Genomic DNA, 142,033 nt, shown 5'->3' on the forward strand with positions numbered 1-142,033 from the left:
TCAGCCTGAACAGCGGTAAAATATCCACAGCGATTAAACTGCTTCCCATTTAAAAAGGATTCAGAAGATTCAGAGTAGGCTTGATATAGATACTTGGGACTTAAGGTCAAGACATTTCCACCACTGCTGCTTCGTGTTTGACCGTTTTCTCAAGATTTTGTGGAAATGTATGACTAACCTGACTACACTTTGACAACAACAGAAAACAACTTTTATTTCACGAAACCTTTAAGTCCAAAATCAAAATGATCTGCATTTAATCCATTCAGCTAGAAACATTCTTTACTCTCAGTGTTTGTTTTCCAAACTTATACTTTTCTAACTTGATAGTAGAAAAAAGAGGAAGTAATGAGGTCTATTACACTCAGTAACATGTCACTCTCATTAGAGTTGCAGGCTTAAGTTACAGCTTTGCAGGCTTTCTTGTTATCTAAGGGATACCCTCCGAACATCATAAACAGTTTTCCATAAATAACCACTTAGCAGCCAGGCACAAGCATCACCCACATTCACATTCCCAGGGGGGGCAGCTATTCTGAGAAACCCTCCTTTCCTTCTGCTCTTCTGTCTCACAATCTTCAGCCTCAACAGAAGTGGATTGAGTATCAGATTTATTTGTCATTTCGGCAAAGCTCCAAAGAAACGGTCAAGGCGAGGAGCCGACTGGATGCTTAGCTACGTGAGATCTTGAGCAACATTTGGCAAATGCCTTAGGATAAAAATATACACAAGCCTTTTGACCCCCTCAGTGTTTTATTCACCTCTGCTCTCCGTCTCACCCATACAGACTTGATTGAGTAGATCTCAGACTGGCCCTGACAGGTTAAGTAGGACACGAGACATGACTCTCTGCAGGTCCTGGCCTGCTGCTCACTCACATTACCAGATACATCTGTTTGAGGTCTTTTCCTTAAAGGCCGATAAGTCATGTTGTCAGGGGTCTCGTTCTGTACACAGAAGATCACGGAGGAGAGCGGACTCGGCTGGAAGGCGTCTGAAAACGGGTTTTGCGCTAAACAGCTTGTTTTCCCTCGGACAAATTGATTTTGGCGTGTTTGCCTGTTGAATGCCATGTTTTCTGATTCATGATAACTCAACATGTTATGAAATCCCACGCAGGGCTGTGGTGTTTCCTCTGGGCAGATCATCTCATCATTTGATGCAGGAGGATGTGCTATAATTTGGAGGCATCAAAGCACATACAGTAATTCTGCATAAATAGTTTATGTAAGAAAGATTTTTGTTTTCTTACATAAACAAACACGGCCCAACTCACCAGGCCCCGACAGATCCCAACGAAAGTTGATGGGTCCCAACCGGTCAGGAGACACCCTGACAGTCTGAAGTCGGGATGTGTCCTGACCGGCCACCATCTTAGAATTAGACATTTTAATTAAATAATACAGTTAAGGTTCTACTACTTTGACAGGGGGTCAGCTGGTGCCTCAGTCATTTTTATAAAGTAACACCAAGAACAAAATTCAAGTAAAGCACCTCAGCACTGAACTGACGTCCATTACTTGAGTTTTTTTTACCATAAGCATAATATTAATCCTGTAGTGAAGGGTGTGTATATTATGGACTGATTCTCCTGCATACCGCATTCTGATTTGCCTGCTGCTGTCCTAATGTAATTATCATGCCTAACACAAAATGTACAAAAGGCATTCATCAGTGCAGATTCCAGAATGAAAAAAAATCTACACGCGTGGGAGCTCAGAACCAGATCACATTTCTGTTAATATATTTGTGAATGAAAACATAATATGCACAATTGATTAAAACAAAATAATGAGTCTGAAGGTCATTAATGAAGTGCCGACCGCAGCCAAGGTGGTAATTATAACCAGCTCAGGGTCCCGGCCAACCGGCACACAGTCACAGACGAGTGGAGGAATTAGTTTAGCATTAATGCAGGGACACTACACCCAGATCCCTCCCTGGTCTGAGGGGAGATGAAGAGCTTCCTCCCATCAGCTTGCATAATCGGGGCAAAGTGGGTTTACTGGACCTGGCTGTCTGGAGCATAAAAAAAGAGGAAGGTGTGTGGGTACATGTGTGGTTGTTCCTGATGGACGGGAATAAATGCCAAATTCAGCCATAAGGTGCCTAATTAAGCTGTTCGTTGGCTGTGAAGCATTCTATCTTTGCCTTTCACTTCGTGTCCTCCCTGGCGAGAGAACAGGCCCGTAATCATTAATGAAATGGTATGGATGAGTCCTTGAGGAAATCCTCCACCATGCTTGCATGAGCATCAATCATGTATTGACTGAGTGTGTCCGGAGAGGGAGGGGGGGCTCCAGAGTGTGAGCAGAATATCTGGAAAGTTTAGGGCCAGACTGGCTGCCCCCCCGTCTCAACTTTATAACAAGCTGTCAGGAGTGACTGTGTTATTAAAGTCGGACGTGGTACCTGTCACTTTCCTTTTCTCTATCAAACTGAAACAACGACTTTCCTAAAAGGGGGAGTCTGAGCTGTTCGTATTTGTAAAAGCAGACGTGTCTTTAATGCGGTGCCCTCAACCTGAAGCCCGTGTTCTAGCTGTTTGTGGGATGTCAAGAGATCTGTCTCCCTCTGGCTTTACGGGGCGTGGATGTGCAGCTCATTCCTATGTGCGTAGGTTGAGCAGGTTGAGTCACTTGTTTGTCACTTATTCCTCCTTTGTGAATCTTGAGCTCAATGAAACACAAGAGGATAAATTAATGTCTCACTCAGTAGATCGTCGGGAGAGGAGAAAAGGTTGCGTGGTTGTGTTTTCACCTCCGTTTCCTGCTTTACATTGCTCGTCAGTAAAAGAAACTTTATATGGAAATTACAGTTATTATTTTATCGAGTTAATATCTTCTCCAGGGTGTCAGGCAAAACCATTTTAGCACCATATTTGTGGAGTTTCTAGTGGCCACATGAATCATCACATCAACCAAAAGACAATGAGCTCTTAGAAATAATAGGAGCTGAATAATGAAACCGTGTTCTTGTCTTTCCCAAATCAACAGTTGTCTCAAACCGTCTAGTTTGATCTCATTACCTTAAAGTGTTAATTTGTGTTAGAGAATTGAAACCACGATCCAGATGTCTACAATACCATCATCTGTACGTGAGTAAATGTCAGGGTATTACACAGCAGTAGTTCATTTAGTTGGTTTAAATCCGTTTACAAGTTAATAATAACCTTGAGGATAAGGAAAGTTTACCATCATGATTAAAAGTAAACACTGTTGTCGGTGGGAAACTCCTGCTTCATCCCTTCATACACTTTGAGGATCTGTAATAACATCACATCGCCCCCCCTTTGCTCTCAAAGGACAGGAATCATAATTACTATGGCAGCTCTGGCTTTGACCCTTCGACGTAAGCATATGACGTTTTTTGGAGGAATGAAGAAATTAGTTTCTTCTCTCAGAGGGAAAGTCTCCTGTTTGTCCATGATGACGCAGTTCAACTTTTTTCATCGCACATCATCCTTTTTTCTGAAGCTCGCAGAAAAAAAAGAAGGAGGGTTGGTATATTTCTTTATCCTTTGCCCTCCTTTGTCCCTCTCAGACTTAGTCTTGCTCTTGCACTCGGTTCCTCCACATATGCCCCTACTCGCTAAAATAGAGCTGCAGAGCCCTGGAGAGCAAGAGCTGAAGTGACGGCATGTCATCGCTGTCCCATATTTGTGACTCACTGAGGCCTGTGTGCCCCGGCCTGTCACCAGCCTGTCGCTCTCTCTTGCTTGGGCCGGTCGGTAGCACGATGTCTCATCACCTTGGTGCTGTTAACACCAGCCTCAGAAATCCCCCTCCTCGCCCAATGTAAAGTTTCACAAGAGTTTTCCCGAGAGGAAGAAGCCTCTAAACTACCCGTCTCTCTCCCGGCAAACCTTAAACTATAGGATAAACCAAGGGAGCGTTCTGGGAGACCTGAATGATTTCCACTGCTGGTCAATTTGGTTCACAGCCACAGTGTTCCGTTGTGCCAGAGGGAAGAATAATTACCATTGACTATTGGAAACGCTGTGTTACGTCATTAGAGGAAACACATATAGCACCAGATTTGCGAGCTGTCAGGAAGAAGGAGAATAACGAGGGAAGTGATATAGTGTGGACTCGGAAATGTGACTTAAATTACAAATAAAGGCTTAATGTGGTTTGGCAGGGGCTGTGTAGCATCCGGTCCCTAATATCTGAGCAAAATATTCAAAACTGTAATTTGTGGGTTGATAAAAGCCATAACTGAGGGCGTGGGTGGCTGCATGTCTGTGACGCTGATGTGCAGTAATAGAAATCTTCAAACCACAGATAGAAAACATATTATAGAGCCGGGCATGTTTGAAGAAAAAAGGAAATTGAATTCATCTTTCGAGTGATTTTTCTCCAGTATAGCTAAACTGCGAGATCTTGATCTGCTTGGGTAAGTGTCATTTAAACTGTGAAATTCTTATTTAATTTAGTTTTCCAGGTAGAAGAGTGTCTTACATAAAGTTTAAAGTATATTAAGTACTTTTGATTGACCATTGCCAAAAACGGGGCTTAAATGACAAAGATATTAAAAAAATCTTGTTGTGATCAAGAAGAAATTAACATTAATTAGAAAAACACATGTGACACCTTGGTGTGCCTTTGCAGGGCGCTGTTATTTGACGTCATTATACTAAGGTCAGTTTCCATCACAACCACTCAGCATTAAAGGTGAAACTCATTAATCTTTAGTGAACCTCTGCACCTTGTTGAAGAAGGTCCTCGGACAGGACGGATCACACGATGTGATAAATATAGAACCTGTCGAGAAAAAGGATAAAACGTGCCTTCGATGACATTCAATGGAATAAAACCGAAAATCTTATCGAATACACTGAATGAGTTTATACAATCAAATAATTCACTGAAACAACAATTGTTGGGTTTGTTTCCTCTCACTGTCAGAGAAATGAAAACTAAAACACGAGCATGAGCCGCTTATACAGACAAACTGACAAAGACAAAGTTAAACACACAAACTATCCATACTATATCCAGTAAATATCCATAATCTAAAAAGTCCATATAAAAGAAAATCAAAACAGTATTTCAATAGTTCACTAAAGTTCAGAAGGCAGAATCATGACACTATTTATTTCCAAAGGTATAAGCAAAGTCTTTCATCTTTGTGAAAAACGTATCTTTAAGCCATTTATCCTGTCCCTGTTTCCCTGTTTCTTTAAAGGTCAAGTTAGGAAAAATAGAGGTTGTTGTCGCTGCAGTGCAGAGGTGGGGGTTCAGACAGGTGTGGACAAACCACTGAGAGTGTGATCGATGGAAAAACCCTCTGAAGGACTCGGTAGAGCTGGCGGCTCTTACCGGCAACAATCTTCCATAAACACCAGCCCACATCCCACACTCCAGGATCTACTCTCCTCCTCTGGCACCACGGCGACGGCTACGCTCATTTCTCTGATTTCCTGTTAATACTTCATGGCTGTGACTAATTCTTCGCTCATCTGCAGTTAATCTAACATCCGCTCTATTTTTAACCCACTGGGAGAAAGACACCAGGTGTGGTCTCATCTGGCGTTTCCTCCGCCGGTATGTAAGGGCATCGTCGGCTGCAGGATGTCAACACAGTGGGCGGGGCTGATAGCGCCCAATGTCACGGTACACCTGGAATGAACCTGCATCATTCAGTAAACAGTCTGTACAGAAGTGTGACTGAAAAGACGGGCTGGACTGATATGACGTCTATTTTTTATTAATAAAGTTTTGGCCACACTGCCCACCCCTATATCTGCTCTATTTCAGTAACCACTTTATTTGGTACATTCAGAGAATCCAATACAACTAAGCCATACATTCTACCCTTACAACGATAATATGTCCAGTTTTTAAGTATTTCTTTAATATTATTCAGGTGGTCAATAGTTTGCATTATATTAGGAAGTGTATTTCATTGTTATTGTGTTTTTAAATGCCTTATGCAAACCAAGGGAAATGTCACGGTGTATAAAACTGACCAAACAAATAAGCGTTGACTTGCCTCATGAAAAATGGAACGTTTTTTTAATGGCTGCCCACGACAGCACAAAATGGAAATATTCTAAATGTCCTCTGCATCATGATATACACACATTTAACCAAAAGCCTGCCTGACATAGCTGGTATTTTTAGAAACTTCTGCCAGAGAAAGTGTCTTCCCTAAACATGCTCTAAAATATCATGATCAACATTTTCTCTAGAGCAAGAAAAAACAACCTCAGACTCATCACATCTAAACCTATCATATATATCTTAAGGCCTCTTGTCTGAAGTCCTCACCTGGAGAAGTTCAATGTCACTGTTTAAAGTTATATGAACGATGGATCAATCAAAGATAATCTTAACAACGACCCAAATGCCACATCACTAAGGGATTCATGTCTGTAATCTCTATTAAACAGTAGCCGTTGGCACATATTTCATTTGCATTGATATATTCCCCCCAGCCAGAATGGAAAACTTCCACGACTTTGATTACTTCTCTCACAGTGGAATACAGCCTGCAGCGATGCATATCCACTGTGATATAGCCTGACCCGTCACTGACACAGAAACAATATTCAGGAAGAGCTTCCCCAGCGATATAATGAAGTGTCATGTGATGCTGAGCCGACATGAGGAAGTCGTTCTTGAGTCTTTACTGATGTTTGGCAGGGTTTTACCTTTAAAAACGAATCGTCCTACTCTAAAGACTGAAATTACTACTTACTATTGCCAATATTCTTCTGCACCATGTCGTGAGTGTAGAAATGCATTAATCAGACCGAGAGCAGCCAGCGGAGGCAGGACACACATGGAAACAGAGCTGTCATGACTCTGTTTCTATTCAACAAAGCCAAAAGATTTGTAAATCCAGCCCAGAGTGATTTCCTGCCTGCTGCCATCCACCTGTCAGCCCTGTTGACACCCAAGCTGCTAATATCCCTCAATTTATCTCCGTCGGTGACTATTTTGGACTCGGCTGCTCATGTCTGGATGTTCAAACACTCCTTCTTTTTTTTTTCTAACCCTCTCTGACACCTTTTCATTGACTCACACTGACACGTGCCGCTTGCTGACAGACAGATCCTTACATGAGAGACATGAGGTATCCTGTGAATGAATATGGATGGAGCTGTCCATCCGCCACATTAGGCAGATGGACAGACTGAATGCTGATGGCGGCCCCAGCGAGAGGCCGAGACGGCAGAAGAACGCCTGGTTTGAACGAGGCTCCTAATATTTTTCCAGCGAGCCCGAGGTGGGGGGGATATTTTCGGTTGCTTTTTATACCCCCTCGTAAAACAGAGTGAGGAGGCGTGACGTTTGATCTATTAGCTTTGAGCGAGCAGGGAACATGAGGAGAGCGACTGTCAGAATTAGCCGATGAGGAGAGAGAGGTTTGGGTTTGCCTGACAGGGACGGGACATGGATCTAAGCATGTTTGCATTAGTGTATTTCTATGCACGATGGCACCCTGGACTCAAACCAGTTAGAAGATCAAACGTGCTAAAGCTCACATTCAGACCAGTGGCCAATTAGGACTCTCCATTCCACCTGACGAGCACGTCTCCGGATTCGAGACGTGGTTCGGCCGCATGAAGCGAAACCCACACATTGACAGGGAGGACTAATTAATGTGAATCAAAGTAGAACTGATGACACGAGATGTAAATAAATAATTACAATGAGGCATCTGGGATCAGTGGGAATATAATGACAGCAACTAAAAGCACCTAGCGTCTGGTTGTTCCTATGCCCCCTTGACGTGGTGGTGTGTGCTTGTTAGCTGTTGGTGGTCAGCGGTGTGCGGCGGGACTTCCTGTTTGTCGGCAGCTCTGTCACCATGACTGGAATCCAAAGCAATGAGATCAGACCAAAACCGTGAAGGGTTAGTATTCAAAAGCAAAACAATGAGCTAAAAGATAAGATAAGATATTTTCAAATATACCTCACATGCACATTGAGCACATCCTACTTCTACAAGATAAATCACAATGACCTGTCATCTGTAGATTGGTGTTAAGCGCATCATAAAACTTGTATTAAATTACCGGTTAAGTGTAATTAAACTTTGATCTAAGTGTTATTCCATTCACTTCAACAGGAAAGCGTGTGCGTGTTCCTCTTGTGTATCTGTTACACATAAGTCCGGATAATGTGGCTGTTCAGCACCAAAGGATGAAAGTGTGAGATGTGGAAGCTGCAGCGTCTCAATTTAGCTCCTTAAAAACCCTCGTCTCTCTTCTTCTTCTCTCCGTTTGTATATTTAATGGCAGCCAGATATATCTTGTCCCTTGGGTGACTTTGAAACATTTCATAAAATACATGGCACTACGTTAAATCAGATTATATTACCAGAGTCTACATCCTCATAAATACATTAAAGATAAGATATTCAGCGAAGCGTTTGCTTTGATTCCTCTCATCTCAAATTTAGAGGTAAATGAATCCTTTGAGAAGAAGGAATTATAATGTGAATGTGTATCAGACAGGAAATCAAAGCTCACCATATTGCCAGTATAAAGACCTGAGTTTTAAAAAAACGTTTACATTAAATATTAAGGTTTCTGCTGATTAATAAAGGAATCTGAGTCAGAGAGCATGAAGTCAGTGACTGACAAACCAAAAAAACTAAATTGTGAAGAAATCAGTATTTTTATCTTTTTAATGGCCACTTTATTTTCCTATAAAAGAAAAAAATAAGAATCCCCTTAGTTATAAATATCTAGGGGTGTTTTTCTTTCTTTCAGAATCGAAGCAACGTACTGAAGTTGTTACCATAAGCATAAGAGTTTGTGGTAATACATTTATACCTTGGGAGTCGTTCCTACGTCTGCTCGCTCAACTTCAGATTTCACATTCTCTCTGATGATGCTGACTGACGAAACTGCTAATGTGTTGCTGCTCGTTCATTGTGGTTCCCACTTTTTTTAGAAGTTGAGAGTGTGTGCCGAGCGCAGGCAGCGCCGGAGACGGGGCCTTGGGATTGAGACAGATGAGGAGACTCGGCTCCTCGTAGGAAAGAGTCATCTTCCCTCTCTCCCCCGCGTCCTGTGGGAGATCAGGCTGTGATGAGAGCCAGTTTGCTGCACGGCTGTCTCCAAACCAAAGGCTTTGTTTTGCCCCTCTGCGAACCCAGTTGTTGACAAAGCTTCTGACTATTTACAACAACATTTTCTCAGAATCTCTCTCCTACCCAGAATTACACGGGAAATATGTCTGCCGGTTTACCACGGGCAATATTGGAAATTCTCTTGTGATAGTTTACACAGTGGAGGAGCTGCACAAAACCCCTCCTTGCCGCACTTAAGCGTGACTAGCAAAGCGTTTGATCTGATCAAAGGGTGTCAGAGCAACTTCTGAAGAAGTGACTCACTGAAATCTTAGTGCACTCCTGCAAAATGAGGGGTGGGCATGGTTTTTAAAGAGCCACTTAACCAGTTGTTTCTTGTCAAAGTTGATTTATTAGTCAGGTGTCTGATGCTACATTTCCAGGATGTACATTTTTTCATTTGAAAAGCATCAACTCTGCTATGGATCTGCCGGGCGTCCACACATAAAACAGCAAAACAGAGAAGTTTGGAAAGATTGAAAACTCGGGGACTGCTTTTTACTCCAGATGGGCAGAGGCTAATCCATCAGGCTCCTATCACATGACCAATTTCACTTTGCAATCGGTTTCCTCTTACTTCTTACCACTTAGAATTAAGGTAGAAACACCAACATTTTATAAAAAACAATCAAAGAAGTCACTCACCCCTGCGGATGAAGCTTGGTGGTTTTGACCAGTCGATTTGAAGGATGATGAATTAGCGTTGAAAGAGCAGAATACTGGAGGACATCACTGAAAAGCCACTGGCAGTTTATAGATGAGTGAACATTTTGTTGAGTCAACTTTTCATATCTGTGGGAACACAACACTGATGTGAAGTCCTTAGCCCAACTTATTGTATAGTTGAGTATATCTCCACCTCCACCTTGCTTATGATGCATTATAATTTTATTATCAGTTAAACTGCGTCATAATTACATCAGGAGTAACCATTAAACACGTGTATTATGCATCTACAAGATGCTTTAGAACTTTAATACGAATAGTTTTCTTCATTGTGATTGCAACGTCCATGACAACACAGCATGAGCTGCTAATGAGTTTTACATCCTTTTAGTGATACTAATTTATATTTCACTAAAAGGACAAAGGAAAAAAAGTCTGTATTTCCTTGTTACTGTCATCTACTGTAATTAATTGAATCAATGGCAACATTTAACTTCTTGTTTGTCCTTTACCGCTGTGGGACCTGACGTCATGAAGTCAAAAGTCCCGATCATTCATTGGTATGAACTTTTTGATGTTGCACAGGTGGTGGGAGGTGAGAAAAGAGAAATCAAACGAATATTCTGATCAATCTTCACTGAAACACTCCTCAACAAAGTACTTTTCTGGTTTTCATCATTACCTCACGTCAGGCTCGATAAGGAGAAATGGAAGCTGCTGCATTGTGTGTGTTTTAGACAGAGAGAGAGAGGGAGAGAGAGAGCATGACAGGGTAATGTGTAAAAGATCCTGCTGGACTCACACTCTGTCTTCATTAGCTGTGATGTATACTGTGCTGCAGTGGCCGTAACTCATCCTCATCTGCCTTTAAGACAGCGCTATTCATCCCCACACGCTGCCACACCTCCGCTCCATCCTCTGGAAACCACAGACTCATTAGGGAGGCCCTGCCTTGTCGGAGAAGGCAGGCTGTGGCCTTTGCTGACAGAGAAGATGGCATCTTTCAGAGGAAACAAGGAAAAGCCACGGACAAATCATCTATTGAACTAAGTGTCCTTGAGAGAGTTGTTCAAGAAAAAAAAGAAAAAAAACATCTTTAAGCGATTCAGTATAATACTGGGAAACATTTTGAGAATGAGTTCAAACACCATGAAATGTAAGAAAATAAAAAACACTTTGATCATCCTTAAGACACATATTGTGCCAAAGATTCCTCAAAAGGCAAATATTAAAAGAAAAAAAAACTTATGTTTATCTGATTGCGATTTGGGAAGTAAGGTTCAAAACACAGCGAAAACAGAAATGCACTTTCATCTCTCCAAAGGCAGCCCTGTGGTTAACTACATCAAAAATGTACCCCAACCCAAAAAGAAATCAAAGGTCCCGAATGGATGAGCAGAAGTGCAGATCAAAAGGAAACTGGTATAGAAGCATTTTGGTGTTGAAACTTTATTAAAAACAGAGAAATACTGATGTGACAAGTGTTTAAGATCAGTCATGAGTCCACAGTGGTGGGCCAGGGATGAAGAGGAGAGGAGGAGGAGGAGAGGGTTCACCAGGGGAGTCGGTCTCTACAGTGTGACTGTGGGTTTGTCCTCTTCTTTAGAAATGTCTGCCGGATCGTCTGCGGGTGTCATAGTGAAATAGCTCGTGTGCTGAAACTTGAGCACCTCGTTGCCCCAGCTGGTCCATCCGGGCTGCAGGCAACGAGCAAACAGCTCCAGGCACGAGGCGTCCGCTCCGACGTACCGCTTCAACACCTCTGTGGACCGGAAGAAACCAGGAAGATTCATGATCACCAGTAGATTAAGTCACTGCAGCGTCTTGAAATGTAAAGTTCAATAAATGACAAGCATCAACCAACGGGTGCACAAAACACATAAAACATGTTCAAATGGATTTTTTTCTGTATCACATGATGCACTGCTCTTTATCTTCTGTGTCACATTCAGTATGTACGTGCATTGAGTCCTGTGAATAGGCCGGTAACATTGAAAGCTATTTCAAGCGATTCTCAAGTACAAACATTACATGGACGATGCAGGAATAATCAAATCCATGAAATACTTTCTTTTAACCACTTAAGGAGCAGCGTTCTTATGAGTTGGTCCCTGCTCTGACAATTTTCATACAAATGCAAGAGGCAACTTGTCTCGTAGAAATTACATTTATATACAACTAAACTACGTCTGGTTGTTGAGCACTGCCACCTCACAACTTCTTTTAATTGGAAACTCAGATTTTCCATCATGGGTGGATGGATGAGCTGTATGAGCGTGTATCGCTTGTTTTCTATAAGGGACCTTGATTGGATCAAGGTTCATTTGTGTATTTGACAAATTTTAATTACGTTGATACAGAATTTATCAGTAAATTGTTCATAAACAACACAAAAGAAGCAGATCTGGAAGTACAGGATCCAAGAAAGCAATATTACACGTTTTGTTAAAGCACCCATGCTTGTTGTCATGGTTACAACAATAAAAATGGGGTTATGGTTGCAGTTATGGATAAAAGAAACAGCCAAGACTATCGTCCGACTTCATCCCCCATTCCTGTCATAATTATTACAGCTGCTATAAGTTCCCTCACAATAAAGCACAACTATGTGTCGTAACAAGCGGCTGCACAAGGGACCTACGAGGTCGTTTTATTTACAAGAGGACAGAAAAGTGGCTTTGCACTTTATTTTCATGAGGAAGGACATGCATTTAGCAAGGATGCAAACAATGCAGTGACCATGATGCGTTCAGGTGCCACGGTAAGAGGGGAGTCGCCCTTTTTGTCCACTTGGTAGTCGAGCCTTGAACAGGACAAAAGAGGTAAAACATCCGATTGAAAATTTGAATAAATTGAAAGTTGGGCTGTAAAATCCCTGCAGTGCATCCATTTCCTATCGGAGTCCTTTTCTTGTTACTCTGTAATAGAACAGCACTAGCGACAGTCCAGCTCCATCACACCATTGAATAGGTTTTTTCTCTCTGGACTGGAAGTGACCTTGAGTCTTTAAGTGATGATATTCCAGCAGCACACCTGACAGAGACGTTTCCCTTCCTCTGCCCCGGTGCTACTCTGCCTACTCCTGTGCACGCTCAAGCCCGCCCTGACACTCGACTCAGCCAACACTCAGGGAGTTAATGAGCTCAAAAGCCTCGTCCCCTAAACCCATCCAACCTGCACAATGTGGTGTCCTGCCTCCAGCTTTCTCATCCGATGTATGTCAGGGAGACAGAGTCACCGAACGGAAAGGCCAAACATGCAGCTCTCCGACTAATTCGTCCCGAAGCGGTGACTCAGCTCTCAAAGTTGAACGGAGAATAAAAAGGTCTAATTATCCTCTTAACTCTGAAATGGGACATCGAGTGAAACTTCTGCCAAGAGAAGGCTTGTGGCAGAGGAGGGTGTTACTCTACTGTTCTCTGGACGAGTAACATAACAAGTCCGAAGTTGTCTTTTAATTGTGAAATCCAGAACTGTTGTATAACAGTTTATACAATACAGTAGAATTACAGTATTAACTTCAGGTTATATAATCATACTTTTCCTTTAGATACATCCATTTAATTTGTACTTTTCTATATCAAATTCGAATACAATATCTGCAATACAACCACGGCATTGATCATTATTATTAATGATGGGTATAAAATACCATGAACTGCAGTTTCATCTTCCATATCATTCACAAATGAATTTGATTCTCAGTGCAAATGTGGAGTCCCTCAGGATTTAATTCTTGGTCCCATGTTAGTCTTCACACACTTCTTAATGAACATAAAATGTTTTTAAGTTTGGGTCTTGTTTCTAAATATATTTTTCTCTATATCATTGGAATGCTTATTCAAATGCAGACAAAGCTAGAATCATGAATTGCTGTCCTATGTCTGGGGAGATTCAAGTCAAAGTTCAGTATGGTGCAATTACTCTTAAAAGCTGCTCTAATCAATATTCATATTTTAACAATGAATTAAATGACGGTTTATAATCTGAAGACAGTTAGTTGTGGTGTCAAACCTATTGAGAGTCGCCACTTAACTCTGGAATTGTTTTCAATGGACAAGCACTGAAAACCGACTATACACAACCTGTTCAGACGTGGTGGAGCATTTTGCACATACAAAAAGTCAGATATTTCAGAGGATTGGTCAAGAGCAGAAAAGGAGAGAGAATGTTAGTCTTAAATTCACAATACCAACTGTATGAGGTGATGATACATCAAAGCTTGTTCTGATGCCCCCATGTGGCCAAGGGAGTCTGGATTATTTCTGGGGGGAACAAAAGAAGCATATGATCTAACCTAATTTTGGCTTAAAAGATTACACGGATCAGATCTACAACAAAAAGGGGACTGAATCAATTACTTCTTCCTCAGAGGATCCCAAAAATGCGGATCAATATTGGGAAGTCAAACGCTCTACAAGCAGCCCCTAGTGGCCAAGCTGCTCCCTACACCCAAAAGAGCCAGAGGGATTTTGAACCATCTGACATGTTACAGTGTCACAGTCGGAAACAAAAGACAATCGGACCATTGGAATCAGGTTTTCAAGACAAGGGGTGAAGTGAAAAACGGGACAGTTGACCGAGAAAAGCTTAATGCTGCAGCTGCCAATGAAACATACTGGAGCATAGATTACAGTGAATACAGGCGCAGTCCATTTCCAAATCAACCCACAAACCCTGGAAGTGTGATGGACATTAAGAAGAGTCATTGAAACACTAATTAAAGTATAATTTTTCATAATTTCTAAAGTTGCGGAAGGGGGGGCATCAAAGTGCAATACCCCCCGTGCTCTCTTTTTGCAGCTTGACCATCTGGCAAGGATGTGTTGTGTCTGTAGTGGAGTACTGGTGTCCCCTATCTCTCCATGGCAACCGAGGATGTCAGTGACAGTAGCGGGACAGAAGTGGGTCAGGGTTTCTCGAGGCGGCGGCGGGCACGAGTTTCAGTGGCGTCACACCGACCGGGCTGCCCGCTGGCTCCAAGCAGACCCAACGAGCTGGACTCCAACACAAAGTGCGGCCCGGTTTTAAAGGACGATAGCTGGAGATGAGGATAAGAAAGTTCAGGGAGCTAAATGTTTAAGAGGTCGAGAGACTTTTGAATTAGATTTTCTGGAATTTCGAGCAGTTTTCTAATCGATTGCAGAGGCGAACAGAAGAGACAAATCACCCCTCAAGCGACTAGGTGGTCATTTTCATCTCAGATATTTGATTTTATTGGCAGATCTGAGTCAAGCTCTTCCAATATTTGCCTCAGTGCAATTATCATCTACTACCCTCGCAAATTTGAGCCGCACCCAAACAACAGAAGAGGCATAGTAGAGCTGGAGATGAAACACAATTATAGATGCGACTCATTCAAGCCGTTTGGTAGTGCACACAGAAATAAACCTTTAATCACTAGTGGAGCCAAGTGCACCTAAATAAAAATGTTGCTGGGAGGAAACCTGCTGAGAGCTTTTGCACTGAGTAAAGAATCACATATGGAGACCGCACACACATCTGTTTACTGATCCACTTACTCTCTACGGTATCACAGCTCCACAACAGAATCTTTATGTTGCAAATCAATGCATTTTAACAATAACCGGCCACGAGTGTTAGGCAAAGGCTTTCTGTGCTTCTGAAAGGGCATTGGCCGACACTGGCTGTGTTTTTCGCTCTCCATACTGCACAATAAATTGCATTCCCCTGAGAGGGAGGGAGATGACGTCAAGCCTCGCTTCTTCACAGTCTCTGCATATTCATCGTCAAGGTCTTACGTTGATTCCAAGTAGCAGAGTCCGCTTTGGACGCGAGTCTTGCCACAACACCGAGATAATGGCAAACAGGAGGAATTGGACACATCTGAGCAGCAGGAGTTCAAGCTTTGACAAATCCAACCTGTCACACAGTTATTATGGATACAGTAGAGACCCCTCTCTCCAACAACATCTGCAACCACTAGTGGGGTTCTCAAAAGAAAATTCAAACTTTCTGCAGAAAGCACATCAGATATTTCCACTTATATAATAAGATAAATCAATACTTTTTACTTGAGTATGTTCGTTCCTCATACAAAAGCATATCACCTTCATCATTTTTACGATTTTGAATTAAAACTGGAAGAAAATCAAGATGGTGCAATTTAAAAACTGACTCAGTCTTAAAACCATTGATTTGCAGGTGTGGTATCAGGCTGTCCTAGGATTTAGAGCCCGTCACTGAAGCTGCACAGCAGATAACAATCAGTGATGTTGCAGCATTGCCCTCTGGTGGCACAGTCAGACAAGACTGTACCGGTAGATGCGGTGGAAGATAAGCACCTGAGAGTGAGGGCTTCTGGGAGTGGAGAGCTGACGGGACGCTGACAATCAAACGCGAGTCTTCTACAGGAACCTCTGACGTCTCTGAGGAGCTGAAAGTGGTCAAACAAATATGATTAAGAGACATTAAAGGTTATCCTACTATAAATGTTTATAAAACTGACACAGGGAACTCACCTCGTGGAGTGACCTGCAGAGGGGCGGTATCGGCCAAGAACCAGCACTTCATACGGCTTCTTGTGCGGTGAATCCAGCGGGAACACAAACTGTCCAGATGTGGTCACCTGGAGGAAAAGAGCGACCCCTTTAAAACATCTGGAATCACAGCAACAGGTTGAGAGCTGCATCTGTCCAGCCATCTGTACCTTGACCCAGAGCCATTGGGCTACGACCTCTAACCCCCAGTGTGGATACAGCTCCTCCCGGACGAAGCGCAGGTGGCTGGGTCGGTTTGTGACCCAGGTGACCACCAAACAGTTCGGAGACGCCAGTAGAGGAATAGGGAGACGTTTCAGCTGGGTTGAAGGGAGAGAGCTGTATCTGCAGCGGGAAAAACAATGATTACATAAGATAAGATAGCAAACGGAATCATCATATCCTTCACCACTTCAACATGACTCTTAACAAGTCTCTTTTTAATGAATTACTGATGTATTGGACCATAGTGAGCATTGGTTCGGTCTCGGTGCCTCCGTGATTCCAAAGATAAATCTCAACAGACAGATCTCAAGGGGATGAAGGAAAGAAAACTTTTTGGATTGTTAAATTTTACAGTTTTCTATGTTTTTAGCCATGAACGCTACTTTAACTGCTTCACCTCTAGAGCCACCAGCAGATTAAAATGTGTGGGGAAATGGCTCAATATCTTGGGCGGATTAGAACAAAATCTCCTAAATAATCTTAGTTGGGACTTTAGTGATCCCCTAACATTGGCTCTTTTTTCAAATGTATGGAATTTTAAAAGGGGTAAGGGTTAGGGTTGAAGTTTGCTGCACTTTCATCAGCTCAAATATTTAACACAGCACAGCTTCAATGTTCTGTAATATAACGTAGTATTCTGTTGAATTGAATTGAACTTTTGTAACGGTTCCTTTGTCTGTTTCCTCCTTCGTCATTTTCAGGCCTGATTCTTTCGCTGTTTTAATGTGTGAATTTGATTCCTACAGATAAATCAGGTGTTTTTATCTGATCTTCCTTTCTGCTTCACACATTCAGCCAAATTACCTGCGACTCCTTTTCACAGACTTGTTTTCCCATGGTGGATCCATGACGATTAAGTCAAACTTTCTTCCATCTGTGTGAGAAACAAGCAGCTTTTTTAAAAAGAATAAAGAGAACATCAGAATATGGTTTCACTTGTGATGATGGGAATCACAGACTGAACCTTGTATTGAACTGAGTGAGTGGCGGACGTGTTTGTGCAACACTGGCTTCTCCCTCTCATTTAAATGATGTTACCACAAGCATGCAGTAACTACAGCTGGAAGGCATTTTGTTATTTTTCTCAGAACTGTCTCTGACGTGGTACTCACAGTGGACCAGCGGTTGTATTCGTGTGAAATCAGACAGCAGGAAGGATGCGTGCGGCGGTATCACGTACTCCTCTCCCATCAGTGTAACCACCGCGGCCCCGTCCGTCCTGTTCTCCGTCACCCGAGAGAACAAGTCCACATGTGACGTGCAGCCACCCTCAGTGACGAGAGACTGGACGTGTTCCTGCTCCTCGTCGTCCACCAGGGGGAGCTCTTTAGCCATTTCACAAAGAGCGGCCAGCCTGCACTCCTGGACAGGAAGTGGCTCCTTCACGGTGTCCGTTGCTCCGTTCAGATAACCCAGGGATCGGGAAGAATCCAGCAAGAACTTGGTTCCCTCGGCGACAACAGACCTGATCTGCATCAGAACACAATGCAGAGATGATTCAGTTTGGGTGGTGAGATAGACTGATACACTGAAAATACAGTATATATTATACATATAAAGATTTTAAGATTTTGCAAGGGGGTGTTTGAAAAGCATGCAATTAAACTCAGAGCATTGTACTTATATGCAGGCCTTGGGTATTTGATTAAATTGGTTTACTTTGTACTTCTACTATCTAGGGGCAGATATTGCAGCGTTCAGGAAACAGATGCTGCATTCAATAAACTGAAACCCATTGAGGACCTTATAAACTATTGCACAATGGACCTGGCCGCCTACATTACCCAGAGTGCAACTGCTCACAGCTCAGTTGGAGATTTACATAGAAACGTAACTGGAACTGAGAAGTTGGATTTTCTCGAGGAAAGTTGTTCTACATGTGGCTGCTTCATTTCAGGAGAGGAGACGTGCAGCTCGGACTTCAATTTACAGAACGAGGATCCACCTACCTTCTCGTGGAAGATTTGTGAATCAATTTCTCCCTGGTTGAGTTCGCTGTGTTTTCTTTTTCTTTTCTGTAAATAAAAATGTGTTTTACACCGATGAATGGGAAGAACAAGAAAAGAGCAATAAATCCATTTTTTCTTTACTGAAATATAATCTAATTTAACAATACTGTAATATGTACAGCCTGTGCCCAACAACTTATTGTTCTTTCTACTTGTATATATTGCTGTTTTATGTTCGATGCACCAACCACACCAAGTCAACTTCCTGTATGTGAAAATATACTTGGCCATTAAAAATAATTCTGATTCTGATTCTTAACCTTCAACTATTTCTTATCCACACTCAAAACAGAAACACCACTGTTAGTGTTTTTTTAATTTTAGGGTCTTCTTGGAAGTTTTTCCTGCCCAGGTCCGGATCTAGAATTGTTCTAGATATTCTCCCCTAATTGGTCAACTTTATTCTGGGCCAATTGAATCTGCCAATCGAAATTACATTACATTACAGTACATGTCATTTAGCTGACGCTTTTGTCCAAAGCGACTTACAGTTTTAGTACACTCAGCATTTATGAGGGGCCATTTAGGGGTTCAGTATCTAGCCAAGGACACTTCGGCATGCAGATGGGGAAGAGTGGTATTTGAACCGGCAACCTTCGTGTTGGAGAACCCCCGCTCTACCACCTATAGGCCAGGCAAAGTAGCGTTTTACGACCGCCTACTTGTAAAATAATTTTTTCCAGCATAAATCATTTCTATGAAGTGTCCAGAACAACATACTAAAAGTCCTAAGAAATCCTAGTTGAGGAAATATGTTTAATTCTCATCAATCCAAGATGTGTGCCAATAAGGCCAGGCAACAATACACCCCAATGGGGCTATTTTTTTCCTTTACTCCTATCAAAATGAAACATTACACAATGAAAGTAACCATGAAACGTAACATTTTTTGTATTACAAGTTTCTTTGAAAATGATTTTGAATATGCAAATGAGCTATAATCGAATATGCCCAAAATACACCCAAATAGGCTTAATTTTTTCCTTTACTCCTACCACAATAAAACTTTACACAGTAAACGTATACATGAAAAGTAACTTTTTTTGTATTACAAGTTTCTTTTGAAATGAATTTGAATATGCACCTGAGCTCCACACTTATTGAATATGTCCTAATTTGCATTAGGACATATTTTCTAACCTGAAAACTCCCTGGTTTGGTAGTACCTGCCAGGGGTATAACCCCCGCTGGTATAGTCTTCAGGGTCACGGTGGCACACGAGCCCCCCCACCACGAAAGAATAAAGAATGAGACTAGCTTTCTCGAACAAGCTAAGGTGTTCAGCAAGTCACAGGAAAATGTGGGAAAAGGCATCATTATTGCATCAGGTGAAAAAGCTCTAGTATCACTGTATGGGGGCGAAAAAGATGAATCAATGGATATGCTGATACAGGCGATTCTGTGATACAGTAACTCAGAACTCATCTCCAGTGGAACCTCAAACTCTCCCTCCAACGTCAACAGCTGCAAAGCTCCATACTCTTCGGGTCTTTTACCAAATGATGGAGTGGAAAAGGGGAAGTGAACGTATGGACCCAAAAGACTGGGGGTGGCATGTTTTGGATGGGAGATTTATGCCGATAATGACCGATCAGCCTGCGGCACCACCAGAAATACTAGATGTAGTCCGCTGTAGTAGTTGCAAGAAAAACTGCAGCACAAAGAGATAAAGATTGGGCCGATGTTTTTGTCATACATATGAATGGTGTTTCTGCCTATGCAAATTAGGACATATTCAATACGTGTGGAGCTCATGTACATATTCAAATTAATTTCAAAAGAAACTTGTAATACAAAAAAGTTACTTTGCATGTATGCTTTTACCATGTAAAGTTTTATTGTGGTAGGAGTAAAGGGAAAAAATTAGCCTATTTGGGTGTATTTTGGGCATAGTCGATTAGTGTATAGCTCACTTGCATATTAAAATTAATTTTTAAAGAAACTTGTAATACAAAAAATTTTACGTTTCATGGTTACTTTCATTGTGTAAAGTTTCATTTTGATAGGAGTAAAGGAAAAAATAGCCCTTTTGGGGTGTATTGTTGTCCTGCCTTATTGGCACACATTGATGAGAATTAAACATATTTCCTCAACTAGGATTTCTTAGGACTTTTAGTATGTTGTTCTGGACACCTCATAGAAATAATCTATGCTGAAAAAAATTATTTTACAATTACTTCTATTTTTGGCTCCAAAATGGGTTACTTTGCCTGGACTACTAGGCCACACCACAGATGGGCCACACCGTATAATTGTTGTTATTATACCATGACGTGGTTGAATTTCCTATTGGGACACATTCTTTAAAACTTGGGGAAACTCTCAACTACTGAGTCCACTGGGTGAAAAGGTGGCCATCCCAAATTTCAAATTGCCCCCCAATCTGAGCAGCCTACATCCGGCCCTGCTACGCTCAGGTTGCCATGGTAACCTGAACTGGGGTTACCCGATCAAAGCACATTCCTAAAACTCTCGATAACATCCCAGGATTGATGCGAGGTCACGTTGTGGGTTCACGGCCATCAGTCTTTTTTTACCTTCGCTGGTTTGTTTGCTTCCTGCAGCCCCCCCACGTGTCCCGTGGGGGCCACAGCAGCGGCCTCGTGGCTCCTGCACATCTGGAACCACTGGCCCTTAAGGCGACACTGTACATGACTCCGTTGTCCATCTTTCCAGCGGATGCAGATCGTGCAGACCTGGTCTCTTGAGTCCAGTACCCAGCCGGGTTCGCTTTGCACCAGCACGGACATGGAGAAGCTGCTAATAACATATATATATAACCCACTAACACCGCCCAGATTTGTCACGCAGCTGGAATCCGCCCCGCCCCCACTGTCTCCGGTGTCCAATCAACAGAAATGTCCCCGAACGACTCGACTTTTCGAGGAATCGATACCGAAAGTAAACAACCTCTCGCTCGTATTTGCGGAAGGAGAGATTTCTGATGTTGGTCCCTAGCGGACTTCCGTAGAATGCGTGCTGCATTCACGTAAACCTCGTAAAACTTAATATCAGCTTAAGTAGCAACCCAATTTGGGTGTGTTGACCCTTTTCTCCAACGCTTTCTGTCAGATTTTATTTTTGTATATTTATAATTAACGTTTTATTTTGCAATTCCTAGCTGTACTGTATTTTCAGAGCTCGGGAAATGTACGTGTTTTTTTTACGTGTGTGTGCGGCCTGAACGCAGCATGGAGGTATTCTAGGGAGTGTCAACAAATGCTTCCGTACGCAGCTGGTAAACAGAGACACAACATCGTTGGCGTCGCGCTGAAACTTTCTACCGACACATTGACTCCAACATGTTCTCGATCAAGGCTCCGATGAGCCGCGGCGTCCAGCGGCCGAAGAGACGGATCCGTGTCTGCGACTGTCGCCTCCAAACCTCCGGGGGCTCCTCCGGCCAGGAGCTGGAAACCTCCGGGATGAACTTCCATGACTTCATGCGACTCCTGTTCAAAGTAACAGTTCTTTACTTTACGCTACTCACTGGCTGTTTGGAAGATAATGTCACTTGTATACATATCTGCTATTATAAAACCAAAATATTTATTTTTCACTAGGTAGACAGATAGATAGAGGGATGCATGGATGGATTGATGGATGAATGGATGGATGGATAGATGAATGGATGGATGGATAGATGGATGGATACATTAATGGATGGATGGATGGATGGATAGATGGATGGATAAATGAATGGATGGATGGATAGATAGATAGATAGAGGGATGAATAGGTAGAGAAATGTCTACACAGACCAGTGCCATGCCCCACTTTGGAGCTAGAATATTTTTCTTGCCCCACCCGCTCCCCCATCAAAATTATGACAAAATGGGCCAAGTTTAACATGTGTATTTACATAAAATACACATGAATATTAAATTCACATTACTTTCACGAATTTCTGAAAAAACTTTTTTTGACATTTTCAACTCTTTTCAAAGAATATTGCAATAACTTTGCTTAAATTCAACTTAATTGAAGTAATTTTTGTGACATGTATCACTACATTCCTCTATCAGTCTGTACTATTTAAAAAATAGAGCAAAAATAATTTAAATTGTAATCACTTTGTTACAACATGATGAAGCTCAACCAAAAATAGCACATGCATGTGACTGGGGTGTATTGTTTCTAAGTGTCTTCTTAATTTGTTGGGTATCATACTGTCAGCTGCCAGAGTTTCAGACCTATAATCCACACTGGTCTCTCCTCATGTCCTCCTTCATTCACAGTGAAGTCAGGAGCAAGACAGGCTTCATTGTACTTTCTTTTCAACTTGGTTTTTGAACACTGTCATCTTTGTCACTGATCTCACTGTGTGTGTCTCTGAGCAAATGAGTGGAGGCGGAGCCCCGGGGCCTGTGTGGGCCGCGCCACACAGTTTGAGAATCTATCTATAGACTGATGGATAGAGGGATGAATGGATGGATAAATAGATAGATAGATAGATGGACGTATAGATAGATAGATTAATTGAGGGATAGATAGATAGATAGATAGATAGATAGATAGATAGATAGATAGATAGATAGATAGATAGATAGATAGATAGATAGATAGATAGATAGATAGACAAATCCTCGCGTTGAGACTAAGTGCTGCTGTCTGTTGTGTTTGGGGAATGCGGGAGCCATGGCCAAGGTCAGGGGAACAGGGCTGGTTCCCTCCCTAGACACCACAAACAGAGTAGTCAGGTAAAACTGTCTCCAGAGCTAGAAAACCCATGATAAGTTTGAAGTGTACGTACGCAGGACTTCAGAATATGAGAGGACATCACGCGCAGTTGTTGAATTGAACGACTCTGAAATTCTCCCTGGCCAAGCTTCAATAAATATTTCATTAAATTTGAGTAAAGATGTCTTTGATTCATGTTAAAAAGGTCTCTGAGACATTTGAAGGTTTTTGTCTCCAGCAAGCGTCTGTTTTTTTTTTCAAATGTGTGTAAAACTAACTATTTTCTCTGCTCTTATCATCTTCCTTTATCTAAATGTTATAAATATTATCGAGCAACCTTTTTTTTTTATTATTCAATCTGATGATTATTTTAACAAGTAATTCAAAACGTTGTCTGTTTTTGCGTACAGAAATTTCCAGGCCATTCCGATGAAATGTTTGTGGTGGCCACTACAGATAGAAAGGCTCTGGATTCGAACACATTTGGTGAGTAAATCGGCCTTCATGGGTTTCCACAAATTATAGACGAGAAAATTAAACAAATAGGTTTGAAACTTTAGTAATCTGGTCCTCGACGATTGACGGACTCTGTTCTGAACTTGCTGTGATTTTTTATGTTCCTTGTAGAGGAGCTTGAGGATGGCTGTACCCTCTACTTGCTTCATAAGCTGGACCAAGATCTCCCCGCGGCGATGGAGGAGCACATCACGTTTACACCACATTATGACACCTTGATCCAGAGCGGCCAGTATGAGTACTACGATAGTGAGGGCCAGACATCCTTATGTAAGCACTAACCTGGTCATTGGCTCTTCTAGTAAGAATACTGGAGATTGACAGAGAGTTCGAGCTGCACTGCATCTTTCCTCAGCTGATTCCTCTGTTCATTTTTCTAGCGTTCACGCTTGCTGAGCTGATCGACAACTCTCTGTGGGCCACATCTAAAAACACAGAAAGGAGGACAATAGAGATACGAATGGTTGGTTGTGGAGTTGCATGTAACTTTTTATCTTAAAGGAGACATATGAGGCTCTCTCACTTGTCCTTTTTAGAACCTAGAACCTGTCTAGGTGGAAAGGTGAGTGACGCAGCACTGAGGGCGTGGTGGCAAAGCAGCCTGTTATTATAACAGTGATTTGCGTGAACAATAGGGAACAAAAGTGCAACTCAAACAGTCAATTATGTAAGTTCTATTGGTCTTTTTGTGAACGTCAACACGACATGCCCACTTCTCATTGGTTGAGGGGCGGGATTTAAATGATCACCCAGGTGCTGGGTTTGATGACGTGGCAGCGGCGTGATAAAAACAATGTTCCTTTATACTCTCTAAATTATGAACCTTAATATGAGCATAATATGTCTCCTTTAACTTGTTTTAATTCAATGTCATCCATACTGTTTAATGAAATCTCGGAGGCAGACAATTATATCAGCAAAATTATATCTTCTCTTTATTTTCCAGCTTTTTGATGAAAGTGTGGGGAAAGCCGCCATCATTGCCTTAGATAACGGATGCGGGATGACCTCACAGAAGCTCAGAGATTGGGCTGTATATAGATGCTCTAAATTCAACAGGCCGAGTGAAATGTATGTTCGGCCTGATCCCGCCCCCCGGAGTCTCAACAGTGATATATCCTACTTTGGAGTTGGAGGAAAACAGGCTATTTTCTACATCGGAGATTCGGTCAGGGTAAGTCCTCTGTGATAATAGTTAAGAATGCAGCATTACTACATTTGTAAAGCTACTAACAAAAGAGAAGCACGTGGTCTTTGCAGCAGGATTTATATGTTGCGTTTGTCCGGTCTTTCACCAGATGATCACCAAATCAGTCGACTGCCCAGATGTCCATGAGCTGATCTTGTCCAAAGAAGATTTCAAGAGGAAAGAAGAGAACAAAGAAGATGTTTACACAAGCGTCATCAAAAACAGGAAGGTAAACAACAAACCTTTATTTTTTTAAGCATTTCGTACTTTGATTGAAAATGAAGAGGATTATGACTTGCAGTTCTCTGTGGTAACATCTGTGACGCCTCGTCCTCCTCCTGCAGCCCGGCGACCGGTCACACGTGATTAAAAACGACGAGCGCTTCCTCCGTTCCTTAATCGCTGAGGAACCGGTGAAGGAAAGCTTCACAGCCGTGGTCATCACAGGGGTCAGGCCGGAACATGTAGCCTTTCTGAAACAAGATTTCAAGGTGTTGACCAGACAGCTAGCGTGAGTTATTTCACCAACATCCTCCAAAACGATAATCCAAAGTCTTTACAAGCCCCAACTGCTCTGATTGTCATTGCTTCATATTAAAACGTTTCCTTTGTTTTCAGTCACACGTATCACTATTACATACATGGAGTCCATGGAAATGACCCAAGCAGCAGCTTCACAAACTCCAATCATTCCAAAATTGACATTCAGGTAAGTCTGTTGGTCTTAGACAGTTTAAGCAGCCTGTTTAGGGAAATTCTTACCATTTGCCTGTTGTCTTTGAATCAGGTCTCCTTACGTGAAAAGCCACCTAAATTCCCCCGTGTGGTGAATCTCCGGGAAATCGATGACGACATGCAGACTCTGTACATAAAAGCGGCTGCAGACACGTTTGAGTTTAGGGCCGCCACCGGTGTCGACAACGGCAGAGTGGAGGGAATCATTCGCTATCATCCCTTCCTTTACGACAAGGAGACATACCCACTAGGCCCGGAGGTGGCGGAAGGTATTACAATGTTGTTGAATAGTCAACATACTTTGAAGTATGACAGTTTAGGATTAAATTGTCGGTGTTATCCTTTGTTTCTTCAGCACTTGAAGAAGATTGCGATGGTGAGCCTGGGGTCCGGCATCAGGCAAGAGGCAAGAGGGCGATCTTTGAGTGTTTCTGGAATGGACGCCTCATACCCTACACCACAGTACATGAGTAAATATGTTCATTATTGTCTTTCATTACTTTTTTTTAACCATTTTAACTGTGAAAGAACTGTTGTACAACATGGATTTTCCCGGCAGGAAATGCAGGATTACACAAAAACTACTGGATGCGTTACCAAGCACCTTGGTACAGGGATGTGGAATCTTTATCTCTCCTGGCCTCATAATCTCCAAACTGAATTTTTCCACTATTAATTAAAGAAAACCTCCTCAACCGATGAGCTGTACCTTGTGGTTTTGGGCTGATTAGATCTGTTTCTCTCACTGCTGCCCCTCGCTGCTTTGTGTATATGTTTACTGGTTTCTGTCATGTCTCGTTGTTGCAGGTTTGACTGGTGTGCGTGTAAAGACAAAGGAGCAAAGGTGCCCGAAGATTGCTACAGTCGCTTTTCAGGAGTGCTCTTCACTGACGACAAATTTGAGGTCACGACGAACAAGCTCACCTTTATGAACCTGGAGCAGAGAGTGAAGGGCAGGGAAACTATCTTCACCCGGGTTGTTAACGGACAGGTGATCATACACATATTTTCTTTTTTTTCTATCGAAAAGACAATGAGTTTGTGGTCAAAGATCTATTTGTGCAGCTTCTTTGAGATAAAGTGGTGAAACCTTCCACAGGAACAAAGAACTAACATACAGAAGGAGTTCACGGATTGGCTAAAAAACTGTCACCAGAATTTGGACAAGCAGGTGAAGTTCCTCGGCTTCAGGAAGATCGAAACTCGATCAGATATGGGCTTGAAGAAAATATGGTCCACGTTCTCTGCCATCAAATTGGACGGCAAAATGTACAAAACAGGCCAACTGGTGAGCCTGTTTTTCTTTAGATACTGAAAGTGTTTTCTGATTGTTCTGCACTCTATCTTGTATCAATGCTTACTCACATTTTCACACAGGTGAAGTCTCAGAGAACGCAGCCGATCATCCGTGGCACTGTGCTCCAGTTTTGGCTGTATGGAGAGCATAACAAAGACGTCTTTGCCACAGGAGGACTGGTTGAAGTTCGTCTGGTAAGGAAGGAAAATGTCTGCAACGTATCAGTGCCTCAGGAGGTTTTCTTGCGAGTCATTTATTCCCCGGTCTACACTACTGCAGATATTATTTGAACGTTTTTTTTTAAATAAAATCTCCACACGACCTTGTTTTACAAAACATTTCCATCCAAACGGGAACACGCCTGGAGGTGGAAATTAAGTCTTCATTAAAAGACCCATCAAATACCTGAGAAGAACATTGTGTTCCAAGTAACATTGGGCGAGGCTCCTTAAATCCCCATTGCTGCAGTTATGAGTCCTAGCAGGTACAAATGTGTTTTGTTGTTACACGCAAGGCAACATTGGGAATTTGCTCAGTGAGCTGCGACGTCATTGTTTCCCAAACTTGTTACACACGGATTCACAGAAACTAAAGTCTTTGAAAAATCTCCACCTTGTAAGGTGTTTTGAAAAAGTCTTTGTTTTCATTTTGACATTTGAGTTTTACTATTTAACACAAGACAAACGAACAAATTCTGCTTCCCAGGAACCAATAGCACTTTACAACAGGAACAGGATCATACCCATTTCCAAGATCGACAGGAACGCCACGGACGAAGGCATCAAGCAAGGCATTGAAAATGACCTCTGCAGGTGAGTGAGCAGCACTGACACCGAAATGTTCACGAAAAGCTCACAGCGATAGATTTTATTCAGGCCGATCAATTATTCGGTCTGGCTCTAGTTACCGTTTCTATTTCATTGCCTTCATGTTGTATTTTATGCCGGATTGCACCTAATCCGCTCGAGTAAATGATTGCTTGGTTCCAGGCTTCCACATGAGCTGAAAGTGATCTGGCAGGACTCTAACGAATGGCCACAGAATTGTGTTTGTCCAGCTGGAACTCCGTTAGGTAAAATATTGTGTCGCCTCCTCATTTCGCCTCTTCAAACACACACCCCGGTCACCGGTTATAACACCAAAAAATACACAAACATCATTCTGTTTGTTTTGTTTTTTACTTCAATATTTCAGGGCCACTCAGAGTCGAGATCATGAACAAGAAGGGAGAGGGGATGTCGAGGATGCCAGCAACAAGCCAGGGGATGGTGATCAAACTGAGCGTCCAGCTAACAGTGGTCAAGAACGGTAAGATCGTCCGGGTTGCGAAATAGAGAAATGTTCCATCACAAACCTCCAGCACACGGATCCCAAACCAAAACAAAGCGTCAAACATCAAATTCTTAATCTTATCAATTTAAAAGAGCTGCACGGAATTACACTCACTTTTTTCGTCATGATTTATTCCCTGGAAAATCTGTTAAAATATGAACACTTTTGGGAATTTGTACTGGAAATAAACATGTAAATATAAAATTCTGTAACTTAGAGTCACCTTCATAACTCTTAAATAGCTGCTCTTCTTCTTCTTCTTACGATTCTTCGTCGTTCCGCCTCTTCCTGTGGAGCTTGTAACCATGTTTCTTTCCTCTTTCCCACGTAGGTCCTGAAAAGGCAGAGGTTCTTTGTTTGGTTGCTCAGCACTCTGCGAAGTGGAGTTTCTGGTTCAAAAAAATTGGTACGTTTGTTTGTATGTGTCGTTATAAAACAAAGAGAAAGATGAAATGAAAGTATCATTTGTCATTGTTTCAAACATTTGTTCTTTGGCAGAGAAATTAAATGACCCTGGGAGTTACACGCTGTACCTCAACACCCTGATAAATGACACCAGTGCCACAGACTTCGGAGGCCGAGCCCTTCCAATCTCCAAAATCAGTTTCACCATCACGGGTAAGGAGCGCAGAGCGTTTACTGCCGTGTTTGTTATCCTGAGTGAGAGCCCTTATCTCACACACCTCTGCTGCCTGTCTCCTTCTCAGCGGGGAAAGCCGAGGCGTTTGTTGCGGGGGAGATGAGCTCCACTCTTCATGTCGGCTTGCCATTTGACATTCCCCTGCAGATAACAGATAGTTATGGCAACTCCACAAAGCCTCTTCCCGGTCTCCTGCCTGAACTCGGATGCAGGTGGGTCATTAAATCTCCGAGGGCGGTTTAGTGATCAGTATGTTTGTCAGTCTGTGGTTTTGTCTGTAGTACATTTTGTTTTTTTCTGGAACAGGACTCAAACTGTTCTGCACAGAACAGTTTGAGTTTTGAACACTGTAATTATCCCAGAAGAATTACGCTGTAATCGGATAGTCGTTGCTTTGTGAGAGCGCTGCCATCTGATTGGTCAACCAGCCAATTGTTTTTACGCCTCAGTGGCCAGAGGCCTTGTTTCTCAGCTTCCACCTACGCCTTATCAAATTTGCTACTGACACTCCCTTGGAAAATATAAACTTGTTTGATTACAGTGGTCAAAAACGAAAGGTCATGGTGACCTCCTGTGAATCTGTAAAAAATACGTGTGTCTTCTTGAATTGGACTTGAGTTGAATTGCACTTTTTGGCGGAGGCATACAACTCCAGAGACGTTATAGAGTTTTCTAGTCTCTAGTCATGTTTTTTATTATCATCCGAAATGTTCCGACTGTGATTGCACCATATAATCTGCAATTTCCAGTTTGGTTCAGGGAATACATCATGTACTGTTGTTTTTAAATCCCCAGTTTTATGTGTTTCCTTTCTTTTTAGAAGATGACTCGTAAGAAAGATGAACCTTCTGCATATTTATGTGTATTTAAGATTACGTGCACATAAATATTTTGTTATAAACTTGACCTGGTTTATTATTAATCTCATTATATGGCCCTTGCCGTGACGCTATCATTGTTATCATTCAGGGACCTGGAGGTGACTTATGCGACAGTGGACTGCAGTGGGAGCAAGTTCATCATCAAAGGTGTCAAAGCAAGAGGAAAGGTCCTGAATAACCAACTATCCAAGGTGAGAACAAAACCCAAATGCTCTCTTTTTGAAAAACCACACTCTGTCACAGGGGTTGATAGAAAAGAGAACCTCCATTTTTGCTCATGCAGTAAAATCGCAGCTCCTATTACAACACAAATAAATCATCACTTCTCAAGCCTGGGTCTTCTCCTGCTGACTTTCTCCATCCTGCGTCTTATCTCGCAGAAATACGACCTGAGAGTGACCCTGACCGGCCTGAAAAAACCCACCCAGACCATCAAGATCAGTCTCCTCCCCGGTACGAATGCATTTATCAATTCAGTTCGATTTGAAGTCAGCTCTTCATTATAAGAATCCGTGTGCAGGAATCATTTTGATGCTAGAGATGGTGTGGTGGAAATCTGGAAATACAAGAGGCTGGAAACACCAAAGTTATCATGTGTATTTAATAAGGGGAAACACAGAGAAACCACAAGGATCTCAGAGTGAAGATGCAGGACAGTCAAATACAATGATCTCATATAGGAGGACTAAGGCTATCTCTCTCAGCCAATCCAGACTGCTTCTGTAGGGCGCAGGTAGAGAGCTATCTAAACACAGGAAACACTTATGATTTATATGTATTTCCTGGAGATAAGCACACATACATTCAGTTCTTTGGGGAGTCAGTTGACAGTTTTCAGTTCATACACAGTTCAGACCATTAAAACAGTCCAAGTCATAAATTATTTAGACAGGTTGTGTATGTTTGAAGATATAGGTCATAAAACTTACTTTACAACTACAACATGGGTTTCACACATACTTAGTTAATTGTTCCATTACAATGGTAACTGTTTCTATGATATAACAATGATACAATCCATGTTGATTTGTTAATAAACACGATTTTCTTTTTTAATCTACACATTTAGTTTATCTTGTGAAACTTTTAAAACTGCATCTTGTCAAACAAAACTAATTGTTCATAATAGAACAGAAGAGAAACCTTCATTTAAAAACATGTCTGGTGTACAAAGGGCTTTAGAAGACAGTTTTTATACTGTTTGGACGACGCCAGTCACAGCTTTTTATCTACAAACCTTTACGCTATACTTTATAAAAGCAACTTTCTTGTGATGCATTATAATGCTTTCCAGGTATTCCGCATACTCTCCATGTGAAGACAGACGACAATCCAACCGTGATAGAGAATAGAACCGCTGCCAGGTTTAACGTGGAAGTTCACGACGAGGCTGGAAACGTCACCACTCATCCCAGGCAGATAGTTCACTGCCAGGTGCGTGTGTGCGCTGTTGTTGCTGGGAAAGTGTGTGTGTTTGTGTGTGTGTGTTTGTGTGTGTGTGTGTGGGTGTGTTAAGACTCAGGTTGTGCTCATAGTGAAAAGTCGTTTGAATAATACCATTTGATTACCATTTGAATACCATTTGAATACCATTTGAATAAACATGGATTGTTCAGTGTGCATTAAGATCTATCCTCATCCCTCCCTTTTTGAAGGTCCAGGTTCCGGGGCTCACGCCGACAACGGTCGACTGCAGCAGAACAGGAGCAGGTCAGCTGGTGACAAAGACCATAAACCTGAAAATAGTTGGGGGTGAACCTCAGAAGCTGAAAGTTAAATTTGAAATGCCTGTAAGTTTAAAACAACAACAGCAACACCCACATTTTTCCTCTAAAATAAAAACTTTATTCATAATACGCCCACCTCTTTGTTTTTCTGCCAGAGTCGGAGGAATGTAGAGTCAGTCGTGAGGGAGCTGACTGTGATACCCAGCACCAGAGTCTCCCAGATCATGGTCTGCAGGCTAAATGATGAGGGTCGGGCGCTGTGGATCGATGAGAAGATCAGCTGGCTGGCTGGAGGCTCCCTGGAGAACCTGTTCTATAAGCTGTATGATGAGGCGGGCAGAGCTGTGCCCATCACGAAGGAAATAGCTTCTATGATCAAGGTGTGTATCAAATAACAAATTAAAACCGAACTTAAGGAAAAACTTGAACAAACATCATCGTTATAAGAGCTACTCAAAATGACAGAAACCATCTAGCGAATCTGTCCTTCAGATAACTGCCGCCTTTTGTATTAATGGGTTATTTAACGTTTATTTTGACTTATTTGTTTGGTCCATGTCCCATCCACCAACACAGAGGAGGGGGGGATTTATAAATAATGCTGCAGCCAGCCACCCACCAGGGGGCGATGATCAAGATGATCTGGCTTCACTGTTGGGGAGCGGTCATGTCGTCCATCTTCATACAGAGCCTGTGATCCTGTCAGATTATGGAGATGCTTGTTTTTGTAAATGAGAGGGGAAATCTTTTTTTCGTCAGAAGCTGCAGTAAATCAAGTATTTATCAATAATCGTCATTGTTTTATATTTATTTATTTCAGGTTAACTGGACGAAACAAGTTGATGTCAAAGAGTTGTTTCTGGGGAAGCTGCCAGTCGTTCAGGTTCCCACGCAGGTGCAGCAGGAGGAGCGTTTCTACCAGGTCTCTTACCAAGACCAGAGCGTGTCTGTCTCCTTTACCATCTTGTAAGTGCAAACCCAACTTAAGACAAACTGTTTGCAGAAAGTGAATTCAAACTCTGAAGCTCACTCAAGCCGTTTTCAGATGCCCTCTGTTTCCAGTCTTGATGCTAAGCTAAGATAGTGTTATCGCCTCATCCCTTGCATGTTTCGTTTGTAGACCTCGTCCGGATGAACCAGCCAAATTAAAGACGACTCTGCTCAACGACACAGTTAAGCTGGGGGAAACTCTGTCTGGAATCATCAGTGAGTATGAACCTTATCTCACAAAGATCAGATTTTACTCAGATATGGTTTCACCCAGGACAATATCCTGCTTTTGTTCTACCTGACACAGACTTGGAGCTTGTGGACAAGTACGACAATGCAACCAAGACGCTAACGGCCACATGTGTGAAGGACTTGAATGTGAAAGCCGAAGGTCTTGACAAAGAAGCTGTCGCCTTTCAGTGGCAGGTGAGAGATTTGAGGATTTATTCACCCCAGAGTTTTCCTTTATTAAATATTAATAATAATAATAACATTAAACATAATATAGCACTTTTTAAATCAAGGGTTTACAAAGTGCTTTGACAGCAAAGCGACAAAAGTAAATATGAGAAATAACAATCAGCAAGATGTGACAAGGAGGCCGGACAACCATTTGTTCAAATTACATTTATAAATAGCTGTGACACATAAAAACTTGAGCACATTAAAGAAGTAATATGACAATAAAAATAAATGAACAAGGGAAATAAAAGGTGAAAAGAGTAAATACACAACATCAAAATAACTAAGTATTTTCTTGTATTTTTTCAAATCTGTCGACATTACTTACAAAACTTGATGATGATAATAAACTATTTATTGTTGTTATTATTATATAGCCCTTTTCTTTTATATTTGATGCTTCAGGTGCATATATCACTTTTCCAACTGTCAAGTTTGAAAACAATTTGAATGACGCATGATATGTTGGAACATATTCAAATATAAACCCACATATTCAAATATAAACATATTCAAATATAAACCCTGCGGCTTTTCTTGCTCATAACAACATCACATTAGTGGCTTACTTTACTGATGGGGCAAGAGGCCCAGGACTAATATGTTAAGCTGATAGTGAGCGCCCTCTGCAGGATCTTGAGGCAAACGACTTCAGACTTCTGAAAGGGACAGTGTGTGGGTGCGGTGATGTAAACACTCTCACTCTGTGTGTTGCTATCAGGAGAGCAGCAGGTCTGTGGATGTGACGGGAATCTGTTTCCTCCGTGGGACGCCCGGCATCAAGAGCCTGCTCTTCACGTACCAGACCTACACCACGTATCAGATCGTTAATGTGACGGCTGGAGACCCTGCACTGCTCAAACTAGTCGGTGGACCTTCGCAGGTAAGAACAGGTTCTAATTAGCTCATAGCTTTTTGTAGTTCTGCAGATTGTTGTCATAAATTTTATCCTAAATTTTACAAATCTGCTAATTTTTACTCTGTGTGTTAAAACTATATAACATGATTTGTAAAACTTGTTTATTATGTGTTCACAACTATACGTGTGTGGATTAAAAGGTTTTTTTTTAATAAAATATGTGCAGGCTTGTCACTTATGGAGTCAGAACAGCACTTTACAGCCAGCTACTCTGGGAAAGTTTATCTTTACAGCATGTTTAAAACAACCACAGTTGACTAAAGTGCTGTAAGGGCATTAAAATATGAATGTGAAATATATATAAACAGAAAATAGAAAAGCAATAAAACGTTAAACATTATAAATATGTGAGAAGTTTATTCTGCAGCAAACTTTGCTCTATTCCAGTAAACATTGTTGAGTATTTCTCCGTCTCTCGTACAGTTGCAATCAGAAATATTCAACCCCCTCACCTCAATAGACATTATAGTGATGTGGATGACTGTAGTTACCTAAGTGGCAGTTTTTAGATATTCAGGCTCTGAGACCCAACAAGATCCCGACTAAACATTAAAAAAACATCTCTACTCTACGTACAAGCCTCTGCAGGTGATTAACGATCACAGGATCCCCACACCGTTCCTCATCCAACTCGTCGACGAGTGGGGAAACGTCTCCACTGACAAGAGGGTCGTCGTGGTAATTAAATCTTCGCCACCAGGACTGAAGGTTAGCGTGACAAGGAATACAAACGGCCCATTTACACTTTTATAAAATGTCATTTATGAGTAATCTAATAGGAGAAATGTCATGAGATCCTGTTGTTGTTTTAGGTGTCGTCAGATGTTGTTTCACAACCAGTGGATTCAGAAGGGAAAGCCTCTTTCACTGTTAATAGTGTGAGCGGCCAAAGGTGAGTGTCACCTTTGAATATAATAGAAAACTGTTTTATTATGGTTATTATCATATTATTACAATAAAAGAATGAATTTGTTCATCAGTCACTTGTTGCTACCCTGTTGTTCCACCAGGGGGTGCTATCAGCTGGACTTTGACGGTTCCCTTAACAACAAACACATCCCTGGTCCAACAGTGAATCTCACTGTTTTACCTAATCCCAACAAACCTGTGAGTCTGATAGTGGATTACAACTCCGCCGCCAGGTTTCCTGCTGGAGGAACTTTCCCAGGTTTGTGTTTGAATCTGTGGTTTATGTTCTGACACAATGTTCAACAAGCTTAGTGTGTGTCTGTGTGTATGTGTGTGTCCAGTGTTCTCAGTGACTGTGGTGTCCGATGAAGGAAGCCCGATGACGACTTTTAACCCAGCTGCTGTGACCATGATGCTGTGGGAGGGCGAGGCCTCAGACAGAAGACCTCTACAGCTAGTCAGTGTTTTACTAACATACTCAGGGACTGACACAGATTTTTACTTTCCATCAACTAATGTTTGTTGAAATACACTCTAATGTTTGTTGAAATACAATAATTCTCCTCTGTAGCCCACTGAGCTGAAGTGTAGTAAACCCATGGAGAATGAAAGGAAAGACTGTTTTCACTTTAGGTAATCTATCTTTTATATTTGACATCAAAAATATAAATACACATCTTTTCTGCAGTGTTTGCTCTGTAAAATAAAACAGACTCTACCTTTGACGTCTATCATCCAACAAATCTATTGTTCAGGCGCTAGATTTGAACTGAGAAGATTAAAACAGATGTGATGTCTGAGGGGTAAATATGTATATTTGTGTTTAACTGCAGGGATAAAAACATCCCAGAAACCGCTGGAAATCACACCGTCCAGTTCTCTCTGCTCATCGACCAAACAAACTTCCTGCTCAGCAATCAGGTCGGTTGAACCCGAAATCTGTCAAATCTGTTTCTTTCTGCCACTTCTCAAACACTCCGAGCATGCTGGGAGACTGTGGCCATCGTCCCTGATCCCTGAGAGAGATGACTGACTTCAGCTCTGTCTCGTAGATCACTTTAAACGTGGTGGCCAATCAGCCCGTCAAACTGGCGCCCGAATCCCAGCCTCCAGCTCCAGTCGTTTCCTGCTGCAGGGACGTTAAAAACCGAACACTGCTGCAGGATATGACTCTGAGGATCATGGTAAAAAATCGAAGAGCCTAAGCATTTCAGTTAGGCAACAAATTCCAGCTGATAAACCACTAAAATGTTGACCTAATGGTTTTCAGGACTCCTTCGGAAACCCAGCAGGGAAGGACCTGGTCGGCAGACTGGTGGTTTCTATAACCAACTGTCGCGGGGATGGAGCCAAACCCACTCCTCTGTTTGAAGGCAGAATGAACAGATATGAGATTAGCCTGGCGGAGGGACAGGTCCACATCCCCGTGAGTAAAGCCACGTTCTCACTGCACAACTGGCTCAGTCACCAGTTCACACTACACGATCTTCCACCAGGAGAAATCCCCATCTAGGGTTATCACGTTTAATCTTATCTGAAAAAGCCCGACCCCAACCTCACTCCATGCAATTAATATAAGCTGCACTAGGTTTGTGTTACTCTCTATCACCGTTGTTGCTTGTTTTCCCAGATTAGACGTGTGCAGCGCAAAAAATCTGGGAGCAACTGAAACCATATATACCGGCACCAGCTTTAACCAGTGCTCTGATTAACTGGAGTAGGATAGTCAGCCTGTTAGAAATCTAGTCGGCGACCGCCCATCCAAGCTTTTGTCTTCTTGGTGATTGGAAGACTCTTAAGCGTTAATTCTATGACGAGATTATTTTGCCGTCTTCCAGGTCTCACTGTGCTCTTACTGTCCACAGAGGTTGGCCATCATGGAGAACAGCCCGGGCGAGGACGGCAGTGAATACACCCTCCGCTTCCGGCCGGACGTGCCGCTGGTCCCCACCCCCCTCGCTCCGTTTGAGCTCACCTTCCATTTTTACGACGGTATAACAAACTTCATTCATAAACAAGTCTCTGCAGCCCTACTAAATGAAATCTGACGCTTCACATGTGATTTGATTTAACTCACTTACCCTTCGTTGTGTTTTACATTTGCTGAGGTTCTGGGATTAACGTCTCTTAATTAAACATCAGTCCCTTAATGCAGTGGTTGATGATTGCATGATTCTAATTTGCTTTATTTAACCTTTTTCATTTTGTTTTTTCATTTCAGATGCAGTGAACCAACAGAGAGTGTGTGACCTGCTGAAGAAGAAAGAACGTCTCAGTTCTGCCGTTTCTGTTCATAAACAATTGTTCAATGGTTACTCTGAACTCCTTAATCTGTACACAGGTACGATTTCTACCTCATCAGTTTGTTTTAGTTGTTTGTTTGAATCAAAGACTGTATTTAAAGATGGACGACATTCCCTAAAAGTGAAGCCCAATCATCTTTATCATCCCCTGGTGGTCGGTTTGTGTCTATTATTTTTGTCTCTAATTGAGAGTCTTCTTCTGAAACCAGCTCAACACCAGACTGCGAGTATCAAAGTGGCCGACCAGAGAGAAGTTCTGAAGAGGAAGAACGTGACAGTAACAGAATCTGTAAGATGATGGTTCCGCTCCCACTTTTCCTTCGGATCCCTTCTACATACATTTATCCTGAGATGATATTTCTACATGTTTGTATTTTTTGCAGATTCCTGCTCTTGACCAACTCCTGACAGAGAAGACAACAGCAGCTGATGAGATTCGGACTACCGTCAAAAGAGTCTGCTCCCTTTCTGACGACTTCATGGGGCAGCAGGATGTTTTGGGAAAGGTATTGATTGTTCTGTTGTATCTTTACGAAAACATATTAAGTGTTTAGAGGCTAGAGTTTGTTTCTTCATTCGTACTCTTTGCTTTTTTGAATGCAGGTCGGTCACTTGGCCTACGTGCAGGACGACGCTGCAGCCAGAGTCATCTCCTGGCACATCCGTGGTGATATGGACTGTGTCATCACCGTGACGACAGAAGCAGCTCGGAAGATCTACGAAGACACTCGGGGCCGGCAGCAGGTCCTGCCCCTTGACAGCGTACTCATGCAACAAATGAACAGGTACATTTCTTTCAGCTTATTTTCTAAACAAATAAAGTTGAAGGTCGTTTCTCCGACGCTGAAAAGGTCAGTTTGACGGTTTGGTTGCAGAGATTTAATTCTGCATCTGAGTGTTTTTCCATCAAGTCCCAACACCTTCATAAGTCGTTTGAGTTTTGTTTGTTGGCGTCTGAGTAACTTCCGTCTCTGTGTGTGTGTGTGAGTGTGTGTGTGTGTGTGTGTGTGTGTGTGTGTGTGTGTGTGTGTGTGTGTGTGTGTGTGTGTGTGTGTGTGTGTGTGTGTGTGTGTGTGTGTGTGTGTGTGTGTGTGTGTGTGTGTGTGTGTGTGTGTGTGTGTGTGTGATTATAGTCCAACAAGGCTTCCAAAACAGTAATTTAAACATCTTGTGCAGCTCCTTCTGTAACTAAGCAACACACCAATAGTGAATTCCTGCTTTCATTCATTTACTTCAATATAAATAAATGAAAGGGCAATAAAAAGTTTAGTGTTTTATGCTACAAGACTTCATGAATAAAGTTATTTCTTTCTATTTTACTATACAAATAATGGTGATGATTATTATCAAACAGGAGGAAGTACAGTTTCCTGCTCCTGATGACAGTCGCTGTACTTAAAGGATCATCCCGTCAGTGTTTACTGTTTCAGCCCATTCCAATGAAAGAAATACTTTACAATACAACCAGCCATTTATCAAACCAGGTTTAGATGTTTTAAGCCCAGAGTAACTGCCGTAATCTTCCTCTAAAATCTGAATTTCCTGCAGACCGCTGCCACACATGAGAAACGGCCTCAGCCTCTTTGAGCCCTCTGGGAACCCGGTGTTTGCCAGGAACCTCCTGATTTTCCCGCGGGACAAGGAGAGATGTGCCATCGGTGAGTTTTCTGTGGTAGATTTCTGCTGCTCAGTGAAACGTCAATAACAGTTTTAGTTTTTTCAGTGCAGACTTATTAAAATAGTTCATGGTTTCTATTCGAGGTTCCCACGTCTCTTTGCTGTAGTTGGGGTATTTCCTTCATGCCCCAGTTGCTCCTGTTGAGCTTTGGGTAAATGTTTCCACCTGGGGTCCAGCGTTGTGTGGTTTGAGGGGTCCCTCGTTAGGGGCCCTTCCACTGGAGCAGAAACTGGGCCTCTTGCACCACATTCAAATTATAATTTTTTTATGTAGTGATGATTTTCTTTTGACTAGATAAAAGTGGGTTCCGCCAAATCAATAAGATTTTGTATTATTCTTTGTTTAATGGACCATAATTGTCAAGCTTGTTTAGAGGGAAACATAAAACATCCTATTTTATCCTTTGTTTCAGATTTCAATGACTGTACATTGTTCTTGTCGTATAAAGAGATTATCATAGACTGTGAATAAAGATGGACGACACGTCTCCACTTCCTCCTGCAAACAAGTTGAAATTCTGAGTGTTCAAATAAAGTGTCCTGCTCACTTTTCAGTGTTCGCTAACATCCTGGGTGATACGATTCTGATTGATGACCTGGATTCTGCAACCGACTACAGACGGGCTGTGAGTGACGCCCACTGACAGAGCAGCAGCAGAATAGAACCGGCCGCAGGTTATTTATCCTTTTCAAATGTGCTTCTGCTTTCAGCTGGTGCAGAAAAAGATCCGGTGTCCCACCATTCTGACCAGGCTTGGGGACAGGATCAATGCCGGGGGCAAGTTCGGAGGCGCACAGAACAAAGTCCCACCGGTTACCTCATTCAAAGTGTTCGGAGCCCCCCCCCCAGAGCTATTCTACACTCTTCAAGAACAAATAGGTGACATCTCTCATGTCCTTTTCAGACGTGAACTTTTAGAGAAAGTCAGGAAAATTGGTTCTGGACATTTTCTGTCTGGCTGTGTTGACCCGGCTTGTGCTTCAATTTCTCTTTTCCGTTTTTTTTAAATTTCTTTAACTGATAGACCTGCTCCGTCAGTACCGGACAGCTTTGGAAAAGAAGGAGAAGGCAGAAAAGGAACGTGACGACCACTCAAACGTGATGAAGTCTCCTGTCAATATAAAAAAGCAACAGGACAAGGAGACGAAAGAGAAGCAGCTGGAGGAGATTGAGAGACAACTAAGTATGTTTGTCCGCCTGCAGAGAAAAGGCAGAGAGTAAATTACAGGATTCGATCTGTTAATGATGATTTCTCATTGCTCTTTGTTTCATCTTGTAGGCTCTACAACCATGGGAATCAAGAGGCCTATGAAACGGGGTCTGGAGCCCCTTGACAGCATCGCAAAAAGGGCTAAATGAAGACTCCCACAAGAAATGGATGAATCCAACCTGACTTGATTTTTTTATCGGAATTTTATTGGTACCTTTATTATTGATATATTTTTTTACTTGGGGTCAGTGAGTCGCTGTTTTTAAATGTACTAGTTTGTCTTTGTATGTTTGTTTGTGTGGACAAAACTTGTTTTACAAAAGCATAATGTGTGTCTCAGTGAAAATCTTTTTATATTAAAGAAGTTATGTATTTACTATAAGCTCTCTCTTTCTCTGTGTCCTTATTTCTGCTCAATAATAATAACTGGGGTGAAACGCACGTTGTAAATATACAATCTGGGCACGCATTTTACGCACGGGATAATTGCGAAGGATTTGGGGAACAAAAACCATCATTATCCAAACGTAGGCGTCCGGAAATCGTTTATGCTGGAAGGCAACGAGATCTGTGTGTGTGTGTGTGTTTGTGTGTGTGTGTGTGTGTGTGTGTGATGTGAGAACACGGAAAACCTCCGTCAGTGTTGGAGGGGGGGTCTGCGTAACGTCACATCCAAAGACGCTGGAGGAGCTTGTGCGCACCAGCGAGAGGAGGAAGAACCCGCCTTGCTCCCACTGCTTCCACAGACTTTCACCACTACTGATCTCAACCTGAAGAGCTTTTTCAACATTTCAACCATGACGCACGGACTCTATGGATTCACACTTATTCTCATTTTAATCCCTCTCACCACCGGGACACCTTTCCATCACGGCAGGTTCCAGGGCAACGCGTATTCTGGCACAGACGCACGACAGAGAAACAAGTGAGTAAAGTGGATAATTACACAATTTGCATATGAATAAAACGCATGTGTGTCCATGAGCGCCAGTTCTACTTCGTGTGAGTGTCGAGGAAACAGCAACTGAGTGATTAACCCGGGTTTTCTGCAGAAACTGGTGCGCCTACGTTGTGCACAAGAACGTGAGCTGTGCCGTCGTGGGAGGCACGGGGAGCTTCGTGCATCCGGAGCTGTTCCCTTGTCCTCCGGAGCTGCCCGACTGTGCGCAACAAGTCATGTAAGTTCCCCGGAGTGCTGCACTCTGGGTGGATATTCTTTAGTATTGGAATACTTCATGCTACTATCAACAATTGTGATGTTTTGATCCACCATTAACATTGAAGTTTACGCATGAATATGAAAAGAATGTCTCTTAAATTTTGACTAATGTGGAAGAGATTTACTCTTAGAAGAGTGAAGAGAGTCTTTTATTTGTAAAGCAGAGAAATATTCAGGCATCTGTGTTAAATTTAACGAATGGCAAACAGTGGGTTGTCTTTGTTTTGCTTGACTGTGACTTGAGCAACAAACACTGAGATGCCGTCAATCACTGGATGGCAGGAGCCATGTGAGCCACCAGGGTCCTCATGGTGGAAAGTCTGAAACAGCTTCCTGCCAACTGCACGGTTAATTAACTGCAAATGTGTCAACAAACATTATTTACTACTTTGTTGTTCCAAGGTCACATTTGTAGAAACCAGAGTACGTTGTGTTACTGTGTTTAAATGCTTCCAGATACCGGACACACTTCAGGCCCACGTATAAGATCGCATACAAGACTGTCACCGAGCTGGAGTGGAGGTGCTGCCCGGCGTACCAGGGCCATGACTGCATGGAGGTGAAAGACTTCAGGATACTTCAAGTAGAGAATTTTCCTCATGCACCCTCCACTGGACATATTCCAGTGCCACAAGGTGAAATACATGATTATAAATGAGAAAATGCAGCATGAAATTCACCATTGCACAAATTAAAATGTGAGATATCCACTTTGCTGTCTCCCCACCCTCTGGGATTCCTCCCTGTAGCTCCAGAGCAGCCAGCAAACGGACAGAGAAATCATCCATGGGTAGGGGAGGGGCACTTTGGAGGTCAGACAGTTCAGAGACCACTCAGGGGTCACGGAGGATCTCAAAGTACTCAACACCTGGAGGAGGAGGTGCAGCAACTGTCCCAGATGGTCCTTGACATGCAGGCAAGAATGACAGACATGACCTCCAATCTGAGGCTGGATTTCCAGGAGGACGCCAGCAAAATGCTCATCACGCTGCTGAATAACGTCCGACAGCCTGCAGGTGCACGAGGCGCAGGAACCCAAGCCTACCAGTTGAAGGACACATCCTACCAAGAGATAACGCCTATGGATGAAGTTATGAACAAGATCACCCAGGTCACAGACGATCTAGCGTCTAAGACCAATACCCTGGATGACCTGCTGGGCCGCGTCGACCGCCATGATGGACAGATTCGTCTTCTGACGGAGGCAGGTCAGAATCCATCATCTTCACCTCCTCCTACTCCTCCCCCAGCCAGTGACCCAGACCTGCGCGCCTACATGGACGCTAAGATCCATGCTCTGAGAGAGGAGTTGATGGAAGGCATGGAAATCAAACTTGCAGACTTGAAGAATGTTTGTGATTATAAAATCATGTCGGTCCGGGAGCAATGTGAGGGAACAGAGGCCAATTACCTGAGCCTGGCTGAGCTCATGGACTCAAAGGAAACTGACCTCCGACAGGAGATCCAGGACCTTAAAACCAAACTGGAATATCCAGAAAGAGAAGGCACTCGTGTATCTGACTCTGTTCTCGCTCGTGTAGAAAACCTTGAGATCCATCTGAACTCCTCTCAGAAGGCTGTGACAGAGCAGTGCCTCTCGCTGGAGGAAAAGCAGAGGAAAGAGAGGGCAGAGGCCATTCAAGACTTGAGGGGGACTCTGGAGGACAAGCTGGCCACTATGGAAGATCAACTCACCACACTGTTGGTAGATATAAGCACCAACTCCCAATCAGAGATTCAGCCAGTGAGTCAGGACGCACAGCAGAGGGACATGAACTCTCTAAAGAGCTCTGTTCAGACTCTGGAGGACAGACTCAACATCTTGGACCAGTTACAATCCAATGAGCACACGGCTAATTTAGCTGTTGCAGAAAACCTTCAGCAAGATTTCCAGAGCTGCAAAGCTGCTATTGATGCTATGGAGATGAGTCTAGATGTCAAGTTAAAAGGAGCCATTGAGGGACAACTCGTCAACTGCAGCTCTCACATTGAGAATGCGCACAACGAGCTGAGCTCCATGAGAAGCCGCATGGGCATATTGGAGGACTCCTTATCAGATGTAGTCAATCAGCAGTCCCTGACCTCGCAGAGCCTCAACTCCACCTGGGGTCAAGTTAAAACAGGAGCTGAGCAGGAGCTCAAGGACCTTTCAGAGCTCCACAGAACACAGCACCAGGAGCTCAGAGAGCGGCTGGATGGGCTGAGCACGGAGGTGAAAGCCGAGGCCGAAGAGTGCAGGGGAAAAACTGAGGACGTCAGTAAGGAGATTGCCCACATGGACAGCCGCATCGTTAGCATGGAGGATTTATGCGGCAAGCTGGATCCGATCTCTGCTAGCCTCCAGAGAATCAAAGAGGGACTGAATAAGCATGTCACTGCGTTGTGGACCTGTGTCAACCAGCTGAACGGCACAGTCAGAGCTCAGACAAAAGATATTGGAGGAGTGAGGGGAACGTGCTTGAATCTCCAGAGCCAAATCGCAAACATAGCCAGAGACCTTCAGACGCTAACGGACAACGACTCTGAGAAGACAGGTAAGCTGCAAACTCAAAACAATCCTCACCTAATGGTGAGGTCCATCACTTTGTTCCCATGATTTAGCTTTTATAGCAGCCCCATCTTACATTTAATTAGCGCAGTGCCCCTTCTTATCATGCCCTTTTGCAGCTTTCCTTCTGAAACTGCAAAAGTAGCATGCACTAATTAAGCAAAGGCAAATAAACATTGGCTGCGGGACTCAGTCCACATAACCCCGAAGCCACGAAACCATTGTGGTACAAAGAGATTAAGTACAACGATCCATGAATTATTGAATCCGAATAAGTTGCCATTGCTGTTTCAAAATATTGAATGTCTTGTGTGGCCAAGTGTGAAGCCTGTAGGACGGATGTCTTTAATCTTGCAAATGAAAAGTTAAATACTTTAACACTAAATCACACTCTTTTTAACAGTTTTGCTGCTGTACGCCCTTAGTTGGTATTAACACTATAGCTTTTCTTGGCTAATGCTAGCTAATGCAAAGCAGACATTCCTGATTCTACTCATGCTACTGTTGTAAATGTTACTTGTGGTTACAACCGCTGCCATATCCTGTCTGTTTATTGTAAATACCAGCTAAATCAGATTTATTATCCACTAAACTTTCCATTGTTGAACTTCAAATAGCTGCAACACGTCCTTTCCTTTTAGATCATAGCTCGGACCGGAGCCCGTTTATTCATCCCGGGGCTGACTGTGTTGTTGGAGAGGTTTCAGTATCGGTGTGTGTTAGAGAGTGAGAGGATGTTGGAGTTTCATTAAACAGTGTTCTCGGTGTAAGGAGGTCGGGTTGATTGAAGACACATGCTCGATTTAATAGAGCCCACTTGTGTTGAGCAATACCTTGGCTTAACGACACGGTGTTCGTTTGGCCTTTTTGTGCATCCAAGGTTGGATTCGTGTCTTCGTTCGCCCACAATCTCTTTCCCAATATGTGTGTCGTTTTTAATGGGCGGGGGTGTAAAATATTTGTATTTCTTTGAGCCTGGACATTAGGTTGACCAGCCTCAGCGTCATCAGGTGGATCCGTTGCGATCTGAGTACCGAGGCTGGACATGTGAGCATGTTAGATAGTTCTCCCTATCAGACCGTGTGTTGCATACTTCTCCTATGAGCCTGCTCATTAATGACACCACCTCTGAGACCGAGCTGGACCTCGGAGCCTCATTGTTGTAGATGCGAACTGGAAGCTCACACATGATGTTTACTCTTCCTCTGGGACCTGCTAGTTTTCAGTACTGGTTTATGGGGCAGGTGATGCAACATGCGATCCGGTCCAGGGTCCCGAGGGAGGTGAACTGGAAAGAACTAGTCCCTCTTCTGGTCCCATTACAAGTCAAGCTAAAGGCTTTCAAGATATGTCAAGATATGTTTCAGCTTTTTCCCTGATTCCTCTCTGTAGTTGGCAGATGCCAGTTTACTCATTCTTGCCAAATAATGAATCAGTACTGGTGAAGAAATGTTGCCACTCCACCCAGTGGTTCTTCTCTTATGTTTGCATTTAATTCATCATTCTGTCATTGGGAAGCTCTGCCCAATTATTCACGATTTCCACTCTCTCTCAGCGTTGTTAGGGGCCACTCAGTGCTTGGCTCTCCGTCTCTGCTACCTCATCCTAACGTCTCCCTCCCAGCTTATCTGAAGAGGGTGGAAAACCCTGCTCGGAGGGGTCCTTACAGGGAGATCTGCACACAGCTTATCAACAAACCACTCGTGGGCGTCTTTATTCCGGAGCCAAATGCTTCTGTTGTTCTTTTAGTGGTGCGACAACACAGAAATTTAAACGACTGCTTCTCCTCCCAGTCCACAGTCACGTCTTTTCTCCAGTTTCCACAGTCCCATCTGCAGCTTTCTCACATTTTAAAACTTCCACGGTTGAGTTCCTTTTTCTGTTTAAACAAATAGTGTAAACAGCCAGAGCTGCTCTGGGGTCCCCAGGGCAACATGTCAGTGTGTTCACCATGATGTCATACCCGCCATTAACCTCAGACGAGAGGATCAGGAAAGGGGTGAGGAGAGATGCAATATGTCATCCTGGAACTGATTTTGTTGCTTTATTTAGCGTTTGACGTTTTACTTTGGTCCATCAATAGACTGTGAATAAATATGACGTTTCCCAACTTCCTGGAACTTTCTGGATACGAACGCTGCCATCTGGCGCATTTGGAGCCGGAGTGTCGATCTGGGGGATGGAGCCGATCATGATCTTGACCAATCATGAGTCAATCACGGGACATCAGTGTCCTTAGGGTTAGGGTTGAATTATTCTAAAGAAATCATTTTTTGCTCATGAATGTTTTACGAGGAAACGTTCTCGACACGTGAGGGATTCACACTGTGTGTTTCTGTGAGAATCACTGAATGTAAACACATGCCTGCTCTGGATGCTCATTGTATACTCATGTATATACGAGTGTTTACATACACAGAGACGATCACTTCCTCCCTGTGTCAGCCTCCATATGAATAACATATATTTTTCTCGATCCCTGCACTGGTGTTGAAGGATATCGCTCTCATTGTGTTTGACAGGGCGGCGTCTATGTTCATCCCACAGCTGAGTCGGGCTCCATTATGGGGACGTCTTGAAACTCTTTCCTGCTTTTGACAGAGCTCAGTGGTTTCGGCTCGTAGGTCAACGACCTGCGACAGATAAGGAGACTTGTCGGGTGACACAATCTGCTCAGTGGTCAACCATAATAACCCTCAGGAGCCCGAAACAAGATGGAGCCTGACAGAAGGTTCTCCAGAACCAATTAAAAGCCAGAAGCGTTTGTCTGCCTCCGCTCATTCAACATGACAGTGGACGTGTCACATTATCTGATGTTAGACTCGTTTCCTTTTTCTGCTTTTGGCAATAAATGCTGGATTTATTGTTTCCTGAATCAAAGTCTGAGGCGTTCAATGTGTTTTCGGTCACAGTGACTCATAAAGTCAAACCACACCAAGTCTTGCCCTGCAGTCATCATAATGTGGTATGTAATGCGGAAAATGGCCTTTATTGTGGCACAGGGGGCTGTTGCGTCCCCGGGGGCAGGGTGGGGGGGCGGAGGGTGTGGGAGGCGGAGGGGGTAAGTGACTAACGACAGAGCGAGGGTTTCCCATGCTGCTCTGTGCTGAGGCTGTATGGTCCACAGCAGATCCAGCTGCAGTTGTTTACCGCTCACCTCTTTCATCACAACAAACTCCCTCTCATGCATCCCGCGCTCGCCTCCTCTTACTTCTTCACCAGGTCCTGAAATCCGTTTTGATTTGCTCCCATCAAAGCCCACTCACTGGAGCACGTGCTTTAAATACGAGGAGCGACACGGCTAACAAACGCAGACCAATGAAACACATGCACATGTGTGCTCTTTTCATATGGTTACCCACCCGTCCCGCTCCACATGTTGTGTTTAACAGGCTGACGCTTCTGGCTTCTGCACTAAATTACCCTTTTCCCCGGGGTGAGGGGACAGGCCGCTGGTGATTGAACATGTGGCCGGGCCCTGGTATGCTGCTGGTATGTCTTTTATGTGCTGCTGTTCCCTCTCGGAGCAGCAGATTTGGGGCCTGTTGGCTTAGAGAGCAACAGCGACTAGGTGCCCTCGGGCCAGGAGGTTTGATTTGCTGATAAACTCCAGGGTTGGTCTCTGCCGTGGTTCTCAGGAATGCCGCGGCATTTGTAGTTTAGAGATGATCGTCGAATGATGAGGGAAGGGCTCTGTCACTTTCTCTATTTGTGTCCGTAAAACAGGCTCAGATAATCACTGTGATTGTTAATGAGAACGTGAACAAATTAAGCTTGTTTCTTGGATTTCACAAAGTGAGAGTGACGACATCACATGTAATTACAGGTTTTCCCTGTGAGAGATGATACCTCGGGGCCAAACTTTGATTTATTGTGAGTGTAGACGTCAGATTCAAACAGATGTTGAACTATTTACTACGTTTTGAGTTAAATCACAGACAGTTAAACATCTAGATGTTCAGATAAGTGTCACTACTTTACAAAGTCCGAGGGGTGGAACCGGTGTTTACCACATTTTAGTTGTAGATTTACGGTATTTATTCTGACCTATTCCAGTCTTATCTACCACTCACTGCTTTGCCGTACAAGTTGCATTCACCCATTAATTTTTCTATCGCACATCATCCACATGCTGTCACATCGGTCGGGGCGATTCAGGGTTCAGTGTCTTGCCCAAGGACACTTTGGCATGTGGACAAGAGGAGGCGGGGCTCAAACCAGTGACCTTCTGTTTAGTGGATGCCCTGCCCCCCTTCCTAAACCATAGCTGGCCATTCTGGTCAAACTTCACAATTTTGAAACTTTATCAAGTCCTTGTACCAAATGCATTGCCAAGTTCCCTTTAAATGTTCTTAGTTCATAAGATTTAAAAATCACAACTGCAGTTAACTACAGTTGTTTTAAAAGGTCACGTTCATCAGGCTCTTGGAGGAGAAGCAGAACTTAGAAAGTCATGAGTTCATAAACCTGACAGTGATTTGTCTCCTCTGCATGTAATTGAAAGCTCCTCGTCTGGGTTTATGGGGGAGATATTACAGAGTGAGGAGGTCTGGGCCTCTAAGAAACCAGCTGCTCTGTTAACTCGTCTGACCTCCGCACATCTGTTTGACCTGCAGCCGTGACCCCATCGCTCACGCCGTATCTGTCCCTGTCAGGTGTTCAGGTTGCAGTGGACGACGCAGGACTTTCCCAGGGTTCAAGTGAAGGCCTCGCGGTGCCTGTGGTCCCCGTGGACGCCTCTCTCCCTCGGCCACCTGTGATGGAGACCGGAGAGGCGGGTCCCCCCGGCAAGATGACCTCGTCCAAGTTGCCCCCGGGGACCAGCGGCAGCCTGATGCCTGTTCAGGGCTTTGCTGGAGCTCCAGGTGTGAGACGCCCACATGCACATTAACTCTCTCCTGCATGTTTCTCACACTTAACGTTTTCTCATCGTTTTGTTAAATTCCAGCTACTGCAGTCAAATCCACTGACTCGCTAACGACCAGCTTGCCACACCTCCCAGGTAAATACGTTCATTTTAATACACTACATTACAATAAAGCCTCTAAGGGTGGATTACAATATTTTTGTTTGGATCATCAGATGTTAACCTGCCACTCGGACCCTCACCACAGGAACCTGCCACGAGTTCAGGTCAGAATGGATTGATTATCGATTCTGCTTCTGTCACTGTGACGATTATTAGTTAGTGACGTTTCCTCTCCCGTGCTCAGGTGAGGTGTCGTTCTCAGCCGGTCTGACTCTTCTATCGTTCCAAGGAGAGGTCGGAGTCATTCGATTCAACAAGGTGTTGGTTAATGACGGAGGACACTACAACCCTCACACAGGTAACTTTCATATCTCAGTCAAACATCAACATATTCAATATACTATGAATAATGATCCAGAGAACAGCGGCAAGAAGCTTAATGAATATTTCATTGTTTATGAAAATTAGAGGGTGTCGTCCATTAACCAGAAGGTTGATGGTTCTAATCCCTCCTCCAGTCGACATGATGAAGTAATAATAGTAATAATGTCTCCCCGTGTCCTCAGGCGTCTTCACTGCTCCCACAGACGGACGCTACCTGGTCAGCGCCGTGCTCGCAGCCCAGCGAGGTGAGAAGGTCGAGGCCGTCCTCTCGGTGTCCAATCGCAGCGTCCAGAGGTTGGACTCCACGGGTTTCCTGTCCGGAGCGGCCGTGCCAACGTCCCAACAACAGTGTAACTGCAGCAGCCCGACCTCGCTGAGTCTGGTCCTCTCCCTGAAGAGAGGAGACCGAGCGGGACTTGTCCTGACGGCCGGGAAGCTCGCCACCTCGGCCTCCTCCTCCTCTGAGATCCTGTCGTCTTTCAGCGCCGTGCTTCTTTACGCCAGCCCGTCCAAACGGTAGCCCCGCCCCCCAGAGAAGAGACATCTTAGACCTTATAAAAGCCATAAACACAGTGCGGTGTGTATTATCGAGGGAAAGACAAATTATTTAGCAACAACCGAAGGGAGAGATTATTTCTATCATGAGTACTAATATATAGTACATTTATATTAAAGTGAAATTGTATTTTTTATTGAAAAGGTTTGTTTACAACCTAAACCAACCAAATACAGATATTTAATTAAACACATTACGTGTTAACTTCTTCTTTAAAGTTTTTTTATGAATGTTAAAGTTCCTCTAAGTTATAAACCAGAAGTCAGACATCTTTTCTGAAAGAATCATTCAACAAAATACTTTTTATTGAACACTTTTACAGTGACAACACTTTACCCACACAATTATCTATAAGTTTGACACATTGGATCAACACAAGGTAGAAACATCAGCAGGAAACACATCCAGCAGCAGCAGCAAACGTTCTTCATTGTAAAGTTTCACGAAGTAAAAGTCAATAATGTGTGTTCCTGTCACACAAAGTTTATCACTTTCATAGAAAGAAGGCATTCAAATTAACTAGCAGCTGCTACGGAGCATGGAAAGAAAATTGGCAGAACATTAATATCATACTGCAGCTCTCACAAGTCCGGCAGAAACTTCTCAAAGATGAGTTCCAGAATTTGTTTAAAACTCTTTTTCTTGATGTAAAACTTCAACTAGCAGCAGAAGCATCTACAGTTCAGAAAGTGCTTTTTCCTCCAGATTCTACACATTCTCACCTGTGAAAAATCATTTCACATGTCTCCTTAAGCATCATATTGCAAAATCCTAAAGCTCTGGAGCAGAGATATATGATTCATATACAGTAAATAACCATCTCAGAGCAAATAAGGCCTTTAATGCGACGTCTAGGGCGATAAATACTCCATGTACTGGATGTTTGGTTCCTAAGTCAGGCAGAAAATCTTCCACTTCAGTCAAGTACTTCAATTTCATACTGATCACATTTTAAGTAAAGTTTAACATTCACTGACTAAATAAGTGCTTGAGTCGGTGTGCGGAGGAGAGACTGGAGTCAGGATTCAGTCAGTTTGAATTCAGTGCATACAGATGTGTAAAATAGATCACAGCTCAGTTCAGTTGATTTCAAGTAATGAATCAATAGCATTAGCACCGGTCTGAGTTACAGCAGCTCCTCTAAACGCAGCTCTCCGATCGGCTGCCTCCAGTAGCAGAAGGAGCTGAACTCTGGGCAGCTGAAGGTGGCGCTGTGCTCGGAGCTCCGCAGAGGAAACACGTGCTCCACCAGCTCGCTCAGCCGACTGTAACTACACGGAAACAACAACAGTAAAGATGAATAAATACTGAAACAAAAACACAGACTCCAGTGGTGATTCGGTACTTACGATGTCTTATTTCCTTTGGCTTGCTCGAGGATTAACTCCCCTCTGGGATTCACGGTGAATATCCGGCACACGGGCACACCCACCTGCTTGTAGGCAAAGACGTCCTAAAAACAGAAAGAAGAAAAAAGACAATAAGGATAGTTTTTCATTGTGGTTTGCAAATCCTTCACTTTTAAAACAATACAATCCGTAGAGGGGAAGGAGAAAAATGATTAAACATTTACACTGTCTCTGTTTCCGAAGGCTGCGTAGAAGGGATGCGTGTTTGGGAAGAACAGGTTCTTGATGTCGGTGAGACATTCGATCTTGAACTTCTCCGGCTTCTTCTCTATGACCTCTCTGACAAGAGAATTACAGATAAAGTGTTACAGACTCGGACGGCTTCATTTGAGTGGGTGGGCATCAAAAACATCCTCAAAGTAACCATTATAACCAGATATTACACGTTAAAAAATCTTAGAGAATAATTCTATTGTTGCATTAAAGTCTGAGGATTTTAAGAATTATTCAGGATGATGTAACAAGTAGTTTAGATTTAACTTATTTTTTGACATAAAAGCTTGACATTGCCTCTTTTTTTAGATCATATTTTGTTGACCTTAACCTTTGACCTTTAAGCTCCAACAGTTAATCACCTTGAGATAAACAACCTCAAAATGTTCACACCAGGTTTGGTGAAAATCTGTCTATGCATTGTAGAGTTATTTTGTACACACACATACACACACACACCGCCTGCTTCTGGCTTTAATAACACTACTGTTCTCTCCAGAGACCAGAGGATCCTGTCATGAATCATTTAATCTTTACTGCGTCTCATCCAGACGATGATGCTGCTCAGGGACGAGGTTTCCCACCTGTGGAAGGCGGAGAAGAGGCTGCTGGGGGACAGCATGAGGGGCCCCTGAGGCAGGAGGGTCCCCCGGTCGTTCACCCAGTGCAGATATCCCCGCGTCATGTCAGCCATGCCGATTGCTCGGGCCGAACAGTACAGGAACTTGTACCCGTTCCTGAAGAGGGAAGATAGTCATTGATAGATTAGATTTAATAGATCTGATTTGCCATCTTTATCATTTTTTGTTCACAGTCGTCGGTCTTACTCGTGCACTGAGTGGTAGAGCTTAGCGATGCCTTGGTGCGTCCAGTCTTTGCCAAGCTGAGGGAGAATCTGACCAAACACGTCGGATCTGTGGGAAGGAAAGGATCTGGGTGGTAAACATCATCTCATCCAGGGGGATATCACTGCCTCGGAATAGACTCGAAAAAACAGGTGTTGGATGTTCCCGTACTTGGTGATGGTGCCGTCGATGTCGGAGATGATGACCTTGTCGTCCCAGTTCCACAGGTAGATGGTTCCCACGCAGCGACACGTGCCCTGGTACTGCGTGGTGATGCTGAAGCTGACGTCGTTACGCCCGTCCCTGAGCTTCAGGCTGGACTGTGAGAGAAAACACTCAGAGTTTAGAAAAACAATCACCACAGCTTCTGCCTGTGGCCAGTTTTTAGCCAAAGTAAATGAGTCTCACTATCTGGTCAGAGGAGAGGCGGAGGGATTTCTTGTAGGAGGGACAAGGCGCAGGGTCCTCTGGCTGCTCACGCTCAGCAGGCATCAGAGCCGGTGCCGCGGCGCTGAGCTCTTTAGTCTCGTCATCGCTCGACCACTCGGATGCTTTGTGCCTGCGGGAGAGAGAGAACGCAGTCTGAAGCAGGACAAGTAGAGTACAGGAGTGATTTACAGTCAGCAGAGGGCAGCAGAGCTCAACGCCTATCTGAGGCTTTTTAGGTTTTATGTTTCATCTCATTGCTTTACTCTGAAAAAATTTTTAAATCCTTAAAGATATTGAGCTCAAAGCAAAAAGAAGAATCTGAATAGCTGCTTATGTGTAAATTGTTTTAGATATTGATGTTATTTCAGCCTGTGTGGCACGTTTACCCAACACTGTGTGTGTGTGTGTGTGTGTGTGTGTGTGTGTGTGTGTGTTTGTGTGTGTGTGTGTGTGTGTGTGTGTGTGTGTGTGTGTGTGTATGTGTTGCTGCTGACTCACTGTGTTTCTGGGGCCTGGTGCAGGGCTGGACTCTCCCTGGTCAGCGACTCCTGTCTCTCTAACTTTGTCTCTGTTGACGACTGAGGAGAGGAGGAGATGTTATCGTCCTTTTAATGACGTGACGTAAGAATCTATCGTTAAAATCAATGGGCAGTGAAATGCAAGATTTAAATTGGTCTTCACATAATGATGCAAATAAGGAGGAGGAATTTGTTGTAACGGCTCATTTGTGTCATATTTACAATGCAAATATACTTAAACAGTGTGGGATCTTACACACACACACACACACACACAGACAGAGTTGTGACTCATTACGCCGCCTGCAGATTATTGGCCGAGGCACACGTTTGATACCTGCTTCACGCTGCTCTTCCTCCAGAACCACCAGCGTCCGGACTTTTTTGGCATCTTCTCCTTCACCCAGGCCTCCTCTGTCGCCTGCAGGATAAAATTGATGTGTAAACAGACGTCATGTGCTGACGCAGGATAAAAGACACATCACACCAGAGGATACCTTGGGCAAGTTCTTCTGGAAAGCCTGCATGCTGAGTATCAACGGTGCTGCTAGAGTCCAGTTGTAATACCTGGAGGGAGAGAAAGCTTGTGAGCCGTGGTGTGCACTCAAATATAAACAAGTGAGAGTGAGGATTAGGGAGGAGGAAGCTTCACCTGTTTGCAATCCTCACCACCAGATTAGGATTATCAATGATCCCTGGATTCTCTACGAATTCGTTGTAGGTGATGATGTGCTCCATGAATTTTTCTGGAATAATTGAAACATAAAAGCCTCAATATGAACTAGAAAGTCAGTCAGCAGAGTGCAAACAGTCCAATAAAATTCAATATGCAATTCAGACTCATTAAATTCACACATTTTCAAAGATTTAAAGCTTAATTTGTCGCATTGAAATAAAGAAATAGAAATGTACACATGTAGATAAAAAGTTAAATGAACATATGTCACTAGAACGTAACGTGCAGGGCAGATTAAAGGGATTTAATGGAAATCCTTTTATTTTAAATCCCTGAAATACAAAATAACTTTGAACTTCCTGTATGAGAAATCAATCTAATAATAGCTTATAATACACATGATGAATTACCCTTAGGGATCTCAGAGTTTTCGCCCACGCCTCCGCACAGCGACAGCGTGACGTCGGGGAGGTCGCCGGCCGAGTCCGACAGACACTCGGTGCCGCTGTCCGCCGCGGCGCTGCCCACCGACTGTGGCGACTGAGACCCCGAGCGCCGCCCCATCTCCACCCAGTGCTTAGGAACCTGCTCGGACTCACTGGAAACACACACGCTCCAGTTTAACACGTTAAAGTCACCCAGTCTCAATGCTATGACTTATTTTTCACAGTTCAGCTTTATTCTTCAACCTGCTGGAGCTGATTCTCATCAAGCTTATTTTGAAGCAGCTATTTTAAGGTAGTAGTTTGAGGAAGTGAATACGACTTCATTGGTTTTTACCTCTTGGGGAAGTAGCGGGCGACCACATCCGGCTCGAGGGCGTTCAGGTCATCCAGGTAAATGTCTTCAGGGCCCTGATGCTGACTCCTCTTCCTCACGCCTGAGTGAAACGAAGACGAGTCTGCTGAGAAAACGCTGAATGCATTAGTTTCACTTCCCTTTTCGACTCAGGCCCAAACAGAAACCATATCCTTCCTGTCAACATTCACTCACACAACGCCTCTGTGTTGACAACCATCATGTAGACATTCAAATAACAATGCTTCTTCACTTCTTTGGACTAATTTATCCAAAATGCAACTTTTTTTTTGTAACATTTTCATATTCTCGTTTATAAATAAATAGATATACTGCATTATCTTGAGAAATTAGGACGAGGGTATTGCAACGTTTTCCATATGTTCCCTCTTTGGACACTTGTCCTTATATCTCTTTTCATTAAAGGTCATTTTTTGGTTTGCGTACCTCATTGTTTTTAGAAACCGAAGTGAGCTATGTTACCTCTCCTGCTGGACGAGGAGTCTGTGGGTTTGGACGAAGCTTCTGTCTCGACACAAACAGCGGCAGTGTCTCCGGCCGCTGTGCTGCCTCCGCTGGCAGCCGAGCGGCTCTCCCTGCGGCTGGGCGGCGAGGACGTCCACCGGGTCTTCCGCTCTTTTTTTGTGAGGGGGTCGGAGTTATTCGGACACGGCTCAGAGGTGAAACTGCTGCACACTGAATTTGAGAGGTCGGGTTGATGTTCATTGATGTTTGTGTCGTGCTGCGAAGCTCCAGCCGGCTGTGGTTTGATGGTGCGAGGCTCCGGTTTGACAATACTGCAGACGGGAAACGTGTCCCTCGCTCTTTCCCTCAACCCCTCCTCCATCTCTTCGGAGCTCAAGATAACCCTGAAATGTGTTTCCCCCAAGGGAGTGATGGTCAACACCTTTGGCACGGGTTTGTCCTTCTTGTTGACCTGAATGAAAGACAGTGCAGCACAAAGTAAAGCTTTAATATACAAGTAAAGCTTTAATATACGTTAATATAATATACGGTGGCGGTGGACTAGTGGCAGAAACTTGGACTGTGGGCAGAAAAGGTCTCTGGTTCGTCTCTGGTTTGTCTCTGGTTCGACTCCACAGAGAAACAACAAAAAGACGAACCTGGATTGATCTGTCCAAAAATCCAAGAGGATTCTCCCTACCCTGTCTAGTGCCCCTGAGCAAGGCACCTTACTCCCCTAACATCTGCTCCCCGGGCGCCGTACATGGCTGCCCACTGCTCTGTGTGTCCTGCACCAGATGGGTTAAAAGCAGAGGTTAAATTTTCCCTTGCATGAGTGTGCCTGTGCATGTCTGTGCATGTGTGTGGGATAAATAAATGTATCTTAAATCTTAAATCTTATATGTTTAGAGCCGAGTCCAGATCTGTGCCGTTACCCTGGTTGATTCTGGAAACTCCCCCCACGTCCACTGCATGTGGGACTCGGCCCTGTGCGAGCTCCCTGGCGACTTCACCATCAGCTCGGAGTCGCTCTTGGGCGACGAGGCCTCGGACGTCTCCCTGCTGCAGAAAAAAACACATTTTCACTGAGTCGGCTGTAACGGCCGGGTGGCAGTGAGTTGTTTTACTCTGCCCTGTCTGTTTTGATGGAGTGAATTTGAAATGTTGCTTCTTCTCTCTGCTTGTATGAACAGTGTAAATGTGTAGGTAGACAGCGTGTGGGGGGGTCGTACGTGGAGCAGGGGGACCAGTCGCCGTCGGAGAAGGGGTAGCTGTCCCACTCGAGGGCGCTGAGGGGGGAGTGTTGTTTGTGGTCGTTGCTGTTCATCGTGGAGAGAGAAGAGGGCCTGGAGACGGTAAACGATGAGATCAACAAAAGGTCCACAACAAAGAACAATAAACAATAGACTGTAAATAAAGATGGATGACGAGTCTCCACTTGTCGTGCACAAATCTGTCTGAACCGATTCAAGCCTGAGAGACAACTCGCTGAACCGGACAAGAATTAAATTTTTTGTGTCCGAGCCTGAACTAAGACTGTTGTTTTCCCTGATTTAGACTTTTTCGTTGTGTCCATATCCAATAATCTAACATAGAAGAGGCTGGGCTTATGAGGTTTTCTCCACCAGGGGGCGATCCAGGTGTTTTGGCTTCACCTTTATAAGAGATTCTAAGCAACCAACCTAACGTCTCCACTCACCGTCCGTTGTGTGCATTGAGCTCCTCGTCTGAACTGAGCTCACACAGCTCTGGCTCTGCGCCTGTGGTCGCTTGCTCCTCCTTGCGTGGCTCGGCTTTGTGCTTCCTCCGGCGCCTCTTCTTCTTCTTGCCTCCTGAGCTGGAGCAGGCCTGGATGTTTCCAGAGGCCGGGTCGTCCGGACTCAGACCGATCTCCGCTGCTGATCCACCACCTCTGGGCTCTCTGCTCCGGAACGGAAGCTCCTCCGTGGGGATGGGCGAGGTCACCAGGTGGGCCGGGACGATGTCCTGTGTCGGGGAAGGAGACGTGAATCAACGTGATTGATTTCTACGAGTGATAATCTTCATTATAACCACCTACTGTACAGAACTCACATTGTGCTCCTGAACAAAAAAGGCCTCTCCGTTGTCTCCCAGCTTCATTTGTAGCTCCACAGGTTCTCCATTGATTTCTATGTCAATCTGCAGAGTCAAGCAAATACACTTGGTGATAACAGTTGATGTGCTGCAAACAAGAACACGTGATTTCCGTCTGCTCTGTCCGTTTTCCTGTTGTTGTGAATGTGTTGATCCGACAAGCTCCTGCTACATTCGTCTTATCTGAACCAGACTCTGGAAAATATCCAGACCCATTTTTTCAGCCATTCTCCTGAGTTCACGTCTGAAAATAACTTGACACTTGCCAGGTCACCATGTTCTCCTCAGTTGGCCTCAGGTTTTAAACAAGCATGTATGAGGTGTTAAAGCACCTTAGGAATGTGTACAATACGGTTTGTAGATAAAACTGTGCCACAGATTTACAGGAAGAATTAGAGTTAATCCACAGAGAAAAACAGGGAACAGCTTGTACCACAACTTCTGTCCCTGGATTTAACAAACTGGGGTTTTCTCTGAATTGGTTTAAAAACAAGTCGAAGTATTACTGAAAAAAGAGAATTGGTCACCAGCTTGAAAAAATTTGTGACACACAAATGATTTAAGTTCTTTCAAATCAGAGTTATCAATTGTGTTAATATAACTTGTCAACTTAAATTTGAACAAAGCTAATTGATTTGTGTGTTACTAACTGGAATGATTTCTTCTAAGTTGGGAAACAATTTTCTTTTTTTCAGTATGATTTGTGTGCACAACGATTTATTGGTTAATCGATAAAAAATTTACCAACATGAAGTTTTCACAGACATATCGTAATTAATGTGGTCAGTATGAAAACTTTAATTTATAGAGTAAACGATGCATAAAATATGAGCATTTATGTTTATACTATAGTTTTTGGTTAATTTTTACTATATTCGCATCGGCTCATATAATTCTTATCGCTCTCTAGTGCACAGAAAAGTCTCCTTCAACCTTTTAATTATCAGAAAGTTTGTGAAATTAATCACAATTGACATTTAATTAGAGGTAAAGATAAGGTTTAACTCTTCCTGGTTGTTTCCACTCAGTGACACAGGATGTTTTTGAGCCCACAGGCTTTTCAGAGTCTTATCTGTGACTGTTTGCTGCTCGGCCTGTCTCCGTGCTCGGCTGTGGCAGATAAGACTCTCCTGTGAGACACTCGTCTTCAATGGGATGAATCTTAACAAGGTGGGAGGACAGTAAGAGGGTAAGTTGAGATTTAGCCTGTTTGTCCCACCACCGCAGGGACGACTACACACAGAGGATATAAATAGAGCGAGAGGGCGACCTGCTCCAGTGAGAAGCAGAGCGACGGAAATAGTTCAAGCGTCACAGATTTACTTCCTGTCCTCAGGCACCTGAGTCTGTTTTGCCTGGAGGACTGAAATCTGACAGTGTGCAGCTATTGATAAATAAATAAATGATGGAGCTTTTTTAGATTTAAGTGGTTGCCCAATTAATTAGGTATTACTTATCTCCAGTTAATCCTCCTTAATCTGCAGAAAGCCAGATTTGCACAGAGACAACAGGTTCTGATTATTCATATAAAACTGGTTGTAAGAAAATGCAATAATTAATTATTATGTTGATAACAAATAATAAAGTGTTATTGTTTCCCTTCTACGAAATGTTGGCTCACCGCTTTCTCCCTGGAGCGCAGCACTCCCAGTTTACCGAAGCGGACGTGGAAGGGGGAACACTGGAACGTCCCGTCGGGCTGTCGCACCACGACCACGTCGATGCAGCCGGACAGAGTCGCCTGATTAATCCCCTTGTACAGCTCCTTTACTGTCACCAGCACCTGGCCCGCCAGCTGCCCCACGAAGTTCATGGTGTCCACCTGTCCACAAACACACCTGAATTACCTGAAGGATAAAACATCACTGTTGTCCAGAGTAGTCTGCAAAAAAAAGTCAAGCTGGTCCCTAAACGCAGCGGTTCTCTCCCATTTTCCTCAAAAGAGAGCTGAGCTGATCAGGTCCTTGAATGCAGAGACACATCGCAGAGGAGCTGCAGAGGAGACACTCAGTGTTTCTGTCTCAACAAAGAAGACATAGACAAGCAGCTTAGGTCGATAGGAGACTTTAGAATACCTGTAGGTGTGAATGTTTCTTTCTGTGTGTCGGGCCCTGTGGTGGAGTGGAGATCTGTCCAGGGTGAAGCCCAAATTTTGTGGTTAAATGTTTTTTGGCTTTGAACATATCAGAATAGGCAGATTTTAATCTTTGTGGTTTAACAAATAGGCTAAAAGGATTTGAATGTGCTGTAAATACTTGCTTTTTGCATTTATTTTAGGGCTGGGCAAGTTAACTCGTTTTAATCGAGTTAACTCAAGTGATGAGTTAACTCGATTAATTATTTTATCTCGCATTAACTCAGGTTTGATTATTTATTGTTTTATTGTGAAAGTCAGGCTTTTATTTTGTGAAAGTCTGTTGCTGACTGCTGCAGAACAGGAAAAAAGAAAATAATTGGCGGATAAACAATCGAGTTAACTCATCACTTGAGTTAACTCGATTAAAACGAGTTAACTTGCCCAGCCCTAATTTATTTATGATTCAGGGAATCTAAACATAAAGCCAAAGCAAATCTGTGATGGACAAAGACTTATGGATTTAAACATGAAAGTTTGAGTCCTCGTCGACTGAATGATGATAAAAACAGAATCTGTGCATCCTCCACACAGCTGTGATCAGTGTACGGGGACGGATGTGGTTGAACCTGATCCTCGTCAACCTCGACTTTCAGAATCGTTCTCAGTGTCTTTCCTGGATGTCACGTTATATTTTCATGTTATGTCTCGAGCATTTTAATGTTTATTACGTCATGTTATCATCCAAAGCAATTTATGACATAGAGACATCTTTTCATGTCAGTGGTTTCTAGATGACAGGTATTTTTTACCCCCCTGTGTATGTGTGTGTGTGTGTGTGTGTGTGTGTGTGTGTGTGTGTGTGTGTGTGTGTGTTTCAGTATTGAACACAATGGACTAAATCGGAGCTGCATACCAGCTGATGGACTTTGACACCATTCAGTTTCTATGACTGGCAGCTTCTGCACAAGCTAAACTCGAATGAACTTAGAGGACGGACGCAAAGAGAAAATACAAAATAAACCGTCTGCTGAAAGTAACCGACACTAAATTATATCCACCACAATGTGACCATGTACAGTAAGACTGGTCACTATGGCAACGGATACCATGATGGAGAAGTTTCTACCACAACATGTGGTTCAGCTCATATAAAGGTTTCAGTTTCATTTGACATCACTGTGTCTAGTTGCAAATAAATCAGGGTAACAGCTCTATGGTAACATAATTGGTGTGTGTGGTAAAGTAGTTTGATTTGTAAAACATTTACAGGTATTTCACTCATTGGATAAGACTATAAAAAACATCCCATAATAGCATTTCACATAATTTAATATGATCTGCGGCGGTTCAGTGTTTAGGTGACAGGGTTAGAAAGTGATTGGTTTCATATTTGTTGTTTTGAATGTCAAAGACGTCACATTGGGAAACTGTGAGACTTATTTTTTCTCATTTGTTTCGACTAAACAATATTCATTAATCCAACAATAATCCGCAGATTAATCAATGATTAAAATCCCTGTTAGCAGCCCTATCAGATACTTTTATCACCAGATTGTTAGAGGAAAACTGTGAACGCTTCAAATAGATTCCTACTAAAACATCCAGTTGGACATTTATCATTATAAAGCGCAAATGATAATAATGGCCCAGACTTAAAAAGTCCCAAACTCACCAGAGTCCAGGAGGACTTCCGATGCAGCTGCTGCTTCTCTATGGGAAACCGCTCCGAGAGCTCCATGTGTCCCCAACAAGATCTAACAGGAACCCTGGCTCAGGAACCCTGGATCTGGTCTGCGTGGACCGTCCTCAGCCTCCCTGCTCCTGCTCCAAACGTCCCACAACCTCTCTAACCCCACAGCCACAGCACTACCCCCCCCCCCCCCCCCCCCCCGTCTGAGCCCTTACTTAACCCCTCTCTCTGAGGTGGGGACCACTGCCACTCAAACCCACTGAGGGAGTTAGACTGGAGGAGGCTGGATATATAGGTATATGACTCATACTGTAAATAAAGAAGGACGACATGACTGCTGCCTGTCAAGTGAAGCCAACTCATTGCTGTCGCCCCCTGGTGGCTGTCTGCAGTATGAGTCATTAACCCTGTCTCCTCCATGTTAGTTGATGGGACATGGAACACACGACAAGGTCAAAATACATGTCAAATTAATTTTATTAAATTGGTTTGTGTCATTTGAGGTTGTTCTTATCACACCCATCGATATGTTCAGGTGTTTTGAGTTTGGTTTAAATTGGTTATTTGATGCTATAAAATTCGGGGGAAACAACATAATTGACAGCTGAGACCGACTTTTAATTGGTTGAGCTTGATGTTGCAAGAGTTTAAATCTTCAACACATAAACTGATCTCCATGGATACAGTATAATTATAATATGATGATAAAAAGATGACAGAGATCCTAAACTTGACAGATCCCGGTTCCTTATCGAGCCAGAGTTTTGAGGACGAATCAAGCACAACCAGTTCTCATCCACACGACTCATGACACTCCCTGTTTGGAAAGAGGGGACCTTAGAGAGGTGTTAATCCTGTTCACTGGATTAGGACTAATCTAGCTTTCCCTGTCTCTGCACGTTTCTCCTGCTCCAAGCGTCAAAGTGTCCAACGTGAGCCTGCGTCAGCCAGGGTTTCGTGTCACTGATGTTTTCATTTCAGGCATAAATACCAAACAAATCAAATAAGTACCACAGGGTTTGACTCAACTGTATATTTAGGATCCAGATAAGGAAGCAACTAACGATTCATTTCAGTTTTAATTATTTTCTTTTAAAAAATGTGAAAAAAATGTCCCAGCTCAAATCTAGAAAATGGCAAATTTAAAGAGAGGCTGGTCAATAAAAAAATATCAGCAATTGTCCAAATATAAATATAAAACACAACTTGTCAAATGTTTTTCTGTTTATCAAGTTTTTAATTCTCTGCTAATAAAGAAGAGTATACAATCACAACCTTCACTCAGGGGCAACAATCGGTCTTTACACTTATGTAATGTGACACTTATCTTGATAATTATGACTGATATTCAAATGATGGTATACTTTTTGGCCATATTGCTCAGCCCTGGTTTAAAATAATAAGAAGCAAAGTAGCGTATACAAAAAAAATTGGTTCCTCCAATAACTTTGAATTCACTTCAGTTGACAAAACCATAATAAATTCTCAGAAATTAGAATTTGACCTTTATCGACATATATGAAAATCTTTATCTCGATAAAGTATTTGAAGTCATATCATTCAGCTGCAGCTAAAAGTGAAGCAGCAAATCCTCACCACTTAGAATATATATATTATATATTAAAATAGCTCATACAGTGAATCAGTTATTAAAATGATAGCAACAGAGTTACAACACCATAAATCTCAGTAAATATTTGACTCTCATATCCCAGATCATATGTGAGGCAGTATTGTTAATGTGTTCATCTCTTAAATCCGAGTTCAGGCTACTGTTAAACACATCCGAGCAACAATCATCCCCACAGAATCTGAGGTTCAAGATATATTTAAACTGCTCCACAGCCTAACGTGCACCTGTAGATGATGTTAATGTGACTTTATCTTAAGATTGGTCATTGGAACCTGCAGGTTTCCACAGATATGATGCGTTCAGGGACACAAAACAATCTTTTCATAGAAACAGAAAGAGAAACATTGCACATTCATAATTTGCTTTTGTAAAAACAATGTTTCCTCTCTCGGGCTCACCGCTAATTTCCGCTCTCGCTTCTTCACATGCGATGTTCACGATCACACAGGAAACTTTAACAAGCACCAACTCAGAGTCTAAGTTATTAATATTATTATATGTACGTATATAGAGGATAATGAGAGTTAAAATGATCGTACCTGCAACAGCAGCAGTCGCTCTATCTCTCTGTCTATTCTGTCTCTGTCTCTCTCTCTCTCTCGCCCTCGCTCTCTCTCTCGCCTCTCTCTCTCTCTCTCTCTCTCTCTCTCTCTCTCTCTCTCTCTCTCTCTCTCTCTCTCTCTCTCTCTCTCTCTCTCTCTCTCGCCCTCTCTCTCTCCCTCTCTCTCTCTCTCTCTCTCTCTCTCTCTCTCTCTCTCTCTCTCTCTCTCTCTCTCTCTCTCTCTCTCTCTCTCTCTCTCTCTCTGCTGCTGAAGCCGCCGCACCACGTGACCGCGCACCGCTCAGCCTGCACGTGATCATCCTGCACCTCCCACACTAAAGTTCATTATCAGAGTTGCAATGTACATGTATATAGTTATAATATAGTTTTACAACGTACTGCCACTTGTTATTGTTTGTGTGCTGAAGGTTGAGCTTGTTTTATTGTGGTAACCTTGTCAGCACTTTGGACATGGGCCAAATTAAAAAGGTCAAAGTAGCCAACGTGTTAAATTAAGGGTTTCTGGTTCATTTTAAATATTAATTATCACACAGTGTTTTTTATTTACTTATTTATTTGATACTGTAAAAAGGGGGGGCGGGCATCATGATTGATCGCTGAGACGATGGTCCACAGATCAAATATGAATCATGTATAAAATAACATATATATGTATAAATATATTTTTCAGTCAGTTATTATAATAACTTAATGGAACAAAGTTAATTTGCTACCTTCTCCGTTCTGGGGTCAGAGGTCGGCTCCAGCAGCAGAGCAGCAGCAGCCCTGCAGACGCTGGAGGATTTCCAGGGATTTGCTCCTGCACAGCTCAACAGGGCGGAACATTTCCACAACACAGGTTTTGGTTGAGCCTGAATCGTCAGCTCCAGGACCGAGCGTCACCAGATAAATGAGCACGAAGAGGAAGAAAGAAAGTGACCCATCCACTGGCTCTGGAAGGGGAAGTATCATTTCTTCATGGGCAGCTGAGTCACAGAATATAGATTCAGGAACTCATTGACGTGTGTGACATTAACACATCTTATCCGTTCAGTTTCGATATGTCTGTGCAATGTCAACATCTTCCCTTCTGCATATATTATTTAATATTTCTGTGTTTATATTGCATGTTTACTTTTTATGCCTCAGTGCCGGTGACAACCAGCGGTATAATAAAGTCAGATTATTTTGAACATGATATCTCAAGAACACCTCAAAGGCAATGTCACAAACTGAAGTTTAAGGTCACGATGACCTAAAAAAATCATGTTTGTTAATGTAATTCCAATAATGTATTACTTTTTACTCATGCTTCCTATTTTGATCTTCCCCTTTCTTGCTAAAATACACCGCAAGTGATTTGCTCTGATACAGTAAATTGTTTTACGAAACTAATTTGGAATTAAAATAAGCTTCAGTAAAGCAGAAGTATTTGTATAAACCGTAAAACACCAAATCTCGACATGCATAAACACGTGTGAGGGTTTGAGGGGCAGCAGTTCTTCTTGCAGCTTCATGATCTTAACTGAACCCCTGAAACTTTTTACACTTGTGGATTTGAATCAATTCTGCTCTGTTTCACCTGAAGAATTTCTCCTGTTTGCTTTGTTCTTCCCTCCGACAGGAGAGTGTTGCGCCTCTTTAATCCTCTGAGCCTGTGCATTCTCAAATCTCATTTTAAACACCATAAACCAAAAAGTGTGATGAGTTCAATCCAGACATATTTTTAACAGTTTCTTTATTCAAACAAATAGGAAAAGGATAAAACTGTAAGATAAAAATCCAGATCAAAAAGACTTGAAAAACAGTAGAAACAGTCTGTGACATGATCAAAGTTGTGATCACTGAAAACACAACTATCACAGTGGACATGAAACTGCACATCAAACTTGTAGATAATATATATATGTAAAGGTAAATAAGGTAAATAAGTAAATAATGCTTGACTCATTCACTCCGGCTGGATCCTCTCAGCCTCTGGTTGGTCGGCTAAATCTGAAGCTTTTGTTTCTGCAGCGGCTTCGACTTTCATCTTATTCTTCTGCTCCTCCGGTTCCTCACTTTTTCTCTCCTTTTTCTCTTCCTTCATTTTCACAGGGGGCGTCTTAGCTATAGATTATGCAGGTGAACAATCATTAGTTAATATGTCACACACACACACACACACACACACACACACACACACACACACACACACACACACACACACACACACACACACACAGATATGAAACTGTTTCATTCCCTCTCACCCTTTCGCTTTTGCATCTCTATCTTTTCCTGGGGAGTGTTTGGGCCAAACACCACATTTCCCTCCGGGTCGGTCCAGTATGATGTCACACCCTGGTCTGGTGTCCCCTCTGTTGTCTCCAGCTGAAAGAGGAAAACGTGAGATCAGAAACAAATAAGCAAACTCAATCAGTCAAAGAATTGTGGGCGACTACTTACCCATGAAGTGCAATGAGGGCAGAGCTATCACTGTTCGTCAAAATAAGCCATTTGAGCACAGTAAAAACAAGAATCTTGCATAAAATAAGTCATCTAGCCATGTGACTTCATTTGATTTTTAAGAGTGTATTTTTCAGATATCTCTTTGAAACAGATTTTCTTAATTTTCCAAATGAAGGGTCTTAGAATACACTGTATTATATGGTGTATAAATTTAGGAAGCCCTCTGGGACAATTTTTTTATTTTGACCTAAATGACCAAATTTCGATAAGTCAGTTTGCCCACACACACGTTTAGACCATTTACTGTTTAAAAGACAATATTATAATCATATTGTGATTATTAATTTATATTTTAATGCTAAATCAAGTGTTCCTCAGTTTACATATTATTTAATCTCCCTAATACAATTTCCACCAGAAGCAGATTTAGACACTGAGGCCTCCATCATGATAAAAGTTACATGATAAGACAAATAAGATGAATAAACTCTACATAATGCAATCTGAGATGTATTTGTTACATCTACCCTGTCTGGGAAATTCCCACATGTTCCAAACCAAATGTCCTCAGTTTCACAGACTTCCTGCAGAGATTTGTCGTCTATAGAAGAAGAACTTTGTCGTGAGAACTCGTGCCCCTTTAACTCTGTGTGTTATTAGAGCTGCTGTGAAAACACTGTTGCCTTACATCGTCTATAACTTCCAGTCAGTGAACTTAAACAGAGACGTGGATCTGCTAATGCACATGTTCTCTGACAGGAGGAAACAAAAAAAGATTTTTAACTCGTCTGGATGAAGAGGCAGAGACAAAGACAAAGTTTCAGATAGTAAGTGATAGAACATATGTCGACATATAAACCCTTTTTTCTTTACTTGTCTTGGTATGTTTTATCTTTAAGCTTCTGTTTAATGTAAAGCACCTTGAGCTGCATTTTACTCAATGGAAATGCTATATAATAATGTTTGTTATTATTGTCCATGTATATTTCTACCTCTATTTTTTTAGTGACGTGAATTATTATTTGAGTTTACAACGCACCATCAGTGAAGTGCACCATGAACAATAAACCTATATGGGGTTTGGGGTTGGATTAAAGTGTGTGTGTGTGTGGGGGGGGGGGGGGGGGGGTGACTCCATGCTGGTGGTTGATCCTCAGGCCGAGTGTACAGATATGGTGATGGGGGGGGAAACAGTGAGGAATCTACTGAAACAAGAGAGTGAATAGTGAGGAGGTGAAGTGTGGAGGGTTCAGACCAAAGTGAGACGACTCAGAAAGAAAGGAAGAGGAGGAGCAGGAGGAGGAAGTTGGGGAGAACATGCTCATTTTTTATTAGTCTCATCAAGAAACAGCGAGAACAGGAAATGATGTGATCTTCATCACATCATCATCATCATTATGAGTAAAGGAGACATGGTGCACAGTGAAGGGGAAGTCATCACAGCGGTGAATAATAATAATGATGATGACGAGCAGACGGTGGTTTGACGTGTTTGTTACAGACATGAAACAAGGGAAGTGACGTCATGATCACAACATTCAAAGTGACTGTGAATCAAAATTAACAAACAGGGCTGATGAAATGACACGTTTCATTAAAGAACCACGTTTTAGTCCATTTGCAACAAATTCGTTAGGAGCCAAACTTTTCTCCAGCAGTGACCGTGTCTTTACATTGCTTAATTTTAAAGGTTTCTCTCCAAAAACCCAAAACGCAAGAAGCTTGATTATCCAACAAGCTGGAGCCGATAGAGAAGTAAAGTGTGGATTGTTCTTTGTGATAGTGAATCCCATTAGAGGGGACAGGGATTAAAGAAAAGACATTTGTGATTTTGAGATTTTAAAGTTGTCTGTAAACACTGTCTTCTTCTTTTTGTTTTACCTTCGCCGAGGCGGTTATGTTTTCCCCCCTGTCCCTTTGTCTGATCAACAACAAAAAAGTAGTAGCTCTGCTTATTTAAGTTTTATGTGCTTTAGCAAGTAAGTTGACATAATTTGAGGCAAACGGAATAAAACATGGGTTTAGAATTCATTCAACACCGACTTCAGGATTCGTTTTCTCCACGTTGCGTCCGACCATCACGACATTATCTTCAACTAATGTGTAGTCTCCTATTCTACAGCAAACAAAAGCCAACACGTGCCTCTCTGCACAAACACAACTTTACACAAAAAAAAAACTAAAATTGCACCAGGAACATTTCGAATGGGTCACAAATACCTCTTCATGTTCAATCAGATTCATTGGATCAAATCTTCGTAGTTCTGTCTAAACTGTTGGACATTTTTTGTTTTAGCACCTCTAGAGTTAATTTAGAATCCTACACAAACACCTCACAACATCCTCACACCTTTTTTTCTCCTTAAATATTTTTTTTCCAGTGTTTTTTTTTCTTTTATACATATTTACGACAAGATTTGGACCGCTTCTATTTTTTCTTGCTGGCCGCCTCTTCAGGGATGAAGACACTTACAGTGAAGTCCCCGCTCTCCGTGCCGTACTTGTTCTTCACCAGGATGCTGTATTTGCCGGTGTCCGACGTGTTCACGCCCGTGATGGTGAAGCTGGCGAACTTGCCGGACTCGAACTTCAGGATGCAGTGGTCGTCGGACGTGATCTCCCGGTCGTTCTTCAGCCAGGTGACCTTTGGCACGGGGTCGCCCGAAATGTTGCAGGTGAGATTCAGGGCCTGAGGCACAGATAATAAACAATATCGAACATTAAAGTAATTACAAATATATTTTAGCGTTTGGAAAAAACTGTCAGCTGTTGATTTTATAAGACACATATGAATTAGTTTGTTATTTCAGCACCTTGCCCTCCTGGATGGTGACCACATCAGGCAAACCTCCTGCTACTCGAGCACGACCTGAAAGAACCAACATGTTTTTTTTTTACATGGAATAAACATTTAATTTCTCGGATGGCTTTGATTTGTTAGAATGAATCAGAGTAATATGAAATGTGATTTTAATTATAGTCGGAAAAGATGTGCACACTTAAAAGCTCCTGTTCTGTGACAGTAGTGATATTTAAGACTTCTGATAAATCAACACCCTGGATCCATATGTTGTTTCCTCATGTTTTTCAGTTTAAGTCACAATAAAAACATAGCTTTTAAAAATCATATGAAACATTATATTGTTAATATAAAAGTGGACAACAGACAGGTCTTGATGGTGGTTCATCATCAGGCCTAAAAACAAACCAACGTCTGCTGTGAACACCGTGTTTCTGACCTTTCTCTGCAACAGCAGCGGACCTGAGGAGGTAAAAAAAAAAGGAGGGGATAACAAATTACATAAAAGTTGCTAAGAGGTAAAACCTGAGACTTAACCTGCATCATACAGAGCAAATTTGTTTATTTCATCAAATAAGAAAGTCACACTATACATCTTAATGTGTTTCGGTTATCAAGTGGATAATAACTTACTTGAGTCTCTTGAATTCTGCAAAAGCGTCATCAAATGCTGCAAACCAAAAGTTAGGAATCTTATTATTTATTTATTGGCTAACTGAGATGTAGTATAAGTAGAAAAAGTCAGTTAATGGTCATAAAAACAAGTTTAAATACACTCTCGCTCTCACCTTGACCAGACAACTCCACGGTCCTCCTCAGGCCTCCCTTTCCGTCGTTGAACTCGATGGCGTATTTGCCCGTGTCTTTCTCTGTGGGCTCGGTGATCTGCAGAAACAGCTGCTCCCCCACCACGCCGCTCTTTATACGGTCAGAGAAGGAGATGGCTGAATCTCTGTCAGGGAGACGACACAGACAAGAGGACAGTGACAAACATGTCCACGTGAAATTCTAGTTGCTAGAGTAGCTTACAGCTAATCTATTTAAACACAGGTGTACATATGCTTGGTTTTATGTATAATAGTGCACGGAGGACTAACTTGTAGTGCCATGTCACTTGGAGTAAATCGTTATAGAAGTTGACAAAGGTGTAGAGTCGGATGCCTTCATCTGTGCTTGTGATCTTCAGCGGAGTGGAGGAATTGGCTGCAAGTGCAGAACACACCATACGTTGATATTTTCGGTGACAGAACAAGTTTTAAATCTATCGGCTGCAACTTTATGAAGTGACAAAATGTTTCTTCTTACCAATAAAACTGAAAACTTCGTTCATCAAGTCCTTAAAACCTTTAAAACAAGAGGTTTTGATCATTTGAAGTGATATAAAGGGATAAGTCACATCTCTGTGAGTGTGTTCTCCACTGAAGGTCACCTTGATCCGTCAAATTCAACGTGGACGTGTCCTTTCCTCTGTCGTCCTTCAGAACGACCTCGTAAACACCGGAATCCTTCTTGGAAATCTGACAGAGAGAAAACAATGAAGTTAACCTCAGTCGTAAAAAAAAAACGCTGAGTGTCAACAAGACTTTGTGCAGGAAAATGTTTGTATTCATGAGAAAAGTCAAGCTTTTTCTCTTCTGCTTTGGATGCTGCAGAAAACACATATATAGGACGCAAAAGCAAAAAAGCCAACAGACAAACAAACAAACAAATATATATCAATAGAAATAAAAAATGAAATAAAAAAAGCATTCTCAGGCAAAACCAGAAATGAGCGATGACAACAACAGAAAACTGATCCCAACTTTTATCTTTCTCCAGATTACGTCGCTGGCATCTGTGTCTGCCGGGCAGTCAGACTGAAATGGGACACATGACATCATGTTTATGGGTTAAACTGAGACGCTTAGAGACGACACAGAGGATGAGAGGGAGTTGAGGGAGAGAGAGAGGGAGAGAGAGAGAGAGAGAGAGAGAGAGAGAGAGAGAGAGAGAGAGAGAGAGAGAGAGAGAGAGAGGGCGAGAGAGAGTGAGAGAGAGAGAGAGAGAGAGAGAGAGAGAGAGAGAGAGAGAGAGAGAGAGAGAGAGAGAGAGAGAGAGAGGAGAGGGCGAGAGAGAGAGAGGGCGAGAGAGAGTGGAGAGGACAGGGTTTAAATCAAGTTTGAGAGAAAAGAGCTGAGGGAGGACGACAAAGCAGTTAGAGAGAGAAAGTGAAACGGCATCATGAGATATGAGTATGTTACATTTATTTAAAAGTAAAGTTAATGCTGAAGACTCATGATGACATTAGTAAAATAAATGTTTTTATTAGTCTTAATCTTTTAACTTACGTCCTCTTACTCAAAGACAGTATCTTGAAGAAGAAAACCGTTAAATGTAAAGAAGTATAGATACAAACAGAGGATATCACCCTTTACAGTCATATGTGTAAATATATTCAGTAACAAATATACAGTTCACATATATAGATATATATACCCATCAATTCACACTTCAAGCAGGCGTCTCCTCTCACATCCTCACCTGAGCTATTTCCAGTTTCAGCACTCCCTCTGTGAAGCCCAGATGCTCGTCTGCCTTGATCTCTTGTCCGTCTTTGTACCACAGCGCCGAGGTTTCCTTCTTCACGTTGCCGACCTGAAACGCAGCACAGCAGCAGGATGTGAGGGAATGTCTCATAAGGGTTTTATTCAAGATGTTCTGCTTGGAAACTCTTTAAAAGTTCTGTCTCACCTTGCACTTCAGCACAACACAGCACTCGGGCGTCACCTCGTAACTCAGATACTCGATAAAGTGAGGACCTGGAACAAACAAGGCAGTTATGAGGATGGAGATCATAACCTTTAATGCAAATATAGATTAATAATAATCATCTGTATTCAGGCGAAATTGTAGTATTTTAATTCCAAATGTTTGCTGGTTCCAGTTTTTTCAAAATGAGCATGGAATCCTTTTCTCTAAATAGTGATTTTAAAGGGAATTTGAGGTTATGAACTGTTTCTTTTAAATGTGTTTAATCAGTCAAATAATCAGCAGATTAAATTATAAAGAGAAAACCATAATTTTAGTGAGTTAAAGCTCTAGTTCCCAGTGACTGTAACATACCTTGCTTTCTGATCCACTCTTTCATCTGGAACTCTGATTCCTTCTGCAGCCCCTTGAACACTGTAAATAAAAAAAGTTTAAAACATTGATATTTTATACTTGAATCTGGTGAATCTGTCTCAATCCAGGTTACATTATCCAGATATAGTTTGGGATCCTGGTTTACAATGTGCCTTCTTAAATGTTTTACTGCCCTCTAGTGTCCAGAGTATGGAGCTGCTGGACTCAGATCTGAATCTCTGCCAGCTACACATCAACCATTATTTGGGCTTCAGTCATTTCTATATATTATATATTAATGCCAAAGAAGTGAGTAAATACCCACTGACTTTCCCATAGATTTAAGCCCTTGATGTAGTTTCATTATCATGAAGCACAGAAGTCTTGCTGGGGTCCAGTTGTATATACATTTGGACAAGAAACCTTTCCGAGATGTTTTCATTTGCCGAACATACCGTCTCCTATCAGCACCAAACTGGACTGGTTGGTGGCTTTCCCGTCTTTCAGCTGGAAGGTGAAGGTGCCCTCGTCCGCCGGGGTCAGAGAGTCCATGATCATCTCGATCACGCCGGTGCTCTTGTCAAAGTTCATCTTGTATTTCTGCAAAAAACAAGGAGGACAACTTCAGAAGTGTTGATTTAGCATAGAAAAGAAAAACAATTGTTTAAGATGAGTTTCCTTTGCTGCTCACTGACCTCCCCCTGAGAGATGAGGTTTTCATTGAACACGTAATCGACTTTCCCATCAGCGGAAATCTTCTCGGCCTGCAGCCAAAAGCGAACTCTGCCTTTCTCCAGCAGCTCCACAGCCAACTCTGACTTCAGGGGAATAACTGCATATATAGAAGAGAAGGGGTAAATATAGAAGCTCAGAGAAACCAGTCCAGTCCTAAAGACAGCAGTGAGAGGATGTGAGGCTGAAGTACTCACTGGGGAATTTGTGGTCGTGACTGACCTCCAGCAGCCTCTTCAACTCTGTCAGAGATAAGAGAAGGTTAATAAACAGAGATTTACCAAAAGATAAAAACTGAAATGACTGTTGAAACGTGATCCTACCTTGCTCAGAGAGATCGTAGCTGGATGAAGCTCCATCGGTGTGGGTGACGATACAGGAGTAAATGCCAATGTCCTCCTCTCCGGGTGTGTTGAAGACAGCTTTAGATCTGCAGGAAAACACAGTATTATTAATTTAAACAACTGTGTGTACATCAAAGAGTCTCTCGGCTTTACAGATTTGGACGTCTCACTTGTTTCCCTTGGTCTCCATAGTCAAGCGGGAGGGGTCTGTGATCTCCTCGTAATTCTTGGACCACACAAATTTGGAGTCAGGGGTCATGTCACAGCATTCAAAGTTCAGGGAGATGATGCCGTCATCGTCCACAGCCACGGCGATCTCATGAGTGCCTGAAACCACGGAGAAATGCTGTAGAAAAATACGCTTTATTATCATCATCATTTCATCACGCCGCCTGTATTTCCTCTTACCAGGTTTGGTCACAGCTGAAACCGGCTCTGTCTCTTCAGACGTTTTTCCGACACCGGCTTTATTCTGAGCACGAACCCGTAACACAAACACCTCTCCCTCCTTCAGGTTCTTGATCTGTGAAATTACATGAAAATAACCAGATTACACACCAGGTACAGAGACATGTGACCATGAAGGATGAGAGGGACTCCAGGTGATGGCGACCTTCATGTACGTCTTCTCCGTGGCCTTGTTGTTGACGCTTCTCCACGCCTCCACCGGGGCGTCCTCCTCCTTGATGTCGATGTAGAACCCGTTGACCGGATCGCGGCCCTGGTACACAGGTGGTTTCCATAGCAACACCAGAGAGTCGTTGCGCACCTCTCTCACCTGCAGGTCGTGAGGAGGGCCTGTGGGAAACACGTGGGATAATGTGATAAAAAATCTGCAGATCAGCACAGTTCACTCTCTGCCAGGAGGTGAAACAGCCGGTGGAACCAACCTGGCACAGCGATGGTCCACTCCTCACACAGGAAGGTGTCACTGGGCAGTGATGGGATGCCAACACCGGCCATGTTGGCTGCTCGCACCTGGAACTGGTACTTCCTGTTCTCGAACAGGTCGGACACCTGAAGAAAAAGACACATGGTGATGAAACCTTGCTCCACAGATGTTTTGTTCACCATTAAGATCCACATCAGTTTTTAACTTGAGACCTGTGTTTCATACTCACTCTGTAGGCCCTCTCACTGACAGCCCTGATGTTGGCCTCGTGCCACTTCCCCGGCACGCCATCGATGACGTCACGGTAATCCACGAAGTAGCCGGAGATGTCAGCACCGCCGATGAAGCTCGGCTGTTTCCAGGCCAGCACCATGGAGTCGCGCACACACTCCAGGACGCTGATGCCAAAGGGTGGAGCAGGGGAGGCTGAGTGGACAGAAAACACAAATTAACACCACAAACCTATGATGTAATGGGAAAGTATAACATTGCAATAACCTTTAAATCCCATCTGTGATCACACCTCTGTCCAGCTGCTCTCAGCAATTTAAAACCCTTGATCTATTGAATTCATGCATTCGGTGAGTTTTACAGATGCCGTTTGGTGTCAAAATCTTATTGAAATTATTCAGTTTACACAAAGATTTTGTCATAGTACAACACAGTTTCTTTCCATTATCTGGGTGGTGTAAAATTTTACAGACAGTGGCAGACAGACATCTGCTTTAACTGAATGTCATCAAAAACCCTCAACATAATAGAACATTTAAGGTTTTGGAAATTATCTTTCTTGCCAAGAGTCAGACGAGATTCTGGCTACCATATCTGTATGCTAAATATGTAGCTAGCCTAGCATAAAAACTGAAAATGACACATTTGGGTCAGGGTTACAACACATTTGATACTCCTGCTAATAAACACTGTGCAAAACATGTAAATTAATAAACTTCATAAGCACTTAGAAGTGGAATGGATTTCCTCAGCAGAGTCCCAGCAAGAAAGAAAACCAGCATATGTTCCGAAATTATTTAAAAGTCTCAAATAGAAAGAAGGTAGGTTGAAGGAGGGACATTAAGAAATAAGTTATCTCTGAAACAGAATCATGTAAAGTGCTGATAGTAAATTGGGTCATCCCACACATGAAGTCAGGTAAACTAGATATGTTCTTTATTTAAAGGTCTCATATCGCATGTGTCCTGCTCTTGTGTTCGCTGGATAAACCACTTGTGCTCCCTGTGACATACACGTGTGTTTGCGTGTTAAAGTGCTCAGAGTGGTGGCAGCTCCCAGGCGCCACTCGACTGACGCCAGACCACCGAGTGCAGGAGGTTGTGGGAAAGTGGCGTCCAGCATTGACAAGCGTGACTGTGGTGACCAGTAACGGTTTGCTGCTTTTACAAAGACTTACCTGTGATTGGTGGATACCAGTAGAGCTGATCACCTTCTGTTTATTGATTATTTGGCCTTGTAGAATTGATAAAACATCGGAAACTCTTTTATTTTGATTGTGAAAGTCAGGGGACTGTATTTATTGGATCATAGGTGGGGTTTGGGGGTTGGGGAGGGATGGTGTTGTATTTGAGGGTTTCCATCTGTGCACGGTGCTCACCTGTCGACTCCCTCCTCGGCCTGGCTGGCTCCGGGTCAGCCTCTACAGAGAACTTACGTGCCTGTGCTGCCTCAGGCGTCTCTACATCCTGAAGCTCAGCAGTGACTGGCTCTAAGCATGTGGCTGTGTCTTTGTCAGTGTGTGAGTTAGAAACCGAGTCTGACACGGACTCTGGGACCGGGTCTTTTGCCAGGTCAGGGGCCCAGGACACACTGCCTTTCTTGCCCCCCTTGTTTTGACTCTCGGGGGGGTCGGGCCCAGCAGCACCGGCCCCCTCCCTGGCTCCGGTGTCAGTCTGAGCTTTTTTATTGCACTTTTGCTTAGTGTCAGGGGAGGACTGGACAGTTTCATGCGCGCCCGTCCAGCGTGGCCTGTGCTCAGTTAGTTGGCCAACGTTACCCCCCGGCCCAGTCTCCGGCAACACACCATGAGGGATGCCGCCCCCTACAGGAGTTAAAGCAGAAGAGGCTTCTTTAAAAACAGGCAAGAAATCACAGCTCTTATCTCAGTCCCACAACATAGAAACAGGCTTTAAAGACTAAAGAAATCTACAGTCATTGCATCACGTTCAGTAAAATGTCTTCATCTGACTTGAAGGGAAAAATGAAGACAAGATGATCAAAAAGTGACATCCATGTGACTGGTAGGAGTATGAGAACATGCAGTTGTGTGAAGAAGTGCATGGATGTGCAGACTTTGCACGAGCCCTTCGTGAAAAAACACTTTACTTTGGTAACAATGTCAATGGATTTCATTAAATTTAAGATTTCCAATCAAAAGGTGAAATTATTGATATGTTAAGACTTTGTATGATGTTCTGTTATTTCTAGTATTTAAACAACACATTTCTTTGTCATACAATTATTAATCAATATGTTTGACAGTACCAATGAGCAGCAAATCTCATTGACATTTTTACCAAATGTGCTTCACAAAAGAAAACAGAGCATGCGGCTCCGCACAAAGTCGACCAGTGAATGAATGAGATCCAAAGCTTGAGAGTTGTGTTAGTTTTAATGCAAAGAGAATTTAGGGAACACGTGCAGGAGATTAGAAAGAGACAATTACTACAATGGCAGCTTTGTTCTGTTTTGCATTGTTTGTTTTGGAATCAGGCTCCAGATCGATATAATCATCAATATTCTTTCAGTATAATCATATCTTGATAATAATAAGTTGTTGAGTTGCTCTTCTTTCACTGAATTCTATTATTTGAATTAATTCTATCCCAACTTGGGAAAAACATTGTTGTTTTAAGTGACACGATATAACTTTTACTGAGCAACAGCGCCCTCTACAGCCACACAAGGTGAGTTACGGCTCTGTGTCTGAGCCATTAATTCTGATTAAGAGGAAAAAATACAGCTTCTCGCTAACTGAGACCATTTCTATCGGATTTCAAAATAATTTATAATATCATAATTCAGATAATTACTCAACAGAACAATACCACTGCCGGGTTAGCTGCTTAGAACGAGGTTAGGAGAGAGTTTCTTTAAAGGTGCCGGTGAGGGTTGGAGAGAGTGTGCGTTGATACCTTTAGCACCACAGGGGGCTGCCGACACGTTTTGTGCCCAGGACGGGTGAAGGAACCGGGATAATGGAGGGAGGGGGGTGTGTGTGACATTGTGCTGGTTTGTAACAACCGCTGAATCGGATCGATTAGAGGAAGTCTACAAGTCCTGACTCAGGCTGAGCAGGGAGTTGGAGGAGGTGGAGGAGGTGGAAGAGGTGGAGGAGGTGGAGGACGTGGGAGGAGGGTGGAGGTGCGGCTGAACAGGGTGGGGGGGTGGATGGGTCACACAGAATAAGGTGACAGGGTGAAGGAGTGGGACCATGGTGGAGAAAGTGTGGGTGGGGGGTGTACAGTAGATGCTGATGATAAAAACATCTGAAGACATGTCTCATAATACATAATATTGAATCTTACATTACTTTCTAGCATTTTAACCCAATATAAAGTTTTAATTTAAAATAAAATTACCATGTCTGTGTTATGAACCTGACATCTCACTCACCAATAGCAGCCTTCACCTCCACAGGCTCTGACTCTGGGGAGAACTGGCTGAGCCCTGCTGCGTTCACTGCCCTCACCCTAAACACGTACTTCTCTCCCGTCGTCAGACCGTGGCAGATGAACCTGTGAACACAGACGTAAACGTTCGGTTGTCTTAATAACCTATATCCTGATAATAATAATAATAATAATAATAATAATAATAGGGAGTGTGGTTTTACCTGGTTACATTGACAGGCTTGTTGTTGCACGGCTCCCACACGTTGCTGCCCACGATGCTCCCCTCGATGTAGTAACCCACCAACTCTTTGGCATCAGTGGACGCTTGCCAAGACACGACCACTGAGGTCTCTGTGTTTCGGATTGGGACGACTTTGCTGGGGGCTGATGGGATGTCTGCAGAACAAAGTATGTTTCAGATACTTGAAGTGAGAATGAAACTAGGCCTCACCTCCTCCATGTTAGCGGTTGGGACATGGACCACTGATCAAAAGGTACATTTTCCCGTTTAATTTGTTTTTCAGTCGTTTTTTTGATTATTCAGTGAGAAGAAGACAAGACGCGACGTTCATCTTTATTTATGTTCTGTGTACGATTTCTCACCAAGCTTGTCCCCAACTGTGGTGGCCTCCGTTGGGTCGGAGGGTTCACCGACCCCGGCAGGGTTGCAGCACCGGACCCGGAAGCTGTAGGACTTCCCCTCGGCCAGATCGAACAAGGCAAAGCGAGGGGACTTGACTGGGATCTCTGTGTTCACCCTCTGCCAGCTGTCTGTGCCCGACACACACTGACAAACAAGGACACAAGAATCCATCCGTCAGCCGTCACAGTTACAGACACTGATCCAAACAGCAAAAATTAGTAGTTAGTACAATTTAGTTCAGATTTTACTGTAACACGTAAAAATAAAATTTACCTTCTCCACGTAGTACCTGACTCCCTCCAGGCCTTTCTCTCCAGGCGGCTTCCAGCTCAGCACCACGTAATTCTTGGTCGCCTCCGTCACCTGGAGTTCAAGAGGTCTGCCAGGAACGATGCCCTCTGTTGGTCAAAAGATATAAAGGATGAGGTAACAGTGATGTCACTGGGTTTCATGGAGATAAATATGTTCATCTCCTACCTGCAGGTTCCTCCTCTGTGACAATGATTTGGCCGGTCCAGGGAGCAGAAGTACCTGTCAGCAAATACATCATCATCATCATGTTTTCATATTTATTTTCTCTTTACTTGGTGCATTTTCAGATCAGTAATTCTGCCGAGAATTGTTTTTGTTGCCATCATAGTAGTAAAACCTTAAAAATGATAAGATATGTTATATTTTACTGCTGTTATTCTACAGTTTTCAGGCGATAAAGCTCTTGGACAGTGGGAGTATGGCGTCTATCACACATGCTGTTCAGTTGTACTTCTCAAGCGGGCGCGGTCAGCCGGGTCCATGGCGGCCACTGGTTCGGACACTCTGGACGGGTGGCTCATGCCGCTGGTGTTGATAGCACGCACGCGGAAGACGTAAGAACGACCTTCCACCAAACCAGTCACAGGGAAACGGGCGAACTTGACCGGAGTGTCATTGCACTGGATCCAGTGGTTGGTTCCAACCTCACACCTAAATGCATATTAACCATTTAAATATCACATATAACAGCTTTTTAAATTAAAGACTGATGCACAGCTCAGGCAGCAACGCCCTGACTGACCTGTCCACGAAGTAGCCCAGGATGGAGTTGCCGCCATCGACAGCCGGCTGCTTCCAAGTGACGATAATGTAGTCCTTGTTGGCGTCGAGACAGCGAACGTCCAGAGGGGCTCCTGGAGCGCCTTCCATCTCAGCATCAGAATCTGAAACAAACATGAAAAACACCATTATTGATGAATATATACGCTCCTATTCAAACTTTCTGTTCAGTTGTTTTTTCACCATAGACTGTATATTAAGATTTCCAGCTGTGTCTGTTTCGTTTGTTTATTTGTTTGCAAGATTATGGGAAAAGTTACGGCGCTGATTTCCACCAAACTTGATGGAGGGATGCACTATAGTGGTTGTCATTGTAGTTTTTATATTTATTTAACTTTGATCCAAAGATGCAACTACAAAACAGTTTCTTTCTAGCTGTTTAAGTGTGCTTCGTTTTGCCCTGAGTTTATCTGTGTAGCCTCAGGGCTCTATGACAGGAATGTCTCTGGGTCCTGGAGTCAAACACAAGCCGAGAGCAGTCGGTGGCCGGGGGACAGAATTAGCAGCAGCCCAGCCCCGAGTGAAAGGGGATCAGAGAGGTGACTCTTATAATCAGCATCAAGGTAAAGTGAGGCCGTCTACAAGAGGCGTCACTGCAGGCATGAGTTGCATCATAACCTAAGAGCACGTATTAACAGTGGATGTGTGTGTGTGTGTGTGTGTGTGTGTAGCCTTTGTTACAGTCATTAAGGCGAAATCAGGAACGTTATATTCTATTTTTCTTCTATCATGCTCCCTGGAAGGTTGAAGTGATTGGACAATTCAAGAAAGAATAATTATGGAGATGTTTTGGGCTCATTGAAGGAACCGGAGTGCAGGAAGGAAAGTGGGCAGCCTATTGTTTCTCCTTGAAGCAGATATTCACCGGATCTCTCTGTGCCCACAGTCATTCCTTAGCTGAGCTCTCTGAGAATAGCCAAGCTCATGCAGTGTTTTGCTGTGGAGGTTGTACCTGGCTTCTTCTTAACTGGGGTCTATTTTCTAGCTTGTTCATACTGAACATGGTTCCTCTGTAAAAGAGCCTGAAAGGTCAGATTGTCTCTGAAGGCAGCAGAGATAAGCTTCGCTGTTTTCCACGGCATTCAAACTGATGCCAGGGAGCTGCCACTTTGCAGAGTCTCTATTGGAGACATCCTATTTAAAACCAGCCACTCATTCACAACACTTTGACAGTTAAATGCCGTTTGGTCACGAGGTGCCAGAGGACGTGCTGTTGTGACTTCGACCTCGATTTGATAACATCACTTGACCAAAACAAAGCCGGGGCCAGGGGGTTGTATTTATCTTGTGTTGACTGATGGTTGCAGTTAAAATGTCTGAGGGGAGATTTCTTAGATACACAACATTTTGAGGAATTAAGGGCTTGAGTGGGCACTGGAGAAGGAATTTGGAAAAGGCCTTGTTGGTGGTTTTGATATTTAGCATCGCGGTGAATAAATATGAGTCTGAGGTTAGGGTCCTGGGCAAGTAACAGTCAAATTGGAAAATATTCATGATGAACTGTTCCAAAATCAGTCACACTAAAATAAATAAATCAGGTAAGATAATTCTGGAGTGTGAAATGTAGGTGCGTTGAAACACTGCGTTGAACATACAGCATAAAGGTTGATATCCCCCAGATTTTACATATAGAATCATAATAATAGATCATAATGCCTCATTTAGTGAGTAATTAAGGTTCCTTCACCTCTGACGAAGACATAGGAGGAGTAGGTTTCATATCCAGACTTGGTGGTGACTCGCAGGGTGTAGAGACCCTCGTCCTCCTTGTTGAGGTGCGCGAGCGTCAGTGTGGCTCTATCTCCGCTCCAGTGCATTTGGTACCATTTAGATGGAGACAGCAGAACATCTGGAAAACATGCCAGTGAATGTTAGGAAGGTTAAAAAAAAGAAAAAACCAAGGACAGAATTTAAGTCTTATATAATACAAGAGTTTTGAACCAACTTTCAAGAGCCCATCATATAGGATTAAAAATGCGAGTCTAAATTCCATCATCCTGCTGGAGTCAAAAGACAAACAACCTTGAATTGTCTACTCACCGTCTTTGTACCACTGGACCTCTGGCTGGTAGCGATGCAGGGCCGGGTAGATGACAACTGTGCACCCCAGACTCATGGTCTCCCCCTCTCTTCCAAAGGACACACCAAACTTATCAACAATGTGAGTCTGGAAGTTGACGCCATACTCAGACACTGGGCCATCTACGGAGGAAGCGAGACAGAGTTTGGAATGGTTCACTAAATTCAAAGAAAAAGGAAAAAGACCAAACAGTCTTCGAATAAAAAAAAAGGGGGGCAGATCAAATCACATCCAAAAGAAGAAAAAGAAAAAAAAAACGTAAAAAGTGCTCATAAAAAGTGTGTGTGACAACCTACATGCCAAGAACAGTGAAGCACAACAAATGCAGGTGAAAAATTGCTGAAATAAAAAATGAAAACATTCCAGGATGAAACAATGATTTTCTAAAATAAAAAGTAATATCATCTTTTAAAAGTTTTCTAGACTCCTCCAAGGCTCCTGTGCCAATCACATCCCCCTGGGTCACCTGGAGGAGGTTACTGACCCACCTCCACAGCTCTGTTCATTAATTATAGCAAACGCTATCAAATGGCACTAAAATCTATTCTCACCCTGAAGCCAGGGTTTGCAAAATGCTTCATTAGGAACTCTCTGCGTATAAACTAGGACAACTTAAGCTTACAATGTTGCCCATTAGCAACATTGATGAGGAACACAGACTGTTTCTCTACCAGAAACACTGAAAACCCCTCAGATCGGCTACGTCAGACCTCACAGTTCCAGGAGAACACTGTGGACTTTACAATGAGTGGCCATGCAGGAAGCAGCAACTTCACAAAACCAGATTCCTTTGAACCTGTTACCTTGAGTACTGGCCCCTGCATTGTCGCCCCGCAGCATCAGAGAGACAAAAAGGTTGTTAGTGCAGAAGCTCCCACTGATCTTCATTAAACGTTAAAAACAGATACATCTTCTTTAAATACTGAAAGATTAGATATATGTTATAAAGGTTCAGTTTGTAGAATTTAGTGACATCAGCCCCTGTAGAGAGGACCTGCTGCGGATGTAAATATTAAGGGCTCATTCTGGGGTAATTAAAACACCAACAATTTGTACAATTTAGATAAAACGCACCAGTGAAAACATCTCTAGAGCTATTTGAAATTCAATTTATGCCCATAGATCTAAATCTTACACACTGGACCTTTAAGATTGAACAAAAAATAGATGAAGACAAAATAAAAGTTGCATCGTTTTAACACTGAATCAAATTAGAGCACTTGTAATAACAAACAGATCACACAGCTTCTTTGAGCTCATTCATTTGGTTTTACTGTCTGCAGGGTTTGCTGCTGCGATAACAGGAGACAGACAACAGTTAGCACATTAAGCTGGGGAAGAAAGTTGAGCAGTTGAGCTAAAGAACTGGTGGAGAACAAACCAGAGCTATAAGGGGAGTGAATTGTGGACGTCTCTTGATCAGAAGACAAAAGATTGCTCTAGGTGAATGCCCAATGCTAGAATTTTAGCAGTAGCAATTCAATAAGATAACAATGTCTGTGTCTTTCAACTTGTTAAGAAGACTTTTTACACCCTACTGGAAGATGCAGTGTTAAATATACATAAGAACAATGAATACAGTGAATAAACACTTACGTCTGGGAGATGGCAGATATTCATCAACTTCACCTTTGAACCCTATGGGAGAATAGCAGCACACATATTAATATATAACTCTACTGATGGACTGCATGAACAATATTATACAGACATAATATCCAAATTTGAGTGTAGAACAGTTTTTTTATCGTGATTTAAGTAAATCTGTGATTGTGGGAAAACTAAGGTGTTATGTTAGGGCTCATGAAAACCTACTTTTAACAACAACGGAGGCGAATGCAGAGAGCTCCCCCTTGGAGTTCATGGCAGAGACGTGATACTGAGCAGTGTCATCAAAATCGCATCTGAAAAAGCAGAGGATCAGGTGAGCAATGTCCATGATGCAAACATTCTTCATGGATTCGTGTGCAGGGAGCCCTTCCCCCTCCTCCACCTCAGCCCTCTGAACCATGTAAATAATACCGACTATGTGAGGCCTGACTCTGAAGTGTTCCATAGCTCCTGGCCAGGAATACTGCAGCAATAAATAGACACGACTGGTGATGTCATTTGTAGCACATGGTGTGAATTTCTGAACATTAAAGTATCTAATGTGTGCTGTACATGATGGGAACCACAATCAATATCCACAAAGCATTATACTCTTAAGTATAATTTCATAAATTTAATAAAAAGAACAAAATTGGATGTTGTACTCTGTCTTTATCGTAGCACTGACATCAGGGTCTCCAGTTCTAATTGTGTTTTTTGTGTTGTTTCTTGCTTTGGACAGTATTCAGGTTGACAATGTTGCTAATGGTACAGCTAACTGCCGGAAACAACTACTGTGGTTCATTGATCATTTGATAATTGAAATAAATAAACATTTGTAATGCCAGTGGCTTTTTTGAAATACAAGATGACTTTACTTTAGGTAATGCTACACCCACCTGTTAATATCCAGTGAATGGACGCTGTATTTGCTCTCAACTTTATACTTGCCAGGGTTTGCAATCGATTCAATGGCCACATTGTTTTTGTACCTTTTAAAGGGAGACAGGGACAGAGGAGAGACAAAGGGAAGAAGCTTGAAAAGGATAAAAAAAGGAAAGCAATGGAAAACAGATGGAGCCTAAGAAATAAGCATGTTGTTGAGAGAACAGAGGACTGACTTGAGGTTGTTGTGTTTGGTCGCTGTGTGTAGGTGACCTACCAGACGACCCGGGGGTCAGGCCAGCCAGTGACAGTGCAGTGCAGCCGCACACACTGCTTCTCCCACACAGTGTGGGAGCGAGGTTTAATCACAAACTCCGGGGGATGCATCAGGCTGTCTTCGTTCATACGCTTGGAGTGTTCCTCTTTATCATGGATCTAGACACAGCAGAGTAAGTCACTCAGGGCAACTGGACGGTTCCAGAGCATAAACTGTTAAACATCACAAAAATTACCGAATTCCGAATGCATGCTTGAAGCAAAATCAAAGCTCTCCCATCATATCCTCACTTGTTTACACATGCAAGGTGTACATTTGACAAGTGTCACAGTACCAGTGTGACAACGTGTTGTTCATTATGTTCTATGAATAGCTAGCGGAGTTGAGGTCGTGTCTCGTTGTGCGACCAGTAACTCAGCACATAATATGACGACACCCACGGGACAACTCCTTCCCTGTTTCTCAAGATACACAATCTCCTGAGGTATTTGTCACCCAGATATCTGGCAGAGGGCAAACAGATTAATACAGTGAGGAGGTCACTGTGGCTTTTATGAAGATCAGTGAATGGCTGCATACTTCACATAATCACTTAGTCTTAAATAACTCCCTTGTGTAAGGAATAGTAAACCCGACCACTCAGCCACAGGCACTTGGCGTTCCTGAGACATGCTGCAATCAATTAGTTGTTCAGATACACAACCATGCAGATAACCTGACTGGGTTTCGTAGCTGAATACATTTGAAATGTTGAAGAATGGAGTCGTAAAGAAAATACATTTTGTGATGGGATAAAAGAAGATGATCTACTTCTGTGACAAATTAACTGATGATGTCATGAAGGACAATGTCCACTGTGATGTCATTAAGGAGAACAACATCAGTGATGTCACTTTGATGTTCGTCATGTTCGTCAGTTTGTGCTGTTCCCATAATAATTCTTTACGATGATTTCATGAGCAAGAAAAGCAAACTTGTAATGTCGCAGAGCAAATCAAGATCAAACTATGATGTCATGACCGTGTCATAGACGTGTTTTTGATATTAACAAAAGACTTTGTCTTCCTCTAGGACCTTGAAACAGCTTGAAATCCCTTCACTGACCCTTTTGTTCAGACAGATGCGATCAGCTGACTCACGCATGGCCTCCTTCCTGGAGATCAGCTCTGACCTCTCCATCTCCAGGCCACTGCTGAACATATCCCTGCGGGCCATGGACCCCACCCTTGATTCCTCTGTATCGGAATATCCTGTTGCAAAGTCTTGACTGGGAGTCGCGTGGAACGGGGAGTAAGGAATAGCATTAAAACTGAAATAACTTCAGGAGAACAGCATTTTCAGTGTTCCACTTTCAGACGGCGAGGAGTTTGTTACCTGCCCCTGAAGAAAGGAACTACATAGCCGATGATTTGGTTCTCTCTATCCACAGCCAAGTAAGTTGGCTTGGTTCTCTTGGGTATGGGGCTCAGGCGGCTCTCTTCCAGCCCAGAATGTGAAGACACTCTAAGTCTGAGACATACAGAATACCATCAGCCTGGCTCACAGCCAGACAGAGCAACCAATAACATGACATCAACACATGGGGGGTGCCCCTCGGGTCACGTGTGGATGAGTGGTAGATTAGTGTTCAATGGGAGGGAGGTGTGGATGGTTTAGTCATGATTATGATATCAAAGACAAGTGAAAACAGTTATTAAGACACCCTGACAAATCAGCTGCAACTGAATTCAGTAGAACAGGTTGGGATTCCAGATCCTCTATACAACTGATACTGAACTTCATCCTCTTGATGCACCGTTTAAAACAATATTCTAGTAATACTTTACGTAAATTCCACTTGGCTTTAATGCTTTTTAAATGTAATTTCTACTCTGTTCTTATCAATTGGCAATCATATTGTATTTAAGCTAGAAAAATGGTATGAAATAGAATAAGTCTAAAAAGAAGTGCGCACAGAAAAATCAATCTACTACGTTTTTTCCAAACTGTCCATTGCAGAATGTAGGTCAGACTCCTCACTTTTCTTTTTGCAGGAAGGGGAAACACTATCTGTCGTACTGGAGAGTTGGGGGAAGGAGCTCATGGTGTGAGATAACATGAACACGATAAGGAGGCGGGGGCAGGACGGGTCAGTGTCCATTTAGCTCACACCGTGTACATCCTCTCCTCTCTCCACGACCAGGGCTGCAACGATGTATTGTTATGTATGAATGATGCCCATGAAACTTTCATGATTCTCTGCAGTGACCACATTAGTATAACCACCCTGCCTGTTAAATCATCGTCACATCATAATCCTCCTCTCCTCACTGCAGCACAGATTCCTGGTGTGTTGCCCAGCCAGCCACAGTATCAGAGTAAAGATCAGATGTTAGTAAAACCTAAGCCTTCTGACCTGTTCACACTCTCCAGGCCAGAGTATTAAAAGACACTGTAACATGTAAACTGACAGTTCTGTGAATCCTGAGGTAAAAGATAAACCTCAGTACACGTCCTCCTTTAAATATCAGGAAATCTGAATATATATCTTCCTTCTATCAACAGATTTTAACCAGGTACTGTATATGTAAACACAAGGCAACTGACTGCATTCAGCAGGGACCGAACAAATCTCAAAACCATCTGCCAACAACCGTCTTCATGCTTATTGGATATTTACAGAAAGCAATCAAGTGTTTAAGACCTGGTAATCAATGTGGATACTCTTAGGTTTTAAAGGAAGCGAAGACCTGCAAAAGACCCAGTTTGGTGAAGCAGCGTTGGAACATGGGAGTTTCTGTCTGCACCACCATTGCCAATGAAAATCTGTCTGATGCAACCCAAGTGCAAATCATGTTCACAAAATACGTAACGTATAAAAGTTGTGTTCATTTTACGCAGAAAACGTCAATGAAAAATTGTAATCCACTATTCATGACCAATATAAACAACTGGCTTACAGGCCAGCAGTGTGTTTTTTCTTTTGCCAAACCACGGGCAAAGTAAATCTGCTGCCTCTGTAACCTTGAATAAAACTGGGGATTGTTCTGTTTTTTGTTGGAAACACTTTTGATAACGTAACTTCACAAGTAAACAAAATAAACAACATATGTCTGGTTGTTTTGAGATCTTTTAAAGAAGAATTGTGATCTGTCTTTAAGAGGACACGGCTGAGAAACTGTCATTGGTATTCCCAGGTCAACAGCCTATTTCGGTCTATGCCCTATACCATAACTTTCCATACAGCGTATCTAACAAGAGTTCCTGCTCCGAGCTGTTATGTTGCCCATCTCCATTGAGTTGTGGTATTAGAGTTGTGGTATTCATTGGTCGGCATGCATGAGAGCACACTGGGCTAATATCACATGCAATGCTGGTCGTGCAGGATTCAGGTGTGTGATCCTCAGGTGTAACTGAGGGTTGATGAAGGTAATAAGACGAGGAAGGTTACTGGTTGTCTATGAGTCAGCAGGAAAGACGATCGCGTGACTGTGATGGAGGGGAACTTGATCAGTTGGATCGGGGAGTGATGGGGTTAACGGGATGGTGGTGGTGGGGGGGGGGGGGGGTAGAGCTTTCCTGTGACAAAGACATGGGTTGATGAAGGCAGGGCGTGACCCCTCCATCCTCCTCATCATCTTCCTCCTGCTCCTTACCCTCTGCTGCTGCTGGTGGCGGAGGTGCTGCTGCCCGCAAAGTACCTGCTGCTGCCGATGCTGCTGCTGGACTGGTACTGGCTCATTTTAGACGCCGTCTCCTTGTTGCGGTAGCCACGGTCATAGTGGCGGTGGTCCTTCTGGTAGAACGGTAAAGATCCAGACATGCTGCAGGCCGCTCTTGGGGACGAGCCCTGAGTTTCCGAGTTTCACCTATTTGTTTGTCTGTCTGGTGAGTTGATGTTCAAGAGCAGGTGGATTTATCGTTATTACACTGTTGGCTCATCATGACTTTTTAAAAATTGGCTCCATTAAACGTGCCATAAGCGTAATGAAAACATTCCAGCGAAAAATGCATCATATCGCCTTGATCAAAAAAAGAAAACAAGAGAAATTAAATTTACTTGCAAAGAGTTTTTGCAAGACATGATTTAAGATTCAGGCATCAGGCACATTCTTCTCATGCTTACACAGACATATGGAACAAACACAACCTGCCTTATCACATCTTATCCCTGCACAGTATTTGCCCCACTTACCCCAGACGATCCCCTCAGACTCAGAAGCTTTATAAGAAAATATGGTCCAACTCCACACTTCAAGCTCAATATCCCAGCAGTCCCACAGGTAGGTGCGTACAGGGCTGTGGTCTACACAACAAAAATAATATTGGCCCTTGCCACAGTGTCCAGCAGCAGTCGCAGCCTTTTATGGTGAGGGAGGAGATATATATAGCTGGGAGCAGAGCTGGGGGGCAAGTCAGCTCCCGTAGTGCAGCGCATTTATGGGTGAGGGTCTCTGCCTCTGAGCAGCAAAGGTTAATATGCAAGTAAACAGAGGTTTAGTTTTTGTATTAGCATTTAACCTTTCAATCTCCCTGTTGTTACCTATATGGAAAAAATATATTGTGTATATTATTTTTATTTTGTATTGCATACTTGTTTAATCTCCTGAGACACAAATTACAAAAAGAAAGAATATGACAAAGGGTTGGCTGAGATTACAAATACCTCAATATCCAACCTTTCAAGGGTCAGTGATCAATTTTATTTCACTTATATTTAATTTCATGTTTTTGTCCATAAAGTTCTCACTGACGTATAGACTGAAGTTTATCTACAGCAGTCTCAGCTGTGGCTGTTGCTAACTTTAGTTATGCTATTGTTACTTGCTTCACATTCAACAAATGCCAGTTACAGTTTCTTTGTCACTCTCTCTTTCCGTCTCGCTCATTTGTGGAGGTACACAAAAGCCCCCTCTTGTGGCCTGTGCTCCTTAACAGCTACTGAAAGGAAAAGTGGAAATAGATGAAAGACTCATGATCCATAAATATATAAAAGCACATTCTTGATAATACATGGATGCTTAAAGGTTGTTTGGCAGTAGATATAATTCAAATCACTACAGATGTTTTGCCTAATGTTCTGGAAATTGTCTGCAACACAAACACATGGTAATTTCCAAGCCAGAGAGATGCTGAATCTTTTTGGTCTTCACCCACCCTCACCATCCCGCACAATGATCGGCACGACAACATGTTTAAAATGTCATGGCAGCAGTCTGAAGTGTAAGCTCGTTACAAGAGATCAACTGTGAGGGGAGCTAAAACGAGACAGTGAGCAGGGTCACAACACTACGGGCTGGCTGATAAGAAATGGAATCAAACGGAACACAATGTCAAGCTACATAATTCGCCCCTGGACCAGAGCCTAAAAAAGTGAAAGTGATATACATATGTGTTCAGTTGACTCTATGAAAGCCTGTATGTGTAATTCAAATGCATAAAGCCAAATAAATACCTTTCCATTGTTCGCTGGCAAGGACAGTCATACAATGGATGCCAACAAATAGCCTCCTTTAGTTTTTATTAAAATTAAGAGTTAAATTCCTTCACGTATTAGCTGTATATGAATTGTTTCTAAATGCCGTGAAAGAGAAATTGACCCAATAAAAAAGTTAATCAGATTAGATACATTCATATCTTAGTACCCTGTCTGGCACAAAGGAACAGTAACCAACAGAATTAATGACTGAGTGTCAAAGAATCCCACACGGCCTCTGCAGCTTTTATTACAAACATCTTGGGCTTTGTGCTGATCTGATTTTAAGCCCAAATAACTGAAAGGCTGCCAATCACAGCTCGTATAGAAGAGTCCCTTCCATGAAACTCTGCAGTTCATAAGAAAACCTGAGGTAGCCCAAATATTTTCCCTGTAATGTGACAACACAGATACCTAATGACCTTATCCACTTGTATCCCAGGGTATTTGAGGAGTATAAATCTATTTTAGCGGTAGCGCTCTTACAATGTCTGCGGCTTAATAGGGGAACATCATCACCTGTACTCAGTTATTGTTTTATAACATCAAATGCACAAGTTCAATCTAATGAACCCTGCGACTGTAAAGGCCTGTAACGATCAGTTTGGTTGACGCTTGGACAAAAAGGCATATTAGATAGATGGTAATGGTAATGTAATACACTGCATGAGAGGTTTTTCTAATATTCTCTCCAATCCCACATGTATACACAAGTGGTTCGGTTCCCTCCAAATCTTCTCCAAGTCCATGTAATGAATCTTTTTCATGGTCCAAGTTATGTGTCTGAGTTCAGCTGTCCAGGAAATTCCAACTATATGGCCGCCTCAAGGGATTCATTGGACTATTTTAAGACTTGTTTGGAATAATTTCCTTACACAGTTGCTGTATGAACATTTAAGTTAACAACTGTGGACAATGAGAAATTCATTGAGCACACACAGGAGAGACAATCTATTCATTAGCTCAAGAAAGTCTCTATAACACCGAGGAAATTAAATGTTTCATATAAAACTAGTACACTCTAGTGGTTTAATGCAGCACTTCAATATCAAATGATGTTTACCTCTGCCAAGGAGGATCTGTTTTCCTCTGTATTTGTTTGTTGGTTTATTTTTCAGCAGGATTACACAAAAACGATTTAACCGATTTCCACTAAACACTATTTAACATAGCAACACAGAGCATTTTTCTATATTTTCATGGATTTTTCAGGGAATAATTCATGGACCTTTATCTTTTAAAATCTGTCATATAAAGTTCTCTCATGTTCATGATTGTGTGCAATTTGGTGGACAATGTTTAAAATTGTATTAACAGGGGTAGTCTTTTTTTACCCATATAATTCGGTGTTAGTTACATGCAAAGAGGTAAAGCAGAAAAGGATCTTTTATTTTGTCTGTTAAAAACAACACTATGTTAGGAAATAGATATAATTTGGGCCTTTGAGAAACCAGACACAATTCAATAACAACGTTTGTTCCAAAGTCTTTTTTTCAAACAGTCAACTTGTATTGTATCGCTCAGAAACACCAGTCGTGATGTTTTCTGACTATGCAGCTTTTCACCTAATATGTTTGTTTAACTATAAATGGATCGTGGCTTATGTTCAACAATTTTCTTATCGACTCTGAAAGTGATATGTTGGCTGGACAGAAAGACAGATGTGGCTTGTTTTAACCTGTGAGTCAACGGTTCCACATCTTACTGTTGAAGCCCTGCAGCAGTAAGCCTCTCTTCACAGTAACGACCTGGACGCCAACTGTTGTCTGACCCACGCAGGACCGTCAGTGTCTATTATTACCCATCCTATCAACATTTTTAACTTATTGTTTTGCTTTTAGTACGTCAGGGTTGTCACATGTATCACTTTTAGGCCTGTCAGGAATACGGATGCAGATTAACGAACATAAACAACATTTATTTTTACCCACTCCTATATATTAGCACTATCTTTAACACTATTACAGTTATTGATAGTGGTATTGACATCTGTGATGCTGGTCCTCATAATAGCTTATATCAGATCCAAGCCTAATTCTGATGTCACCTTTTGCACATGTATTTGTTAAACAATAAGAAAAAACCCATCAAGACCATTATTCTTTTATATATCATGCCAATATTCTAATAGTACTCCTATACACATTTATCAGAGAGATTGTGATGATTTGCATCTTACTGAGTTTTTTACAACATAATAAAATCAATACTATACAATAAAATGATAAATATAGTGTGTTATTGATGGTGAATCCAGTTCATTCCCACTATTTAAACTTTCCCTTCCCTTTAATTGCACAATAGGCAGGATGTGTTTTTTCTCTCCTTAAAAGGACAAATCCAGGAATGTCAAGGGAGCGTTTGTTGAAGTTACATTTACTTTAGCGGGGGAGCTCAATCTGCACTGTGTGTTTTATTACCGCTGATAATAAAATATTAAGACACGTTGGTTAAAATATAATGTAGTAGAGAATGTTTAATAGTAAAATTAAGATAGCAGTAAGGAGTGAAATACTTTTAAAACAAGTAACAAGGGTTTCCTGTTTGTTGAACCCCCCTCTTCTCCCGCGTTGGTCCGGTCCGGTGCCCTGTGCGGAAGCCAACAGGAGGATGAGGAAGTGAAGGGCGGTGGTTGAGAAGACGAACAGCATCGGGCTAGCTGACATTCCTCCTCGTAGGCAGGTAAGACCGTGTTTTGATCTGTGTTTACTTGTCTTCACACAACAGTTAGCTGAGTTATTTATACTCCTCTAACATATGTCTGTGGTATCAAAGCACTTTACGTGGGTTAGATGCTCTCCTGCCATTTTGAGTGCTCGCTTGATAGCGTTGAAAACATGGCTAGCTGTTAGCTGCGCGGCTAGCACCTCGGGAGCTAGCGCAGGTATTTCAAATCAGCTGTTAGGTTATAGACTTGTGAAGTTGCATTTTTCAGCTCTTGAGTTAATTTAAACAGGGTAACTTTTTAATAATGAGCTGCGGTTCACGAATGTTTGAACACGAACTGTGTCAGGAAGCTTTAACCAGGCCGCGAAACAGCAGGACTGTGTACGTACTTTATCAAGTATCCTGCTAAAGTTATTTCTTCAAACATTTTCACATGAAGATCGATTTGTTTTGGAAAAGCTGATTCTTGACTTGAACTTTCAGCAAAGTCCTCAAGTAAAACTAATTAAAATAAATAGTAATATAGCGAATAACATATGGTGTCCTCGATTAATCGATTATCAATAAAGTGGTTAAAGCAAAAAATTTAAACATGCTACTCGAGTATTTGTTTTGGTCTGATATTAAATGTAAGGCTTTAAAGCAAATAAAATATCCGTAGATATGAGAAGCTGGAAACCAGCATCTTTTTTTTTTATCTTTAACCTGAACTAAAAAACAATTAATCAACAAAAGTAGAGTTATAAGCATATTACTGTTTTTAATAAAATATAGCTGGAACTAAAGGGCCTTTTATAGCTTCAAAGATCTCAGACATATGGTCCTGTTTATCCTTATCTAATGATCAGTAGACACCAAAGTTTTCAACAAGAATCTGTTGAATACGTCAGTTCTTTGTCATTTTCATGTAAAAGCAAAATTATTCCCTGCTCTCCTTTTCGTTGTAAATTGAGAATTAAGGTATGAGTATAGTTAAAACAGTCTTTAATCCCCAAATCAGATTTGTATCACTGAATATACTCATCAACATCCCAGATAATGTTATGGCATTAACACATGACCCGGCTCTGCGTAATCCCTGCTATCCAAGATGGTGGAGACTATTTTCCATAAGCGCTGTGTAGCTAAAACATTCTTGTCTGTCAACTTAAATTTGTGACAGTTGGACAGTTAAAAGTCTACATACAAGACATTGCCTGATAAGGACATATGTCCTCACATCACTAGCTTTCCTGCCCTCTGTGAGGTAATTTTCTCGCCCTCTGTGAAGCCAGTGAGCTGATCAACCTAAAAAGACGAGGAACATTCCCATTTATAGCTCAGTGAGACGGACACCACACCGGGGAATCACTGCCAGAGAATTAAATGACTGCCACTGAGTTGTGGGCACGGGTGACGAAATATTATTTGAGTAACAGCATGACACCACTTTACTTAAGACCAGATCGTCTCCCTCCACCGGCTTATATTATATGGAATATGTTAAAGTCATTGAGACAAAATAGGGCTGCAACTCAGAGTTGTATTCTTGATTTTAACTTTTATTTCAGTGTATTTTTGTCTTTTGCTTTGGCAACTAAAAATTAGGTTTCTAGATTGTTACTGTTGCTCAACTAATAGTCAATTTGTCGACTGATTATTTTCTTTATGAGCCACTAATTCCTCTCAAAATGAGGCCTAATCATCATTTAGGGGAATTAAATTGGAGACAATCTTGTGATAGACTCACACCAGCTGCAACGTCCATCAACTGGATTTTATCTGATCCATGATTACTCTGGAGTTAATAAAACATTACTGCATGACTGCTTGGTATTCGTGGGTTGGACAACAGCCATCATCACGTCATCATGATTAAAATCGTTCCACAGACAGACATGCGCAAACATTCCACATGACACACCTGCTGAAGAACTCAAAAGAAAAGAACCGCCTTTTATTTGTTAAAGTCCCAGCTACAGCTGTTGTCTTCAGGAGTCTCATGACACTGTTATTAGGTTTTTGGTGCTCTTCTTAAGGAGCACTTCCCTAGTTGTCTGCAACAGGATATCTAATCATGTGTTGTTGTTTTCTCACAGACACAACAAAACCGTCAACATGTCGAGCAAAAGAGCAAAGGGAAAGACCACCAAGAAGCGCCCTCAGCGCGCCACCTCCAATGTCTTCGCCATGTTTGACCAGTCTCAGATCCAGGAGTTCAAGGAGGCCTTCAACATGATCGACCAGAACCGTGACGGGTTTGTCGACAAGGAGGACCTGCACGACATGCTGGCCTCGCTGGGTGAGTGGGGGAGGCTTTCCTAACCTTAAGTATGAAAATAACATCAAACATGTCGGTGTGGATCTGTTGGAAGAGTAGTTCTTGAAGCATTCAGATTTTGTTTTTCATCAGTTGTTAATGTAGAACCAGCGCTGCATTTTTAAATGCTCAAACTCAATTGAGTGCACTTTACCTTTTTACAGGAAAAAATCCAACTGATGAGTACCTGGAGGCCATGATGAATGAAGCTCCCGGACCCATTAACTTCACCATGTTCCTCACCATGTTTGGAGAGAAGCTCAATGGCACAGACCCCGAGGATGTGATCAGAAATGCATTCGCCTGCTTCGATGAGGAGGGAACAGGTAAATATATATCAAACTATTCTTTTCTCCTATTTGTGAAGCCTGCGTGCCCACTTACTTGTTTTTAAAATTTTAGGTGTGTTTTGAAAGGCTACTTTGGGCAGACTACTTGCCTAAAACTATCCAGCTTCATCAATACAAATGAAGTGTGATTAAATCATTGTCGACAAAAGTAATCTCTCTAGGAGAAGATTGTGATGATTTCCTTCTCAGTCTTATCTGTTCTCTCTCTTCTCCCTCGTCAGGTTTCATCCAGGATGAATACCTCAGAGAGCTGCTGACAACAATGGGTGACCGGTTTACAGACGAGGAGGTGGACGAGCTCTTTAGGGAGGCTCCCATTGACAAGAAAAACAACTTCAACTACGTGGAGTTCACACGCATCCTAAAGCACGGTGCCAAGGATAAGGACGATTGAAGAGCCACTCCCCCGCATTGACCTCTTCGCCTCTTTCCATCAGCTAGATGACCGTGCTGCATGTCTCAACTCTCCAGTATAGAAGCCTTTCAACCAAACCAAAGCAATAACTATCCACTCTCTTTGTAGTGAACTTCGAGTACTGCCAAATGTGCAAGTCTCTAATTAGAAGAAAATATTCTAACTAGTGTCTAAAGTGTTTCTTCTTCTGTCATTTAAAGAAGTGAAGTGGCAGCACTTTGGAAGCTCTTTGGGGAATAAGTCTTTGCAATTCATGTGATCGGGTATAGCTGAATTTTTACATTTTATAATATACACTTTTTAAATAAAGCCCTTTATCAAGTTATATTCTGCTGACTGTTTCACTTCCATAAACGACAACTGAAATACGTGTTGCATTACTCTGTCTTTATTTTTCCTGGGGCTAATGAACTCAAATGCTCAGGCCCACTTTTTCAGGAGCTTGTCAAGTCCTGACAAGTCAACTCTCCCTCCTCCTAAAATGCATTGAGCGTGTGCAGACGAGCTGAATTCCTTCTCTGAAAGGGAAAGTTAAGGCTTCAAATGGATACGACTTGCACAGAAAACAGGAGTATTATTGTGGCATATTTAAAATGAACCTCGGAGAGGAAAGTTTCCCTATGTTATGATTTGCTGTATGTGGTGGTGAATCAGTGATGTCATACAGGATGTGACACTTAAAAGATAAGCAAATACAAGTTCTACCTACAGGAGTTGTACAACTTACTTGAAGACAACTCACCTCTCGTCCAAGAGGCTTTTTCGGTTCATAATAGAAATGTTACTATATAGTCATGCATTATCATGTTGCTCTACAGGAGGCATTAACAAATAATATAATAAGTACACTGCATTAAACTGGGATGAAAATAAGCAAAAGTGTTCATACGTCATACAGCCGGCCCAACATTCCTCTTATGAAGTCACATTTAAGTGCAATAGATTCAGGTTTTTTCATCAAGATCCATACATTTTTCCCCAGGGAAATCAGCAGAAAACTAAAAAATAAACCCCCTTTCTCAAAATGCTAAGGAAAGTGATCCTGGATCTGCACTAAAATGTAATGGTTGTTCTCTGACCCATAAAACATCCTTCCACCATGTTTTGTAAAACATTAATACATGAGTACATAGCAAATATAATATACTTTATGTAAATAGCACATTTCAAATACAGTTACAAGGTGCTTTACAAGTTAAAAATACAGAACTGAAGGCAAACATTAAAAATTAAAATTAACATTTTGCCACGCCCCTTGCAAATTCCTCCAGATAACGTAAATTTTCACTTTCTAATTTTCTGCATATTTTGGTAAGAATTGGAGCATGGTAAAGACCTCAAAAAGCCAATTTATTTTCCTGAATAATAATAATAATCCTTACAATTTCAATAGGGCCTCACTGTCTGTCAGTGCTCGGGCCCTAATTACGTGACATCATCTTTTTATTGGAGACTCTCCTCGCGTGAACTTTCTTTACAGGCTAAAAGAAAACAGGGAGTGATGCCTTCAGGTGCTGTTGGATATATAACATGACCTGAAAGTATGTTTTGTAGCTAAAGATTGCATTAATCAAGCAGTCACCCTACTGAAGTGAAGGTTAAACATTTTCTGTTTCTCTAGAAGCGATTTATCAGTTGATATCCACATTTGTTATTGATTTATACAAAAATGATTTTACACTAGGTTTGATTGAGTGTACTTATGGTTTACAAACCATCGACATGCCCCTGAACGCCTCTCGCGCCTTACGGAACCACGCTACTAGTTTGACTTCCTCTCTGCCGCCGGTTCTCTGACACGTTCCTGCTGCTGGACATGACCAGGTATGAACTTTACTGACTCCATGTTGTCATTCTTTATTCTGTTTATCCCCCTGAGCTCAAGCTTCAGTCATAAAGCGAAAATACCCGGGAAAAGTGCGAGTCTCCTGTGCTAGCCAGGGCGCTAGCGGCTAAGGCTAACGTTAGCTTACAGCATCCCTCAAGGTTGGTTAGTTAACACGAGGAGGAGGCTGAGTTCTGTCATTGCTGCTGCTTCTATTCTTTAGTTAACTGATGTACTGTCTTCTAACTATGTTGTGTAAACGTGTTGTTGTACTGATGAACGTGTTTGTTGTTGTTGTTTCTGAATCAGCTGGTCCTGAGGGGTCCTGGACCAGGGTCTCAAGATGATCCGGAGACTTCCTCTGCTCGGCCAGCTCGGGATTCAGCGTTTCCCGTTTGTCGTCCCCTCCACCCGGCTCCTGAGAACCAGCAGTGCGGGTCAGCCATCATGTGCAGCCGGCCCGGGCAGCAGGAGCCCGGGCAGCAGGCAGCTCCAGCCGGGCTGTGGGACCAGGGGCCTCAGCACCATCATCAGGGAGCCGTCCTTTGTGGCCAGCAGCTCTGTAGGACTCCACAAGGATGCAGACATCCCCCGGCTCCGTCTGACCCAGCTGCACCGACCCACCTCTGCAGAGGAGCAGGCTTTCCAGCAGGGTCTGGCCGACTGCTCCTCCTCCCGGCAGGTCCTCAGACTGCTGCGCTCGGTGGAGATCTTGTCTGACACCATGGCTGCTGAAGCGCTTCATCGAGTGGCCGACCTGGAGCAGGGGGGAAAGTCACTGAAGGACCCCGCCGTGCTAGAGAAGGACACCATCCGGGCCCTGTGCTTCCAGCTGGAGCAGGATTCCGGGCGGCTGACGGATGCTGGGTTGGTATCTGCTCTCCTGGCCTGCACTCGCCTCTTCCTGGATCCCTGGAGCACTCTGATGGTGCGGCTGGTGTCTGAGAGCCAGGAGAGGCTCGACAGGGGGAAGATGACTGTAGATGAGCTGTGTACCTTAGGCCAGGCAATGCTCGCCGTGGAGGGACCTGGCTGTGTGATGCTGGAGCAGGTGATGGAGGACATCCAGAAGCTGGAACCTACCCAATGGAGCCTATCAGACCTCATTGCAGTTTACAGGCTTCTGCAAGGTGGTGTGGGTGCAGATGGAAAATACAGAGACCTGTTGAATGCCATGCACACGCCTGCTCTGAGACTCAGCTCCCGTATGAACCCTGATGCTGTCAGCGGGCTGCTCAGTGCTCTTGTGACGCTGAACCAGACCCAGGCCATGCCTCTGGTTATCAGTCTGTGCAAACAGGCTGTGCGTCATGTACCTCACTTCACCGATGAGGAGCTCACCCTCGTGGTCGGGGCGCTAATATACTTTGGTCACAGCGATCATTATTTTGTGGAGGCGATGGAGAAGTATGTCCCCACCATGGCATTCGCCTCCCACCCAGAGACGGTAACCACGGTGATGCAGTTCTTTAGCCGGAGGAACATCCTCTCCCCAACGGTGTTTGACGCCATCGCGGAGAGCTTTGTGTACCGAGCGGATGAGTACAGCACCAGCCAGGTGGCCAGGCAGATCATGGCTTTCGGGAAGCTGGGGTACCTCCCGCCAAACGCAGGCGAGGTGTTCAGGAAGGTGGAAACCATCCTGCATACGCGCTTTTCCCACTTCCAACCTCGAACACTGCTCAACCTGCTCCACGCCTGCGTCCTGGTGGAGAGGTTCCCCGTTAATTTTGTCTCCAAGGTCTTCAGCAGTTACTTCCTGCAGCAGCTACAAGGTAAAACACCTCAACAGGCAGCTGACACATGATAGGAGATTAAAAACATTGTTGACATGTATGTTTGTGTTTATTTCTGTGCCGCAGAGCAAGGCACAGGGATGGATCGGATCGTCCTGGCAAAGCTGACTCAGCTCTACATGACTGTGAAGCTAGAGTGTCCTTTCTATCAGGTAAAGTATTTTAAACTATGTGAATGGTTAAATGTGACCAATGGATAAGCACAAGCCTTTAAACAAACCCTCTGGCTTAACATGCAGTCAATACGTGAGGTTCAGTGCGTTCCACGTTACCTGTGATAAAAACTTTTATTGTAAACATCTATAAGCCCATATTGATTTCATTTTGATTTGAGATGCAGAGGTACCACTAATCAAATAAAGTTTTCTCAGACATAAGAACCCCACTGTCTCCTTTTCTCTGATCTGACGAATGTATGTGTTTATTCTTCCTTCATCAGGGTCCCAAGCTGCTTCCAAAGTTCAGCGTTAAGTCTTTCCTCACGTCTGGGCGCTCCCTGGAGACGCCGGTGGATGTACATCTGTACAACTCTGTGAAAAATGGACTGATCGAGTTGCTCGGGGCTCGTGCATACTTTGGATCCAATGTCCTCACGCCGTACTGCTACACACTCGGTAACAGACACAAAACAGCTTTTAATCTTCTCAATGTTTCCCAGTTTTATCTACAAATAACTTAACTTTGGTTCCGTTTTGTAGACGTGGAGATTAAACTTGATGAGGAGGGATATGTGCTGACTGCCAGTCAAACTGACGAGGTGTACAGAAGGTAAATTGTGTTATGAATTGCGTATGGTCAAGTGGCACAAGACTTTTCATGTATGAGATGTGAGAGTTCTGGAGTTAATCTTTTAGAGCTGACGTGTGATTGCAGGGTAGCTCTTTGTATCGATGGATCAAAGAGGTTCACTACAAACAAGAGGCACCTGCTGGGAAAAGAAGCCATCAAGCAGCGACACCTGAGGCTCCTGGGATATGAAGTTGTTCAGGTTAGACCCTCACTTTCACTTTTCATGTTTTAGTCGTCCGTTTGTTTTCCTCAGGGAGAGTTCTGCCACATTTTTATCTGCCCAATTGTAATGTGTATTTTTATAATGCCAAATGGCTAAAAAAAGACATCAGTTAAATCTGAACCTGCTGTATCTTTTCTTTCTTTCTAGATTCCTTACTATGAATTTGAAAAACTCAAAAGCATGACCAGCGTGGTCGAGTACCTGCACCAGAAGATCTTCCCTCACACGTACAGGCTGAGCTGGTGATGACACAAATGACTTTGCTTCAGATGTGACATCATGAATTGTTGCTTTTTTTTGATTAAAATAAATCAATATTTATTTTTGCTAATAAGTCAGTCAAATTAAGGTGTTTAAGTTATTGATTCTGTACATCCACATATTTATCTTTTGAATAAATTTACTTTGAGTACATATTGACTTTTGAATGACTCGAATGCATCACACCAATTGAAGTATGGATTGAAAAATATAATTTATTTGGTTCTTGGTAAACACAAGCTGCAGAGAATGTACAAAGAGAGAAGAGAGAGACAGAGAGATAGAGAGAATACCAGTTCCACCAATCACCTTAGATACATATGAAAGAAGCATACTGGTAATTAATAATCCACTTTTATTCAAGAAACCTGATTTGATGTAATTTTCCATCATTCCTTGTACAGTAGATGCTTTGATTTCCAAGGCTTCCCTCTAAAGGCTGGGAGTGTCATTTGGATAAATACAAAAAAAGGCTATGATACATATAAAACCAGTATGAGTGCAGAGATAACTTCTTTATGTAGCAGGAATCTGAGGAAGGCCAAACTCGTCCACCAGGACACCATCCTGTCAGAGAAAGAAAAGAATATTCATTAATCAAGCCAATGAATAATGTAGATGATGTGAAACAGAAAAATCCTAAAGCTGTAACGTACCCGGTTGGTGGACTTGTCGCCAGGCATTCCCTCTGGGATGGAAGGAGCTGTCGCGGCGTCGTCCAGGTAGGAGCTGTCCTCGTCCATCAGGAGCTCGTCTCCCAAAGCATCCAGCTCTGTGGACACAGCAGCGTGAGGTACCATCACAAAAAGTCTATCACTCAGCCATGATAGCATGATGCCCCACATTTGCATTACTGCAAAACCATTTTCTAGTCCTGCACGTCCTCTTACAAAGCCAGGTAACTGGAAATCACTTCCTCTTTGCCACTCTTTCACAATCATGTCCTATAGTCTATATCTATCTATATATTAGCCAAACCACTTTCATAATTTTCAATAAAATCTGTTAATGAGTCAAAAAACACTATAATTCAACATTAGCAGAGAGCAGCAGTATCAATTAACTCCTTATACACCTTATAAACAATGCAAATATAACAAAGCTAAATTTGTTAGCACCAGCACAGCTTTGGACTCAATACTTAAGTTATAACGATGAAGACAGAGTTTTTCCTGACCTGCTTCCAAGTCGTCTTCATCGATGTCGGGGGTGCCATAGCTTCTGCCCAGTGCCTCCTGGATGTCATTGGCGTCCTCCATCATGTCCTCCAGCTGATCTTGGACGTCCTGTATACAAAATAACAGAGTTCATGATTTTCTTACATTCACATTCTCTGTGAAAACAATTAAATACTTTTACTGTGCAGAAAGTTTAACAAATTTAAGCTCACTAAGGAATGCTTTCTATTATCTATCACAGAAACCTAAAGGGTAATAAAATTATCTGGTTATGAGCTTCAGCCAACGCGTCAAAAAATTATTTTGAGGGAGTGAATTCTGACAACATTAGATAACTGTCTTTTTTTTTAAACTTGTATAAATAGAAACAAGCGATAATAGTATAAGATCCTATGAAGTAAACTTATGGTCCAAAAAAAAAAATCAATTACCTCAATCTGATCAATGTTGACTTTCTTGTAAGCTTTCTTCATGTCTTTAAGGCCGAGTTTCATGGCATCAACCTACAAAGAAAAACAGATGTTAGCAGAAATTGAACTCATTACTTCTCAACACATTATTACATTTTCTGGATTCAAATGTAATGTCTCTTACTGTGGTTTTAGTGTCTTTAAGGCTCGATATTGTGTAGTTTGTTTGTTCCATATTGAACGACTGCTGCATCAGGTTATCTTTCTGACCCTCATACCTGGAGGAGACAAACATGAAGTTAGGCCTTGATGAGAGCCGGAATAAGAAACATGACTGGATCTAGTAACAAAATTATTGTCGATTAAAATGCATTTTATATGGTCAATAATAAAAACCTGGAGGTCTCTCAAAGTAAAAGTACTTACATCCTCTTCTGCTTCAGAACTCTCAATGCCTTCTGCTTGACCATGTTCTAATAGAGGAAATGAATGAAAGCACTTAGTAAATATGTAAATACCAAACAAAAGAAACATGAACTAGATACAAGAGTCTGTTTATCAGCACTTTTTAAAAATCTGCTCAAATGTTGCCTAGCACAAAGGAACAGAAGATGTCACATTCACAGATTTACTTTTCTTTGAGGATATGTTTACGACAGTATTTAACATTTCAGGTCTGACTGAAGATTAAGATACATTTTACATTGGTGTCATGATAATGAAAAAACCTGTAAATTTAACAGAATAATTCTCCTATCAGTCATGATACTGAAACTAGATAAGTTCTTTGCCCTTTATTCTCTGTATGTTTTTGTTTTTCAAAAGGTTTGCCCCTAGCAAGGCCGTAGAACAATGATGGCAATCATCACTTCCATGCAGTGACGGAAGCATACATGTGTTAAACTGCGTTTTACGTTATGTTTTATTAAATTCACAGGCTTCCGATAAATACTCAGTAGTTGACAATACACAAAGTCCATGTATCATAATCGGGACCAGGAAGTAACATTCCCACGTGACCTCTCACCTTCGAGGGCCCGTCCCTCATCTTCTTCATCTGATCCTTGTACTTGACAAGTTCGACATCTAGTTTGGCAATCTTCTTCTCCACGGAATCCGCCCGAGAATCAACCTTAAAGTAGAAAACAGAACATCGGGCATCAGCTTTTTGTGAGATGATGATGATGTCACCAGCATGGTACATAAAGAGATGACCTCATCAATGACTCTGCTATTTCTGTGGGCTGGAAGGAAACCTAATTGATCAGGTTTCTTCCTCCCCAGTAAACTCCAGACAGCTGACAGTAGCTGTGACTGGTAACCTGTATAACTGGTTGATGAATGTGTGCCACCTCACTGAGAGAATAAAACAGTCTCAGCTGTGTGACTCAAATTCCTGCTCAGTTGCATAATCTGAGCTGATACACATTGTTTTATGGAAACATCAGCTGATACACAGTGTAAAGGGAAACTCCCTACTTTACACAATCGAGCTATTTTTTGTATTTATCAATTTGTAAGATATTAAACTCGGTTATTCTGACAAAACGGTGGCAAACAAGACAAACCCTGGCCTTGTTCCTGCTCATAAACACGGCTAGCAGTTAGCTAGCAGTTAGCTAGCGGCTAGCAGCAGGGCTCCATCTTTTGTTTACTTTGCCCGAGACAGCGGTTACAACTCGTCCGGAACTCGACACTCACGCTCCCGATGCAGTCGGAGAGGTTCGGCGGGGGAGCCTTCGGGGTTCCGCGGCCGAAGATGCGGTTCATGTCGCCGGAGTTGAGGTTTTTAAAAAGTAGAAAAGACTGCGGTGCTCGCTTCGCTGTCACCGTCACCTACTGGGGAGGAGGAATAAACACCCGGAAGAGACTTCTGTGTGACGTCACGGGAGTCACGTGTTAATTCCTCACTCGGCCCCGCCCTCCTCTGTGTTCAGATTTTATGGATTGTTTTTATTTTTAACTTGTGTATCTGCTTCGGCCTCAAGTGTCTGTGTAGTTCTACTTTTTATGTTTATATTTCTATGAATTTCCCCTTCTCCCGAGCTGGTTCCAGGGCCCTGTACTTTGTAAAAGTATTAATAATGGGCCTGTTTTTTGTGTTATTGACTTGAAATATAGTTGTTTGGTGTGATTGCCTTAGACTAGTAATAAAAACCGATTAAATTACTGGGTGAGCAGGAGGTGACCAGGGTGAAGCGAGCCAGAGGTTAAGTAATGTAGGAAAAGGTTGATCCATTAAAGCTCAATTGATCTTTAAGCGATGATGAAGAGTTCCTATATACTGGATTCAAGACTCCTTCTATCTTTTCTATTGTCACTGAAAAGCTTTATCATCACCTATGTAATACTTGCATACATTTGTTATACTGAGAACTATACTTGTTATTTGTTGCTCTATTTGTTGCTATTCATTGTGTATTTAATGTGTGACATTTGTCTTTTTCTTGCCTGCAATAATACTAAGGTTGCATACGTCATTTTTACATTTTAAATTACATTTGACACAAAAGATGCCATACCATTGAAAAGGAAATATAATAAGAGGAAATGGTAAACTACACAATGAAAAGCATTCACTCGACTAGGAATAAAAATGAAAGTACTAAACTGGCAAAAAAATGGGTAGAAATCGATTTCACTGTATGGATTAAACTTCTGATATATGTCCAGTTCATAGGGGATCAAAAACTCCCTACAGGGAATCATGTAATCAGCTAATAAAGAATCTGATGCTTCAAGTGCTGTGTATGAAACTATCAATCACTGTTTTTCTTTTTTTTAATTGGACCACATCTATAGTTATGTCTTTTACTGTCCTCTGGAGGGAGCTGCTGTCATAGAGTATAAAATAAAATCTAAACCTGAAGAGGAACTCACACTAAAACCAAAGACTCTTCATTAAAACTCATCTCCGGGCTGGAAATGTATTGCAAACAAAAAAATACTCTTCTTCAAATAAACCAGTGCGATATGCAAAGTTGTTGTTTTTTAATCACATATCAAATGGTAGTGAGAATGAGGTGAAAGGTGAATATCACTGCTGCCACATGACAGATTCCAACTGTCAACCAGTTGATTGTGTCACAATCAACTGGTTGACAGTTGTGTCACAATCAACTGTGTCACAATCAACTGTCAACCAGTTGATTGTGTGACAGCGAGAGAAGAGAATCGATTTGTTTTAACTGGTTTTAATATTGAATTTTTGCCAGGCAGGATGTTTTATCAATATATCTCCTGCTCGGCCGACAGCAGACGAAGCCAATGCAGGATGAACCAGTAAAACACGAAGACTGAAAAATTATAATGATGCCCTGGTCTAATGTGCTTTATTCATTTTTATGCCAGTGGACACCTTGTGGCAAAAGATTGATTAACTATTTGAAAAAGGTTTTTATATCAAGCTCTGGTTTTAGCAGCACAAGAGAAACTGAAAGTGTTTGTGTAAATTAATTTCTTAAATATTGTCGTCTTTCTTTCTAATGAGAGCGATGAGTTCATCCCATGATTAAATATCATGTTTGTATAATACATAGTCTATTTGCAAATACATTCCAAAATAACAGCACAGTCCATTGAGCATATAGGCAGCTGATGTTGCATTTACTATCATAGCAATGGTTACTGACATGCTACAAATACAGTTGATCTCAATAATGCTTGTGCAAAGATTTTCTTTTCTCATCTATACAAAATAATACATCATATACGTAATTATATATGTACATTGGACAAAATAAACTGTTTCAACTTGGTAAACAGATATTCATGTTTTCAGATTGCACTCATTGAATAGGTCTCGACAATAAAAGCATGAGCATTTCAATAGGACTATGTGTATCATGGTAAAAGCCATACTCAGCACACGTGATTGAAATATATATATATATATATATATGTATAATTTAACAACTTATCCATCTGGACACAACTCCAGAGTCAAAGCTGATAGAGAGCCCTCTGTCAAATTTTAAATGCACATTCAAGTCCAGGATTTACCTGCTAACAATTTTTTTCCCCAATGATTTCAGAAACTTTTGGCACAGATCTGACAATGTACTATTCAGTAATCATCCCTGAAATAATTTCCCGCTGCTACAAACATCTTCTCCTGGACTATTAAAGGCACATTTGGTCATAGAAAAAAAATGTAGGCGGAAATGACAGGAGGGGGAGAGAGGTGTGAAGGAAATGCAACAAAAATAATATATGTATTTCAAATCATATTCTTCTGACCTCTTATGCTAGATGTTTGGGATATGCAACTTTTTGGGGGTCGAAAATAATGAAAATGTTACCATTTCCCTCGGCCCAAAAGGATGTCTTCTTTGTCCAATCAAAACAACAAAGTTCTTCAATTGACCACCTTAGACTTTAACCAATAAATGTAACTAGTTGAAGATTTAATCTTTTATAAAGTTTATCATTGTAGTTCAATAAATCATAATATTAGTCTTAGGAAAGAAACAAGTTTCAATCCCATCAGGTTTTCTTTTCAAGCATAAACAAACCCTCCACCACTTTGAATCCACCTGAACGTTTAAATAATAAATACACACAATCTTCCAGGAGGAAGTAAATTGCTTCGAGAGGCTGAAGTCAGAGCGGAGGAGGACGATGAGATTGTTTTCATGCAGAGCCGGTCGGTGTTTTTGATTTTATGTGGATTGATGGAAAAGATTATATACAATGTATGATTTGAAACTTTCATTTGAGCTCTGAAACGAAATCGCCCCCAGTTGGCACTGATTAAACAGTGTAATGGAAAATTATTACATATCATGACACAACAAGCAATTATCAATTCTGGATGTTTAATTCAAACCGTCTGCGGACGGTTTACAAAGGTCAAGTCACGACAACAGACTTGACCTCAATGGCACAGAGCTCAAACATCACGGTGACAGATATGAGGGCAATGGCAATGAGCTCTCAAAAGTACACTCCATTTATACAATCAGATCCCTCCTCTCCACAGTAAAATACATTTGTCCAATCAGCTTCTCTCCATGTCGTTTACAGGAAGACCAGACATTGGTCTCTGGCGGTCTCTTTGAAGTTTGAACAAGATGCTAAACGCATCTTGTTCCAGACCCTGTGAGTTTCTCAGAGATCTCCTGTCTCTGCAGGTCACACCTATTAGCCTTTGAAGCTCCCTGCTGCAGAAGACTTAATTGGCCCCTGTTGAGAAACCTTTTGTTCACACTAGACTGAGAAGGCCACGTCTATAGGCCTTCAAGAGTATTATGCATAGTGTTAACTTGACCTAAACTCTGACTATGAGTCTTAAACACAGAAATACATCTTTCAGTAAACTTCTTTCTATATAAATGTAATCTGTTACATTTGAACATGTCTAAATACAAAATTCCCATCACAATTCCTCCCTTTTTATCAATCTGGGATCAACATCTTTATAACATCTCATCATTTAGATTGGGAATTTTCCAGGATATGTGAATTAAAGAAGTAACACTAGTCTTAGTGCAAAAACAATACAACAGAGTTACACAATTGAAAATGATCAGTTTCTACAAACTTCAATAACGTATTTTACAATTATTAACATGATGATCATCATATTATCAAAATGTTCACTGTATTGGTGCCACACTTCGTCCTGATCGTGTGTCGAACACCTCCTTGTTGAAGAACATCTTGTTTCAGAGACATCTTGTATGCTCTGACTTTGATGATCAGAAATTTGATGTTGTTCCTGCCAAGCATTCGTGAGCAGGGAAACCATCTCTTTTCCCTTGAATGCTTCTCAGTCGTATAATCATGTGTTGCTGATCTCCTGTTGGTGCGGTTGTGTTCAGCGTGTAGCTCTTCAAATGTGTTGACTCTCCTTGCAACACCTAAAAATTTCAGACTGAAGCTCACACACTGGCACAAAGCACTTCCCGTCCTGTAGATCCACCCCTGGCTCTGGAAATCCTCCTGCGTTGGCCCTCATCTCCAGGTTGACCTCTGCGACCTTCCTGTCATCTGTGTTGAGAGGCATTTGGCTTGCACTCGTTCCATCGACACGTCCTTAAGCACAATCCAGTCTCCTGGTTTCAGGTCACGCAGTCCTCTCTCCATGGATTTAGATAGAATCTCCTCGTCTGCCTGTGGATTTTAAAGAGTACAGGAAACAGTTTAAAACAATATCTACCAGTTTGTTTTTCAATGTGTTTTTCAATGTGTTTGCTATGTTTGTTTTTTACTTCCTTCTCTCTCCACTGTCCCATCCCTGGCGGGATGTGGCATGATGTTGCCTTGTGTTGATACTCATACTCACCAGTATCCATAAAGCTATACTTATGAATATGTTACCCTTGTCAGCGGACATCCTTTTGAAATCTTCCATCATGGAATGAGTTCTCCGAACAGTATCTGTTTTACCGCTGGAGAATCCTGTTTAGATGTTTGGGAAACACTTCTGCTTGCATAGAAATCATGTCATAAAACAAAACAGTATTTATTTATTTCCCTAACCTACTTTATTTAACTTAATCTTTATTAAACCTCTCTATAAATGATTAAACCGTTTGTTTTGAGGTGGATGTCAATCTTGTAGAATCTGGATGTCCTTATTTTATTTGTAACTCAAATTACATAACTCTGTTAAAAAAGTTTTATTGAATATTATTTAGAGTGTTTCTTGTGTACACCCAATAACCCAATTCATCTATATCCAGCATATGTTACTCCTCTCTCTTGACACACTGACTCCAGTCATGTGTCAATCCAACCTAATGAGAAAACATACACAGGTTGAACAAAATCATCCATATCCCACATCAAAAGTCCATCGACCACCAAACAAAACACAGTCTATCAAGACTACGTAATTCCTAAACTAATGAAACTAAAATCTACATTCTAAAAAAAATTTAGTTTGATGTACTCTTGCTAACCGCTCCTGTAACCCACATTAAATGTCAGTGTTAAGAATCATTCAAATGCCTTCCATGTCCTCTACAGACTGCATACTGTTTGCAACCAGTAACACAGTCAAGGCAAGACAATGGTGTGAAGTCAATCTCATGAATTTCTTCTTCAGCCCAAATCACATGCAGAACCCCCATGCAAACAAGCTATCAGTGTAAATCTTGACACTCTCGCCACTAGCATATTTGCATCTCTTTGGTTCATGCATGTAATGATGGGGACGGTTTTCCTTTGTTTCAAACAGAGTCGTAAAACCCCTCTGTCATTCGTTATCACACTGTGATGCTGAAAACCTGTCATCAAACACTTCAGTTTCACAGTAATCAGCTGTTAACCATTTAAATCTGCTCTACTGATAAAGTTAAGAGTTTCCTAGTTAAAAACTTTCTATTTGTAAATAGTAATGTCTATCATCCAAAACAATACTGTATCATAGCTGAACCTCCTAGCTGTTGAAAAGTGAATGTTATTTTCTCAAGCAAATATCATTGTTACAGCATATGACACTAGTAGAGTCTTATTTCAAAGTATCACACATATCACATTACTCTGTTCTCTCAGAAGCTGCCATTGCTCTGAGACTTGCTTGAAACTTTGCATCTGTTGCTTTTCCCCTAAAGGAAAAAGTTTTTCTGTTTAAACAAAAGATTACTCATATTCCACAAGAAGATTTCAGATATTCTTTTCTATTGCGTCTGCTCTTCTGATCAGACCAAAATCATATATGTGTCCGTTTCACAAACATGATAGTACCTGTTATCAACTCAGAAAAATCAATAATGTTTACAACAAAACTAAAAATGTCATTCAATTACATCAAAGAAAATACATTTTCATGCAGAAATGTGTTCAGAAACCCCAATGTGATTTAGCATGAAAGAAAATCGTTTGCGATTAACTTTAAACCTTCCTTTTTAAAATCTTTTAATTTGATTAAATGTATTTTCTTTTCTTATAGCCAATGTATCTATCAAAAACTACTGAGACAACACCGTATTTACTATTCTAAATGCAACCAAACTTATTTTATCCTTAATTTACTTACTATATAACCTTTAAAACTAAATTTGTCTTACCAAGTGTTTAGATAAATCTAAGTAAATACCATTTGTGCTCTAATTTGATCTCTCCCCTTGCTCTTTGCAAGAGGATGTTAATTTAGAGGTGAGAAATTTGTCTCGGATCATCCATTGATACGCTTGTGTCAGATCCCCCTTTCTCGTTTAAATAAATGCAGATGTTATTCAACTCTGTCTTCCACTACTGCCCTGCTGTTTTAAAATTTAGCATACTATTCTATCTTCCCCCTAAATTTTACCCAGCAGTAAAGTGACAACAGAGATAAATGTTTGTCTTGCATTTAGCCTCTAACCACATTATTAAACCCCAATGATAAAAATGGATCTATCTACAACCTTTGCATATGTTTTTCTATCATTATGAGCTATATAACATTCATTCTAAAAGTAATATCACACTATTCACACATATTTACTGGTGCTTTTAGTTCCTGAACCTAAAAATAGATTTAATTTGTGTGTTTTTAGCAATTAGTTTTATTGATTTCTACTTTAACTATAATAATGTTAACCATATGCTTTATGTGTAACATTAATTCACATGGTGTCTGCAGCTGTGTTCTTACTTATATGAAGTTTTGTTGAACTTCTCTCTCTCCATCATGGTCTGCTCTTGATGGCTGCTCTGTCTCCATGATCTCCCTCTCAGTGGAAATGTATCCAGATCAGAACCTATTTGGAGAGACTGATACCTGGAGATTATTTCGGTTACTTCCTTCTGTATACTGTCTCTTATGTTGACTTCAGTCAACCAACACTCAAATGCTCTCCAGTCTGGCACAAATAGCTCCACATCTCTCCCTCTTGTTGCTTCTTTGCTTCGTTCTTGTTCAATGAGCAATTTGATCTTAAGCTGCTTCAACTGATTTAAAGTTATGTTCCCTGTGTTTGGAAAATCATAGTTTTTTACCCACAAGCCAAACTGTGTAACACTATAATGACCATACTTCAGAACCATATCTTGAACTGTAGGAGAAGAAATCTGTGGTAAATTCATCTCTGTAATGGTTGTTTATCAATTTAAACTCTGATTTATTCAGTAGAATACGAATCTTTTGGGAATTTAAGTTCTACTGATATGGAAAAGACCCTAATGTTTCAGAATTAATTTCTAAAGCCAATTATTTTCCTATTTCTTAAAAAACGTCTATTTTCAAATTCGTTTTAAGATTGATCTGAATCTTTTTCTTTTTCTTTTGATATAAGCCTTTAAAACTTACACATATATCCCAAATATGATTGAAATTATACTCACCTTATTCCAGTGTTGAGAATTCCAAGAAATCCTCTCTCACTCACTCCTCACTTTTTCTTTTTCAGCTGTAATTCTCAGATTAGTCTCATCAAATCATGCATGTTACTTGTATCAAATCATCAACATTTGTGTAACGTTGATAGTAACCTTTCACCTTCAAAACACTTTTTAAGAGACAATGAGAAAAACCCCTTCAGTTATAATATTGCCACTGTAATCACCTCTTGTAATTACTAAGTTTTAATTTTAATTCCTCTAATACAATTCTAAAACTCTGCATGAATCAAATCGCCTTAGAGAAAACTTAATTTCACATTTCTCTTAAACAAGACACATGTAGGTATAAAATGTATGGGAATTTATCAGATTTTCAAACAGATTATTATGCTGAGACGATACAGACCTGGCCTAGGTCTCTCTGTCACAGCTTTTCCTCCATTTCAAAATAATAATACTATGATATATTTATATTCTACTCTTCTGCTTGTTTACAATAACTATGAGCATGCCGCAGCGCCCAATATTAAAGTAATTTAGCATTAAACTCTTTCGCTAAACCCTGTTTAACATTTTGATCTTTTTTTGAAAAGAATCTTAACCTATTAAGCTTATTGTGAATCCTATACCGGTCTCTAAGACCTCCTCAGTATATACACGTCTGTAACTCACTTCCCTGAATGAGTGAATTTCTTTGGACCTTTTTCCTTAAAAGATCTAAAAACAAGAATTATACTTTACCAGAATGAAACTGCTTGCCTGTCCCAGTCGGTTCTTTAGCCCACCTCAGTGAGCACTCCGGATTCTCAGAACATCAGGCCCACTGAAATAATAAAGGTTTAGTTCCAAACGTACTGCCCCGGCGCAATTACCTACCCTCAGCACCGAGAGCCAGAGTCGCTCACGTGGATGTCACTGCCAACAACAGCCAAATGTAATGGAAAATTATTACATATCATGACACAACAAGCAATTATCAATTCTGGATGTTTAATTCAAACCGTCTGCGGACGGTTTACAAAGGTCAAGTCACGACAACAGACTTGACCTCAATGGCACAGAGCTCAAACATCACGGTGACAGATATGAGGGCAATGGCAATGAGCTCTCAAAAGTACACTCCATTTATACAATCAGATCCCTCCTCTCCACAGTAAAATACATTTGTCCAATCAGCTTCTCTCCATGTCGTTTACAGGAAGACCAGACATTGGTCTCTGGCGGTCTCTTTGAAGTTTGAACAAGATGCTAAACGCATCTTGTTCCAGACCCTGTGAGTTTCTCAGAGATCTCCTGTCTCTGCAGGTCACACCTATTAGCCTTTGAAGCTCCCTGCTGCAGAAGACTTAATTGGCCCCTGTTGAGAAACCTTTTGTTCACACTAGACTGAGAAGGCCACGTCTATAGGCCTTCAAGAGTATTATGCATAGTGTTAACTTGACCTAAACTCTGACTATGAGTCTTAAACACAGAAATACATCTTTCAGTAAACTTCTTTCTATATAAATGTAATCTGTTACATTTGAACATGTCTAAATACAAAATTCCCATCACAATTGTCAACCTTGGCAATAATTCATAGATTCTACGTTGCTGACGTGATGTGGGTTAAGCCCAGGTCTTGTGAGTCTTCTTTACCGATGTGCGAAATTGTAGACAGTTCCACTGCTAGTCATGTCGGTTTACTAGTCCCGCCTTGGTTCTCCCGGGGAATGGAGGCCTCCCGCACTGTGCTCGGGGCCTTTCTGCCCCCGGACACCCTCTCCCCTTTCAGTTTGGCCGAGAGGCAGAAGTCTTTGAAACACCTCTTGAAGTTCTCGTCCAGGAAGGCATAGAGCACGGGGTTGAGGCTGCTGTTGGTGTAGCCCAGAGCCACACAGAAGAAGTAGGCGGCCATGATGGCGGTGGTTTCCGGCACGCTGACGAGCGCCTTGATCAGGATGAAGATGTGAATGGGCGTCCAGCAGACCACGAACACGGCCACCACCACCACCACCAGTCTGGTGATCCGGCGCAGGTTGCGATCCTTCTCGCGCGAGCCGGACAACATTCGGACGCTCTTCAGCCGCAGCACCATCAGGGAGTAGCACACGGTGATGATGAGCACAGGCACGACGAAGGCGAAGACAAACACGCAGACCTTCATCACAGTGTCCCAGTACACGTACGGCTCCGGGAACTGTAAGGCACACTCAGTTATTTCTGCAGGAGGAGAAGGAGAGAGGGAGGAAGGGAGGGAGGGAGGGAGGGAGGGAGGGAGGGAGGGAGGAGGAAAACGAGAACTAAGTGATGAAGTGCACTTGTGCTTCACCATAAATACAATTCCACTCTGAGCCTTTCTATTATCAAGTTAACAAGCTGGTACAGAGGTACTAATCTACAGGGAACATTTGCTCGAAACAACTTAATTTTTCTAACACCATCTATTTTCAGGAAGGGTCCATGTGTGGCTAATGGGAAACTGATGGATTGACTAGATAGAATATATTTCTGCTTTTAAACCACTTCTATTAACACATGCTTGAATTGGATGTCCAGAGCCTCAGAATAAAAACAGAAACCTTGAGGCTTTATCGAGTGGATGGTGAAAGCACTTCCTCACCGCTGTTTGTTTGGGTGCCACCGAGAATAAACGCCGGAATCCCTGCGGCCGACGACAGGAGCCAGATGCACACGTTGATCATCTTGGCTTTGATCGGGGTGCGGAAGTCCAGGGCTTTTACCGGGTGGCACACGGCCACGTAGCGATCCACGCTCATCATGGTGAGGGTGAAGATGCTGATGAACATGTTGTAGTAGTCGATGGAGATGAAGACCTTGCACACGACCTCGCCGAAGGGCCAGGTGTTCAGCAGGTAGTCGGTGCTCTGGAAGGGCATGGTGGTGGTGACCAGGGCGTCGGCCAGGGCCAGGTTGAAGATGTATATGTTGGTGGCTGTCTTCATCTTTGTGTACCTGCTCAACATGCACAACACCCGGTTGTCCTTAATTAATGAGGAGAGAGAGGTGACCGGAGCCAAACATCCATCCAGACTTCCTGCCTCTGTGGCGGACCTCGCTCATTATGAATTAAACATAGATCATTAGTCCACACGGCTTCCCTGGAATCAGTAATGTTATTTTTCAGACTCACGCTTCATTGTTATGTATATTGGCTGCTGATTAGAGGCCAATGTGTAATCAAGTCGTTTTCACCTCATTAAATTGTCACAGCATCTAAGCTCTGTGTGATGACTTTTACAAAGTTTAATTTAAAGTTTTAACAAGCACCTATAACACTGAGGTTAATCCTTCAGAATTAAAATATCCTTATTTGAAGTCGGTCTGCCACATTAAACAGTCATGGCCCACAGATCCAATCCATGAACGTCATTCTTGCAGTATAAAGTATAACTTGACATCTCTGGAAATATGCATCCATTTGTTTGAACATTAAATAAGAAGCTACAGGCCATTAGTTTAGCTTAGCATAATGGAGCGTATAGTCTATAGTATCAATGCTCTGTTTTGGTCTCCACCATCTCCTGGAGAAAATACTTTGGCTTTTCAGCGGCTAAGTGCTGCACAGCATGTTTACACCATTGCTAGTTTACTGCAGATTGGTTCAGGGTTGGATTTAAGGTACAGTTGTTTTATCAGAGATTTTCAGCTGGAAGACAGTGTGGAAGGCTAATAAGGGCAATGATACTAAATCAAGTTGTAAAGTTTGTGCATCCTCAAACCGAAACAATGAGCTGAAAGATCCTAAACCGCTGTGTGAGGCTGAGGAACTCTCTTTGACACCCATCATGTTTCGATTCATTGTCAATACAAAACATCCATTAGAGCAGTTTTACTTCCACTAATGGCTTGAGGTTCAGTGTTTACATGGCCTATGTTGACTTTGGGTGAGAGTAATTTGTTTACACTAAGTCAACATAAACCTCTTCCACCTTCAGTTATCTGAGCAACCGAACAGTAAAATATTATCATTATTTTCTGAAACCTATGTGATAGCATCAGCTTCAGCCGAGGGGGCGACGCCATCAGTCTGATCTGAGGTAATTGTCGTCCATGGACCGCAGCATTCTGGATGGCACTGCTGCTTCTCACATTACATCACAGGAGATTTGTGGCTCTCATACGCCATAAATATCCCCCAATGAGGTGCAGGCCGACTATAAGCTTGATAAAGCGCTGCTGGTTTCAACTATAATTAATATCATGGTCACCCCACTATGGGGCTGATTTATTGTATATTGTCATTATACCTTGGAGGTCTTGAGGGTTATTAGATTCATAAAATGGGCCAATCTGAAGGTTTCAGGCACTGGAGGAGGCAGAAATCAATTCTATATATATTGCAGTGTTTCACACTTTTAATGCTGGGTGTGAAATGACAGCATTAATTTGAACCCCAGTTTAGTGACTTATAGAAATAAAAGATTTTTCAACTTCAGATGCTGTGGTCAGTCATTTAAAAGAACATTACATACTCATTCTTCTAATAAACTCACACCATAAGTGGACATATGAGCAATATCTTTTGATCCTGGGTAGGACTTGTCTCTGGAGAGAGTTCAGGAACAAAATACAGGCACTAAAAGAACTCTGACTCAAACCAGACCGCCCATGGACTGGGGCCAGTGGCTTCTGCAGAAACAATAAAACACCTGGACCACTTCTTTTTATCACCTACATATAAATTCGACGTCTCTGCATGTGCCAACAGAGATATTGTCCCTTACAATTAGTCTCATAGCTGCCACATCATTTGAAATCTCTGCTAGATACATATTTCTAATTTCTCTTGCGGCATATGTGTTATATTCATTTAAATCAGACCTTACCTAATGATGACATACATGACGAGGCAGTTGCCCAGCAAACCCACCACAAACACCACGGAGTAGACCGCGGTGATGATGGGAATGATGGGGGACATGCCCTCCGACTCCCAGCCATCGTCGTGGCTCGCGTTGCGGCTCTCTGAGGACCCGGACACCCAGGCAGAGGAGGCATTCAGCGGACAGTCCTCCAGCAGCGTGGACAGGCACTTGCTGTCTTCTTTGAAAATTTCCACCGGGGTGTTTTCCATCGTCGCACCTGTTTGTCCGGCTGCGTAAAGAGAGGAGACGTGCGTCAAAACCAGATGCGTAAAAATATGTGTGATCGTGAAAATGGAGAAAGACGAGGCACAAACTTCACTTTGCAGCAGGAGACACTTTGTGGATGAAACACAGTCCGGAACAAATCAGGAATAAATCACATATCACTGTGATGTGAAGCTCGCAGGTCACTCACCTCACTCAACAGGAATCAGCGCACGCTCCCGTCAAATTAAACACAATATGTAATATTTAACAATGTATCCCCGGAGTTAATATTCAGCCCGGGTTGTTTGTGTTGTCCTGCTGAAGGTAACAGCTCTAGAAGTTTGTGGACGGCTATGCGCGCCTGGAGAGGAGCAGCCAGCAGCTTCGCGGACTGTCGTGCACTCGCACTGATGGAGAGGAGGTGGGGGCGCGCAATCAGGATGGAAACGTGCACGCACGCACGCACCCACACACACACACACACACACACACTCACACACACACACACACACACACACACACACTTGTCTTTTCATAGTTGTGAGGACACATTACGCATTCCCTGGCCCCTTACCCTAACCTTAACCATCACAAATAATTGTCTAACCCTAAACCAAATATTAACCTTAAACACTCACCAATAACCTTAACATAAACATAAACATACAGGTCCTCACAACATGAGTAATACCTGCATCATACACACAGATAAACGCAGTTATCCTTTGCATTGACTTCCATTCATTGTGGACAGTCTAGCCTTAACCCCTTACCTTAACTAGGACAGATGCATACCAACACTTAACCTAACCACGATTCACATCCCTGAACCTAAACCAGGACCTCAGACAATTTTTTTTTTTTTGGTCCCCATTAGCTCCCCTGCTCCTGCACAAGGTCAGGGTTTATGCTGGAAAAGGCCCCAAAGAGGTAACACAACACACTCACACACACACACACACACACACACACACACACACACACACACACACACACACACACACACACACACACACACACACACACACACACACACACACATGCACATGTACACGACTGTCAAGCTTCACCCAAAATATAAGACGACAGAGCAGTGACAGTCACCTGCAGGCAGACACTGGGCTTCCCACAGTCTCACGTCACAGCAGAGTAAAAAGTGTTGAGCCTCATTGACCGAGACATCCCTCATTTGTGGACGTCCCAATTTACTCCATATTAAAAATAAATGATGGACAGAGGGTTGGAGGGAGGCGTCACATGAATCTGGAGACTTCAGCCCCGGGTGGTCGCAGTTAAGGGTCATAACCACTCTCAGCGCTGCACATTTCAGGACATTTCTGCTTTAGTGGATAGAGAACAGTTCGGGGACGGGAGAGGGAGATGATGTATGACCACGCTCCAACACAGAGGGGATTCAAACCTTCACAGCAGAATGACCCACAATTTAATTTCTCTCAAGATTCTGCTGCTTTATTAATGTCGCTTAAAATCAATAGATTTTTAAGAGCCACTGTAGGTTGTATTGCTGCTTTTTAAAAAGGAGTTCAAGAGCGAAAATACAAATTGTCCCGACCTGTTAAGATCCGAGGAGCCACATGCAGTGCAGGAGTTTAATTATACTCTAATAAGTGCAGAGATTTTTTAATAGCACACTGGTACGTGCTGTTTTGAATCCAGAAGCCTGATGTAAAGCTCTCCTTTATTTTGCAAGACCAGCATCACACGCCATTATTAAACAAAGTCTGATGAAAGCTGGTGAAGCGTGTTAGATGACAGAGCTGCACAAAATGTGTGTGTGTGTCTGACGAAAACAAAATATGAATTATGTAATAACTTGAGGCAGATGCACACAAGAAGTAGAAATTATAAAAGTGAAACTAACAGTACAGAGATATGAGACAACGACAAATTCAATGGATGAATTAACAGAATTACCAACAGCAATGGAGGCATGAACTCCTCAGCAGAGGTAATGACTCAGAACTAACCTCAAATTTCAATGGGTTCTTCTCATAACCTCTTTATAGCAGAGTTAGTGAATAACATGTAACACAACAGCACATATAACATAAAGTATTTAATAATGTTTTGTGACATTAAAAAAATATCTTTTCTGGATTTTATCATCAAAAGAAACATACAAGCTCAGTTTGTGTTGAAGGGAAGAATCATATCTTTTACTATTGTACAAAACTGCTTGGGATAAGGTCATAAAAAGGAAAAAACATATAAAGGAATACAATCAGATATATGCATTACACCATATATCGTATTATTCAGCTGTACCTAACATTCAGGCTGCTCCTACTCGTGGATCGTATGAAAACGTACACATGTTTACATTAGTGGCATTAGGCCGATGCTTTTTCCGAATATTATCATGATGTGAGTTATACTCAGCGTGACATCGGTCGGTGAAGTTTCCAGAGCAGCTGACGTCGGAGGATATTAAATCGTCCCCAGGGCTCAGGAGCAGCCGCAGATCTGTGAGTCGGTAATTGTGGGAAATATAAGGAGGAAAAACCAACGAAAAGTCAAGAGCCATTACAGCAGCAAGAAAAAAATTTAAACAGTTTAGCTGCTGATTCAAATGAAGTAGTGATTCGGCTCAGTATCTGCTCTCATTATGTTTCTTTGTAGTCAGGATTTTCTCTGGGTGGTTTTCAGGTCAATGGCTTTGAGCTGTTAAAGTTATTTGAGTTAAAGAGATGGAAAAGTATTCAAAGATTTATTTTCTTATTCATCTTCTTTTTGTGACTCCACAAGTCAATACTCTCACATACAGGCATGACCTTTCAGGAGACAGTATCAGCGATCATGCACCAATCAACTTATTAAAAACCAAACTTATCAGTGAAATGAACACTTGAACAAACATAAGTGTGATAAAAGCTATATGAAAAAACATTTTATTTGATGTGTACTTATCAAACTGGGTTCATGACCTATACTGCAGCCAGCCACCAGGGGGTGATTGAAATATTTTGGCTTCACTTTCAGGGAGCCGTCATGTCGTCCATCTTTAAAACAGTCAAGTTTTAAGTTGAATTTCAGTGTCTTTCTGGATTTTGAACAGACTTACTCGGAAATCCTTTGTGACCAAAAGGAAAACTGAGCGAGTCGTCACTGCACTTACATAATTCCAAAAGCTTAAGTTTGATCCAAGATTCCCTCACATCACACACACGTGATGTCGTCCATCTGTCCTCTCTGGGCTCTGAATAAAGACAAAGCTGTGAAAGATATTCCACCGCCTCCCACACGTCGTCACCAGAGCTGCAAACTATGAGTAAACTGTGAATGTCATCGTCGCTGATGCACGTGAGTCATCAACTAACCAGGAGAGGATCAATGTGCCTTCATACCACGTTCTGGCAATTGGGTTAAAATAAATAAGTCAAAACTAGGTTGATGATAACTTTTCATATTCGTCCTGAACAAGGCCTGCTCCTCCTCGGTGTTGGGTCACGGGGTCACGGCCGGTAGCAGAGTCCTGGAGGTGATGCTGATTTAATGGTTTTACCTCAGGACTCATCGGTGAGGCGTTTGCCAGCGCGGCTTGAACCTGATTTGTTTGAATCTCTTATGACACAGAGCAGATCCACATCCGCAGACAGAGGATTACAGCGGGGGTCTGCAGTGGATTAAAACAAAGATCTTGTTCTACAGCAATTGTCGGAGGTTTAACATTTTTATTCACAATCTGTCAACCCATCCATTACTTTGGTTCAGACTTTCCAGAGGATGCACCAAATGAACTCGAAAGATCTCCTGACATTTCCTACAGCGCCACCTTCAGGGACATCCACATTCCTGTTCATCACCATTGTCATCATCAAATATTTCAATTATCTCCAATCTTAACCAAACGTCATGAACATAAATTTGCTGCCCCCTCCTACTTTCAAAATCAAGATTAAATCAAAGAGTTGTCTAGAAAACCAAGCCCCCCCCGAGGCTAAACTCCAATCTCACTTTCTTAAAGGAAGAGAAAACCATTCCTGAAACAATTCCATTTATCTGGCTTCACTCCGAAATTTAAAAAGTTCTCCTTTGGGTCATGTCTCAGACAAAGGTGATAAAAACTTAATATCCTTTTCATCTCCGATTTCTAAACTCCTCGAGCTTCAGCACCTTCAGCTGTTGATTCCTTTTCTCTCCCTGCTCTCGCCAGGAGCAGTAGCAGAGGTCATCACTGTGATGCCAGACCATAAATCACCTCTGTGTGTGTCTGATGTGTGTACAGTGTTGCGTGGTGTGAGAGTTGTATTGTTGTGAGTAAGTATCCGAGATGCACCAGGTAACGCAAGGCATGAAGCGGAGATGGAAAATGTGTAGGTTCAGTGGAGCAGCTGGAGGCGGTCCCTGCTGGATGCACACAGCGCTGTGTGGGATATTGAGTGTGTTGTTCTGCTGTGGGGAATCGCTCGACTTCCTCCCAGCACGATGTGTGTGCACAGCGGTATTGCATTTTTGTGATATTGAAAAAAAACAAGAAGAAAGAATCTGTCAGTAACTGAGGCTGATAAAAACTCTGTGTGGGATGAACCTCAGGGATTTGTCTTTGAGTGGGACTGACGTGGAAAATGTTGTTATTGGCTGATTGTTTGAGAGTTGGTGACAAAATGCCTCAATAATGTTTCTTCAGGCTCAAACACATCAGACGCTGTGACTGTGTTTCTTTTTGGACTCAAACGTCTGATTAAAATGAATGATAAGTCCATGAACTCAATGCTACGGAAGAATATTACTGCCAAATCCGAAAAAGAAAAAACTATCAGTATCATGTTAAAACCTGAAAAATGTATCGTAATATGTGTCAAAAGATATTTGACAAAAGATAATTTCATGTTTTTACAACTTAAAAACGTATCAAATGTTACAAAAATGTAGATCTGAGGACAATTGACATCTTTAAGTTATAACATGATAAATTCCTATATTGTAACAACGTGAAACTCATGTGCGGTGAGAAAAAATAATGATGTATGAATGTGGCTCATTGACACGATCTGAGTAAATTCTAGCTCATGCTTTGGTTGAGACGTGGTGAGAATCTGCTGTTATTAAACACTGTGAAGATACGTGATAATATAAAAATGAGTCCGACCCTCAATTTGGAAGTAAAAGTAAAAACCGGCTACGCATCCACAGAATGGACGAGACTCCACTTCATCAATGAGTCACAATCTTTCAGGAAAAACACCAAACATTTGCTGTTTTCTTTTTCATAGCTATATAAGGGGAACTTATTTTGTGTTTGATAAATCTTTTTTGACATCTTTTGAATATGTTGCGGACTCAAGACATTGATAATCGTAATTAGAGGAACGTCTTTACTGTTAAGACGTTAGTGGTGCGAACAAACATTAAACTAAAACGTATCCTATTTTCTAACTAACACTTTCATACACAGATATATAACTGCTTGGAAAAAGTCCCCCTGATGCACATCCATACTGTGGCTGTTTATGTGCTGCACCTTGAGCTGTGGAGCCAGCAGGGAACACTGTACTTGATCTATGAGCAACAGGAACAGCTGATCATCTTCGAAAATGCTGAATGTGCACAGAGAGACATTTACAATCAATGGCCGAGGGATTGGGCGGCACAAAGACGGTCCTCTACATCAAACAGGGAGCGAGAAAAGTTGTAAAATCTAAGGGTTGATGTGGAGGAAAAAGTTGGAGAAGGAGGCGGCGGTGATGGAGGGTGAGGACGGAGGACAGAAATGATGAGGCAGGTGAGGACAAGAGACTTCAAACCTTAACTCGTGATTTATGTGTCCTGCTGCAACTATATTTAATACTGTTGCTGAGAAGTTAAACTTTAACATTTGATTTTTAAACGTATTTCAAAAAGAATGTAATCCCAATCAAGTTTAATATCATTGTTTACGTGTTAAACATGATTAAAGTTTAAAAAAGCATGGATTTCCTTTCTTTATGTTCATTTTAGCAGGATCTACCAGAATATAGAAACGCCTTTTAATGGTGAAGATTGACTACACGGTCATTTGGTGACAGCGGATTCACTTTTTAGCAGCAATCTACATTATTCTTCAGAACAGATTTGAGTCTGAAAATCATCCTGATGGGCTGAAGAAGTTGTTGTTTCAGTCTGGCATGGCAGATGGTCTCACGGGACTACACTACCCATGAGTCACAGTCATACCCGGATCACGTGATCGTGTTCTACCGACGATCCAACCACAGGAGTTTCATGCTGATCCAAGCTGGAGCTCCATCAGTGAGTCACAACACATTATAAATGGAACTTTTGTTTAGTGAACAGTTTGGGCATCGCTCTCACTTCACTACTCTGTTGGACGATTTAAGATCATGCACTAAACTTCACTCATTCTGATTCCTCCTGTGTGACTCAGGGGAGATCTGCACAGATCAATCCAACAGCTCTTTCACAAAAACAAAGGCCACATTTCATTTTTTATTTCACGATCAAGCTCGTTCTCTGGAGGACATTTCAGGACACTATTAAAATTGCACTCACTTTCCCTGAGGTAATTGATCTCACTGATAAAATGGGACTATTAGCATATAGTCTGCAGCACAATGTCGCAGACTTGTATTAATACGTGTACCTGAGAATGCCCTGGAGGCCTCAGTGCATCAGCAGCGTTGATTAAACCGTATTAATAACGGCGCAGCACAAAAGCTTTTTTCGCACTAATCACTTATTCTCTTGGCCTAATGCAGCGGCATTAGCCTCTGTGCCTCTATTATAAAGCGTGAAGTCAAATCAGTGTTATTCCAGCCGTGTGTTATTATGTGCAGATTGGAGAAACAGCCTGCAGCCCCTCAGCCCGGCGTCAGAGTGATTTATCACTTAAATGCAATCCGCAATTCGTTTTATGAAGAACCGAGAACCACCACCGACAAACCCACGGTTACTTTTAAAGCACATGTAACAGAGGTTTAATTATTCAGCAGAACCACATTATAAAGCAACAAAATACGAGTTTCGACAAGTTTGTCTGTGATTTACGACTCGCTGAGACCTCTAGACTGTTTCTGTGTTTTTCTTTCATCCTTCACAGTTCACACACTTCCCTCATGAGCTCCTCCAAATTTTATCAGAGTGAATCCCATCGAAAGGTCACCCCTCTCTCCAGGTGTGACCGCCGCTCATGGTAACTGTGGCGACGGGGAACGCGACTGAGCAGCTAGTGATTCACTCGGCAGAACTCGTCACTCCACCTCCATCTGTCTGGTGTGTGTCAGCGGCCGAGAGCATCCATCTGCAGGCGAGGCAGCGAGCAGGTCTGATGCTCACATGGCTTCTGTTTTATTACAGGAACCACAGGGCTGACATGAATGATATGAGGAGGGCTCCTTCAACTCATTATCTGTTCATCTGTCCGTCCGTGTGCTTCTGCAGGGATCCACATGCAACACTGGATCATCTGGCTTTTAAAAGAAAAACCATCACGAAGTCTCACAGACTTGTTTCTCTGGTCTGAGTGCAGATCCGGCTCATTACAGAGAGCAGTGTGGTGCAGAGGGTTCCATTAACAGGTTTTCTGACCCCGGAAAAAGTAATGAGACACATTTTAATGAAATCCTAAGATTGAATCCGTTTTCACTCAGAAATGAAGCTGAATACGAGACGTAAATTAAAAGATGTGATATTACTGGAGAGAAGCATCTATGAAATGAAAAGAAGATTGAGTTTGTTTTATTATCTCATCTTCTAAAGGCAGACTCGTAGTTTCAGTTTCCACTGGAGTTGGCTCTGCTCTTCGTGATGGAAACCGCATTGTCATGGAACCTCTGACTTCTAATACCTTTAATACCTTAAATCACATGTTTTGTGCTCGTGGTCGCCCTTCCTGTTTCTTGTTCTGTGATAAGAGGGAACATTGAGAAGCTGCACTCTCATGAAGATAATGGGCGTCTTGACCTGATCGTGACCTCGACTTATTATCTGTTTCCTCCCATTTGGTTTAACACTGACTTGTTTCCATTGTACTTTCAGCTTTTTAGCTTTTATCTCTGTCGACAGATCAATGTTGTGATAAATTGATATATCATTGAGAAGCCAAGGCCCAATAGTTCTCTTAAATTAAATCAATAAGCTCCAGATATCACATGCTCATACATATTATTATGCCAGAACCAACCAATTACCATTATTTCTATGAATGATAATGTGCTTTACACGTGTTTAGTCTATGAACCTAATTACTTCCTCTCTTCTCTGTCTTGACTTTACAATTTAACAACATCAAATAATGCATTAGGCTGCAGTTGCAGAAAAAGAAAAGACAAATCACCTGTTAACGTTAAAGAGTATTGTAAACCAGTAATTAAAATCCGTTCTACAAGCCGCAGGGAGCGAGATCTAATTAATTCCGTCCTTCTTGCAGAAACACGTTTGACTATTCTCTTCATACATTACCGTCCGAGACGGGAGATTGGTAATCGCAATCATGTTTCCACGTTGTTTGTTGGAGCGATTATCCAATAAATGTGACGAATGCAGAGGAGCTGAGGTTGTTTCATGTAGTGTGGGGGAGGACTCTGTGCATAAAGTAGGTGACCGATGTTTTAACCATCTGTCTCTGATCAGTACATATAGCACAGATACGCACCTGATGCCCAATGCAAACTTCACAGTGAGTGTATCAGCATGTCACACGTTCACAGCTGCAAATTGTATTTTCCTGCAGAGACACTTTCTCCTGTTTTCTGTTCTCAAGTATTTTTGAAGTTAATCTGCAGATGTTGGGATAGTAATTTATTTGTCTTTTTGTTTATATCTCTTCCCAGCTTTTTCACATTTGCTGTGAGGTTTTATGATCGGAATATTTTCTATAACCACATCTGGACCTGTGATACAACTCCCTGATAATAACACGATACATACAAATCGTGACTCCTGGGATTTGATGTTTACATTAAACACGTCCAGATAGTTGCTACTTTCACAGAAGAATACAGATGAGAGAAAAACACGTATTTTATATTCTTATCACGTGAAAAATCAATTTACCTGAGTCTGAAAACAAACAGTCAATCACATACAAACAACAGCAGCAAGAGATATAAACATGTTCACATCTATACATATTTGACCATTTAATTATAGTGGTGGTCTCTGATTTCTGTGGTTAAGACACAAGAGTCTATTCAAGACAATAATGATATCAATAATAATGTATATTTTCTCAATGTGCCACTTTGTATCAGTGTCAAATGGCTAAACCTGGCTCTGCCCGGAGACAACAACATGACAACAGGTTGTTAAAACGTCGATTTCTTTACATTCTCATGCCCGGACACAACACTTTATCGATTTTAAGCATCACCTATGGAAAAGATGGGAAATCACTGCCTGCTTCAAAAGCAGAACTCCTGCAATCTTTTGCATGTGATTGCGCTGCTGACTTGTGTCTCACAGAAATCAAGGTCAAGAGCCCCCCCGTTTGTTAAGGGTGGAGGGGTCGGGGGAAACTACAGTGGAAGTATGCGCCTATTGATGTTGTCTATTGACGGCTCTCACTCCTCATTAAGTCGCAGGCATCCGTCAGACAGCCAACAGCTCCCATGGTGCATCTTGGTGGAGGATCACAGCGAGAAGCTTCTACCTTTACCCCTGGGTGACGTGGGATGGGGGCCGGGGCACCTTGCACTTAAAAGAAAAACACATACACACATGAGTCAACACCAGAGAATAGATGAGGATTATGCACAAAGGCTTCGTGGACGTGTGTGTTAACTGTGTCTGCAGGGAGCTTCCATACCGGCCACATGATGTCAGAGGGGTTTAAAGAAGTGAGAGCACTTCTGACGCTGGGTGGATTTCTGCTGCTGCTCCTGGTTTCCTCTGTGTAATATCAGGCTCCACTGACTTTCTCATTGTTGTGTTGATTTGATTTCTATGTGGCGTCGTGTTACTGATATCAGGTCTGTTTCCTTCAACTCGGTGCAAAGTCTGATAGAGTTTGAGAAAAATGTTCTCACTATAAAACCGAGTGGAGACCTTTTGATTTAATGACACTGTCACTACACCACACTTCATCTGAGCCTTGTTTTGTGGGGTTTTGCTTATTTTCCAGTTGTTTAATAGAACTGGAATGGAAGTCAGTCGGGCGTATAGCTCTGCCAAGCCCCAGCAGTCCCCTTAAATATCAGTCCCCTCAAATGTGCCAGCATCAAGATTCATCAATTATTTTCTGAGAAATTTATGAAAGCGTGGAAAAACACCCTACCTCACAATTCGCACCAACATTCGATTGGTTGTTCCGAATTCTTGGTTTCCATTGGCTATAGTCTGATGACGAATTAACCTCTGGGGGTAACGGCCAATATTTTCTGGCTTCTGGTATAGACAGCCAATATCTAAGGCCAAGAATCTTCCTTCTGCTGTACACTGTTTACAGTCCGGCTAGTTTTCTATCTAATCAAAAAAATGTCAACATGAAACACAAACAGCAGGACTTTCTGTTGGTGCTTTACGTCCAGACGACATCTTTATCTGCTCAAACGTGATTGGCCGAAACCAGAGGGCCACCATCCAGAAAATCTCAAATGCAGAATCTGTTTATAAAGATTATTCTTTCCCGACCCAGGAATTCGTAGAAATTCATTCAGTTGTTTTTGCGTTATCCTGCTTACAAACTCCAACAAACAAACATAAGGTGAAAACGTGAAGAGGCCATTATGGGAATCTACAATCTCAGCTTTGCTTAAATCAAATTTTTTTTTCAGAGTCCTTATTTATTTGTTCTATTCAGTTTTGTAGCAGAAACTTAATCAAACTTTGACTAAAACTTTGACAATCAAAAACAAATTCTCTCTTTAATGCTGTTTCCTAGTTACTCTGCAAAGTTGCTTCCAACTTGCTGTTAATTTAAACTCATAATGAACAAACCTAACGATCCATTTCCTCTAATGATTGACGTGATTTCTATGAAAGGGAAACGTGGTGGGAAGCAGACATTTCTGAATGCGATTTTTATTGCTGCGTCTGTGGAAGCTGCAGGGAACAGAACATAATAAATACATCAGCTACGCAGAGGAGGATGTCTTAGGTGCTGGAAATGCATTTCTATTAAGTCCTGTCAGCGGCACATAAATTATCAGAGCATGAAGATGCTAGATGCTAGACGGCTGGTTGTATAGATCCACACTCCACTAAAATAAGAGCAGAGAGATATAAGTTCATTGATTGCTGTATGGAAAGAGAGAGAAAGAGAGAGAGAGCGAGAGAGAGAGAGAGAGAGAGAGAGAGAGAGAGAGAGAGAGAGAGAGAGAGAGAGAGAGAGAGAGAGAGAGAGAGAGAGAGAGAGAGAGAGAAATGCATTTGGTTTAAATGGTGGACTGTAAATGGAAAGTTGGAGAAAGCTCTCTCGCCAATTAAGCTGTACCTTGAGCTACAGTTTAATGAAGTGCGGTCCGAGTCTAATAGCCTGTGTAGTGTGGAGTTGTTCTATTGAACAGCAGGAACAAGCATTTCGCTGCAGCACCTGAATACTTTGATCGTAAAATCAGGAAAAAAAGACAAGCCAATTAAAAACACTGCTCGTGTAGGACAAAAACAACCGGGAGAGATTGTGAGCAAGCCGGTTGTTTTGAACGTTGAACATAGTTTAGCACATTTCTTTAATCGTGTCTTCATGTTCTTCTTGTTTTTGGATCTTTCCTCCGTGGACGAAAGAGATTTCAGGCGATCAGCGTCTTGCTCCAGGGCAGATCACTTGAACCGCAGCTGAACCGAGGAGTGATTCAACCTGCTGCGTTTGAAACAATCCCCGCAGGCCTGTCATCGCCAAAACCTAATTTGAGCCCAGTTTCTGTAATTCGGTAATTTGTTACCTCCACCACATCCTCGTTATCCTGCTTCTGAGCCCTTGGTATGAAATTAATAAATCGGACCAGACTGATGCTTCACAATGTGAAGCGTTGAGGTGAAGGTCGTGGATCCATCTGATCAGCCACTTCGGTCACATACATTATGTGCAGTCTGATGAGAATTGGAATTAACCCATAGTAGGAATTAAGGATATTTACCTCCGCTAATTGAGGTTGTGGTTTCTTGTTTGTTCGTCTGTCAGCAGGATTAAGCAAAAACTAGCTAACGGATTTCCACAAAACGTTCTTTTCCCCTTTCTCTAACAATATGAGGGAACTTTCTTCACATTTGCAGAAAAGAGAATAATTCATGAATCTTGATTAAATAAATCAGGCACTATTATCTATGAGTGTGTGTAACTTGGTGCAGCTTGATTGAATCTGAAGGACCTGTTATGAGTTATCTGCTCGACTGAGTGCCATTATTGTTTTTCTTATTCATTCATATCTAATCCCAAATAGACCAACATTCGTTAATACTCATTTTGATTTAAAGATTTTTACTTTTGATGATTTTATTCATTGGTTTGCTCAGTATGTATGGAATTGAAAGTGGTCTGTGAATCAAACTATCAATTAAACTGCTCACACAATCATAATATCTACGGTTGGATTTCCATCCACAGTCCAACTCCTCAGCAGGTCAATTCTGGAATCAGCTGCAGAACAACGCCAGTGCCTGAATGCAACACTCGGCAAGAGAACTCGACTGAATCTCAGATGGGGGGAGGAGGAGGAGAAAAGAAAGAACGTTCCCCTGGGAAATGTTCTTTGATGCTGCAACAAAAGGATGAAGCACAGGCCTCCTGAGAATCTCCTGCAGTGTCCCACACGTTGATCTATTTCACTTTTCATCTGGGAGCACAGGCAACACATCACCATATTACCCCCTGCTCATTTTTACCCCTGCGTCTCCTCTAGGTTTTTAAAGTTGAAGTGTTATTCTTACTCCTGACGGGAAACTTTAAATCAGATCACGGTAGACAGTCGTGATGTGATGAATCAGATTCCGATCCCCTTCCCTCTCTCTCTGGAACGCGTCCAGGCACAGCGGCTGTTTGGAGGCTCCGCAGCGTTCGTTTCAATCACGTCTGGAATATTTGGAGTCACTTTCTGCACAATGCGTCTTGCTAAAAGCCCAGCTGCTGCGACAATTAGATCTAAACATGGATTTGATACGTCAGCTGCATCTGCCACGGAGCGCTGAGTACTCTGGCTCTCATCTGAAATGCTGCTGGGAGCCATAAATGACCTGAGAGGGTCCTGACCCAGTGTGAACGCATCCGAGAATCTGAATACATCAGAGGCTGGGTGGGGTGTGTGTGTGTGTGTGTGTGTGTGTGTGTGTGTGTGTGTGTGTGTGTATGCGGGGGGTCGATCAAAAGATATGACATTAAGACTTGACCTTAAAACCAGGGGTGAGATGATTCACGATAAAATGTTCAAAGTCTTAAAAATTGATCCCGGTGAGGTGGCATTTATGCTTCTATCCTATTACGGAGAATTTAAATTGATTTTCATGTGTTAGTCGTGGACTTATTTGTTGGAATCCTCCACGTTCCGAAAAGCTGTTAACTGATTAAATCGTCTGGAAACTCTCAGTCTCAGCTGTCAATCACGAAGTTTCACCCTGTTTTTAAAGCATCAAATAACCAATTAAAACCAGACTTACTACAAAAATGAACACTTGAACTCATTAGTTTGAAAATAATCACACCTAAAATGGTAGGAACCATCTAACATGTACTCTGACATGTAAGTGTGATCCATGTCCCATCCACTAACACGGAGGAAGCCGGGGTTTATGACCTATACTGCAGCCAGACACCAGGGGGCGTTCCAGATTGTGAGGTATAAATCTCGTACCCTGACATATTGTTCTGATCATCCTGTGGAGTTCTCGATAACTGGACGTCTCAGTTTCCGTAATCCCGACTAATTAACTGCCGCGATCCGTCTGATAAACCGAAACTACCTCGGAGTCATTGAACGTGTCACAAAATCGATAAACGCTAATGTGTTTACAATAAAAACAAACCTGCGACAACCGGGACCTGGAAAGTCTTTGTCCCAAGAGGAAAATATCTCAGTTTAAACCCGAGGCCTCCACACCCTCTTCTGCCGGTCACTTCTCATTAAAGCCACAGTTGTGATCATTATCAAAGATCTGCCCGGACCCCCACCCCCCCCCACCCGCTGAGCTCTAGTGCGCTGATGAACGCCCCCCCGCTGTCATCAAGGTGGTACCAAATAAACAGCAGCTAATAAACTACTGAAGCCTGTGCTTAGAAACAAAAGTGAAGTCGCTGCTGGGTGCAATTAAGTGGTGTCGGCTCGGACTCTTTTTTATTTTATACTCTTTTCTCTTTTATTTTCTTCCCACCCTATCAGAACACATTGGAATCAGCTCCTGCTTCGTGTTCTTATCACCGGATCTGGACGAGGATAATTGCATCGATGTCATAAACTTAAGTTTGTGTTATTTTGACCATTTTAGCCAAATTGCGTTCGTCCAAAATTACTTCTTTTATCACAGCTAATTTTGTAGAAGTACAGAAACTCCTGCCCTTGTTAAACCTGCAAAAACATTACATTTTGATTTAATATGGCCTTATTACTTGGAAACCAACAGAAGATGGATCCAACGAAAACCGTGAAAATGCTCATTCATGTTGCAGCTGAATTCAGAATGAAATCCCTCGCAGCCGGTGACCATGACAGCAGGAGACGCTCGGCTCTGAGCAGAGTAGAGAGGCAGCAGCTGACTCTGAGGACGAGATGATTGGAGCTCATTTAGTCATCAGTCATCAGCAGAACAATCCGACAGTAGCCATTATCCCCTCCTTGTTTTTTTGGATTGATAAAAACTCCAGGGGGGGGCAGTGACGGTGAACATCTTTCTGTTCATCACAGAAACACGTGTCTTTCACATATTTAATCATTAGTGTCACGTTTCTTGGAATCCTTGCAGCGTCCGTTCCACTGAGCTGAAAGTTTGATGCTAAAAGCAACGAGGAGCGGAGTCCTTTCAAATAATTAATGCAGGTTGTATCAGATTGTGCCGACGCCATCATCACAGGTCCTCTTACGATGCTATAGGAGGATGCACTGTGCACACGGTGTCAAGACTAATGAGCACAACATCAACACAATGTCAGAACCAAAGTGTTATACAGTTTTCATCTGAGATAATGTGTGGATCTCTAACACTTTGTTTGTGTGTGTGTGTGTGTGTGTGTGTGTGTGTGTGTGTGTGTGTGTGTGTGTGTGTGTGTGTGTGTGTGTGTGTGTGTGTGTGTGTGTGTGTGTGTGTGTGTGTGTGTGTGTGTGTGTGTGTGTGTGTGTTTGACGGAGCTGAGTGCCAGGTGCGCCGGCGGTTGTACGACACGTCATCACACACCTGGTGAATCTATGGGAACTCAGTTTGTTTTGCAATAACAGAGGAGGTTTCATTTTGCGTTGATAATTCACTTGATGACGTTACAACTGTAAAAAAAAAGACATTTTGACTGAGTTAGTTGTATGTTTGTTTTAAAACCTGAAATTATTTATTTTAAAGTCCTTTCTCTAATAACTGGATCCCTACAGAGAAACAAGCTCACGTCAGTTAGGCCTGCGGTTTTGATGTTTGAAACAAGAACAGTTGAGTCAAACATTGCACAGATTGAACCTGACTCCACTGGAGAGAGAGAAGGGCAGATGCTTTGGCTTATTTGGTCCAATAAAAGCTGTATCAATAAAAGCTGTATCACTGATTTCCAGGCAGTAAAGCAGATGGGATCTCGAGATTCAACTTTAAAGAATCAAGATCTGTTACTGCGACATCTTGAAAATCTGTTCCTTTTGTCTTTTTTACGATAATTATGATGATGATTTCTTTTTTAATGCCAACACAATTTGTCTCTTTGTAATTTTATACGTGTTCCAGCTGAGAAGCCACCAGACGTTTTTCCTCATGTGTTTACACGTCTTCCCGCAGGCGAGACAGTGACGACCAAACCAAAAACCAGCACGTCCACACGGCAATAATCAGTCGGAGGCCAGAGGTGGCGTCCAGACAGCAGGCGTTAATCTCACTAACGAGCCCTGTCAGAGTGGAACACGCCACCCATCAATCAGCCAATAACAAAACTATAATGTCTTCACACACAGAGTGATGGCTGTTTATCACCACATAGGTAAAATAAATGGACCTTTGAGGAATAAAGTTTCTCGCAGTTAGGGCCTGACAGGAGATGGATTGGAGTTCTAAGTGGAAAAGGACACATGAGATGTGGAAAATGGTGTTTTTAATTTCTCATGTTACACCCGCAGAAACATCTAAATACTAATAACTTGAAAATAAAGAATTAAAAAGCCCTAAATCATATTCCAAAGCTTAAAATAAATGAGAGTCCTTCTATCCAAACATGATTAGTGCATTGCAAATATGCAAATATCTCGCAGATACAAAACACATTGTGCGCACACATTTGCATGTGAATCCTCCATCATCCCTTTCATCATCTATTCAGGCTTTCAAATTTATAGTTTAACCATCAAAACATATTATCATAAGATGTCCATGTTAAAAAAAACAATAAAATAAAGAAACTGGGGTGTGTTCAGGACATCAATAATCACAGGAAATGTAAGTGCTGATTTGTTGTAGCTCAGTGACACCAAACAAAAGAGATATTGAAGATTTACTTTATGTGTCATCAACATCTTTCCCTCGCTTGAAAACATCACCACAGGAAAACACTGTATTTATGCCAGAGAGGTTATTTGAGTTGTGTTTTCGTATCAGTGGAGCACATCAACAAACCCCTAATGTTGCCGCACACAGGAATTGGATGATTGACATTTGAAGTTATTGAGTCGTTGATATCGACTTGTAAACATCTATTTCAGACGCGGTTCAGATGGGCGTTCATGCAGATCGCCTGCTGCATGAACACAGCAATAATTGTGCCAATAATTCAAGTCAGAACCAGGCAGACAAAATGAGTGGGGCCTGGTCGGTGAGAAGTAAACATCAATAATGATGCTAATATCCTTCACGCTCGTGCAAGCCTCAGTGTTTAGATCCATAAATGCCTCCGTCTGTATTCAAACCACAACTGGAAACCGCTGAGCTTTGCATCTGACCACCAGTTGTTAATTGATTTAATCAGAGTTTTTGCTATTTTTCCGAAGCAAACCCACGGAGCCTCTACCACACGGTGACTCAAGTTATGAATTATTTATCTGTGATTTTATCCCACATCATCCAGCTTCATATTTCTCCAGCACTTTTGGGGCCAGAGTCTGCTCTAGAGGCTGATGGAGGTGACAACCAGCAAGTACCATTGTGCTAATGGTCATCAGCCTGACAGGCGGCCTGTTAATGGGGCCTGTTTCCTGACTGACCTTACAGACTCTAGACTATATGCCCGAGGCAATTATAGGACTGTTATCATTCCATCCAAAGTATCTGAGAAACGTTCATCAGCCAGAAATACATTTTAGTCACTTGGGCATTAGAGTCACATATGGATTCGGTTCAGCGTGAAGCATCATCAGGCGACATGAGAACCGTTTATCTCCAAAGACTGAGCCACTCGGAGGTCAGAGGTGATCTGAACCATGTGACTGAAGTGTGAGCATCTCTGTGATCTGTATCAACCTCCTGGATCAGTTTGAATACTAAACTTAAAAATAGTAAACACCTCCACCAGGGAGGTTCTGTTTTCATCCAGTGTCCATTTGGTTTGTTTGTCTATTTGTTTGTTTGCCAGCAGGATTGAGCGAAAACTACCTGAGAGATTTCAGCAAAACTTGGTGGAAGCAAAGAGGCAAACACTGCGGCAGATAATTCCACACAGATGTTAGTTTCTTTCAATGTATCTACTAAATATTACACATTTATGAATGTCCTTATAGCTGCATACAACTGAAGCTAATCAAATATGCATGACGTGCTAATACATTCTGCAGATGGGAGTTCAAGTAAAGTGTGAACCAGTGAAATAATATATAGAGCTCACATCACTGTAGTAGGTGAGTGGATATTTGATGTCTAACAACATGGGAACTCAATATTTGCACCCAGAAGCAGGCAGATGTGAGAAAGACGATGTTTACATTTAAAATCCAAGAAGTGTTATTCAGTCTCCTGTTATGTAAAAGTGAAATCATGTGAAAAACAGGGAATCAATGTGTATCAATAAATGAACATGTAATGATGAAATAAGAAGATCAAGTACGCAGTTGGTTGAATTGCACAGGGCTGCTTGTTTGTTTGAAAGACAGCAGGCATCCACGTCTAGATGGTCGAGGCAGCAAAAGTGTCCAAGGGCAGAAAAAAAGTAGAAAAGAGTCTGTAACGCTGTGGCTGAATAAACAATGTGACGTGGAGGACATGTTGTGTACGGGAGGATCAGCGAGGAGGAAGAAGAGGAGGCAGGTGCCCAGCTGGGTGTTGAGGTCAGGTGAGGAGAACCGGGGACGACCGCTGTCACTTCTAATCTGGAAGGAAAACACGTTGACATGTGAGTAACGGATTAACACTGGCACCGTCCAGTACAGTAATACATTTTACTGTAGCTGAGCAGGAGGTGATGTTTGAATGATTAAAACATGCTCTGTATAATATTCAGTTTATAACATAGAGTATTTTTATACTCTTTTATAAAACTGATTATATTTTTAATTTTAAAAGGGAAACTAGTCAGTGAGCATCCTGGGAGACTCCGTAGAACTTGCTGGAAGGATAACATATCCCATCAGGCCTTGTGATCCTCCAGGAAGAGCTGGAAAGGGAAAGGGACGTCTGCGACCCTCCCTGGTCCATGCACCTTCACCACCGGAGCCTGGATAAGTGGAAGGAGGGATGGATTTATTGATGGATGGATGGATTATCTTATTTACTAGGTCCCATCTTGTCCCATCCCATCTTGAATATAATTAAAACTATATCTGAACTCTCTCAGAAAAGTACAATTTTCCTCCAAATTGCAGTTTCATTTCTGAGTATTGCACCCTTCAGTTCTCTAAATCGAATCATTCACGGCAGATGGATTTTTCTGTCTTTGAAGTACGACCAGTGCAAAATGAGAAAACTCAATTATTCAAATATACAAAGAAATCAGAATAATTTAAGGCCTGACTGATTTGCTCATCACTGATCTAATTATAAATGGCTCCAGCAGTGATCAACAGATTAACTGTGCATTAAGATGTTTGTTTGTTCCAGAAGAACAGAAACTCTGGTGTTGACAGAATCTGCCGTGGCTGATTTACTGTATTTACAGTCCTGGGTTTTCTTCTACTTTCTTTATTGTGATTTTACCTTCACTGACTTGGACTTTAAATAATCCTTTTTACTGTTTATCTGTGTTATCCCTCAAGTCATGACTGTGCTTTCGGAGAATGACCTGAACTTCACTGGGTTATAACGACAAGCTACGACCAGTCAGACTCGGACTTTCCCGGAAATCCAATCGCAAAGTAAAAGACATTCCCCCATCCAGACAGCAGAGATGGTTCAGATCAAAACGAGAAACAGTTTTCAGTTTTTTTCCTTCTCCTCTGGTTTAATTACCCCCTCTCCCCTGCTCTGCCTCCGGCTCTGTCACCCTCTGCTGTTGTCAGTCACATCATGTCGGCTCGTTTCGAAGTGATCGAAACCTGATGTCCTAGGTGCGTTGGAATAATCGCTCTTCCCCGAACGAGAAAAGCTAACTGTTGCCAACGCAGACGCCAGTTTAACACACATTTAACTCGTCAGTGAGGAAGCTGAGATCCTTCAACAGACGCTTCTCCCACGAGACATCAGGAGTTTGACAAAGGTTAATTAGCTTGTTAACCTTGTTTTGTGTTAATTGTCTTTTAAAGGCAACACTTTGATGATAATCACTCAAGTCATCGTATATAATCGTGAAATGTGACGTAAGCGGGTCCTTTTGAAGGGTTACATTTACACCTACAATTAAAATGCAGGCATTCGACACATAAGAACAAATGGATATATAAAATGTACTCAACACATGAGTTCAGCCGGGAATCCGCTAAGAGTTCATACATTTCAGTTGTGTTAAATGTTCACACTGTGACTGGAGTGTTTTCTCATCACAGCCTTATTTTAGATAACAGTTTTCTGGTCTTAAGGTTGTTGTGCTTGAGGCAGGATGGATCACATGTGGTGGTCTGTGCTGCTCTGAACCTGCTGGAGGCCCAGTCCAGTTCAGAAGATAAAGATATAGTAGAGACTATAAAATATTAATATTTCTAGGGCCTCATAGTCTTGGTTTTCTACATAAAAAACACAGCGACCCTCAGACACATGTTTTTATACAGTTATCAGTAATTTTCTTTTGCTTTATACATAACTCAAATGGGGAAATACATTTTCAGAGTAAATGTAAAATCTTAATGTTTTGAATGAATTATTTTATAGCTTGTTTTTTATTATGTTTATGTCCCTTCAACTAATATGAAGGAGGCTGAGTTTATGACTGCAGCCAGCAACCAGGAAAAATACAGTCTATGGTAAAAGAAAAACAGGACAACAACAAACAGATACGATTGATTATTGTGGTTTCAGCCGCTCGCAGCCGACCTGCTCCCACTCTTCCTCCATCACTTTGGCAAGAAGAGTGTGTGTGAAGTCTGTTTATTATTCTCTCTTTCCCAAAACTGTCCTTACTCTTCCACGTTCCAGCACGAGTGAGATAAATCTGATCCTGGAAGCTGACAGACACACAAGGGTTTATTCTAGCCCGAATTTCAATCTACAAAATAAATACATGTCATTATATAAGGAACCTTTGTTGTTGTTATTATAAGTGATCATCGATGCTTTCATGTAATCATTATCTTTGCCTTTCACTGCTTTCGTAGAGAAAGGTTTCAAACGTGATTACAGCTGTGAGAATGACAGACGTTTCTAAGCTATTTGATTTGTATCTCACATCAAATAACAGCTGACCTGTAGAAACAAGGTTGTCAAACATCAATAGTGAAATCACGGTTTGCATTTTGCACCGAGCAGCGTACAGTGAAGCCTGCAATTTACACCCTCTCTCAAACGTGTAATTCCGACATGCGCAGCAATTATTTCCCGACTTCAGTGTAAATAGTCTCAGACAGGTCTTTCTACACGTTGGACTTGATTGAAAGACAAATCTGCATTTCAGTGATTTACATGACAAAACAGGCCGAGGCTGCAGGAGCGGACAGATAATTCAGATGTGAATCAGCGCCTGCAGAAGATGTAGGATAAATCGTCACAATCACGAGGGAGACGCCGGTCTCATCAAAGCACGGCTCATCAGATGGAATCCGCCGAGACGACGAAGTCGGACTAACAAAAGAAACAGCCGATCAAACACCTGGATCACAGCTTTACGATTTCAACGAGAATTAGAGTCGCTGGAGATGTGCTGATAGAACATGTGTTAGGTAACAGAAGCAGTAATTTGACTTTGCTCGAGCACTGGTCTGGAAATATAATCAAAATTGTTGAGCATCCAGGTGATTTCGTAAATCAAAAGGAAGACAAGTCTCCACATCCTCTTTCTGTACAAAAATAAGGAACTAGAAAAACTGTGTAATACCTAAAATGACATGTATTCTGAATTTGTAGTTTGGTCCATGTCCCATCCACTAACATGGAGGAGGTGGGGTTTATTTCTATAGGAGAGCCAGCCATCTTTATATATAGTATAGGGTCCAATCCACTAACATGGGGGAGGTTGGGCTCATGAGTGTATTTTATATCTCAATAGTTGCTGAGATGTTTCGATGTTTGTCTCACAGTAAACACAAACTCGACTTCACTGTTTATTTTCCATTTTGTCTCCTTGCCTTGTTTTGATTGATGTTTTTTCATATTGAAATTCACCTCTTGCATTATATCCAGCGGAGGAGCATCTCAATAAATCAGAAATGATCAAATCTGATATTACTTCAGTTTTGCTCCCTCAGGATATTTTTTTTCTGAGACTCATGAAAAAAGGTTGTTTTCATTGACTCTCTGTCAATGGTGATGATGGACGCTACTTTATTATTGCTTTGACTTTTTAATGCTTCGCCTTTTTTGCAATTTGCAATTTTCCCATGTATTTCCACGAAGGAATAAGTGAAAAATGCAAATAAACGATTTTCATTCAAACACATTCAACCTGTCAATCTTATAGTTTCAAGACGATCCTGACACACAAGCAGATTTAACGATGGTCGTAAGCTTCCTCCTCGGCTGTTGAATCCAACCAGCGTGGTGTTTTCTACCAGTGAGAATCTCATTAAAGTGGGTTATCACCCTCTTCTTCTCTTTACTGCTCTCTTTAAACCAAGAGCAGTAAAATCAGTGAGTGGAGACAATCATTTGAAGAGTCGTCCCCTCCGGCTGCTGTTGTATTTTTGGATGGTGTGCACTCGGCCCCACCAGGTGGACAGTAAAGCAGATTTGACAGTCGTCAGATCAGATCTGTTCTGACAGGTGCGCAGACGAGCCAACAGTTATTTCTGGGAGATTTGTCTCGTCCCGTGTGTCTGGGTTGAGGGGGAATCCTGACGGTTATGATGCCACATCAGAGGAGACGACTCATGTGTGATGTGAAAAGTAAATCGTAAATAAATAAAAAATAACCACATGTTTCTGACCTCCAATTAAAATGTTGCCATTCAGCTTGTCTACTAGAGGAGAACAAGGTCAGAATGTAACAAGAAGAAAGTCCAAATTTCAGGCAAAGGGCCGTTGTCACGTGGGGGAACAGAAGAGCAGCTTTCCAGCCAGAAACTAAAATATCCCGGTGATAAAATATCCAATAAAAGACAGTGAAGTGAAAGTGAAATGCAGTGAAGAAGAAGAATTTTTATTTCACACACATGCTCATTTCGGTAGCTTCAGCGAGCTCATATTTTGGGACGTGACTGTAACGTCTCCTGAGGGGAAATGTCTCAGAGTTAGTCACACTCTGCCTGATTTAAACACGAGATAAGATTTTGAAAATAGCCGCTCTGCTTTAAAATTAAAAACACCCGTCTTGTCTGGTCGCTTGTATTTTCATTTAAAGATCCACTTAGGTTCATGCAAATAGAGATCAAGTCAGAGCCGCATCAAACTTCAGAGCTGAGCTCAGGGTTTGAACATGAAATAATCATCCTGTCTAATGGAAAACTTGTGTCATTGTCTTCTCTTCTTCATGCCTTTAATAATAGACGTACAAGGGGTCGTAACATACTAGTGGTTCAGTTGATTGATTTGAATATTGCTAATTGGACGGACTGAGACCAGAACCGGATGCATAACCTTCTCAACCCTTAAAATAGTGTGAAGGTTGGTTTGAGTGTCCTCAGCATGAATACGTCGAGCTGAGCTCCGGCTCTGACTCATCTCCACGTCATGGATTCCACTTGAGTGTCTTCAGACAACAAAGGACTGAGCTCGCTCACTGCTCAATCTCAGGGTCAGTGGAGTGAGCAGAGAGTGAGCAATTGGAGAGTTCACACCTCAGCGTATGAGATCAGTGCAACCTTTCATTAACCCCGGCAAATAATGTCCTCAGATCTCTAAGCCACATTTGATTTTCCTGGAGCATCGTGTTTCGGCTTGAACCAGAGGAGGAGCCCTTTGGCCACAGTCTTCTCCTAATTAGGGTTTTCATGACATAACTTTGCTTGCCACCCAAATAATTCTCAGCATACTGTCTATCTGAGTTTTCCTTTCTTGTCTTTTTCTTACGGCTGTTTTCAATTTGTGCATAAAAACATGAAATTGAGAAAATATACGACAAATTCAATACTACCAGGAGCAGGAGTGAATGGTGACACTCCTCTGCTCCATCCGCCTCTTACCTGCCCGGGTGCTCTCCTCTTGATTTGGCTAATTGTGCCTGGGTCATCCTGTCCTCAAGGTTCAGCCTCCAAAAGAATAAAGTCCTGCCTCAAGACGTAAACAGACCATTTTGGCAATTAGAATCAAAAAAGACCTTTAACAGTGAATGTGAATCAGCATGAGTCACATTCAAAGGATGAAAAAACAACCAATGACTGAACAAACATAACACCAGACGTCAGAATGCACAAATAAATAACTACAGCTCATTTTTAATCCACAAATAGAAAAAATGTTTCAGCTGTGAAGTTTCCCTGACGGCCACATTGCGTCATGCAACACTGCAGCACAACATACTTTTCCACTTCACCAACTTGACCCATCCACCTCACCTTTACATCTCTTTGGAACAGTCGATTTACCTCTTCAACCACTCGAGGTTCACTAATGGAAGAGAATCGATTCAGCGGAAAACAAAATACTCTTTGGGGACCTGTAAAGCTGACAAATTAGTTTTACAATTTAATTTGTGCGTTCTTTTGGAGCAAACAGACAAATCTGCTAATCAAAAGGGTAATAGAGGGAAGAAGAATAACATTTTACACCTAAATTACAAATGTGTTGCGTGTGTGTGGACATGTAGCTGCCACACAGAGACCTGAAAGAAAGGGAAATGCCACCGGTGTTGCCTGTGAATGATCTCCGGTGCTGTCTCTGCTCGGTGTGACACAGTGAGGCGGCTCGGCAGGTGACAGAATAACAGACGACACTGCTCACTAGTGCATGAAGGATTGTCTGCACTTTCAAGCACAGCTGAAGGCAAAGGAGGAAAGGGAATCGGACAGGTGCACCCCACAGACCCAAACACAAACTCTGGTCAAATTTGAGTTGACTTCAGCTTTACCACATATTTATATTGGTGTATCGGTTCTGCCAGAGGGTTCTTCCAGTTATTGAGGCAATTTGTTCTGTCCACAGACGCTGCTCATTACGGGAACTGTTGGGTTTCTCAACAGGGTTTGTCTTTAAACGAATAAAATTGAATTGAATTTAAAATGAATCAATCAAATTGTACTCACCAAACCTTTGATTTATCACATTTATCATTTAATTTGGTGATTTTGTGTAAATATTAGTATCAGACGGATTTTTAACAAAGGACAGAAAATGAACATGATATTACACATTGTGCATTTCTCTTGTATTCTGTGCAGACAATCTACACGATATTATAAGACTTTTAGGTTAACAGTAATATGAATAGTTAATAAAATTACCCTATAGGCATGAAATTAGTATCTGTTGCTTAACTTGCTTGTGCAAATCTTTCCTCAACTATTGATGCTGTTTCTACTGATTGTTGTCCTTGCAGTGCAGGGTCTTTCCACTTAGTACAGCTGTAGGGAAATTAAAAGTACTCCCTCGACTTGCAGTTTGTGCAGCTTGATATTCTTTATGAATTCTCCAGTAATGAATGAATAACAACTGATCTTTGACAAATACTATGATTCTAGACCAACCGGAATGAAGGCGGTGGAAGGAGAGTCGCCTTTTCTTTCACTCTTTCAGTCTTTTCTCTTTCTACTGTCTCAGTGTGGCCGTACATCAGCCTGCCATCACCGACTCAGTCCAATTATTTTGGAGGAACATATTCCATTTCTCCCAACCTTGATTTTTATTCTCGAGGGATCTCTAATTAGTTGCAGTGCTTTCCACATTGCTGTCCACAGGAGACGAGTTGAAGCAGAGTAATGGAGGAAGGGGGAACATTAAACCTTAGCAGGCGATGCAGACAAATGTTGAAGCCAGCTAGCAGTCACTCGAGAGGCTGTGCAGAAAACATCATGATGTACGGCGTCGCCATAGACCTCTGCAGGATGTGAGAGACAGAGCGGAGGTGGATGTGAAGCCTCAGTTTATTGTGAAGATAATATAAGTCAGACGCCGACGGGAACCAGAGGATCATCTACGAAATGATTCCAGCAAAACACTTTACAGAGACAAAGAATATATGTTTTTTCCTGAAGTTGTCTTTCGACTTGTATGCCTTTGGACTTTCTATGGGCACTGCTGCTGTTTGGTAGCGAATGAGGCGTGAATATGAAGTAGCCCTGTCCTCGTCACTCCATTACCTGCACTCTGTGCTGCTCATTACAGCCTCTTCCCCCTGGGAGTGCACACATCACATGCACTCTGACTGCAGGGCCATTGTGCTGGATTACATTATGATACTGTTCCTTGTTGCTCCCCCCTGATTGTGTATATAGGTAGAGCACTTTAGATTGAATAGCAACGCCGGAGCGTTTAAAATCATACTATATAAACTGTTTTCATTATATATAAGACAGTCAGTAAAATTGGAAAGTACTCAGATGCCTTACGTTTTCACATTTTGTGTAGCAGCATTTTCTTATGGAGACAACTGTGCTCTCAGGATCCTTCAGTGCATCACATTTGTTTTTTTATCCTGAGCTCTGCAGGCAGTTGTTTTGATTTCATGGATTGATTTTTGCTGCAATGTGCTTTGTAAGCGGTGATACGATATATCCACTGGAGGGTTTCCTTTCAAAATAATGTCCAAACAGTTGGGCTGACAGACTCAAATCAAGGTGTAGAAACATCTTCAGGAGAAATAGGAGCCACCAGAGCAAAGTGTCTGTGATATTTCTGTTTTTGAATTTAACTGTATATGTGTCATTGATTAATTATTATTTAAACTGTTGAAACAAGAATCTTTCTTGTATCGTGAGCTATTGAAGTATAACAGTATAAAAGTTGTAATTAACGCAGAGA

General features: G+C 42.1%; 9 protein-coding genes across 9 annotated transcripts; 4 read left to right on the forward strand and 5 right to left on the reverse strand.

Annotated features, from left to right (window-relative positions):
* Positions 1-11,199: 11,199 nt before the first annotated feature.
* Positions 11,200-21,246, reverse strand: mettl4 (methyltransferase 4, N6-adenosine). Its single transcript, XM_061094073.1, has 8 exons — positions 21,025-21,246; positions 18,428-18,493; positions 17,591-17,948; positions 17,283-17,352; positions 16,424-16,598; positions 16,236-16,342; positions 16,059-16,150; positions 11,200-11,515 (listed from the first exon to the last, which is right to left on the reverse strand). The coding sequence occupies exons 1-8, from the start codon at positions 21,235-21,237 to the stop codon at positions 11,325-11,327; spliced, it is 1,272 nt and encodes a 423-aa protein (XP_060950056.1). The 5' UTR covers positions 21,238-21,246; the 3' UTR covers positions 11,200-11,324.
* Positions 21,247-21,730: 484 nt separating this feature from the next.
* On the forward strand, positions 21,731-40,337 carry smchd1 (structural maintenance of chromosomes flexible hinge domain containing 1). Its single transcript, XM_061093736.1, has 46 exons — positions 21,731-21,948; positions 23,578-23,653; positions 23,795-23,953; positions 24,064-24,146; positions 24,630-24,857; positions 24,982-25,101; positions 25,217-25,383; positions 25,491-25,581; positions 25,660-25,876; positions 25,963-26,077; positions 26,415-26,598; positions 26,707-26,895; positions 26,985-27,098; positions 27,610-27,716; positions 27,894-27,976; positions 28,099-28,212; positions 28,568-28,642; positions 28,735-28,854; positions 28,944-29,088; positions 29,846-29,948; positions 30,138-30,210; positions 31,052-31,191; positions 31,413-31,547; positions 31,640-31,864; positions 32,305-32,450; positions 32,605-32,690; positions 32,782-32,900; positions 33,658-33,819; positions 34,435-34,563; positions 34,668-34,747; positions 34,866-35,023; positions 35,106-35,221; positions 35,336-35,397; positions 35,598-35,685; positions 35,817-35,948; positions 36,035-36,190; positions 36,630-36,756; positions 36,986-37,105; positions 37,277-37,356; positions 37,451-37,573; positions 37,671-37,852; positions 38,616-38,725; positions 39,300-39,370; positions 39,456-39,624; positions 39,770-39,928; positions 40,025-40,337. Exons 1-46 carry the CDS (start codon positions 21,790-21,792, stop codon positions 40,102-40,104), a joined length of 5,877 nt encoding a protein of 1,958 aa, XP_060949719.1. The 5' UTR covers positions 21,731-21,789; the 3' UTR covers positions 40,105-40,337.
* emilin2b (elastin microfibril interfacer 2b) lies at positions 40,283-49,789 on the forward strand. Its single transcript, XM_061094294.1, has 10 exons — positions 40,283-40,294; positions 40,702-40,880; positions 41,008-41,133; positions 41,631-41,809; positions 41,924-43,708; positions 48,378-48,587; positions 48,671-48,724; positions 48,805-48,855; positions 48,936-49,049; positions 49,258-49,789. Exons 1-10 carry the CDS (start codon positions 40,283-40,285, stop codon positions 49,593-49,595), a joined length of 3,048 nt encoding a protein of 1,015 aa, XP_060950277.1. The 3' UTR covers positions 49,596-49,789.
* A 139-nt stretch (positions 49,790-49,928) lies between these two features.
* Positions 49,929-63,061, reverse strand: LOC133027094 (phosphatidate phosphatase LPIN2-like). The gene is made up of 20 exons (XM_061094120.1): positions 63,039-63,061; positions 58,721-58,921; positions 57,058-57,144; positions 56,684-56,970; positions 56,217-56,330; positions 55,920-56,046; positions 55,003-55,456; positions 54,502-54,625; positions 54,132-54,319; positions 53,698-53,791; positions 53,543-53,612; positions 53,383-53,466; positions 53,026-53,105; positions 52,507-52,657; positions 52,270-52,418; positions 52,081-52,167; positions 51,838-51,990; positions 51,205-51,319; positions 50,981-51,084; positions 49,929-50,902 (listed from the first exon to the last, which is right to left on the reverse strand). The coding sequence occupies exons 2-20, from the start codon at positions 58,910-58,912 to the stop codon at positions 50,758-50,760; spliced, it is 2,805 nt and encodes a 934-aa protein (XP_060950103.1). The 5' UTR covers positions 58,913-58,921; positions 63,039-63,061; the 3' UTR covers positions 49,929-50,757.
* A 4,858-nt stretch (positions 63,062-67,919) lies between these two features.
* myom1b (myomesin 1b) lies at positions 67,920-87,356 on the reverse strand. Its single transcript, XM_061094001.1, has 38 exons — positions 87,190-87,356; positions 84,929-85,063; positions 84,659-84,821; positions 83,555-83,712; positions 83,292-83,384; positions 82,618-82,706; positions 82,399-82,440; positions 80,763-80,924; positions 80,410-80,571; positions 78,685-78,826; positions 78,394-78,593; positions 78,108-78,161; positions 77,904-78,028; positions 77,591-77,774; positions 77,209-77,383; positions 76,989-77,110; positions 74,971-75,414; positions 73,591-73,787; positions 73,360-73,486; positions 73,083-73,267; positions 72,878-72,992; positions 72,640-72,796; positions 72,449-72,555; positions 72,323-72,367; positions 72,089-72,225; positions 71,849-71,993; positions 71,394-71,453; positions 71,022-71,089; positions 70,812-70,925; positions 70,094-70,147; positions 69,721-69,808; positions 69,597-69,635; positions 69,389-69,494; positions 69,080-69,243; positions 68,925-68,961; positions 68,731-68,753; positions 68,305-68,360; positions 67,920-68,180 (listed from the first exon to the last, which is right to left on the reverse strand). The coding sequence occupies exons 1-38, from the start codon at positions 87,354-87,356 to the stop codon at positions 67,920-67,922; spliced, it is 4,902 nt and encodes a 1,633-aa protein (XP_060949984.1).
* A 4,256-nt stretch (positions 87,357-91,612) lies between these two features.
* On the forward strand, positions 91,613-95,065 carry myl12.1 (myosin, light chain 12, genome duplicate 1). Its single transcript, XM_061093903.1, has 4 exons — positions 91,613-91,691; positions 93,755-93,957; positions 94,140-94,301; positions 94,547-95,065. The coding sequence occupies exons 2-4, from the start codon at positions 93,774-93,776 to the stop codon at positions 94,717-94,719; spliced, it is 519 nt and encodes a 172-aa protein (XP_060949886.1). The 5' UTR covers positions 91,613-91,691; positions 93,755-93,773; the 3' UTR covers positions 94,720-95,065.
* A 1,437-nt stretch (positions 95,066-96,502) lies between these two features.
* Positions 96,503-99,746, forward strand: fastkd3 (FAST kinase domains 3). The gene is made up of 7 exons (XM_061093956.1): positions 96,503-96,564; positions 96,875-98,340; positions 98,428-98,513; positions 98,801-98,975; positions 99,060-99,129; positions 99,235-99,349; positions 99,521-99,746. The coding sequence occupies exons 2-7, from the start codon at positions 96,909-96,911 to the stop codon at positions 99,617-99,619; spliced, it is 1,977 nt and encodes a 658-aa protein (XP_060949939.1). The 5' UTR covers positions 96,503-96,564; positions 96,875-96,908; the 3' UTR covers positions 99,620-99,746.
* Positions 99,747-99,829: 83 nt separating this feature from the next.
* chmp5b (charged multivesicular body protein 5b) lies at positions 99,830-103,070 on the reverse strand. The gene is made up of 8 exons (XM_061093695.1): positions 102,924-103,070; positions 102,250-102,354; positions 101,649-101,695; positions 101,407-101,500; positions 101,244-101,315; positions 100,812-100,920; positions 100,291-100,406; positions 99,830-100,201 (listed from the first exon to the last, which is right to left on the reverse strand). Exons 1-8 carry the CDS (start codon positions 102,990-102,992, stop codon positions 100,151-100,153), a joined length of 663 nt encoding a protein of 220 aa, XP_060949678.1. The 5' UTR covers positions 102,993-103,070; the 3' UTR covers positions 99,830-100,150.
* Positions 103,071-112,164: 9,094 nt separating this feature from the next.
* Positions 112,165-115,569, reverse strand: LOC133026987 (delta-type opioid receptor-like). The gene is made up of 3 exons (XM_061093986.1): positions 115,322-115,569; positions 113,095-113,447; positions 112,165-112,694 (listed from the first exon to the last, which is right to left on the reverse strand). The coding sequence occupies exons 1-3, from the start codon at positions 115,567-115,569 to the stop codon at positions 112,165-112,167; spliced, it is 1,131 nt and encodes a 376-aa protein (XP_060949969.1).
* Between the last annotated feature and the right edge of the window lie 26,464 nt (positions 115,570-142,033).

This window comes from Limanda limanda, chromosome 20 (assembly GCF_963576545.1).
Source record: "Limanda limanda chromosome 20, fLimLim1.1, whole genome shotgun sequence".
NCBI lineage: Eukaryota > Metazoa > Chordata > Actinopteri > Pleuronectiformes > Pleuronectidae > Limanda > Limanda limanda.

What these genes read in the sequence shown, in the direction of transcription:
- LOC133027094 (XM_061094120.1), bottom strand. Translation starts at nt 58,912, where the DNA reads ATGAACTTCGTGGGGCAGCTGGCGGGCCAGGTGCTGGTGACAGTAAAG. An exon ending in GGAAGAGCAGCGTGAAGCAG is followed by an intron (nt 53,106 to 53,382) that starts GTATCAAACGTG and finishes TCCTCTCCTCAG; the next exon opens with TCGTCAACAGAGACAAAGTT. An exon ending in GCCAAAGGAAATAAGACATC is followed by an intron (nt 50,903 to 50,980) that starts GTAAGTACCGAA and finishes GTTTCCGTGTAG; the next exon opens with TTACAGTCGGCTGAGCGAGC.
- chmp5b (XM_061093695.1), bottom strand. Translation starts at nt 102,992, where the DNA reads ATGAACCGCATCTTCGGCCGCGGAACCCCGAAGGCTCCCCCGCCGAAC. An exon ending in TCTCCGACTGCATCGGGAGC is followed by an intron (nt 102,355 to 102,923) that starts GTGAGTGTCGAG and finishes TTCTACTTTAAG; the next exon opens with GTTGATTCTCGGGCGGATTC. An exon ending in GCGACAAGTCCACCAACCGG is followed by an intron (nt 100,202 to 100,290) that starts GTACGTTACAGC and finishes TTTCTCTGACAG; the next exon opens with GATGGTGTCCTGGTGGACGA.
- smchd1 (XM_061093736.1), top strand. Translation starts at nt 21,790, where the DNA reads ATGTTCTCGATCAAGGCTCCGATGAGCCGCGGCGTCCAGCGGCCGAAG. An exon ending in CTGTCGCCTTTCAGTGGCAG is followed by an intron (nt 32,901 to 33,657) that starts GTGAGAGATTTG and finishes TGTTGCTATCAG; the next exon opens with GAGAGCAGCAGGTCTGTGGA. An exon ending in ATATGACTCTGAGGATCATG is followed by an intron (nt 35,949 to 36,034) that starts GTAAAAAATCGA and finishes AATGGTTTTCAG; the next exon opens with GACTCCTTCGGAAACCCAGC.
- emilin2b (XM_061094294.1), top strand. An exon ending in GACGCACGACAGAGAAACAA is followed by an intron (nt 40,881 to 41,007) that starts GTGAGTAAAGTG and finishes GGTTTTCTGCAG; the next exon opens with AAACTGGTGCGCCTACGTTG. An exon ending in ACACTACAACCCTCACACAG is followed by an intron (nt 49,050 to 49,257) that starts GTAACTTTCATA and finishes CCGTGTCCTCAG; the next exon opens with GCGTCTTCACTGCTCCCACA.
- myom1b (XM_061094001.1), bottom strand. Translation starts at nt 87,356, where the DNA reads ATGTCTGGATCTTTACCGTTCTACCAGAAGGACCACCGCCACTATGAC. An exon ending in CATTCACTGGATATTAACAG is followed by an intron (nt 82,707 to 83,291) that starts GTGGGTGTAGCA and finishes CTGCTTTTTCAG; the next exon opens with ATGCGATTTTGATGACACTG. An exon ending in CACAGTTGGGGACAAGCTTG is followed by an intron (nt 77,384 to 77,590) that starts GTGAGAAATCGT and finishes TTTGTTCTGCAG; the next exon opens with ACATCCCATCAGCCCCCAGC.
- fastkd3 (XM_061093956.1), top strand. Translation starts at nt 96,909, where the DNA reads ATGATCCGGAGACTTCCTCTGCTCGGCCAGCTCGGGATTCAGCGTTTC. An exon ending in TAGAGTGTCCTTTCTATCAG is followed by an intron (nt 98,514 to 98,800) that starts GTAAAGTATTTT and finishes TTCCTTCATCAG; the next exon opens with GGTCCCAAGCTGCTTCCAAA. An exon ending in GCCGTACTGCTACACACTCG is followed by an intron (nt 98,976 to 99,059) that starts GTAACAGACACA and finishes TCCGTTTTGTAG; the next exon opens with ACGTGGAGATTAAACTTGAT.
- myl12.1 (XM_061093903.1), top strand. Translation starts at nt 93,774, where the DNA reads ATGTCGAGCAAAAGAGCAAAGGGAAAGACCACCAAGAAGCGCCCTCAG. An exon ending in CGACATGCTGGCCTCGCTGG is followed by an intron (nt 93,958 to 94,139) that starts GTGAGTGGGGGA and finishes ACCTTTTTACAG; the next exon opens with GAAAAAATCCAACTGATGAG. An exon ending in CTTCGATGAGGAGGGAACAG is followed by an intron (nt 94,302 to 94,546) that starts GTAAATATATAT and finishes CTCCCTCGTCAG; the next exon opens with GTTTCATCCAGGATGAATAC.
- mettl4 (XM_061094073.1), bottom strand. Translation starts at nt 21,237, where the DNA reads ATGTCCGTGCTGGTGCAAAGCGAACCCGGCTGGGTACTGGACTCAAGA. An exon ending in AAGCAAACAAACCAGCGAAG is followed by an intron (nt 18,494 to 21,024) that starts GTAAAAAAAGAC and finishes TTTTATTTACAG; the next exon opens with AAAAGAAAAAGAAAACACAG. An exon ending in CCCAATGGCTCTGGGTCAAG is followed by an intron (nt 16,343 to 16,423) that starts GTACAGATGGCT and finishes CTTTTCCTCCAG; the next exon opens with GTGACCACATCTGGACAGTT.
- LOC133026987 (XM_061093986.1), bottom strand. Translation starts at nt 115,569, where the DNA reads ATGGAAAACACCCCGGTGGAAATTTTCAAAGAAGACAGCAAGTGCCTG. An exon ending in GTCATGTATGTCATCATTAG is followed by an intron (nt 113,448 to 115,321) that starts GTAAGGTCTGAT and finishes CATGTTGAGCAG; the next exon opens with GTACACAAAGATGAAGACAG. An exon ending in TGGCACCCAAACAAACAGCG is followed by an intron (nt 112,695 to 113,094) that starts GTGAGGAAGTGC and finishes CTCCTCCTGCAG; the next exon opens with AAATAACTGAGTGTGCCTTA.